The sequence below is a fragment of the Haliotis rubra genome, unplaced genomic scaffold (assembly GCF_003918875.1).
Source record: "Haliotis rubra isolate DU_JTF1 unplaced genomic scaffold, ASM391887v1 Scf985, whole genome shotgun sequence".
Taxonomy (NCBI): Eukaryota; Metazoa; Mollusca; class Gastropoda; order Lepetellida; family Haliotidae; genus Haliotis; species Haliotis rubra.
Window position 1 is genome coordinate 103,351 of NW_025767729.1, and position 128,772 is coordinate 232,122.

The 128,772-nt window shown below is 39.4% G+C and overlaps 4 protein-coding genes across 4 annotated transcripts; 3 read left to right on the forward strand and 1 right to left on the reverse strand.

Annotated features, from left to right (window-relative positions):
• Positions 1-8,043: 8,043 nt before the first annotated feature.
• LOC124265571 (solute carrier family 22 member 6-like) lies at positions 8,044-30,369 on the forward strand. The gene is made up of 16 exons (XM_046700356.1): positions 8,044-8,103; positions 8,613-8,870; positions 9,998-10,132; positions 12,102-12,187; positions 12,704-12,821; positions 13,145-13,217; positions 13,506-13,671; positions 23,502-23,674; positions 23,834-24,064; positions 24,709-24,911; positions 25,314-25,592; positions 26,570-26,704; positions 28,241-28,326; positions 28,646-28,763; positions 29,449-29,521; positions 29,705-30,369. Exons 1-16 carry the CDS (start codon positions 8,045-8,047, stop codon positions 29,858-29,860), a joined length of 2,349 nt encoding a protein of 782 aa, XP_046556312.1. The 5' UTR covers position 8,044; the 3' UTR covers positions 29,861-30,369.
• A 2,328-nt stretch (positions 30,370-32,697) lies between these two features.
• LOC124265581 (solute carrier family 22 member 8-like) lies at positions 32,698-48,983 on the forward strand. Its single transcript, XM_046700368.1, has 11 exons — positions 32,698-32,815; positions 37,972-38,132; positions 38,598-38,770; positions 38,903-39,133; positions 41,249-41,451; positions 42,030-42,308; positions 43,303-43,437; positions 46,442-46,527; positions 46,863-46,980; positions 47,881-47,953; positions 48,153-48,983. Exons 2-11 carry the CDS (start codon positions 37,982-37,984, stop codon positions 48,306-48,308), a joined length of 1,605 nt encoding a protein of 534 aa, XP_046556324.1. The 5' UTR covers positions 32,698-32,815; positions 37,972-37,981; the 3' UTR covers positions 48,309-48,983.
• A 4,916-nt stretch (positions 48,984-53,899) lies between these two features.
• Positions 53,900-75,006, reverse strand: LOC124265574 (probable methyltransferase-like protein 24). The gene is made up of 7 exons (XM_046700359.1): positions 74,893-75,006; positions 70,755-70,967; positions 66,211-66,286; positions 60,853-60,969; positions 56,828-56,899; positions 55,526-55,697; positions 53,900-54,444 (listed from the first exon to the last, which is right to left on the reverse strand). Exons 1-7 carry the CDS (start codon positions 74,927-74,929, stop codon positions 54,151-54,153), a joined length of 981 nt encoding a protein of 326 aa, XP_046556315.1. The 5' UTR covers positions 74,930-75,006; the 3' UTR covers positions 53,900-54,150.
• Positions 75,007-87,722: 12,716 nt separating this feature from the next.
• On the forward strand, positions 87,723-110,789 carry LOC124265572 (organic cation transporter protein-like). Its single transcript, XM_046700357.1, has 12 exons — positions 87,723-87,823; positions 98,413-98,571; positions 98,775-98,947; positions 99,249-99,479; positions 101,141-101,343; positions 101,590-101,599; positions 101,724-101,998; positions 102,538-102,672; positions 103,111-103,196; positions 104,494-104,611; positions 109,092-109,164; positions 109,809-110,789. Exons 2-12 carry the CDS (start codon positions 98,421-98,423, stop codon positions 109,962-109,964), a joined length of 1,611 nt encoding a protein of 536 aa, XP_046556313.1. The 5' UTR covers positions 87,723-87,823; positions 98,413-98,420; the 3' UTR covers positions 109,965-110,789.
• The last annotated feature ends 17,983 nt before the right edge of the window (positions 110,790-128,772 follow it).

The window sequence follows — 128,772 nt, forward strand, 5'->3', positions numbered from 1 at the left end:
AGCGGCCGAGCTTTTGAGATTTCCACGATTTCCAGATTTCCGTTTGTCAGAGCACGCTGTACGACAGAGCACTCTGCACGACGTGTGTGCAAGGATTAGAAAGAGCGTAGTGTCGCAATATACAATTGATTAGATGTATCAAATAATACAGTAACTGATTATATATCCAGTTGATGGAGTTGGACTCAAAATTCTGGACTGGTTATTGTACTAAGTTGCGCAATAGGACGGCACCCAGTCAGCAGGAAACGAGACTGTTGTGTAATCAATGTTTTGACTTGATACCCTACGAAGAAGCCGCATGGGAGCTAATAATGTTGATGTGGCTGTCATTGAGGCTTACATTTGCAATAAAGTGGCGTTGCATCTAATCGAAATCATTATGCGTTATGTGTGGGCCTAAGCGTGGCCTCACAATCATTAATGCAACTGAGATGAGCACACGCATCAACTGTCCGCAAAGTTAACTAATGTCCGGCAAAGAACATCGGTTGAAGGGCGTCACTATCTCAAGCAGTCCGAATGTTTAGCAATTCAATACGTGTAATTTCTCGTCTGTGGGAAAGATGCCGTCAAATAAGTGACGTTCCGATGATAACTTGATTGAGGTAAGTAAGGAAACACCATTGACGACCTGTGGCGTTACACATTGTTTACAGATAATCCTAATGCTGGAAATCTGCAGCGAGTGTAGCCACCCCGTGCCGGCAAGACAAGGCTACCATGCTGCTCCTTTCCACTGTAAGGCTTCCGAAACGATCACGAGGTAACTGATGTCACTCCCGATGCAAATGTCACCTCGAAAGCTGCACATTCCGAAGTCTCGGGTACAGTGCCTGCAGCCAACGTCCAGGAATATCCCAAACATGTTTCAATGAATTCTAATCCAGACTAACAACCGGCCAAGGAAAATGTCAACAGCATGTCATAGCAGAACTACAGCCACAGCCCGAGAACGATGAGGTCCATAGTTGTTATCCATAAACGCAAGTGCGCGATTTTCAAAGTATGGGGCGATAAAGGATATGGTTCTTTAACACTGTTGAGATTCTATCGTACTGTCACCATGGCCAGCTTACAATCATGGGATATTGCTCCCCACACGATGACGGAGTTCCTCCACAGCCGAATTCTGCCACGTCTTCAGATTCCAATGTTGTCCTGCCCTACACAGCCAATCAGCCCCCGACGCTGAGCTGTGAACATGGGACGTCTGTTGACACGTAACTTCAACTCAAATAATTTGTGACAGTTGTTGCAGACAGCTGCTTGCTGGGAAGTCATTCTTTTTTCAGAGCACAACGCCTCACAAGACGTCCCAGAGGCCTAATACAGATATCGTTCGAGGAAAATATCGTCGGGGAAGGCCCTTTACTGCATATATTTGTCTGGGTAATCTCATGAGCCTTTTGATAACAAATTTGTTCTAATAGCTCAGAATAACATTCCTCTGCCATAGTGACATGTACATTTCCATAAGTATACATTGCACTCCCACCGACGTGGGATTCGATTCGATGTATAGATTAAATAGAAAGGGTGCACACTATGATTTCTACAGTTGTGCCGTTACAGATTTAGAATTAGCAAACATGTATTTCATTATTGAGTGACTTTTAAAAAAAATCACGTGCATTGTGCATGAGATGTTGAACTCTGATCGACGGTACTTGATCTAGAAATGCTGTAATCTTGTCAGAATCAGAAACCGGAGTTTGTTGTATATCATCACACTGGTTCACTAATCGGAACCCTGGTTGACGCCTGTCGCCGTATCCCAATTGCGGAGATCCATGCTCATGGTGTTGATCACTAGAGTGTCTGGTCAGGATTGATTATTTACAGAATATACCTGGAATACTGTGAGTACGGCGATAAACAACAAACAACAACAAAAACGTAGCAACACTAAGTCTTGGTCAGGACATTTTATCCTATTTCTATTTTCAGTGTTTTGTCAGCAGCACGGGATACTGGTCAGCTGAGTGTGGACACTATTCTGGAGCGATTGGGAACATTTGGACGATACCAGATTATACAGACCTCACTGCTGTTGTCTGGGCACTTCACCATTGCCTTTCAGATTCTCAACTTTGTATTCATTGGTAAGGTGGATACTTTCACGCAAAACAGCTATATAAGAGGAAACATGATAAGGTTCAGGTGTAAATATTATTGGTGTGTCAAATTTTGTCGTCTACCAACAAACGACCTGAAAGCATCAGCGAGGCCTTGAATTTGGTACAACTGACCTAACAACTTTTAAGCAATTGTCGCATGGCGCTCTTTGAAATCGTGGAAGTAATCGCAGGCTTAATTGGGTCTCAGAAGTTTGGAAGATGTGAAGATGTGAAGCAATGGCTTTATCTTCTTCAATACGGCTCGACATAAAAGGATAGTTGACAGTTGAAAGGTTGAAATCATGTCGGTTGTCATAAAGTCATATGGAAAGTATTTTGCCATTTCAAATCTCAATGAAACGATCTGAATATACGACAAAGGCATGTTCATGGCGATTGGTAGAATACGAACCATAGTTCAATCAAAAGACGTCGTATTGTAACTCTGCATTACCAGTCGTGACAGAGGGTTGAAGAGACCATATTGCTCGATAGAGAGTTAAGTCCCATAATCTGGACACCATTCTGTTTCCCCGATTAGAAGCTAACATGCAACCTTCTCTGTCAGTACCAAACACATTGCGTACTAACTTGTCCTGAAGCTGCTATAGTGCTAAGGCTACTATAGTGAACAGACAGCCGTCAAACCATTTGGCTAACCAAAAGCGCCATAAATGCATGATAACACTGTGATTAATATGTTGAATTTATCTAGCTCAAGAAGTGAAGCATCAGTGTACGTCAACTGGATTGACCGAGAGTACAGACGGTGATGTGGTATATGGACAGTGCAAAGGGAACTTAGTAAACATCAGTACCAACGAAACGACCACCAGGCAATGTGTTGCGTGGAGATATGAATCAAACAGACTTCGTTCCATAGTGTCTGAGGCAAGTATATTTTTTCAAACTCAAAATGAAATAAGAAATATCACGTGTTTGTCCTAAAACATTGCATGTTCAGTTGGCATTATCACATTTTGTTTTGGAAACACATATTGTCATTCGGAATATTTAGAAGATCCATTTTCCTATTTGATTTCATAAAACTGCTCTCATTGACAGACAATGAGGAACAGCTAAATCGAAAATATTGTTGGTGTGGATGCATTCATGAATGTACCATTCATTAAGCCTATATAACTAATATGGCATATTGTAAAGATCTTTTGTTTTAGTCATATGTTGAATTGTTGCAATACCTCTATTCCCTACACTTGGTATCGCGACACGATATATTGTAGTCGTCTGGGACGGACAAGGTTTAACCGATGCTTGTCTATTTGCACTGGTATACAAGTAAGCTATTGCCTCGGGTTCCTAATATGTGTTGATAGTTTCATTGTGTGGGTGTTTCTGTAAAGCTGACACTATAAGGGAGTGGCTTAAACGTTCTCAGTCAAACTAGGAAGGATGGACAAGACTTCTTTGCATGACGTCTAGGATAATGCTTTCAATACTGACCGGCTGCATTGGAACAGATTGCACAACCAAGCTGTGTATTTCTGCATAGCTGATAACTTTGTTGTATTCGGGGAAAACTGAATACCGTCGTCAAGTTTCTGTTTCTGAAAGGGCTAATTCCAACACCGACCCATGGTGTCAGATCGAGGGAATCTTGCTGCTTTCTTTGCAACTGTTGCTGCGGGTGTTGTGGAGTATTTTGCGGAGATTTAAAAGAGAATACTAGACAATTGAAAAAAATTGCTGGGTGAAAGATAAAGTCATCAGAAACATGTACCCAATTTTTATTTCAAAAGTATGGTTTATTATGTTTTTATCGCGAAAACAGTTTCTGTTGTCTGAGCGTCGGCCATTATGCATACTCCGCTGGAACTCACGTGACCTTTCCGCTCGTGACGTCATATGTGACAAGCGTCCGCCATATTGCCAAAAAACAAGCGCTACACTAATACAAATCGTGTTGTTTTTGTCGTTTTTGTAAATGGTACGATGGTGTATTCCGTTGCCTGGGGGTGCATGGAATCATCGAACAGTGGAAAGAGCCACCATTTCTTCCGTTTTCCAAGTAAAGAGACAGATTTAGGCACGATAAATGCTCCGATCATTCCGAGTCGGACGCATATGAAAGAGACGTGCACACATGGGGTATGAAAATCCCAAAGCTAGGCTGAAGAAGGAATGTATTCATTTTATACTCAGTCATTCCCTGTAACAACGTCAGTGGTATTTTTAACATAAATTAGATTAAAGTCCGATTGCCAGTCGAATTGCCCCCGCTACAAATTGCCCCGGCAAATTTGGTCAAATTGCCTCGAAGTTTTGGTCAAGTTGACCCAGGGGGGTAGTCAAAATGCCCCAATTTATTTAAAATGATTAAATATAGGCCATAAACGCATAGTTTTGTCAACATTGATATTATGTTCTTCATATAAAAGTATATACATAGTTATGAGTTTTCTAATGGAAATGTTTTCAGAAATATTATTTCCTAGTAACTTTTATATGAAGAACATAATATCAAAGTTGACAAAAACTATGCATTTGCGGCATATATTTAATCATTTTAAATAAATTTGACCAAATTAGAATGAATGACCAAATTGGCTGGGGCATTTTGTAGCTGGGGCAGTTCGACTGCCATGGGATATGTATTATCAAAATCAGTAAGAGATTTCACATGAGCTTGAAAATGTTTCGCTATAACGTTCTTTTCGGGTTGAAGCCCTAAATGCTGCAGTCTACCCGAAACATTTCCGAATACAACGGCAAATCATGAAGTACTTGTTGCTTTCATTGTTTTCAATTTTGTCCAATTACGCACGTCGGCATCAGGCTCGCTATTTGTCAGTAGTGTGTGCCGTGAAAGTTGTTCTGTATTCTCATTGGCTGACAAGATGCCATTCTAAGGCTATGACCGAGTACCACAACTATTTCCATAACCAAAGACTACGGAAACATACGTTGTCTTGACTAGTATTTTATAATTCACCAGTTTTGAAGAATAACTTATCTGCGTCGCAAATATTATCTCTGCTCGACCAGGCTGGGATCTTGTATGGAAACTTGATACGTTATTAATGAGCACTAGGATCCTATTTTTTCAGCAAGATAATTCTTAGGGACTGGTCATATTTTTATAGGCGAGGAATTGCTGGTTTGAACTGTATGACATTTTGCTGACAAATAGTATTCTTATTTTATTTTAAAATTTATTTTGACCTCAAGCGGTGCCTTCGTTTCGCTTGATTCTTCTTCTTCATCTTCACTGGAAGATTGTCTTCCAAGATGTAAAATCGGATCGAATTGATACGGTCTAACATCCATATCAGAAATGACATCAGGAACATCGCTTACTGCTTCAGAATCCACGGCCACTGTTGAGTTGTGATGTAAAATCAAAGAGGAAGCCATCAGCAACAGGCACATATGACGTCATGTCACGTGATACCCCCTCTGCTCATTAACTGTCGGGTGTTTCCGTAATAGACGGAAATACGAGTACGTTTTTGTGTTTTTATTGCTATTTTACAAACTTTTTGTTCAAGTTTAATCACGGAATGTGACTTTTACAATATCCTTTACAATATATCAAAGGTTTTTTGTTTTCGTTCGTATTATCCTTTAGGCCTCTAAAACGAACCATACCCAGGGTGATTTTCAACAGTCTCCATTTACGAACATGTACATACAACTCATGATATCATTATGAATGTTCAACACTCACATAGCCAAAAATCATCTCTCACAAGGTATGCTTGTTCTACCACGACGAAGTGTGTTGTTCCATGTGCACTTTATTGGCACTGTGGGTCTTTACCCGCAACAAGAGGAGACTTTCGTGTGGGCTCCACGCAGTCCAGCAACTAACTGCATCAACTATATCCATCGCTGTTGGGCTTAGAACATTTCAGCCACTCCTTGTAATTAGTCAGTTTACTGGACTAAACATGGGAAAAAATGTCCATTCAATCTTTACTACTTTTTCAATTTAAAATGAGTGAGAATCTGTAAGAATGACCTGACAATATTTTTTTAAATTCATGTGTGATATTTAGAAATTCATGTGTGATATTTAGAAATTTATAAAAAATACTGATAAACATTTTTATCATGTTCGCCTGTCAGTGTAGTCGCACACGAAAGGCTGGATAGTGTGAAGTAAGGTCTGTGTGCAGAGTGGGATACTGTTAGCCGTTGCACATAGTCTAATGTGTGTCCTGTCATCAAATGTCATACTTCCCGTGCTCTTGACGCTGGGCTTAGTTTGTTGGACCCTTTGTTGCAAGCAATCATGGCTTGATTAAAGCAACCATATTGATGTTAAGTTTGAAAATTTCATACTAATTTCAAATATCAAAGATAAAATGCTTTCCATTTCTTTCCACCCTTTCTTACATGTATGCTGGTGTAAAGTCACGCACACGCCCGCACATACACGTCGCTGTGAACATGCAATACTCCTGAAGTGACATTAAGTCTGTTTTCACCTTATCTCAATTTTTCTTTGACATGTCAGCTACGCCATCATGCTAATAATAAAGTATATTGCAGGTTGTACATTGTACAGATATACATGTGACTACATGATGTATTTATATCAAAATTTGATTTATGGTGAGAAAAATGCACTTCATTTTCTGTTCCAGTGGGATTTAGTTTGTGATGATGTGCCGTTCAGTCGTCTTCCACAAACCATGTTTATTGTGGGTCAAGGAATAGGTGCCCTAATATTTTCTGTACTGTCTGACAAATTTGGGAGGAGGCCGCTCTTACTCCTCACCCACTTTCTGACGGCTGGGTTTGGAGTTGCACAAGTGTTCTCTCCCAACATACACGTTTTCACTGCCCTCAGGATGATTGATGGCATTTTCCAACAGGTACAAATGTATGTATGTATGTATGTGTGTATGTATGTGTGTGTATGTATGTATGTATGTATGTATGTATGTATGTATGTATGTATGTATGTATGTATGTATGTATGTATGTATGTATGTATGTATGTATGTATGTATGTATGTATGTATGTATGTATGTATGTATGTATGTATGTATGTATGTATGTATGCATGTATGTATGTATGTATGTATGTGGCTATGTATGTTTGTATGTGTATGTATGTACGTACGTATGTATATATATATATGTATGCATGCATGCATGTGTGTGTATATGTATGAGTGTATGTATGTGTGTGTATGTGTGTGTGTGTATGTATGTATGTATGTATGCATGCATGTGTGTGTGCATGTATGTATGCATGTATATGTATGTATGTGTGTGTATGTGTATGTGTATGTATGCGTGCATGTATGCGGGTGTATGTGTGTGTGTGCGTGCATGTATGCGTGTGTATGTACGTATGTGTGTGTGTGCGTGCATGCATGTATGTATGTGTGTACGTATGTATGTGTGCATGTATGTATGTGTGTACGTATGTATGTATGTGTGTATGTATGCGTGCATGTATGTATGTGTGTACGTTTGTATGTATATGTGTATGTATGTATGTGTGCATGTATGTATGTGTGTGTATGTATGTATGCATGTATGCGTGTGTGTATGTGTGTATGTATGTATGTATGTATGTGCGTGGGGGTGGTTGGTGGTGGGGTGGTACAAGCGTGCATGCTTACATGTAAACCGTAAGCTATGGATTTTTTCATATTACGAGCAACTGTACTGTACTGTCCGTCTGAGTATTGTCACAGGTAATTATATCACAAATACTGACCACTCGATTCATTAAGTGGTATTTGTGCTTGTGCGTGTCTATCGACACAAACGTCGATGTTCTAAGTCATGAATCTTTTCAGGGGTTTGTAGTGGTGTCCTGTACGATGGTGCTGGAACTGTTCCCAAGGCGACGGCGTTTAGACATAATGTCGATTAATACTATATACTGGTGCATATGTCTTCTCATCCTGACTCTCATTGCTTACCTACTACGTCATCACTCATGGCGGACGCTGCAGCTGGTATTGTCATCCGATCCATCGCTGTGGTTTTTCAAATCATGTACGTATATCACTACTGAACAGCAATTCTGCCGTACAGAATTACGTCCCTTCCTCTAGCCAGGAGCCAGTAATTATAGGTTCGACCTGAATATGTTTCCAGGTCTCCAACAGCCATACCTAGCTGGCAGGTTCACCAAACGGTACACATCAAAATACAACTGAAATGTTAATATGGTTCATAACGACGATGCAACGTAATTCAATTGCTCTTTTACAAGCAGTTTGAAAGTGTGTGTATATTTTGTAATATTCTGTCCGACAAGTCATATATTGCACGGCACCGATTTGTTTTCAGAAATATTTTGGAATGTTCTATTTTAAACATTTGTCTCATCGGGTATGTCCTACAACGTATCTTAATAAGCAATTTTAAAGTAATTTATAGTATCTACCAGGGTAGATTTATTAGGGTATAACAATGTGCGTCGTTGTAGTCCGTGTTTCATATATCATCCATCGTTTAATGTGTAGACAGTAGACTTTATACTTTTTGTATTTTCATTTCAGATTCTTTGACGAGTCTCTCAGATGGTTGATAGCAAACAAAAAAGATGACAAAGCTATTCAGATCCTGAATAAGGCTTCCAGATTCAACTGTATTGACATTTCAACTGTGATTCCACAAGCTACAAATTTTCGACGAACATCAGGCGACGTAACTAAGCCAGATATCAACAAGATCCCTACGGACTCCAGAATCTCAGTACTGGATGTGTTCAAGAACAGGTTTTTGCTGAAGATTTCAATCATAATTTGGCTTACTTGGTAAGTTGCGTTTCTTGCAACACTAATTCAGTTGCCCTCTTTATCAATTTTTTTTAGCGCTGTCGTCTAATGGGAAGCATTTCACTGTACCAAGTTGCATCTCATGGACCTGTGATCGAGGGTTCGAATCTGGACTCGCCTCAATTTCGTGTCTTGTTATGATAGTTGGTTTCATTAGTGGGTAAACGTCTACGGCCTGTGTCACTTGGGACTTTCCCCTCACACCAAGCTAACACGGCTGAATAAGTTTACAGCCAGAAGGCTTCTTTAAAGGCACAATTTCACACCACATTTCTCTAAAAATACATATAATGCATTTTTCTCAATAGTACTAATTATCAGCCCTCAGGGAAGCTACCATATATATTGTTTTAAAAACAAATACGTATTTAGATTACAATATTTGATCAAAAAGTTCGAATGAATTAATGCAACGTTGCATTAAATCGACTCTGGCGCCCTCTACCGGCCGAACATTATTTCAAGCGTACCCCATAGAGTTGTGTCCCTTGGAACGCAAACACAAACAACAGTTCGGCGAACACAGACAACACCGCGTGCGACAGTTTTTGATGTACGAAGCAATCGTTTACATTCCATATATGGCAAATGTTATCTGTTTGGAAGCTGTTCGCCTCGAAGTTTCAGTTATCGATTTCAGGGAGAAAGGGATAATAAGTCTGTGAGTGAATATGCCCCCGATATATAAAATATAGGCCAAAATATTGTCGAAAATGTGTGGCATTGTGCCTTTGAGGGGCATTTAGAAGCCGGTATGATAAAGAGGAACACATTTGAAGGACTGACAACTTCTTTATTGCAATAGATGCGACGTTTCGGTCAATCCATAAACTGTGTTCCCTTTCAATTAGCATGCTGTTCAAACACGATTCACTCACTCATCCATTAGATACTGCTTTTAATAATTGTTGTTGTGTTATATTTGTGTTTGTGGATACGAATGTGTTAAAAGATCATCATATGAGTTCTGCTACGTGTTTAATAGATGCGCGCTCGTGTCTATGGATGCTTGAACTACTCTGAACCTGTGCAGGTTTTAGCTCAATCGGAAACGATCGGACATGAAAACATTTCTACAAACATACACCTGCATGTTAATGTTGCAGGCTGGTTGACAGTTTAACATACTTCAGCCTCTATCTGACATCCTCATCCCTTGCCGACAACTTCTATCTCAACTTTCTTCTCAACTCGCTGGCTGAAGCCCCTGCAGGACCACTGTACTGGTTCATCAGCAGGAGGTTAGTATTTTCACTTCATTAAAGAAACTTCAGTCCGTTTACAGTCCGTTTGAGTCAGAAACGGACCGAGGAATTGCAAATTTTATCATTGTACAAAATTGCCACATAAATATAAATAGTACACATGTTTATCATTTACTAATACCCAACAGCTTTCTTATATTTGAACATTTTCCGGACTCCACCAAAAAAGTTCTTTAAGAAACTATCATTAAAATTTTCACACAGTTCACTATTTGTTACGAGGGAGGAGTGCAGAGAAAGGGACAGCCAGGTGTGCGAGAAAGGATGGAGACGGCACAGCACAGGCTAATGAATCAATAACTTGGTGGGCACTTGTGCACGTGCTTCTCTAACACCTGGCTGTCCCTTTCTCTGCATTCATCCCTCATATTGCTGGAATATTGCTAAAAGCGGCGTAAAACCATACTCGCTCACTCACTAAAAGCGGCGTAAAACTAAAATCAGCCAGTCAGACATAGTTCAGTCGTGATACTTAGGTCGTTTTGTGCAAGCGGGCCCACCGACCTATTATTCCTCCTCGAATTCCTACGGGGTATATAGGTTTAACTTATGCTAACCAGACATGCGTTCCGGGTGCCCATGGGGACGTCCCAGGAGTTATTTGATCTGTCAGCTACACTGGTATGGATATATAACTACTTACGCAGAACCGAGGTCATTTTGTGGATCACTGTGCCCATGGCCGAGTTTTATTTTCACAGTACTGACACCGGATATTACGTTTATGGACTTGTTTTACATGTTTACTGGAAACACATCAGTTCAGATTTCCATTTCCATGCACGTGTTTTTTAATATTTAAAAAACAAAATCTGATTCTGTTAAGTACTTGTATAATATGTAGTTTTAAAAAGAAGATATTGGAGGAGGCAGGTCCAGATATATCATCCAGGTTCGATACTTCATTATCGCGATTCTACGTGTCTTTGTGGTCAAGTGTTTTGCGGGAGGCTACATTACACAGGCAGTCGTACCCACTTGAGAAGTAGATCACGTTACCATACTCATATTGATATAACATCGACGGGGCCTACTTCTCTAAAGGTTCACCCCTCATAGAGATACCTGTGTGTTTGCTTTCTCAGCTTAAATCAAAATACGACACCTTGCAACGTGCCTTGTTAAGGGAGATCTTCAAAACTCTGATGTCGGTACGAATCTAAAATCCATACCTTTACAGATAAACATGAATTCATCTGAAATTTTGAACAAAGATTTTCCACCATAACATCGGAAGTGTTTTCGCTCCGAAACAGATAATTACAATAATGGATTTTTAATAGCATACGATAAGAAAGGCTGGACATGCGGCAACAGCACCATAAAAGGCTGCTCGATATATATTGATGGAAGCATCCGAAAATGTGCACTTTCATGGTTTTACATTTCAGTTAAAAGAAACAGCACTATCGATTTAAACTGAGATAAAGTACAAAAATGTGTGGAAGAATATTTGTAGAAAGTAATTGTTTTGTCAATCTCCATCGTTAGGGTTTCAAGGCTTGTTTCATAATAGGCAATTCCAGCAGGTGCAACGTTCAAAGTATGTATGAAAATGTTTTGCAGTAACATGCTCGACTACGATGATGGATTTCAAGAGACTACAGAGAGCCTTAACCTTCAAGCTGTTTATGTCACAATGCGTGCTGTGACATAATAGTGATATGTAGTGTATACCTGAACCGCGCAAGCCTAGTTCAGTTTTCAAGTGTTTTCCACTTCTCTCTATCTTCCCAAGTGGTTGTGCTACACACAATCAGTGCCCGTTTTCTACATCAGGTATATGTTGACGTAACAAATCTCGATTTGCTACCCCAACTGATTCCATCGTGCTTGAATGCAAAATTATATGATTGAATTGAAAAGCATTTCAAACCACGAAATACATGAAGATTGTTAACAGTTATAATGATGATCGAAATCTGCTGGTCCTTGCATTTTTCAGATATGGAAGGAGGAAGTTTTTCATGATCTTTCACATTGTGTCTGGTGTGTGTCTACTCCTGACAACGATTTTGAAACTACTGGCTGGTAGGTACAGCTGACGTGATCAGGTGGTTTAAGAAATAAACCTTACAATTTATGTGTGAAGACGATTTGCAACACACTTGTGAATCAATTTCAGATGGTGTCGTTGCTCTTGTTTTGAATTTGAAAAAGTATAGGTGTCACAATTTTGCGTCAATATCTGATTGCATTGTTATTCTTTTGTATGAGTTCAAAAGACTAAATGCAACAAACTTGCATCAGTGTCAGATGGAGTTGTTGCTTATCTTGATGAGATATACAAAACTAAGTGTCAAAAACTTACATCAGATTCAGATGGCGTTTTGCGTTTTTGCTCTTTTTTATGAGTGCGAAAATAATTTTGTTGGTCTTTCTGCTAGGTGCGAAAACGGTAAATGTCAGAAGTTTGCATTAATTTCTGATTCCCTTCTTGCTCTTTGTCAGGAAACCAAAAACTAATTGCCATAAACTTTTACCAGTTTCAGATGGAATTTTAATAATGAGTGCCAACAAAGCGTCACAAACTTGCATCATTTTCAGATGGCGTTGTTGCTTCGTCCGTTGCAACAGCCTTCGCATTTGTCGGGAAAATAGGGAACTCTGCTTGTTTTGCTGCCATGTTCGCTTATGTTCCGGAGCTGTACCCAACGAATATAAGGTTTGTATGTCTGATAATGGGAGCAGCCACCTGTATCTGTGCGCCATTAAAGCTATCCTCATCTGACATTGGGCTTAAACAGTTTGAGAAGAGTGGACGTTTATTAATATGTCAGTATTTTTGTTTTGATGTGATGTAATCTCAACTGTGTTGCTCACGAAATAAAATACGTTTCGTCGTTAAATGTTTTACTCATATCACCAACCGATTAAAGAAATAAGTAAGCGCTGGTTTTGTACAAGTTTACACTTACATATTGGGATGGGAGTATATATTCAGTTGAAGTAAATTTACTTTCAACAGGGATTTTGAATGTGTTTTAGGACTGTTGGTCTTGGTGGAGGGTCGACGGCAGCAAGAGTTGGTGCTGCTATTTCACCCTTCACTTCCATGGTTGTAAGTACTGCTGCAAGACCATATGAAACAACCAGGGATCGTTAGTTCTGATGAATGCCTTAATCAGTTAGAAATGTCTGCTAGCAGCAGAGGCGGTTGACTGACATGAACACATAAACACATGAAAAGGCAAATCAATTATTTACATGAAAAACATATGGTAGATGCCATAAGCATCAGACATCGTAATTGACTTTTGACACTAACAATGATAAAATTCAAAACTGAATCTTTTCTGTTGTGCTTCCTTGTACTCATCGTCTTCATGTAAATGTTTAACGTTTGTAGGCATCAGCTATTCCTTGGTTACCTGGAACTATATTTGGTGTGGGCTGTTTAATCGTAGCTGGTTTGGTGATGATGCTTCCGGAGTCACAAGGAAGAGAGTTACCAGAAACTATAGAAGAAATACAAGCATGGCCAAAAGACCCAAGTACCAACACCTCAAGCACATGAAAGTTTTTATCATAAATGATTGATAAAACGCATGTTTTTTACTCTTACTATTTCTACTAATTCACAACGTTATTGTCCCTGTGGTAATGCCTCTATACATCTGGATATGTTCATCGTGGTCGAAATAAATAAATGTTGTAAAAATAATTTTATGATGAGGGACCTACCACTTGATGGTCTGGGAGGGGGTAAGGGCACGCCTGACTCTGTTGAAGTGAGTGAGTATAGTTTTACGCCGCTTTTAGCAATATTTCAGCAATATCACGGCGGGACAAGAAAGGTGTGCTATAGTCAATGTAGGAAGTTACGGAACTGACATACGATGACATGTTTCAATTACTAATCCTGATCCCCCGATCCTGTGAGTCGCTTCATACGACAATCATGGGTTTCTGAAGATCAAATCTAGTCCGGATCTTTACGGGTCGTTAGAACAATGAAGACACACAATAACGATGGTGCATGTCAGTTGAGCGTCACAAAAAGTTTTTCTTGGAAATATGAACTTAAAACTAAACGTCCAGGACACTGACAAGACGGGGCCTGCATCATAAAGAGAGAATATCTAGATGAACATTTGGTTGAAATTCAGATGTGTTGTCAATCCTTGGACAGTATGATTGTTAAGAACTTGAAAGTGCGAAATCAAACGTTATTGTCTTATGTCCGATATGAAACCCTGTCCAATCCGACATCTTACTAAACCAACAGTTTGGCCCAGCTCTGAGCCATGCTGGAGTACTCCTCGCATACTTCACATGTCATAATGTTCCAACTGGATATGTTGATGAATAAAAGGCATACGTAATGATAAGTGAGTATTGGTAGTCATAGCCTATAGCAATATGTCCAGCAACAATAGGTAATGTCAGGACACTGGAATGTCATTATGCCAAGTGAAGGACAACACTTGTCTGCCGACGACACCACATAAATTGAAGAAGTACTCGTAAAGGCTTCAACACTGGGATACTCCGACGCTCCACAAATACTATGGATACATCACTGAATAATATCCTCAAATAAACCAGAGGACCCACATAAAATGTATATGACTTAATAAGTACTTAGAGTACTGTTTAAGCTCTGGGCTATCCCACCGCCCCTCACAAATAAAATATAATTGAATAAGTACTCGCGAATGTTCAGGCTTTCGGCTACACCACCGCCCCACAAAAACAATATATGTTTGAATAAGTACTCGCAAGTGTTCAAGCTCTGGGCTACACCACCGCCCCACACAAACAAAATATAATTGAATAAGTACTCGCAAATGTTCAAGCTCTGGGCTACACCACCGCCCCACACAAACAATATATGTTTGAATAAGTACTCGCAAATGTTCAAGCTCTGGGCTACACCACCGCCCCACACAAACAATATATGTTTGAATAAGTACTCGCAAATGTTCAAGCTCTGGGCTACACCACCGCCCCACACAAACAATATATGTTTGAATAAGTACTCGCAAATGTTCAAGCTCTGGGCTACACCACCGCCCCACACAAACTATATATGTTTGAATAAGTACTCGCAAATGTTCAAGCTCTGGGCTACCACCACTCGCAAATGTTCAAGCCCCACCACCGCCCCACACAAACTATATATGTTTGAATAAGTACTCACAAGTGTTCAAGCTCTGGGCTACACCGCCGCACCACATAAACTATTAAAATATATGTTTGAATAAGTACTCGCGAATGTTCAGGCTATGGACTAAACCACCGCCCCACATAAAATGTATATGACTGAATAAGTACTCGCAAATGTTCAGGCTCAGGGCTACACCGCCGCACCAGATAGACTATATCGTGGTGGCAGAGTAGCCTAGTGGCTAAAGCTTCGGCTCGTCACGCCGGGTTCTATCTGATGGGTACTGTCTGTGGGACTCGTTTCTGGTATCACACTCCATGATATTACTGGAGTGTTCCTAAGAGCGGCGCTAAACCATGCTCACTCACTCACTTCTGTTACAATAATTTGTTTGTATATATGTAACTATGGAAATGAATATAAAACAAAAATACAAATAAAACCTATTACAATATATGATTGAATAAGTACTCGCGAATGTTCAGGCTCTGGGCTACACCACCGCCCACATAAAATGTATATGACTGAAAAGGTACTCGCAAATGTTCAGGCTCTGGGCTACACCACCGCCTCACATAAAATGTATATGTTTGAATAAGTACTCGCAACTGTTCAAGCTCTGGGCTACACGACCGCCCCACATGAACTTTATTTGATTGAACAAGTGCTCGCAAATGTTTCAGCTCTGGGTTACCCCACCACCCCACACAAACAAAATATGATTGAATAAGTACTCGCAAATGTTTAAGCTCTGGGCTACACCGCCGCCCCGCCAGTACTCTACATGACTGCATCGGGTACTCGCAAATGTTTAAGCTCTGGGTTACACCGCCGCCCCGCAAGTACTCTACATGTCTGCATAGGGTACTCGCACATGTTTAAGCTCTGGGTGGGTTACACCGCCGGCCCGCAAGTACTCTACATGACTGCATCGGGTACTCGCAAATGTTTAAGCTATTGGTTACACTGCCGCCCCGCAAGTACTCTACATGACTGCATAGGGTAGTGGGTTACCCTTCAGGCCCACACAGATTCTGCTGAATGAATAAAGGACATGAATAAAGCCTGCATATCATAGTCGGTTCAGATGGATCAAGGGATGTCTGTCAGGACAGGTTGTACCTTCAGCGGTGTAATTGAATTTGTTTACACAATCAAACAAAGAGATATTGTTGTTTAAACAAACAGTCTGAGGGGTATACCTACTGTCGAGGGCCACTCACTTCACCTACTTTCATCCAGAAGACAGGTACAGTGTTCTAGATTTACTTTGCAACTTTTATCTCGTGTATCAATCTGGAGATGAACAGGGCCCATTCCTGAATTCTACAGGGGTTATCTGGGGTCAAAACATAGATTTTATTCAAGTTCAAGATTATTAAAGATTAATTCAAGATTATTATATAAGTTGTTTCATACGTCATACCAACTCTTGTACAAGATCAACTGAACAGAAAAAAGAAACTTTACACTTGTTGAAATGAATTATGTTAAACTGGGTACTCTATAGGGGTCAGGTCAAACCTGATGCATCCGCCCACTTCAACTGTGGTGCACCTTGCAGTGTGCGTACAGCACCTTCTCTTGTGAAAACGCAACCCTGAACGTGTACGATGTCACATGACCATATTTTCACGTGCTTCACCCCCAACACATATCCAGAATTTGTTGGTGATTAGAAAAAGAATCCTTGAGAGATATACACTTCTCATGCCACGACTTACAAATGTTGAACGTGAACGTGCAACCACCATGCTCCAGGTTGGCAGTCTACTGTGGCCGTTACGCGTGCATTGAGATGTAGTAGACGGACAATTCACAACCTGTGGTTGAAGTGGATAACATCTGATCAGGGCGACCACTTGTGACGTTACATGCCGAAGACAATCAAATTCAGCTACGTCATTTGTGTAATTTTTTTTTGTTAATTAAATATTATTTCTATATCCCTGTTACAGTCAAAACTAAGCAGCCAGGGGACAGCTCAGTCTGAAGATATACAGTAATTTAATGGGATACAGGTGGAATTTTTTACGAAACAAGACAATCCATTCACTCACCATTCACACAAGTACAAGATTATTTTTAATTATCAGACATATTAATAATATAATTAATTCAGTCGTCTTTGAATAAGCCATGATACAATAAACTTCGGCGTTACGGCTTTTGTTAAAGAAAATACATCTTTCAATACTATATCTCAATCTCAACTCACTTCTGAACTGAGCAATATTTGGTAAAACAGAATCGAGCTTGCACTTGTACAACTAATATTTTCCCAATAATATGAACAAGTCAAAAACAGAGTCAGTAAAAACATTTTTCTTACAGCCAAAAATTATCAGTTCCATAGTGAGATTGAGATCATGTATGTGCTCACAACCTTCTGTTAACCATGATAAAAAAATTGACCAAAAGGTTTGCACAAATTCACATTCCCATAACAAGTGACAAATAGATTCCGTTTCTTTATTACAGAATGAACATACGTCAGAATCTTTTATTTTAACTTTTTTAAGAAATGTACTGGTAGTTAAAAATCTATGGAGTATCCTGTACTGGAACCATCTCAATTCGGTGTCATTTGTGTACTTGCTTTATGACCACAACATCAACCAGTAACGCCTTGTTCAGGGGCCCATACGAAACTGCTTGCGCGCTGCCTGTCTTCGTGCCCGACGTCCTTCTGCTGGGTTCTGACACTGTGCTAGGTGGCTACGTTTCTTGCAAAATGACGTCATGGAGTGTCTTGACACGTCAACCCCAGAATGTTCAGTTCCACCTTCGCTGGAACCAGAGAGAATAGATTAGGGTTGTGTTTAGCGGCTAATCACGTTTTACGCTGCGATTTGCCGACGGAAGAGTGCGAACCTGGCGTCGGAAAGTCACTGGAAGTTGATCGACTTTGTGGCAGTATTGTAACGGTTTGGGGACATTTCTGTTGGAACGTCGCTCACGTCATTCGTGGGGAAGTGCAGCGGGATACATTGACCAGGTATTTGTCCCCGACTTGGTGCCGTTCATGGCTGCCAGTGGTTCAGGCCTCCAATTCCAACATGACAAAGCGAAACCACACACAGCTGTTTTAGCTGACATGAAACTTCACCACAAAATTTCGGTTATTGACGTCATGGAGTGGAAATCGAGATCCAAGGACATCAATCCCATTGAACACGTATAGGATGCTCTTTGAAGAAGTCTTGTGACGTCATATACTAATATCTTGTGGTTAACGTGTTCGCTCGTCACGCCAAAGACCCGGGTTCGAGTCCCCACATGGGTTAAATGTGTGAAGCCCATTTCCAGTGGCCCCCGCGGAGATATTGCTGGAATATTTCCAAAGCGGCGTAAAACTCACACACTCACTGATCCTTTGGTGATGTGTACTCTGTTTGTTGTCTGACACCAATCCAGATATTCCGCAAAGCAATCATCACACCAAGGTTACCACTGGATGTAACGGGTTTTTGAAAACTGGACACAATATGGTTACAGATAGATATATGATGAATAAATACCTTCTGATACTCAAGCGTGTAAAACCTACCTCCGAGTTATCAAGTTCCCTTTTTTCATGTAGTGGATAGTGCTCGTTAGCTATACTTTGCGAAGATTTTGAAATTTTTCATGTCAATGTCATCGCAAAAATACGTCCCAATCCGCTCTGGATAGTGGACAGATATATCAACTTAAAATGGGAAGTCCAGGTAGATAATAATCTACATCCCAAAATTGTCCCCAAACATTTTGGAAGGCTGCATTGGCTTTAAATGATGATTTTTGACGAGAGGTCGTTCTCTTTTTGCAAGTTCATGATAGCGTTATCATCAAGAATAAAATGAAAGTGTATGAACTTTGAAGCTTGCATGAAGAGTTCATTCTTTTTTGTCTGATGTCTGATCCTATTTCTTGCTTTGAAAACTCGATGACAAGGTTAACTTGCCTCACAACGAGAAATGTCTTTCATGTTGTCACGGTCGTTTATTATTTAAGTAAAAAAGATAGCCGTTGTGTGTCACTGTCATGGGCGAGGGGTGAACATGATCTTGACCTGCTTGTGTTTGACCAGGTTGTGCTTGCCGTGCGAGTGGAAATTTACACCTGTTCTGTAAGGACATGTTCAAGTACACGCCACACTTACAGAGGACTACGTAACGGTCACCACATCAGACACACTGACTTGCGACTTCAACCACGACCCGGTATGTACTTTTTTCATATTTTTCCTGACTGTTCACATGTACATGTCATCAATGACAAATTCATGATGTGATTTCGATAATTTTATATTTAGTGTAACTAGGTCATATTTCCTTTTGTTTGTGTGTTTATTTGTTATTTAACACCACATTAGGTTGTATTCCAGCTGAATGAAGGCGGTCTGTAAATAACCAGATAATCCATGACGTTATGGATATCGATCCGTGCTTTTGGGATATGACGCCACTGACGTTTGTACACCAATGTATAGGGTTTTTTCAGCTTTACACTGCCTGTGCGAAATCTATCCGTTAATTTGTGGTTATAGGTGTGTCTTTTTAGCAAATGTCACATATATTTACAGGATAACAATGTTGTGATATATGTCAGATTATTCTTGGACAATGACATAACGAAATCTATCCGTAAATATCAGCAGATGTATTTCATCTTGGCAATCTATCCGTAATTATCAGCAGATGTACTTCTTTTTAGCAACCTATCCGTACCTATCAGCAGGTACTTCTCTTTGGCATTCTATCCGAATTACCAGCAGATGTATTTCCTTTTGGCAATGCAGAGGTAAAACATAATGACATGAATATATGTCAATACTTTGATCCGTATCTGTAGTCTAACATCTTCCACGCCGATAATTAATTTACACTGAGGACGTCCGACATGCTTAATAGGAGACATGTATCATCTAACACATTTATGCACATACACGATGGGGGGCATACATTGATCCCATTAAATGTCAGAAGCAACCCCTGAGTGACTCTGTGACATGTTACACGATGTCACATCCATTCGTTTCAGGCGAACCTTTGCCTATGCATGTGACGAATGCGCTCACATTTTCGCGAGTACCTTGAGTTATCACTATTTGATATTGGTTTAGACACACATGGTATTGATATTTTTAGAGTTATACACTGGAGTAGTGTTTATGGATATTTCGTATGATTATGGCAGTGATTTTGAGCTTTTATTCCATTATCTGAAGTAAAGGACATGATTTTGATCCATGCTTTGGCTATCCAATGCAGCTTTGCCGGTTACAAAGACCTCGTTTACAAACAGTTGATGGTACGTGTCACATGAGTCATGTGCCTGCTACATAGGTAGGCTGCCTGAGTGTAATAGGAGAGACATGGCATCAACCAGCAATGTCGTCATTGAGCCCACAAGCACAGATAAAATGCTCTCACTTGAAAAGTATACTAATTATATTTCAAATCGAGACTTATTAAGCAAGGGGTACTTCGTTCCCCTGACCTAAAGGAACATAAAATATTGACTGAATGTTAAATGGATGAATGAATGAATGAATGAATGAATGAATTATCTATATTTCCTCCAGTAACTTCGGAGAGTGACGTACGTTCGTTACTCTGTTAACACAACATACTTACAGGGCTATTATAAAGAAAAAATAAATTTAAGTATTAAAGTTTTACAAACATATTTACATGATTCTGGTGAGAATGAAGTCAGTGTCTATAGATCACTGTCTATAGATAAAGCAGTGATCGCAGGCTCCTGGGCCCTGTTTCACAAAGCTGTCGTAGCGTTACGACTATCGTAAGTCAATGTTACAGTGAAGGAAGTAGGAATGCTACGAGGAAAGTTACGAGATCTTAGACTTACGAGAGCTTTGTGAAACGGGGCCCAGGAGCTTATGTCACGTGATACACTTCCTATGAATTCAGAACAAGTGTCAAGGCTCATATTCTCTACAATAGGGGTTATAAAACCTGAAGTATTGTCAGAAATAGAAAACCCCCTGTTTTTTTCACATTTATATCCACAATTTATGTAGTTAATATGTGAAAGTGTGAAATATCTGTTAAACTAAGTTCGGCCTAACTACATTCTCAGTGGTGGGGACCTAGGAAACGTTAAAAAACTTTACTGAGGAGAGATTAGTGCAGAAATGAGCAATGTAGTTTTTGTCTAAGTCCAAGTCGACTTATTTGGAACAGACCTTGGCTTTATGCAAATTAGTGTGCGATAATATTGTATTACAAAGGACATTTAAATGCCCATTTTGAAATTAGACTTAGCTTCATTAGAAACGATAGCTGACGTACAAAATAATATTTTTCATTGTGAAACTCTTAAGGATGAAGCTACCACGGAGTCTCACTACCACTATAAAACCAACAGACAATGGGGTATCGTCTCAAAAGCAAAACCAGGTCGGGTGTCGCAGACGGTGGCTGGGGTCAGGCTGGGGGGTTGTTCTCTATCCGCCTACATCCCAATTCGCCTACAGTCTTTAGTAACATTTCATGGTCTGTTGACTGTTGATAAAATAGTTTCACCCCTATGGTCTAAAAGTGGACTCTTCTAGTTGAAGCAGTTGGTGGACAAAACAACAGTTTTTTAAAGATTTTTTTATTTCTGTTACTTGTTATTTTCTGATCACAATGAAATGATAATTTATTTAGCATATATCACACCATACCATGAGATATCAGCTACGATAAGATAACTCTTTAGGGGAATTAAACTGGGCAAGTAACAATTTACAAATAATATCCAGTAGTGTCGATCATCGGGTGGCCATGCTACCTATATATTTTGAGACATGTAATACGATGGCTGATTTAAGCCTTTCTATGGGTTTCATACTTAAATATCTCAACATAAACTTTATGAAAGAAAGACACGTGAGATGTTAATCAATATATGAGACATATTCAACACACAAGAAATCGCATAGAATATCTTTGAGATGACCCCTTGTGCGTGTAGGCAGCACGTGCATTTCATGCCAGATGAGTTTACGGTCCGTCATCATACCTGGCCCAGTGACCTTATTGCCATCTATAGTCTGATCTATTGTTTTCAACAGCTATTCGTAGTTATTTAAAGTTTTTTTTAAAGTTTTGCCCGATTTTACGAGTAAACATGCTTTTCTGTATATCCTATTACGCATCCCACTGAATGCCCAGTTAGGCCGATGTGGGTTATTTCGACATATGCTATTTGCAATTGTGTAAATTTTAGGGATACAGAGTAACAGCCCCAAAACAGTTTTTTTTCTATTTCCGACAGTACATTAGTAATGTTTTCCAGATTTCGCTGTGTCTCAAGCAATGATCATGGGTTCGACTTTGTGGCTTGGTTTGTCAAAATTACATCCCGGGTGATATCACTGGGTTTCATCAAAGTGACTGACATCCACGACCTGCGATATCAATGGCATTCCCATAACAGCCAGCTGACATAACGTTAAATAACACAACCAGAGCGAAGAACGCCACAAATCTCTCATTTCTTCATTCACAGGTATTCACTAAGAATACATCACATCCATTGTGACTAAATCGCTTTGGAAGATCATTCATTCACAATGTGTTAGTATACAACTAATCTGATGAAACTTTGTTTTAGAGTTTTGAAAATGGCCGACGTTAAAAAGGAACCTCCACGAACTATTGACAGTATCCTGGAACTTCTTGGGAGCTTAGGACGCTATCAGTTGTTTCAAGCTGTTCTGCTCTGTATTGGAAATCTGACGATTTGTTTCCATCTTCTCAACTACGTGTTCATAGGTAAGCTTGTATCTACAAACACCAGGAACTCGTAAAGATCCGGGTTAGAATTGGTCTTCAGCAACCCATCCCGTTGATTAACGGGATCGTGTGGCCCGGCTCGCTGAACTGGTTAACACTTGTCATCGTATCTCAGTTGTGTAAATCGATGCTCATGCTGTTGATCACAGGATTGTCTGGTCCAGACTCGAGTATTTACAGACCACCACCACATTGCTGAAAAATATTGCTGAGTGTGGCTTTAAACAACAAACAAACAAAAACCAAAAAAAAAACACAACAAATATCAAGGTAATTGTTGGATGTGTGGATATAAAACGAAGCCAATCGAACCAGTGAGGAACCTTTTACTTACGTAATAAGTCAGATAATATATATTCAGTCACCACGCATTCCCTTTGCAACCTAAAATAGAACTGTTATAGTTATTGATTCGGAGTTGTCATCTCAATGCATTGTTCAACAGCTCAGCCTGTGAAACAACAATGTGCTGTGATTCCACTTTATGGCAACGACACCAACACCAACTACGGCAAATGTGACGTGTCTGTTCGGAACACCACCACCAATGTCACGTCAACACATGCATGCAGTGCCTGGACATATGATATGGAAAGAGATCATTCCATTGAACCTGAGGTACGGCTCATCTTCCTATAAATCTACGACAGTTTCTATAATCGTCTTATATAATACACAACCTGTTTCATAAACTTGTTTACAAGAACTAAATGACCGACAAGACGTGCAAACGTGGTATATAGGTTTTGGGGTATTTACATTTTACTTGTTTTATAGTGGGATCTCGTCTGTGGGAATGTCTTCTTTGCCCGCCTCCCGCAGTCTCTCTTCATCGTTGGACAAGGGGTTGGCGCGGCCACTGTATCGGGGATGTCTGACAAGTTCGGGAGGAAACCATTCCTTATTTTGTCACACATTTTGACCGCTGGTGCCGGTCTTGCTTTGGCGTTCTCTCCCAATATCGCAGCCTTCTCTGCCCTCAGATTAGTGAATGGCATTTTTCAACAGGTAAACGTTCATGGGATTATTTTTCCATGCTATAGTTGCATTGGCAGTTGCACTAGTTAACTTAATCTCGACAGCTAATACCATGTACACTTATACTGAAATAGAAGTATATGACAGAGCGGTATCGTCTTTTGAACAAAGGTCCATGGACACATATGAAATATATATGATGCACAAAAACACGGGAACAATATTTTAGGTATCGATGGGAAAACATTACATATTTAAATGCCATATTTCATTTTACATGCATCCTTTAAACGCCCATGTACAAACATGCACCTGTTGATTGAAATGGATAAATGTAGCATTTATAGCTGTACCCTACGTCGGCCTGTATTAAAATATATACATGCATCAAGGATACATTATTTGTAGTACACATGTGAACCCGCGAAGATCCGGGTTAGAATTGATCTTCAGTAACCCATGCTTGTCGTAAGAGGCGACAAACGGGATCGGGTGGTCAGGCTCGCTGACTTGGTTGACACTCGATTATTTACAGACCGCCGCAATATGGCTGGAATGTTGCTGAGTGCGGCGTAAACTAAACTCACTCACTCACTTGATATTGCTGGTATGAAGATATGGCACACAGTATCATTGCATTATAAATGACCAATACCACCCTGTTGTGTTTATAGGGAATCGTTGTGTGTACATACACCATGATAATGGAAGCGTTCCCAAGAAACAAGCGTATTGAAATATCCACATTCTACACCTTATCGTGGAATGCCAGCACCATCCTTCTCACAGGGGTGGCCTACTTGTTACGTCATATGGATTGGAGAACTCTGCAGCTCTGTTTCGTTTCTGTGTCTATCAGTGTCTTTCTACAAATCTTGTGAGTACAAATTATTTCTTATTCACATTTGTCGAAAGGAATAAGAATATAACATGAACATACATTAATGGAAAATGTTTTGGTTTCTAACATATCATTTATAGGTGCCTTTTTAGGCAGCTGAGAACTGACCATGCCCATCTGTATAACTAATACATAAGCATGTTCCAAGCAGATGGTACTTATACTGATAATGGCACGACAGGTCTTAATATAGTCTTGGTCCTATTATCGTATATTTTCATAAATACCTCAAGCAGTTGTTCCAGGAAAAAATAATGGGCGTTTGAAGTTGCCTTAACACTATTACATCAGTCACAATCATGATCATCCGGTCATGACTGAAACGTAGGCGATGACTTTTGTTATACGAATACAAAGATGTTTCTATTTGCATTACAGCTTTATGGCTGAGTCCCTGAGATGGTTGATCACGAACAAGAAGGCCAAAAGAGCCTTGGCGTTGTTCAATAGGGTAGCCAAGACTAACAACGTCGACGTGACCGACGTTCAACTACCGGGTATCGACAATAAGGAAAAGCCAGTTGAGCTGAGCACCATCAAGAGTAAATACGTTGAAGCTCCACCAGAGAAACACACAGGGGATGTGCAGTACAGTTGCCTTGACTTGGTGCGGACCAAGTTTATGTTGAAGATATGTGCCGTCGTGTGGTTCTCCTGGTGAGAATACATTAAAGAGATGTTATCAGTGATTTTGCTGAGTCAGAACAGTCAATCAGCAGTTATATTTGGTAAAATCCAATATGGCGGCGATCCGTTAATATTTGAGTTTGGACCAGACATTCTAGTGATTGATCGATAACTTCCATTAACCAAATTTGAAAACCTCACAACCAATCCCGATCGTTGCCTCTAATGACACGTTTGGGTTGTGAAAATTCTAATCCTCATATTTATGAGTCACAATTTTGTTGTTGTACTGATATTGGTGTTCTATAGGATATGGTAGTGGCAAAACATTGGCGGTTTATGAACAAATGATTCCAAAGGCTGATTACATTCCCAGTTTATAAATACATTACTCTGAAAGTAACAGTTGTAGTGAATGATAATATTACACTTGTTAAAACGTCTTCCGTGTGACCAAAGCAATTGGTCATAACAGAGCGTTGGGGGTAGCCTTGTGGTTAAGCGCTCGCTCGTCACGCCGGAGATCCGGGTTCTATTCCCCACATGGGTACAATGTGTGAGGCCCATTTCTGGTGTCCCCGCCGTGATATTGCTGGAATATTGCCAAAAGCGGCGTATAACTAAACTCACTCATAACAGTACTTATTGACTGAAGTAAGACAATGTAGCACGTCGTTTGTAATTGCTGATACCCAGTCAGTTCTTAAAATATATAACAGTAGGCAGGCTTTCGATCTTAAATTGAAATTAAAAGACCTCCGGCGTCCTATTATGTCTATGGGTATCGTGTGTTTTGCAATATTTGTAAACTGGAATTGCTTGAATGACCCATAGCTATATTTAATAGAATGTTTGTCCAAGGGATCTCACTTACCTTTTGGTAAATATGTATTTGGTACATATTTGGCACATTTGGTGAATATGTTTAATAGTGTCAACCGGTTTACTTAACATTTAAGAGTGTATCGGATTTTAGTAAGTTAGTTTATGTTGTAACAATGTTGCAGGTTGGTTGACAGTTTGACGTACTTCAGCCTCTATCTGACATCTTCATCCCTACATGATGATCAGTATCTGAATTTCTTCCTCAACTCATTGGCTGGCGTACCATCGGGGCCGCTCTTCTGGTTTGTCGGAAGAAGGTCTGTAAAGTTCTGTGTATCATAATCGATAACTGAATAATATACTTTAAGGGAAAGTTGAGACTCACGATGTTAACCCCTTCTCATCTCATGGTAAATGAAGTTCTGACAGTCAAATGACAGATAATCATTTGCAATATATCTGTTTTATGTTACGATGACTTGCGACAAATACTGGTGGCGATAGCACTAGATTCCCATGTTAAAACGCAATTACAACGACTCAAAACGAAGCTATTGTGGTGGTTTTGTCTGTGGAATTTATTCTGATAAGACTCCAGAACAGATACATTGGACCAATATATTGTAAAACGACATGTTTTGATGACTAAGACCATCATGATTTGAAACGTATGTAAAAGCTAAAGAGAAATGCTTTTTAGCATAAGGTTCACACATTTTTGTCTACTTTTATGTACATGGCATTACTTTAAAAAAGGAACAAATACTTCAAAGGTAGACATCGCAAATAAGTATTGTTTTAGAATATTTATATTTGACTGTTCCAATGTACAGGTGCACTACAGCATATGCCCACCATGTTATGATATTATATTGTGTTCGATTGTTCGTTGCTTAACGCCGCTCTCAGCAATATTCCAGCTATATGGCGGCAGTCTGTAAATAATCAAGTCTTGACCTGACAACCCAGTAATCAACATCATGAGCATCGATCTACACAATTGGGATACGATGACATGTGTCAACCAAGTCAGCGAGAGTGACCTGCCGACCCCGTTAGTCGTCTCGTACAAACATATGCTGCTGGTGACCAATTCTAACCCGTGTCGTCACGGGGCTAATGATATTGTAGGCGTCAAAGGAGGCAATGTCTCTTGGAAAGCACACTGTTCCTTTTAAGCTTAGTTGAAGTTGTGTTAAGCTTTTAAGTCGTAACTGGGAAATTATCGTCACGTAGAAAATGTGTTGCATTCGGTTTGATTGGCCATCCCGGTAAAATATTTTTGCGTTTCGAAAACACAAGAAAACAACAACAATAACAACAATAGGCCACATAAAACAAAGAGACAGCTGTGGCCTTTTTGCTGATAATGGAATAGCCTACTGTTCATTTTATGCGCTTAACGACATTATTGATTTCATTTTGTTTTCTACAATACATTTGCATATGTTGAAAACAGTTCGAAGTACTAAGGTTGATGTATTTCTTTATAGCGACTGACTGGAATGACAATCGTAAAACAGATGTGTACATTTTGTACATATGGCTTTAATTTTATACACAAACTATACTGAAGTCCAATCTAAAGACCTTTCATTATGATTCGTAGTGAACGCCTTTACTCATATTCATTTAGGGCTTACTAGTTGCAAAGGTAGCCAACGAAAACGAGGTGGCTTGTGCATCCACTGTAATAATATTAATGATAATAGATAATCGAGCTGTTCAAACAGTTATTTATTTGATCAGTTACCAATAATGATGATCCACACGAAACATTTTAAGTGTATTTTACTCAACACGTTTCTGCATTTCAAATTTTGATAATTATCTCCACTGTTGTTACGGTGTAGGTGGGGACGGAGAGCGTTCTTCATGTCTTTCCACGTACTTGCCGGTGTATGTCTTATTTTGGCAACAATGGTTCGGACATTTGCGGGTGAGTTTCTTCAAGAAGCAGTGTTGTGGATACATATCTTCAATAATCGCTAATAATTGTCCGCACTATCTCGTGGACAACCACGTGTAAATCCTAAATTGCCAATATCCATGTGCATGAACAAAAATATTAGTACTCACAAGTTGATTTCCTTGAGTAAAGGCCTTGAATTGAGAAACGTCATGACAGTATTTAATGCAGTCGGCACGGCATCGTAATGGAAAGGGTTTTGACGCTTTCATGGCCACAGGACTTTGTATTATATTTATGAGGAAAGGTATGCTTACTGACTAATCGTGCAAACTAACTTGACTTTCAGCTGGAGATGCAGCATCTATAACGGCCACTGCCTTGGCCTTCGTTGGGAAAATTGGTAACAGTGCCTGTTTCAATGCCATGTTTGTGTATGCTCCCGAGATCTATCCGACAAATCTCAGGTAAATTACAATATTGGAGACAATATTATTAATGTTAATTTCTTGGAAAGCTTCTTCATATCCTTATTGCTGGTAGTACCTTGATGTACCTGATATCAAGGACGTCTGCATCCTAAATTTTAAACTAAAATTTGATTATATTCTTCACGCAGCTTGACGGTTTCAATCCCATTTGACCATTGAAGCAACATTTCACATGAGAGTTTAAGTAGGTTCAAGAAGTAGCCATGTGCGTTTTTGGAATTTAGAAATGTATGCTATTGCATAGACTGTATCCTCTAGGTTTATGCGTTCATTTCGCAAGAAGTTCAGACCAGGCAACGACGACGCTTCTTACCGCGTCTCCTTATGCACAGCTAAACAACTCACTGATCAATCAAATTGGGGTCATTGGATCGTTACCTTCATTTGTTCTTTTCTGGTGTCAAATATGTTTCTGTTTCGTCATGGCTCTCATAAACTAATCTTGTGTAAGCATTTTCATACATTTTGCCATTTCCCTGGAATTCATACTTGTCGTACAAGTAGTATGACAGAAATGTGTACATAATATTCCTTATACGACTTTTCCCAACATTCCTTTGCATCATGATCTGAATCTGACAGGCACATCGTGAAATGACTGACTTTAAATATTGTTTTGCTTTACAATAATATTGACATATGTTACGAATTTCGTTTGCAGGTCAGCCGGTATGGGATCTGGTTCCACAGCTGCTAGGGTCGGAGGGATGATCGCACCTTTCATATCCATTCTTGTGAGTTATCAAAATTACGAACACTGTGCCAGTTCGATTTTTCAACCAAAATACAAATATGTATACAGGCGATCTTAACTATAGCTGGTTTTCACATCAACACACACAGTCTCTACGTTACAGAATTGTGTCATATCATCACGCATTAAACATGTGAATACATCCTTTACCGTTTTATTTCAGGCCGACGTCGTTCCCTGGGCTCCTGGAATTATTTTCGGGATAGCGTGTTTGGTAACAGCAGCGCTCAATTATTTTCTTCCTGAACCAGAGGGGCGAGAACTTCCCCAGACTATAGAGGACGTCAAGGCATGGGGTAAAGCACCCGCAAAAGATTGATTTAACAAAGCTGCGCAACTTCGCAAAATAATATTCCAAGGATAATGTTCAAAGGATTATAGACATGGACACAAATATTTTTATAGTAATATACATATGTAAGATGCATACCTAAACCAACTTACATGACATTTGTGTGTGTGTGTGTATATTATTGTTATCTTTAATGTCATATTGACAAAACCACGGACAATACATAATTGACAATTATGACAATACGTCCTTCTGGGGCATGTACCATTGATATATAGCATATAATCACCTGTAAAATGTGTTTTTTATTTTTGTTTTACAGTTTATTTTGTTTGATGGAAATAGCATGTGAATTGTAAAAGTGATAAAACTTTGAATTGATGGATTTATGTACGATACCTGTGAAAAACGTACATCACCATCAACTGGACAACATACTGAAACATGCACATTCACAGGCTGCTGTTTTTCATAACTGCATTATCTTAGTTTGTATTTTTGGAATACAATGCAGAAAATAAATCAAATGTCTTGAACTGCATGTCCTTCGTGAATATGTCATAATATCCGACGTATGTCTTTCCAGACTATTTTCCCAGTATTTTGTCTAAAGAAGTAAGTAGTGCAGTCATTATGCACCAATGTATATGTTGTTTGGTTCAAATATTTTCCAGCAATAGCACAGATACATTTGTCCAATGTGGTAATTTGAACCGGATTGTGAGACGAGGGAAAGCGTCACCTTCGGGTTAACCAAGACTCACGATAAACAAAGGATGGCTGCATAAAAATAATATTTTACAATTTACGAATATTCTCCCTGCTTGTTATGGCACGTGATACCAGGGGATGCCTGTTGGTCTGTAGACGACATGGAAGATGCGGGTTACAATTGATCTTGAGCAACCCATGCTTGTTGTAAAAGGCGACTAACAGGATCAGGTAGTCAGGCTCGCTGACTTGATTGACACAAGTCATCGTATCCCAGTTGAGTGGATCCATGCTCATGCTGTTGATCACTTGATTGTCTGGTCCAGACTCGATTATTTACAGACCACCGCCATATAATTGGAATAATACTGAGTGCGGCGTTAAACAACAATCAATCAATGTTCTGTAGACGGTGTGAGACGTGCGAAGACCACGAACTGGTATTATCTCCTTGAACAAACATTCGGCCTACTGTAGATACTACAGACTAACGTATTTACTTTTGATATACATTTCTACGGTAGACAAGACTCATGCAAACATTATCAGTATCTTAGAGACACGCTGCTGAGATGCGCCTCTCAAAACACATATATCGTGTCAGCGTTGTTTGCCTTCTGGTGAGACAACATAACACTTCACGTATTACCGTACAGAAAGTGTACGCATTAAACAAACATAACTCAGAATTAAACGACACATGTTACAGTTTAACTATCATGTAATTTGTTAATAAGACATCTTCCTCAATCCTCGTGAATTTGGGGTTGTAAAAGACAGCAATAAAAAACCTTCCTAACATTGATAAACGTTGATAGTATTGGTACACATAGTGGTAATTCCTCCAAACGGTCAGGGTTACAGTAAGCTGATTCAGTAAACGGCACACGATATGTTTACAGCTAACGTATGACATTTAAATAGCTTCTGTAAGACTCCACATTTCTTAGCTACCAAGCTCCGCCTCTTCACATAATGGGTAGCTCTTGTTTTTCGAACCGCCTCCGTGGTGTAGTGGTTAGAGCGTCCGCCCGGAGAGCGGAAGGTCGCGGGTTCGATCCCCGACCGCGTCATACCAAAAGACGTTAAAATATGGTACTTGTTGGTCCCTGCCTAGCGCTCTGCATTAATGGGTACAACAAGGACGGATCGGAGTCAGTATAATGTGTCTGAGTGGGGTATTCATGCTTCACTCAGTGGGCTAGGACTATAAAACCAGCTTCAGTCTGGGCTAGTACAAGCAGCCGCACATACACATACACACGCATGCACGTCGTCATATGAGCAAAATATTCTCAAGCACGACGTAAAACCCAATTTCACCTCACCTCACCTTGTTTTTCGAAAGCATGCGAGGTTGTAAGACGTTGAGTAGTCACGTTGGGGTATTCCCATGAACTAGACTTTTGTCTGCGATAATGCGTGACAGAAGTGTTATTTTAAGGGATTAAACAAAACAGAGTTCAAGGGTACAGTAACATTGTGAAATTGTGTTCACTGGGGACCGAAATCAGCATTTTTACCAGTTACGATGGAACAATTCATTTTGACATTTCATATGAACAATACCGCTTCCTCTGGATTATTTGGATTGTACAAAGAAAGAAACACGATTTTCTCATAGTTACAGAAGGGGGCACTTACTTTGTACATGAAAATTAGGGGTGTCATTCACATGGTACATACTTCTCCATAACAGTCATCATCACCCCTTAGCCATAAGTTATGAACGGTCCTTTATGTGTATTTCTTATCACAACTGGCCTTCTGGGTCGCATATATAATCCCACATAACCAATTGGTGATATTTGTTTTTACAAAAACAAACCACAAGAAACAACAAATCAACTACCATCCAAACCATCCCCTAGTTCACCTCCCCTATCACTTTTGGCAATTTCCAAATTCAAAATTCATAAGAATGCAACCCTAACGCTGCCTTCAGGTTGCCATATCTTTCGGTCAAATGAGCCCTTGTTGAACAAACACTAAATGGCCTGGCGAGCCCGTGCATGAAATAAGCATTCTGTCGGAAAGCGCACGTTAAATATCAAAATCGTCATCATCAGGTTGGCTTACTACTGTGCATTAGAGCCCAGATGTGTAGCTGGTGAATACGACCTTCTAACCCAGATTCTGATCGAGCTGAACGAGCGGAAATCTACACCTGTTTTCTCATGACACATTTGTGTAAACGCATACAAGCAGTGGGCGAAGTAGCGGCCACCCCTCAACACACACTGATCGTGCTGCTTTAATCTCAACCTTGGGGTATGTACTTTTATATATCGCATTTTTTTCGAACGAAATCAATGATAAATGCACGCTGTGATCTGTGATATAATCATATTTACCCTAAATATTACATTCGCTGTCAAGTACTGTTGAGAACTCTTTATCTGTCAAGTCCTTTGTGAACTATTTATCTGATGAAGTAGGTTTTTACACCTCTTTTACCAACATTCAAGTCACGTCCGGCAAACACTCAAAACAGTGTAATGCTGTTTCAAATGAAGCCCGGGTATGTCACGTCACGAGAAGATGTAGCTACAAGGCTTTGCCCCTCACGTAAAAGATGATGATGATGATGATCACTTCCTCTGAACCACACTGTTCTTTCTATATAGTTTAAATAGCAATAAAAACTTCAGCATAATAACTGAGTAGAATAATTGAAGGGAGTGAGTATAGTTTCACGCCGCTTGTAGCAATACATGTATTCCAGCAATACCACGGCGGGGGACACCAGAAATGGGCTTCACACATTGTACCCATGTGGGGAATCGAACCCGGCTCTTCGGCGTGATGAGTGAACGCTTTAAACACTAGGCTACCTTACTGCCCTTGTCCAATGTAGGGAAACTTAGTATATTAGTGCGTAAAACTCAACTCAACTCAAGTTATATTAGGTGTATGTATATTGAAATTATTCTTCCTATAGGCTATAAAATCGTGGAAACACAAGTCAATTGATGGAATCTGTTTCATTTGACATCAATTGTTGATTGCTTTGCAGGTAATTCGTTTGTAATCAATAATGATAATATATCTTTGAGAGACCTTCCGACGTCATTTCAAGCACGTGCTTACGAACAAATACTGATGCTATCAAGGGTTGTGTGCCAAACAGGGAACTGTATATGATAGCGTGAGTGAGTGAGTATGTTCTTAAACCGGTTTTCGCAATATTCCACCACAATCACAGCCGGGACACCAGAAATGGGCTTCACACATTGTACCATGTGGGGAATCGAACCCGTGTCTTCAGCGTGACAAGTTAACGCTTTCACCACTAGGCTGCCTACCGCCCAAGCTTGTTTATTAATAACGTGTCACAATTGATATATGATCTACAAAGATGTAACCCTGACAAACCATCTCTCGAGTCGTATGGTTCTGTTATGTGCTGTAACTGGGTTACACTATTTGATGGTCAGAGGCGGTCTAGACAGGCGGGCTTGGTTGTCACACAAATTTCTCATGGAGGTCACGATTCGGTCAGTTGCTGGTCACGAACCTCTGACGTTTACGTCAAGTAGAGGGTCTTGACCAAACAAACGAAGTCAACAGAGAGGCACAGGACGGCGCTGAACACTGACCAGGACAGGACCAGCAGAGCAGAACAGAAGAGTAGTCTGAAGAACAGAGAGGCACAGGACGGCGCTGAACACTGACCAGGACAGGACCAGCAGAGCAGAACAGAAGAGTAGTCTGAAGAACAGAGAGGCACAGGACGGCGCTGAACACTGACCAGGACAGGACCAGCAGAGCAGGACAGGACCAGCAGAGCAGAACAGAAGAGTAGTCTGAAGAACAGAGAGGCACAGGAGGGCGCTGAACACTGGCCAGGACAAGACCAGCAGAGCAGAACAGAAGAGTAGTCTGAAGAACAGAGAGGCACAGGAGGGCGCTGAACACTGACCAGGACAGGACCAGCAGAGCAGAACAGAAGAGTAGTCTGAAGAACAGAGAGGCACAGGAGGGCGCTGAACACTGACCAGGACAGGACCAGCAGAGCAGAACAGAAGAGTAGTCTGAAGAACAGAGAGGCACAGGAGGGCGCTGAACACTGACCAGGACAGGACCAGCAGAGCAGAACAGAAGAGTAGTCTGAAGAACAGAGAGGCACAGGAGGGCGCTGAACACTGACCAGGACAGGACCAGCAGAGCAGAACAGAAGAGTAGTCTGAAGAACAGAGAGGCACAGGACGGCGCTGAACACTGACCAGGACAGGACCAGCAGAGCAGAACAGAAGAGTAGTCTGAAGAACAGAGAGGCACAGGAGGGCGCTGAACACTGGCCAGGACAAGATAAGCAGAGCAGAGCAGACGAGTAGTTTGAAGAATATCTTTGGTCATATCGGGTCAACGTCTGGAACACAGCCCTAGCCTCTCTCACAGTCTCCGGCCCGCCCTTTTTGTGATCACCGTTAGCTACAGAGCAGTACCGTAGTATTACTATGTACTGTTATCGTGCTACAGTATATACGAAACGCTCTGTTAATATTTAAGCATTTTTTTGCCACTTCGATGTCATGGCAAGAATACTTTCAACGCCACTCACAAAACAGGGCCCCACAATAGATTCACCTTTCGTGCTGTGTACAAATAAATATACGTGACTTCCTTGTCATGGGTGCCATTTCTCCATCACACTGTTACGACAGGTTGATATCAACTCAAGTATTACGGGTCCCAATACGAGGCATCAGAGACAAACATGACATCCGATGCAATTCCCTATCCCTATTTTCACGGTGTTTTCTTCAAGATGAACAATTGACGAGCCGTTGCATGTGTTTATTGCCTGTGATACCTGTGGGACAAAATCTGCCCAGGTTTTCACGAACACCATGTTATCATAACTGTTTGATATCGTTTCATAAAAGTGCTCATGAAATAGCTCGACTTGCGCAGTCGACTGTGCTTTTAGCAGAAATTTTGTACAGATGTGGAAAGGGCCTTGTCGCAATAAATTAGTGGAAATCTCATGCCATTTGTGGAGCGTCAGCTGTCAGCTATCACTTTATCGACACATAAATAACATATAATAAACACTCGAGGGATGACTACACCTTGACATTGTTGACAGTTCTATGTGTATAAACCCATATGCTCTTCTACTTCTCTTAGCTTCGTTTTGTCTGTGATAAGGGTTTGATGGATAACAGGTTATTTACAGGAGGTAATATTCAGATGATTTCATTCTTGTAATGTCCATGTTGTCATTACAAAATAATGTTCAACCGTTGCTAAAATATGTCTATATACAAAATTGTAATATGTCGATGATGCCATGCTTGAGATATCCCAACTGCCGATTATTTGTGAAATTACGTGTCATTATACATACGTTGTTTAAAGTATTGACGTCAAGAACAAAAACTGTCAATACAATGAATACAGGATGCCATTAGAAAGTGATCAAATGTAACACATGTTATGTTTGGGATTACACTTTCTTAGTAAAGTACAGATACTAGTGCTTCCGTTGGGTTGATTCCCATCCGGGATTCGAACAACAAAAGTACTAGAATCTGTACTTTACTAAGAAAGTGTTTTCCCAAATTTACAATATATGCCAATACAATGATGCACAATACGCGTTCATGTCTACAACATAAACATCCGACAAGAGAACATGCTTCAATAGGAGACGCGTATCATCTGACATATTTATGCACATACACGGTAGGGGAATACCTGGGTCTCCCTCAAGTAGCTTTTGTTAACAAGCTCAACACTGAGATCCAGCAACCCACACGCTCGCTGCCTTGAGCACATGTTAGAAGTAGAACCGAGTGACACTGTGTGTATTCCCTGTGTCGTACTGTAACCTTTAGTAACACTACAATAAACAAAGCCCGTACACATGAAATGTTTGTTACGTTCACAGGCGGGCAGAGGGACATCATCGAAACTTTTGTTCAGTTCTGTACACCTATATCCAAAATTACTGAGATAGTATGTGTTGCAATTCATCGTGAACTGAAAAAACCTCTGAGCAGGTGTTCTACGACTTAAGACACAACAGATAATTCCCACCTAGCGTTCGTTGCTAAAGAACATAGCTTGTGAGTTGTGAATAAATTATCATCCAATACTGGTTTCCAGAGGAGATATAGTTTTGGTATGTTTTGAGCAAATTTCTGATTGGTCAATATTTTCGGACTACTTTCATCTCCCTTAGCTGTAAACAAAGATGGCCACCGCAAGTAAGTTATTTTTGTCAATGATTTGTTCTAACGACATAAACAGTTTACTTGAAATACTACCAAGAAATGGTGAAACTTATGCATTTCAGAATTTAAAGCAATAAATGCTAGCAGTACATATTATGTGCTTGTTTTTGTGACGTAATGGTGTCACTTGTTCCCTCTTCCATCACTCTTGTTCACTTGGATGTATTCAAACGCAAGTCTCCAAATTAACTTGTTACAGGTGACGGTTTGTTTTTAATTTCCCTTGAGTTAAGAGTCAAACGGAATGAGTTCCAAGTGTTTTTCCAAAGCTAATGTATATTTCTTAACACATGTAAAACAAACAAATAATGCAGATTAATAGCTGAATAGGAAGCAACCTGATAAATAAGATATACATTGTTCAAACATAAAGATATACATTGTTATTGTTCAAACCGCAAGCATTATGTTATGTTACGTGTGTCTGTTTTCAGACGTGTTTTAGGGCACGTGACGTTGATGACCCGTGGTCTAAGGTGCCAAAAGTCGCTGTACCGAGTTCGAATCCCCTGTTCATCTTGACTTTGTGTCTTGGGTTTTCAGAATTATACGCGTGTGTTTTGGTCTTACCAAAGCGCCAAACGTGTACGATCTGTGACATTTTCAGTCAGATAAAATAACTTTAAATACACACTGTCAGAATACGTACTGCTCAGAGCGTATAAAGCCACACTTCAACCATTTCGTTTTCAAAGAATCGATGTTTGATCTCCTTCGTGGTGTAGTGGTTAGAACGTCCGACCGCAGAGCGAAAGGTCGCGGGTTACCAAAAGACGTCCCCGGCCGCGTCATAGCAACATAGTTAAAATTTGGTACTTGTTGGTCTCTGGTCCTGCCGCTCGGCATTAATGGGTAAAACAAGGACTGGTCAGCTCGGAGTCAGTATAATGTGTCTGAGATGGGTATTCATGCTTAACTGCGGCATGGTGTCTCAGTGGGCTAGTACTATAAAACCAGGTTAAGTCTGGGCTTGTACAAGCAGCCACACATACACACGCATGCACGTCGTCATATGAGCGAAATATTCTTAAGTACGACGTTAAACACCATTTCACCTCACCTCAAAGATATGAGTATAAACTCGGAGACCGTAAAATACACGAATTGTGTGTAAATCGCAATTATCAGTGATGGAGAGTGATTGCAATGGTGATATGAAACCAATCACTGGCATGTTAATTTCAGAGGTTTGACCATGGCTGACGTTAAAAAGGACCAACCACGCACTATTGACAGTATCCTGGAGCTTCTTGGCACTCTCGGGCGCTATCAGCTGTTTCAAGCTGTCCTGCTTGCTGTTGGAAATGTGACAATTTGTTTCCATCTCCTTAACTTCGTGTTTATAGGTACGTCTGTATATTCAAAAATAGCTGACATATTGCAATGCATTATCAATTACAGTCAGGCAAAACAATAAGGCATATAATTTGATCCATATACAAATTACCTTGGCAACCTAATAGGAACATTTTACTTACTTAACTAGTCAGATAATACATATGCAGTTACGGGTTCCCTTGGCAACCTGATAATAGAATTGTTAGAGTTATTGCCTCAGACCAGTGAAGATCCGGGTTAGAATTGGTCTTCAGCAACCCATGCTTGACGTAAGAGGCGACTAACGGGATCGGGTGGTCACTCTCGCATAGATCGATGATCATGCTGTTGATCACTGGATTGTCCGATCCAGATTCGATTATTTACAGAACGCCACATTACAGCTGGAATATAGCTGAATGCGGCGTTAAACATCAATCAATCAATCAATCAATCTTGACTCAGAGTTTACATCTCAATGCATTGTTCAACAGCTCAGCCCGTGAAACAACAATGTGCTGTGATTCCACTTTATGGCAACGACACCAACACCGACTACGGCAAATGCGACGTGTCTGTACGGAACACCACCACCAATGTCACGTCAACACATGCATGCAGTGCCTGGACATATGATATGGAGAGAGACCATTCCATTGTGTCGGAGGTAATTTTCAAGCTTCCATTAAAAGTTACTATGACAGGCAACTATTAAATAATGTTTGTGCTATAATTCTAATATAAGACTAATGAAAAGACGGATGAAGATGTAATATATGCCATAAAGTCTGTTTTATAGTGGGATCTTGCTTGTGGGGACATCTTCTTCGCCCGCCTCCCGCAGTCACTCTTCATCGTAGGACAAGGAGTTGGCGCAGCTACTGTATCGGTTTTGTCGGACAAATTCGGAAGGAAGCCTTTCCTTGTCACGTCACACGTGTTGACGGCCGGTGCCGGTCTTGCGTCAGCTTTCGCTCCGAGTATCGCAGCTTTCTCTGTTCTGAGAATGCTGAACGGTATTTTTCAACAGGTAAACGTTTCATTGCAGTCATTGTCCATGTTACAGCTGTATTAGCTGTCAGTTAGGAACCCGTGAAGATCCGGGTTAGAATTGATCTTCAGTAACACATGCTTGTCGTAAGAGGCGACTAACGGGATTGGGTGGTCAGGCTCGCCGACTTGGATGACACATGAAATCGTATCCCAATTGCGTAGATCGATGTTCATGCTGTTGATCACTGGATAGTCTGGTCAAGACACGATTATTTACAGACCGCCGCCATATAACTGGTATATGGCTGAGTGCGGCGGGATCAGGTGGTCAGGCTCGCCGACTTGGTTGACACATGTCATAGCTTGAATATTGCTGAGTGCGGCGTAAAACTAAACTCACTCACACACTACAGTTGAGATGGCAATGTCCGCTAACATCATGTGCGTGTTTGATGAAAGGACATCTTTCTTTCTTTCAAAATAATCTGTGAACTATGAATTTGCAGTCCTTATTTGGCCTTCATTCATGTATATGTACGCTTTAAAAAAGTAGGGGAAGCTGAAATTTTAATTTGGATAGGAAGTATAAGCGTTATCAAACTTTTCAAAGACAGACTTATGAACGCACCAAAATTACCCTTTATCACCATACCTAAACACGTGCACAACGCAGTAGCCCCATGCATTGGGTGTCATTCTTGATTTTGACGGCTTCACGAAGGTCGATAAATCACTGTGGACCATTCATTTCGACAATCATCTTGCATTACACAGTTGTTAGTGTTTGTTTCTAGCCATTTGTTTTGGCTGAAAACGACAAATCGTACACATGCAATTTTCACGTCATACACCAATCATCTTTCAAGAGCGATTACTGTACACACAACTATGGTCATAAGGAAGTGCAAGTGGTGATGCACTCTCAAAACATTTCATTATTATCATATCAACATTGATTGACTCCGTTATACCTCCAAACTTTTTCAATCGTAAATTAAAAATAGAGTTCGACTACTTTGTTTTAAGTGTATACTATTTGAAATGTTATGTAGCACATGCTTTACTATTCATTTACGTATCATCTTACAAACATGACTGTATTGATATTTCCATCACAAGGAATAAATATTTCAGTGTCAAAACAATGAGGGATCATTTTCATTATCATTTAATTATTGCATTTTTTAAAGAAATAGAATTGTTTTATTAATTGTTATACAGGATTTGTAAATATATAAATATATTTTTAAAATTGAACAGCTGAAATTGTATCTTTAAGTGGCTGTATCCTCACATGGGTTCGAGGTATTGTAAATGTAATGTCCTCCTCCTGGGTACGTAAGTCCCAAAACATTCAAAGTAAACATATCGCTGTCTTTAACCGTAGAATATATGCTATTTTAATTTATGGCTAGCTTGTCTAAACTTGCTGACAGCTGAAGGGATGGTGTAAATCCAGCTAGGGTCCATGCAGAAGCAAATGTACTGTAAGTCCCCATGGTCCCTAGTATGGTGATCTACCTAAAGGTGTTGCCAGTCTATAGTCTGTTTTTATATTGTATCGTCCTCTATTGGTAAACTGTTTTATATTTACGTACAGTTTTATATTAATATCTGTAATATTCTTGTTGTTTTACTGTCCTTCGTTGACAGGTTTTTTATAACTTATATGTACTTATGGTGAATTTAAAACTTGTTTTAGTCACGATATGGCTGAAATACTGACTGTAAATCTTAACTCACTCACCCTTGCAAACATGTATACGCCAATGCTGTTATCGATAGTGTAGCAATACCATATGACCATGTTATTATGTCCTTCGTCTGGTCTCACATATCACACACAACTGATGTACACCAGGAAGGAAACATTGGAAAAAGTGTGCCGTTAATATTAGACTGACTGACTGAGTTTGGTTTTACGCCGCTTTTAGCAATATTCCAGCAACATCACGGCGGGAGACACCAGAAATGGGCTTCACACATTGTGCCCATGTGGGGATTCGAACCCGGGTCTTCGGTGTGACGAGCCAACGCTTTAACCATTAGGCTACCCCACCGCCCCGTTAATATTAGATATGGAAACTGCTAGTATGAGAATATTACACAAAATGTCATTACCATTGCATGACATATACAACCTCTGTTACAGGGTATTGTTGTGTGTACCTACACTATGTTAATGGAGACCTTTCCCAAAAACAGACGAATTGAACTGTCCACATGCTACACCTTAACATGGAGTGTCAGTACGGTAATCCTCACAGGGGTGGCCTACTTGTTACGTGATATGGACTGGAGAACTCTGCAGCTCTGTTTCGTGTCGGTGTCCATCAGTGTCCTTCTTCAAATCTTGTGAGTCCAGATTGAATCATGCCCGTACTTGGTGAAATGAATACGGTCCGGGAAAGAAATGTGTACTTTTGTAAAGCATTTTTTGGCTTTGCATTTTGTGAAATAATTTCCTAACAAATTGTTTGTAGTCGCGTCATTATTTTAGGAGGAGCTGATGGCCATTTGCTAGCGACTAAAATAGATTTTGGTCTGTGAGTTACTGGCCGCCTTATGGCGTTTCATCCGCATAACATTAATAGTGCAATAACTAAACAATGGCAAATCTATACACAAACATATCCTGCAAGTGGATGTCATATCAAGTTGTTCCTTTGTTAAAGCAATATCACACTACAATCCTAAAGCCCACCATTATGTTCCATGCATGCGATAGACAATGATAACAACATCGTCAACGGAAATGTCAAAATGTCTCATTGATCAGATGGTGACCCTGCTGGCTTTATGGAACGGTTTTGATAATGAAGCCACTACCCCGTCCTATCTCTCAGTATATAATACGCAATCATTCAATGATCTAACAATAACATTTGTTGAGACTTAGACTTAATAAAATAACCCGATGTTATTTTCTTTAGCTTTATGGGGGAGTCCCTGAGATGGCTGATCACGAACAAGAAGGCCAAAAGAGCCTTGGCGTTGTTCAGGAGAGCAGCCAAGATGAACAACGTTGACGTGACCGACGTTCAACTACCAGGTATCGACAATAAGGACAAGCCAGTTGAGCTGAGCACCACCAAGAGTAAATACGTTGAAGCTCCACCAGAGAAACACACAGGGGATGTGCAGTACAGTTGCCTTGACTTGGTGCGGACCAAGTTTATGTTAAAAATCAGTGCTGTTGTGTGGTTTTCCTGGTGAGTCTGAATAATGGAAATTACACGACAGGTAAGATTGTTCCAATCAGATAAATGGTCCTCAATGCGTAATTAGCAATTGTCGATGGCTATTCACTCTTGCAGTAGAAGTGATAGGCGTATGGAAAAATATACTTCTGTAGTTTTCCTTTGAGTTCTACTTTATATTTACAACCTTTGATGTGCTGCTCACTTTCAAAGGCTTTTATATTTCGCCTCCGTGGTGTAGTGATTAGAGCGTCCTCCCGCAGAGCGGACGGTCGCGGGTTTAATCCCCAGCTGCATCATACCAAAAGACATTAGAATATGGTACTTCTTGGTCCCTGCCTGGCGCTCAGCATTAAATGGTAGAACTGGTTGCCTAGGAGTCAGTATAATGTGTCTGGGTGGGGTATTCATGCTTAACTGCGGCATGGTATCTCAGTGAGCTAACACTATTAAACCAGGTTAAGTCTGGGCTTGTACAAGCAGCCACACATACACACGCATGCACGTCTTCATATGAGCGAAATATTCTTGAGTACGAAGTTAAACCCTATTTTACCTCAAAGGCTTATCTATTTTGATGTAAACAAGAACGATATGTACAAATTCATTGCCATATTTTTAAGGGCTATTAAAGGGTGCTTCACTCGGATTGGGCCACAGAGCCCACGTTCCTTTGTCCTTACAAGCATTGGTTTAAATGTAGAGTAAAATTTCATGTTTGAAACTTTACTCTTTGTGTTACGTTTCAAATTCGGTTTCGAGTAGTTAACCTTGTTCTATTTTAAAACTATACTTAATTTGCATGTGTATATCCTGTGTTGTTTGTTAAGGGCCTGTGTGTATTGTTGAATTGCGTATACCGAACTACGGTTATAAAGAACTAAACTTCTTGGTCACTTCAAGTTCGTCGTAACCTTATGTAAGTCAAATGGCTTGAAACATTTAACATGAGAGTAAACACAGTATCAAAATAAATTTGTGTAGTTACACTATACCAATGTTACAGGTTGGTCGACAGCTTGACCTACTTCAGCCTCTATCTGACATCCTCATCCCTAAGTGACGACTTCTACCTGAACTTCTTTCTCAATTCATTGGCTGAAATACCAGGAGGCCCACTCAACTTGTTTGTCGGAAGACGGTACGTTATGCTCTGTTTATCATAGCTGGAAATAATTCAACGCTGCTGAGAGGAATACATTATCAAATAACCCTTTCTTATATACAATGAAATGCTGACTTTGACAGGTCCTCTATCATGTTATGGCAACTTAATTTTAGATTGCCAACTTTAAATAATAGAACATGGTGATGTCGTAATAAAAATATATACATAAAGTCACTTGTACACATCGAAATCACCTTGACATTGACATCCCTTTATGTATCCTTCCAACAGTACACTGACACATGTCATGTTTGAACGATACATGCATATGCCATACAGATAGAACGTTATAGTACTGACAATAATACATATCGTTTACGTTTAAACGTACTCATTTGCAAACCAGTAGAGTGAGTGAGTGAGTTGGGTTTTACGCCGCTCTTTGCAATATTCCAGCAATATCACGGCGGGAGACACCAGAAATGGGCTCCACACATTGTTCCAAAATCGGGAATTGAACCCGGCGTGACGAGCGAACGCTTTAACCACTGGGCTACCCCAGCACAAAAAAAGAAAGAAAGAATATTTATCTAAACATGTACTGCAGTGCCAGTGGAATGGTGGAGTGAGTGATAACGAATGTTTGTAAACGGAACATGAATTTACATTCTTTCGGGGCGGTGGGGTAGCCTAGTGGTTAAGGCGTTCGCTCGTTACGCCGAAGACCCGGGTTCGATTCCCCACATGGGTACAATGTGTGAAGCCCATTTCTGGTGTCGCCCGCCGTGATATTGCTTGAATATTGCTAAAAGCGGCGTAAAACCAAACTCACTCACTCACTCACTACATTCTTTCATTTTTAAATACAATTGTTCCTGGTCTAGAATTACTAACTGTTTTATTTATCATAATACATAATAACTGAGTAAACCTTGACGCCACAATGGTTATCGTTGATATACATGCAACATGATGGTAGAGTTAACAAAATATGTTGAATTTAGTATGTTGATTTTGCATCACCTTCGATGATTTAGTGCATACCTCTATAACAGTATATGTATGATAAATACCAAACACCAATTCGCCGCCATAGGAGTATTTTGAGTCACGCTGGAATAACATATTAAAATGATCGTCCTCTAAAGATCACTGTGCTTGTTGTCTTGGTTAACAAAATCTGCACCTTCGCTGGTATTCCTCTATTTTCGTTCATTAATTTATAAACATACGGACACATTAGTGTAATAAATGCAACGATGTACTGGAGTCAGTTCTTATACATGTAATGTAATGTAAATATGACATAAATATAATAACCTCACTCCTGCATATTTAAGCATCACCACAAGACTCTCGACAACAATTATAAGCAAAGTAAGGACGGGGCGTTGGGGTAGGGTAGCCTAGTGGTTACAACGTTCGCTCATCACGCCGAAGACCTGTGTTCGATGCTCCACGCAGGTACAATGTGTCAAGCCTATTTCTGGTGTCACCCGCCGTGGTATAACTGGAATATTGCTCCAAGGGGCGTAAAACAAACGTCACTCACTCATCAAATGTGTGACATCAATCAGTACAACGATGCACAAGCTACACCCAAACCTTCTGAAACATGGAAATTGTGAATTAGTTTACGAAAGGAAACTAAGGTTTCAGATCGGCACATAACATAATATGTTGATAATATATGTGAGATGTAAGGTATGTAAGGTATGTAAGATAATTGAGGACGGACGTAAAGCAAACTAAACAGTTACGAGGGTCGATCAAAAGGTACTCGGCCTAACTATATTCTCGATGTCCAATGTTTGAAAAGCTTCCATTTTATTTTGAAGGAATCATCAGCAAAGGCATATAAAAAAATTCACATATGTGGGCAATGTGGTTAACGAGATAATAGTTATCAGAACACACTGGGGTATAATATTTCTAACATAATATTTTCTGTAATTTGGTACCTCTTGGATAATGGCATGTCCTCAGATCATATCATATAAAATATGCAACCTATGTTATATTTGGGATTACATTTTCTTTAGTAAAGAACAGATTCTAGCACTTTTGTTGGGTTGATTCCCATCCGGGATTCGAACCCATACCTTCAGAGTTAGGCACCTAATCACCAGCACACAAATTCAGCCGCCTATCCCTCTTAGCCACCGTGACTTCCACAAAAATGGAAGTCGGAAAACTGGAAGTCTAGATTGCGGACTTTGTGTAGCCCTCTGACAGGTGTAAATTGGCACGGCTCCCACGGCCGAAAGCTATGATTACACAATGCCATTTATAAAGTGGTCAAATGCAACATATGTTATATTTGGGATTACATTTTCTATAGTAAAGTACAGATTCTGTACAAAAGTACTAGAATACTGGCTGAGCAGCTGACTTTGGATTGGCCCACTTTCTAAATGGCATTGTGTAATCACACATAAAATATGTACAGTATAGTATTGGATGACTATATACTAGATTTGGATTGCTTGATTAATATTTAGTCCGGGGCTGTTTTTAAGGACTCCAGCTCAAACAAAATGGGGATCGTGAGACTGGAATATAGCAAAACCAATTTGCTTGAGGTTGAAAGATAATATGAAGAAAAATAAAACACAAAAACAGCCGCATTTGTATCATTTTCCATGTGAGGTCGAGTACATTTCCATCGACCCTCCTATGTCTTTGATTCATAATACTTTTAACATTGATAGACCCGTGAACATCCGGGTTAGAATTGATCTTCAGTAACTCATGCTTGTTGTAAGAGGCGACTAACGGGATCGGGTGCTCAGGCTCGCTGAGTTGGTTGACACATGTTATCGTACCACAATTGCGTAGATCGATGATCACTGGATTGTCTGGCCCAGGTCTGATTATTTACAGACCGCCGCCATATAGCTGGAATATCGCTGAGTGCGACGTAAAACTAAACTCACTCACTCCTTAATATTGTTCCAGCGCACATTAAGGCTTAATAGTAGTTTACGTAACACGTTTCTGCATTTCAAGCTTTAAACAAATTGAAAACATTTTGCAGGTACGGAAGGAGACGTTTCTTTATGTTTTTCCATGTTCTTGCCGGGACATGTCTTCTTTTGGCGACAATCGTGCGGGCATTAATAGGTGAGTCTGTTGATGAACAAATGTACATGAGGTGCATATCTTCTCACTGGAAATGTGGCCACAGAATAGCCCCAAACCGCCAATAATTCTACTCACAGTAACTACTGATTATCAGAGTGAAGATAGAAAAATAAATTACATTACGTATTTACTTGTAAGTTGGTGTGTATGATCTCATTTGAAAAATCATATTTTCATATGACCGGAATTGTATGGTCATGGAAACTGTAAGGGTTTCGTCACTTTTATTTCAGTAGGTAGCATAGTAGCAAGTAGCATAGGTCCATTTAATAAAATAACGTTCAGTAACGCAAATGTATGTTTATGGCCTTCAGTGGGCCAAGCAGCAGCCATAACAGCAACAGCCCTCGCCTTCATTGGGAAAATTGGTAACAGTGCCTGCTTCAATGCCATGTTTGTGTATGCACCCGAGATCTATCCGACAAATCTCAGGTAATATACACACCAGGAAACGATATGATTAATGATACTTATTAAGATGGCATCCGTACAGCTTACATGTGTAGTGCCTGGATATTGTCGTGTGTTGTGATTCCAAGGACTACTATACATTCAGGATCATTCGGCAAGTGAAATTTGGTAATTATACCTACTGCTGGTTTAATTTTGTTTTTCTTCCTTTAACATTTTTCTTATTATCATTCTGAACAAAGAACCAAATTTCTAATAGTACCCTGATCCTCTATGGTATATTCTTTGAAACTTTGAAACCTATTCTTATTCGTTCTCTTTTTGACTATCCAAGCTACATTTATTAGAACATTTTTGGCAGTGTTAAAAAAGCTATCCCGATGCATTGTGTTACATAAAACACAAGGCTATGAATTATCCAGCTATATTTCTCCAGCCTTATGAGTTTGTTCGCTCCTCATCCTCACCAAGATAGATTAAATTAGACAACTCCCTTATAATCTACGTCGTCATTTGATCGTAATGTAATGGTTTTTACGATGATCTTACTTGAAGTATTGGTGCCTTGTCGCTAAATGCTTGCTTCTCACTGGTACGTTACGCATTCCTTTCTTTATGTTCACTGTATTTTTTTAAAACTAGTTTTTACTAGTGATGTATAATCACTTTCGTGTATGTATATAGACATTTCCGTCGTACATGTACTTGTCAAAGTTAATTTGTGAAGTATGATAAACATAATGAAACCTATTCATTACAACTTCCTGCATAGCTTTTACCGTTCGTTTTACGACATATAGCTATATTTCTTTGGCGTCATGATTCACGCTGACAGACATACCGTGAAATGACAAACGTTGCAACTCAACTTAGAAAGATGTCCTCCATCATATCAACATATGCTACGAATTCCGCTTGCAGGTCAGCCGGTATGGGATCTGGTTCCACAGCTGCTAGGGTCGGAGGGATGATAGCACCTTTCATATCCATTCTTGTGAGTTTCGTTAAAATTACATTCACGATGTAACCTCGATTTTGTTTCGTACAGAGTACACATCTGTATATATAGAAATTCATGAATGTAACTGCCCTTCCCGGATCAGCAGCAAAAATTATCGTGGTCACAGAACTGTGTTATATGGTCGTTTTAAACCTGAAAACACGTGATAAAACCCGCTGCTGATTTATTGCAGGCAGCCATTGCACCCTGGGCTCCTGGGACTATTTTCGGGATAGCCTGTTTGATAACAGCTGGGCTCAATTATTTTCTCCCTGAACCAGAGGGACGAGAACTTCCCCAGACAATAGAAGACGTCAAGGCATGGGATAAAACTCCTGCAAGAGGTTAATACTTGATCATCACTACCTGGACGACAGGGTACATCTCCGAACAACGATAATATCCCCATATATATCCAGATGCTTACTTTTCAAAAGCTCTTCTTCCAAGGATCATCATACATGAACACTCTTCAACGTTTGACGCGAGAGAACAGGAATTCTGCACAATTTGAGGTTACGATGATGTAATGCAGTTATTATTTTTCTTGAAATGATAACGACAAACAGAAATGCATATCTTTATGTATAAATGTGATATAGATAGGTCACTTCAGTGTGTAAGATCCCTACGCAGGAAAGACGTCAATCTGATACAAGGGCATCTGAGCACTTGGGACATTAGTTACCAAAGGGGCCTAAACTGTTCACATGGCGAGACACTAACTACATATAGGCAAGACGCTGGCAGAGTAGGTGCACTGACAAACAGTATCTCCTGGAACTAAATATTGACAAAGATGGACAATTCAATTAAGTAACATTATGTCTATTTTATTCAAAGGATATGAACAAGTGTTAGATGTGAAAAAAACAAAATAATAGGTATAATACATGCTCAGAAGTAACTTACAATTTATGATACAATTTATGAGAAAGCAACAATTTATGTACTTCCATATGCATAATCCATGATTTTTATGCAGAGACATCGACAGCCCAATAAAGGCATATACCATCATCTATCTTACATGTGCATGTATTTTGTTTCTAACTTCATCTTGGTAACGCCTGTGACTGGGGCTAATGTAAGAAAGTGGAAAGTGGAAAGAAGATTTGTGTTTGCCAAATAATAACTCTGTCAAAAAGAAATTATTCGAATGTATTGAAATGATACACGTAATTAATGAAGATTACCATCCAAACAACTGCATTTGTACGCATAAGTGTATTTTATTGCTTATTCCGTCACAACGCATGAAATGACCCTCATGGTGACTTCGCACAAAAAAACACATGCAAATCATGAAAAATGGCAGTTAATGTAGGGGTGTATAAAGCCCATGTGCTTCCGTATTATATTCATTCATTTGTCGCCGAAAAGCTGTGTTAAAATGCCACGATTGAGTGCTGCCGACCGAAATATCGCCATTGGTCGTTCAAGCCGGAGAAAGTTTTGGAACTGTTGCACGGCACCTAAATGTTCACAAAACAACGATATCCCGACTTTGGAGCCGCTACAACAACTTCAATTTGACCAACGATCGCCCGAGAAGTGGAAGGCCAAGAATCACGACCCCCCTTCAAGATCGGTACATCCGAGTCCATCCCCTGCGTAATCGGCATGCCCTACCAACCGTGACTGCCACACAAATACCAGGTTTGAGGAGAGTGTCAGCTCAAACGATTAGGAACCGTCTGAAAGAAGCGGGTTTACGTGCCTGTAGACCAGTTGTTGGACCTGTACTACGCCCCCTACATCGACGCCGACGACTCAGGTGGTGCAACAACGTAAGGATACGGACTTTACAAAACTGGAGGCGAATCTGGTTTTCTGATGACTCACGTTTTCTTTTGCAACGTCACGACGGAAGACAGCGTCTGTATAGGAGACGTCATAAACGTTTTGCGCCCATCTGCGTCCGACAGGTGGACAGATTTGGCGGAGAAAGCGTCATGGTTTGGGGAACCATCTCATACAACCAGAAATCAGACTTGGTGATCGTTCCAGGGAACCTGACAGCCCAACGTTACATCAACCACGTGTTAGAGCTTCACCTTCTCCCGATTATTGACCAACAGACACAGATTTTTCAACGGGACAACGCCCGGCCTCATACTGCACGTGCAACAATGAACTTTCTGCAGAATTTATTAAATAATATCGCCAAGAGAATAGCACCTACAAACTCTTTTCAAAATCAGAAGACATTTCCGCAAACAGCAGTAACCATCGGACCATTCGAACTATATATATGCATAAGGGTGTGTTTATGACTTAAATCTATTTGTGTACACAAAATTAATGGAAATCTGGTTTGCGAGAACAGATACATTTAAGTTTATCCCGCCCAAGAGGTGCGCAAAAAGTACCCTAAAAAGCAAACCAGCTGCAGGTGCTTATTTGAATACCCCTGTAATAAGATGTGAAACAATGAGAATCACATTGGACATGTCTTTCCTCAAATTAGGAAATATCCTCCACATGATTTCCTTAAAATTTTGTTTGGAGGTTATAGTGAGTGAATGAGTAAGTTTAGTTTTACGCTTCTTTTAGCAATAGTCAAGCAATATCACGGCGGGGGACTCCAGAAATGGGCTTCACAGACTGTACCCATGCGAATGAGTGAGTTTAGTTTTACGCCGCACTCAGCAATATTCCAGCTATGTGGCGGCAGTCTGTAAATAATCGAGTCTGTACCAGACAATCCAGTGATCAACAGCATGAGCATCGATTTGAGCAATTGGGAACCGATGACATGTATCAACCAAATCAGCGAGCCTTACCACCCGATCTCGTTAGTCGCCTAACGACAAGCTTGGGTTACTGAAGATCAATATTCTAACCCGGACCTTCACAGGTGTACCCATGTGAGTGAGTGAGTGAGTGAGGATTTACAGTCACATCGGCAATATTTCAGCCATATCGTGACTTGCAAATTCACAATAAACGCAATTAAATTATCAAAAGCTGTCGACGAAGGACGGTAAAAACCAACTAGTATATCACAGTATCAAGAATTGAAACTAGCATCTATCTTTAAAGTAAAATTTCAAATGAGGACAACACAATATATAAACAGGCTGAGTATCACCAACAACTGAGGGCCATGGGAACTTATGGTACTTTTGCAACCTGCATGTGCCCTAGCCGGATTTGCTTCATCCCGTCAGCCGTCGGTGATTATAGTTAAAGTTAACTAATTTAAAATCACAAAAATACTACGTTTTAAAATATTTGGAAAGCTTAAAAGCTTAATTTTCCTCGAATGTTTTGAGACCCGCACATGAGGACTGTGCCCATGAGGGGAATCGAACTTGAATCTTCAGCGTGACAAGCGAACGCTTTAACCACAAGGCTATGGCATCGTTCTTTGAAAGTTTTAATAATGGCATAAATGGTAGTAAAACTGATTGCATAATTTGCATCAATAGTCGCACGGCGATCTTTGTAGTGAAATATGAAACATATGAGACGGAAACACTGTTCACTTTTATTGCTAGTTCAGGTATGTAAATCAGTGGCACTGTCTGAAACTGAAATTATACGTATTCCAATGGTTTGCTTTCACTGCCAGATCATAGTATAAAAGGAACGTGTAAGCAAGGAGGCCAATTGGTCTTCATAAGGATGCCTACTTGCTGGAATGTCGTAAACCCATATTTCTCATTTAATGAACGTAGCTATGTCTTTGCTCACCACATTTAGGATAACATGGCCAATGGAGTAAAGAAGGAGTTACTTGAAGTTTGGCGTGTGGGATATTGATTAAAAACGAAAACGAAAGCGTTTTGACGGAATTGAAGACATTTTAAGTCTGCAAAACAACTCTCTCCAAGCAGTTTCTTTTTTTAAATACACAAAGTATATCCTTCCTTGATTTTATCAAGGATCATGATCAGTCTTTGTCGTACCTTTGATAGACGCTGAAGTGCGTAGGAATGGGCAGGCTGCTACGTCTACCCAAAGGTGTGTGCCTTGGTTAACATACGGGCCTTATATACTCTTCAAAAACAAAAAGGTTACGCGCAGGTGATATTGAGAATATTGGACTCATGTAGCTGCGGCAAGAACAAATATACTATACTACTCTTTCCAAACAGTCATCTTTGTGTGATTGTAAACAGCTATTTTAACTTTTCCCTTGTTTTAAAAGCGTTCGAAGATATATTCGCCAAAACGTCACCAAAAAAGCATGCAAAGCAGAATGCAGTAAGTGGAAAAGCATGCGGTATTGATCATTATAAAAACGCAAACGTTGTGTTAAATTTTGTCATTCGTTTTTTACCTGGAAAAGAGGAAATCATCATGCCACAACTGAATGCCGCCAATCGAAACATCGCCATAGGCCGTCTTGAAGCTGGGGAGTTGCAGTCTGCAGTTGCCCGACATGTCAACGTTTATCAGAGCACCATATCGCGCTTACATTGGGATCGTTTCCTACAGACCAATTTCGCCCGAGAAGCGTCCGTCCAAGCGTTACCATCCAAGCCCAGGACCGCTACATCCGGATTTTTCACCTGCGTCATCGTTATGCCACAGCCGTGGAGATTGCACAATGCATCCCTCGTTTGAGAAGAATTTCCGACCAAACTGTCGGGAATCGATTGCGTGACGTTGGGGAAAATTGGGGATTCGACCAAGAAGGCCAGTTGTCGCCAATGTTTTGAGAGAACCTTAGAAACTGGAGTGATGAATCACGATTTCTTCTTCACCGGCGAGATGGAAAACAGCGTGTTTACCGTTGGAGAAATGAACGTTTCGCCCCTAATTGAATTCAACAGGTCGACGAATTCGGTGGAAATAGTGTCATGGTGTGGGGTGCGATATCCAGCACACAAAGATCTGATTTAGTGGTGGGTCAGGGGAATTTGACAGAAAAATCGGTACATTAACGAAGTCCTTGCACGTGACATGCTTCCGACAGAGAGAGTTGTTCCTGCATGACAACGCTACTTCACATTCAGCACGCTTCACTGCCTTGCCAATTCTACCGTCAATGTCTTGCCATGGCCTTTCCGACCACCAAATCTAAACCCGATAGAACACCTATGGGATGAAACACGCCTAGAACACTTCCACAACTGGCCATTGCATTGCAAGCTGAGTGGAGAAGAATTGCGAATGAGCGACTTTGTCGACTTATCCAGTGTGTGACGAAACGGTGCCGAGCAGTACTTGCTGGCAATGGTGTCCATACAAAGTGCTGACCTTCACGACATCTTGTGGCCTCAAGTAACAGATAAACAACAATAAAAGCTGTTGTGTTGGCGAACGTGTGAATTTTCATCTTTTTTACCATTGAAATTACATTAAGCACGCTTAAAGCAAAGGACATGAGAATTCAAATAAGGGACAGGCTTTACTTCGATGGAAAGAAAACAACAAAACTTGACAGCTGAGAGAGAGAGACCAGCAGGGAGTGTCCTCCCCATATATCACTTACTCCTACCCAGAACAGACCAGAGAAGAAAGCTGGTGCTGCAATGTTAAAGACCATTGGCAATTGAGTAAATGGTGTTACGCTGAAGATCCGAGTTCGATTCTGCGCACGCGTACAATGTGGGAAGTCTATTTAAGGTGTCCCCCCACTGTGATACTGTTGGAATATTGCGAAATGCGGCATAAAAGTAATCTTACTCACACTCTTCATTGAGATGTCATTTTGGTAGCAAGATATAAATATTTCATCATTTGTAGATATCCAGAATGATATAATTGCAGAATGATATTTCCTTGGCGATCCTACAACCATTCTACCATTACATATTACAGCATTTCAACAACTATTTTCCCGCACATCATGTCACAATTTGCCTATTGTAAAGAGAAGATGGTAGAGAGTAACCAATATGTGATGGAATTTGTTGTACTGATGATAATAGGGATGAATTCCATTATGTTTTCAAATGTACATATTTCACAAAAGAAAGGAAAGCGCAAGTTTTGCATTTACATTTAGTAAGGCATGTACAAAGCAATCTGAAATGAAGAACCTGTGTAGATTCAGCGGCCCTACTATTGAAGTTGCAACACCTCCGGCTAACTCCATATCCGCCAGACTTCAATATATGATTACATGACACCTGTAGCTCATGTGGCTGCAAATATGTCATATTCAGCTCACTTCCGGAAGTGAGCAAGAACATTCGTCTGGACAGCTGGTTTAGACGGTTAATCGTATTGCTGTGTTAAATGCCTTTATACAATGTATTAACGTAGTTAACATCTGCCTGGACGCGGAAGTTCTTGTCGCTGTAGTCTTTTGTATGGAAACTGGATCTAAATGTTCGTAATCCTTGCTCCTTCATGGCCATGACGTTTGCATAAAAACCTATGAATTCCGGTCTACTTGGATATTCTGGAAACAGGTGCCACTCTACAGAAAACTGTCTGACATTGGAGAACAGGCCAGATTCCACAATGTCCTTCACCGCCGGCCACTCGCTTGTTTCTATGTCAATCTTTAGAACATCCAGGTGTCTCTGGAAAATATAAGGATATTCAGATAAAAATGGTATTATTTCCTTTCTCCAACTTCCTAACGATCCGCCTGGGAATGAAAACACTAATATGAAGAAAATAGAACGTATTTTTACTACTTTTAGCAGAAAATCGATTGTATTATCGACCCAAAAAACAATCTGATCAACCTAGTATTACGGATCGATAAGTACGCAAATACGTCACCCTTATGAAACAATGTTTTCGCCTCAATCATCGATGAAATTGATGTATTCTTGTTCAGTAAATGATGAAGACTGATTGTAGGGGATTCGTTAAAATGGTGATTTGGCTGCAGATCATTTGGCATTTATGAGACATATACCACCGTTGACTGTATTCAGATTGAATTGTGTGTATAAAATCACGACTCGAGTGTCTGAACTTGGTATTCAGGGGGTTAAGCATTGATATATCTTAAGAGTATGTCCATCGTAAACATACATGTTTTAGGAATAATATATTGTATGTGTCATTCTATCCATAAGAATGTTTGAATTCTTCATGTATGCTATACACTATGACGGATATGTAGGGGAATAGTGTGCACCATGAAGACAATATCTTTCTGAGCCTTTTGGTATTGGAAATGAAATCTATATCGTCACATCTGCTGGAAGAAGCCAGTCAGATCTAGTGGCTTCTAATGGTTTGATGAGATGGTGGTGCTCTAGGTCGCTAAAGAGTTCGGGGGTCAAATGCAAACGCAGCGAATATCCAGTTAAACCTCCTCACTTACAGTCATTTTGCCCAGTTATTCGAGGTTCGACCTGACTACATCCTGATTAATGAGGCAATTTGCACGGAGCGATCTTTACTTCGAGGCAAACAGTGTTTAACTGAACTTTCATTGCTCCTTGGTAGACTTCAAAGTAAACATCCCTCTATTTTTGCGAAGTGTTTATACACAAACACATTAAATTATCTACATGTGTAAATCTACATATTGACATATTCCGTTCCATTTACTTGTTGTAGCTCTGTCCGTCATCACATTATCCACCCAGATCGTTCCCGAGATCAATATTGATTCTGTCAAACTTGGAATTTACATGTACGTACATTTGTATGTCCAAGCATCTCCATGATGGTCTTGAGGCGTCTGATCTTCCATGTTGTTGTCTTTTTAACGTATATGTCCTTAGTAGGAACATACATGTCGCTGTCATTCCCAGAGAGGCCAAGGTCATGGAAGTGGACATTCTTGCTTCTGTCGAAGGGCTTTAGTCCGATACTAAACAAAAATACCCAAATAAACCACCTTACTGAAGATGTGGCATATAGTTTTAAAATAATTACAATACCTTAGACCTAAAACATATCGATTGCAAGAGAGTAAGTTCGGTTTGACAGTTATTTTGTCTTAACACTGCAATATTCCAGCAATGTGGCGGCATTCTGTAAATAATCGAGTCTGGACCAGACAATCCCGTGATCAACAGCATGAGCATCGATCTACGCAACTGGGATATGATGGCATGTGTCAACCAAGTCGGCGAGCCTGACCACCTGATCCCATCAGTCGTCTCTTACGACAAGCATGGGTTACTGAAGGGTCCGTGAATTGTAATACCACACAGCACACCCCACTTGTCAAAAGAAATTAACCCTTCACAACATCGTCATCTAGAATTGGTTAATTTGTTGTTTAACGCCGCACTCAGCAATATACCAGTTATATGGCGGCGGTCTGTAAATAATCGTGTCTTGACCAGACTATCCAGTGATTAACAGCATGAGCATCGATCTACGCCATTGGGATACGATGACATGTGTCAACCAAGTCGGCGAGCCTGACCACCCGATCCCGTTAGTCACCTCTTACGACAAGCATGGGTTACTGAAGACCAATTCTAACCCGGATCTTCACGGGTATGGTCACCTGGGAGAAAGGAGTTGTGTTACGTTTACTTCTCTTTCCTTTCCACGCTCACAAAAACAATTAGGATTGGATTGACTCTAGTTTCTAAAGACAAGACTGTCACGCCTTATTAATCATTTTGATTATATCGTTGTGGAACTAGAGTATTATACAGCCACCACGGCATGGATGTAGCCAGGTGTCACAAAGAGACAAGAGTTTGTTTATGGATGACAACTTCTTTATTGTGAAGGGTCACGGCGTTTCGAAGTATGTTCTTACTCCTTCATCATGTGAATGAAACAATTAGGAACAAACAGCTATATATGTACATGTTGAAACAACAACAGTATAACAAAGGAAACCAGTAGTTAATTGGTGGATGGACAAGTGGAAGCCAGGGATTGTTAATCCAGGCATGATTGATAAGAAAAACAAATAGAAGCCAGGGGGGTATAATTAGCACTAACTGGGTGGATGGACAAGGTATCTATCATTCTTACCTTGGGTCAAAAGAATGAACTTCACAACCAAAAGCTCCCATTGCGTCATCAAACGACCAGTCATTCCATATCCTACAAAGATTTACAATACTTACTAATTACAATAAATACAACAAATTTAAATTTGTGTGTTGAGCTTGTTTTAATGAAACATTTTAAATCATTATTATGAACAACAGCTATTAACTTATCTTTTCTGGCGAGGCAGTCTGGTCGATCACTAAATAATCCTTAACTCAGAGGCGAAAGTTATGGTAACAAGGTAATTTTTCATTGAAAGCGTGGTGATAGTCTTGTGATGACTTTTCGGATTTGAACCAGTGACAGAGTGCGCTTTAATGGTCGATGAAACGTTGCTGTTTGAAATGCACGACATTTGCAAGATGTATGACATATTCGGGAAATATAGTCTGCAATATTCACTTTAAAGGGCCAGAGAATCAGATGCTTATTATTTGCAACAAATGTTGCTTCAGGTGTGCAGAAGGCCGGAACAAACTGTAGTCATCGTTCTGGATCATCGCCTCGGGGAACAATGACAGATGGAGAGCAGGGCCCTGTTCCACAAAGCGATCGTAGCGCTAAGATGATCGTAACTCCCATACTTTAACATAGACTTACGACAGTCGTAGCGCTAAGATGATCGTAACTCCCATACTTTAACATAGATTTACGACAGTCGTAGCGCTAAGATGATCGTAACTCCCATACTTTAACATAGATTTACGACTGTCGTAGCGCTAAGATGATCGTAACTCCCAAACTTTATCATAGACTAACGACAGTCGTAGCGCTAAGATGATCGTAACTCCCATACTTTAACATAGACTTACGACAGTCGTAGCGCTAAGATGATCGTAACTCCCATACTTTAACATAGACTTACGACAGTCGTAGCGCAAAGATGATCGTAACTCCCATACTTTAACAAAGACTTACGACTGTCGTAGCGCTAAGATGATCGTAACTCCCATACTTTAACATAGACTTACGACTGTCGTAGCGCTAAGATGATCGTAACTCCCATACTTTAAAATAGACTTACGACAGTCGTAGCGCTAAGATGATCGTAACTTCCATACTTTAACATAGACTTACGACTGTCGTAGCGCTAAGATGATCGTAACTCCCATACTTTAACATAGACTTACGACAGTCGTAGCGCTAAGATGATCGTAACTCCCATACTTTAACATAGACTTACGACTGTCGTAGCGCTAAGATGATCGTAACTCCCATACTTTAACATAGACTTACGACAGTCGTAGCGCTAAGACGATCGTAACTTCCATACTTTAACATAGACTTTTGACTGTCGTAGCGCTAAGATGATCGTAACTCCCATACTTTAACATAGACTTACGACTGTCGTAGTGCTACGACTGTCGTAGCGCTAAGATGATCGTAACTCCCATACTTTAACATAGACTTACGACAGTCGTAGCGCTAAGATGATCGTAACTCCCATACTTTAGCATAGACTTACGACAGTCGTAGCGCTAAGATGATCGTAACTCCCATACTTTAACATAGACTTACGACTGTCGTAGTGCTACGATGATCGTAACTCCCATACTTTAACATAGACTTACGACAGTCGTAGCGCTAAGATGATCGTAACTCCCATACTTTAACATAGACTTACGACTGTCGTAGCGCTAAGATGATCGTAACTCCCATACTTTAAAATAGACTTACGACAGTCGTAGCGCTAAGATGATCGTAACTTCCATACTTTAACATAGACTTACGACTGTCGTAGCGCTAAGATGATCGTAACTCCCATACTTTAACATAGACTAACGACAGTCGTAGCGCTAAGATGATCGTAACTTCCATACTTTAACATAGACTTAAGACTGTCGTAGCGCTAAGATGATCGTAACTCCCATACTTTAACATAGACTAACGACAGTCGTAGCGCTAAGACGATCGTAACTTCCATACTTTAACATAGACTTTTGACTGTCGTAGCGCTAAGATGATCGTAACTCCCATACTTTAACATAGACTTACGACTGTCGTAGTGCTACGACTGTCGTAGCGCTAAGATGATCGTAACTCCCATACTTTAACATAGACTTACGACAGTCGTAGCGCTAAGATGATCGTAACTCCCATACTTTAGCATAGACTTACGACAGTCGTAGCGCTAAGATGATCGTAACTCCCATACTTTAACATAGACTTACGACTGTCGTAGCGCTACGATGATCGTAACTCCCATACTTTAACATAGACTTACGACTGTCGTAGCGCTAAGATGATCGTAACTCCCATACTTTAACAAAGACTTACGACTGTCGTAGCGCTAAGATGATCGTAACTTCCATACTTTAACATAGACTTACGACAGTCGTAGCGCTAAGATGATCGTAACTCCCATACTTTAACATACACTTACGACAGTCCTAGCGCTAAGATGATCGTAACTTCCATACTTTAACATAGACTTACGACAGTCGTAGCGTTAAGATGATCGTAACTCCCATACTTTAACATAGACTAACGACAGTCGTAGCGCTAAGATGATCGTAACTCCCATACTTTAACATAGACTTACGACTGTCGTAGTGCTACGATGATCGTAACTCCCATACTTTAACATAGACTTACGACTGTCGTAGCGCTAAGATGATCGTAACTCCCATACTTTTACATAGACTTACGACTGTCGTAGTGCTACGATGATCGTACCTCCCATACTTTAACATAGACTTACGACTGTCGTAGTGCTACGGTCTCTTTGGGGAATGGGGCCCTCGAGGTATGCTTTAGTCTGGTACCTCGAATCGTCACGTTGCCCTTCGATTCCGTTCAACGTCTCGAAGTGCATCATTTGGCCAGTAGAAATTTATCAATAAATAATCAAGATATAGACCGTCCCAGTTGTGCCCGTCCACCATGATTACACGTAGACAATGGTGGATTCGAACCACGCACCTGTGACACAGGCACCAACCAGCAACCTTAACAACTCGTACAATACTTGGCAACGGAGGTGCAGCAGTTCGATGACATCTACGAGTCAAGGGCATCCGTGCAAGAAGCAAAACCCGAAAGCCAGAACATCGTCGACGATGACTCAAGCAGAGCAGACACGACTTGAAAAGTGAATGAGGATGTTTTCTCTTAACCGAGGAATACGTTTCTCACTCTAACGGGCTGACGGTAGAACGTGTCTACAGACGCACAGGTGAACGTTTCGGCGGGCTATTGTGTTCTGCAAGGGGATCGTTTTGGAGGTAGGGGCGTTATGATGGGTTGGATTGGGTCGACATGGGATGGGATGGGATGGATTAACAGCTGCAGCCAGGACGCCAATGATTTAAAGGGGAACGTAAACCAAAAAGATAGTTTACGAATGGCCTTGGAGTTGCATGAGTTGAACAGTGGTATCTTAATCAGATTAATATCAAGGTTTTTCACTGACTGAAAGATCGACAGATTTGTCACCCAATGAACACGCCTGGGATGAGTGAGTGAATGAGTTGGGTTTTACGCCACTCCTGGCAATATTACAGAAATATCACGGCGGGGGACACCAGAAATGGGCTTCACACATTGTACACATATGGGGAATCGAACCCGGGTCTTCAGTATGACGTGCGAACGCCTTAACCACCAGGCTACCCCACCGCCCCACCCTCTGGAATGACACCAGCGACGTATCCTCCGACAACGCTGCAAAATCCCCGCCAAATCTTTCCCCGGATATGAATGATCTTCCCAATTTGGGTTGTTCCTATCGATAATTGATCGTTACCATACCTTGAAACACTTGTCTTTCCATGTAATATTAATTCATTCGCGGTAGTAAAAATTTAACAGGGATTCTATTTTTATTTGTCTGTCACAATAACGTTTGTCTTTGAGTATATTAAATCAATATGTAAATATGGACATGCGTTAACAAAGCCATACGTATCACGGAATAAAGAAAGTCTAGATTAGCAGGTCTAGCATGTACTTTAGTTTAAGTGTTAGACAGCTGTGTTAATATCTGTCTGTTTGTGTGTACTGACCCAAAGGAGTAGACTAGACACGGTGGCTTGACCTCAAATTTGCTGTCATTACAAATGTGCCAGTTGCCCTTCATCACGACCTTGCCACACGTGTACTCCGGGGGTTTCTCCCAGTCCCTGTTTGAAGCAGAAACAACGCCTATTAATAACTCCACACACATTTGTTACATATAATACGGTAGGCAGGACGTATTACCCTAACAGTGTTAACTGATCATGACTGATTGTTATTACACTTTTCCTTTATACTGTCAGATTTTGCAATGCAGCTCAAAGACAACTCATTGGAATGAATGAGAGAGTGAGCCCATAGTTCCCGCTTGTATATGAACTTTCCATCACATGTATATACTTCAATGAACATATAAGCCTGCATGTGGTCCAAATTACTTATTCACCATCCATGCTACAGAATTATTTTCATACTACCCGAGCCCCTGATAAAAATAATGATCGACATTCGTCTATAATACACAGCAAAAATAACTTCGTTTCCATTTTTGCGGAAACCTAATGGATACTGGGTAATGTACGTTTCCGCTAGGTTTCAGCATCCGGAAACAGACAATGTGAGTTTCCGCGTAGTTTACAAAACTGAAACTAACAAATCTAGGTTTCCGTCTGATTTCTACAACTGAAACTGTCATTATGAGTTTCCATTTAGTTTCAGGTCGCTGAAAGATTCATAACAAAATGACTTAGTTTCCGTTGTTGCGGAAACCTATTGGATACTGGGTAATGTAGGTTTCAGCTAGGTTTCTGTACCCGGATACTGACAAGTCTGTTGGTTTCAGCTTAGATGAAATGGCAAACTTAGCTTTGTGGTTGTTCCATTGGGGGCTATATTAATTTACTGTTACACTTGTAAAATAATTTCTATATACAGTATCCAGCTTGGGCCCATGCAGGGAGGAAAAGCAATAGCCCATTTTTATACTGTACTGTTAAAGTGTTTATGGTTATATGTTTTTAGTGTACATTTGTGATAGACTAGTTATTTTACTGTCTTTCGCAGACAGGTAATTTTTTTTTATATATAATGCACACATTAAAATTTAAATTTCCAAGGTTAGTTTCAGCGACTGGAAACTACCGGAAACCAACAAAGTTAGTTTCCAGAAACGGAAATTTAAAGTAAAGTATCATTGGTAGTTTCCATTGCATAAAGCAGCTGGAAACCATCATTGATGGGAACGTCAATGAAACGAACGTAGAGGAAATTACTCCATATATACCAGTATATACAGCATATAACCGACATTAACCTACGCTAAACTGTCTATGTATTCCATGTATATAAGTTTCAGTTTAGTGATCTCAGTGTTTTTGTACACCAGAATTCAAATAAAAGATACTGTCACATGAAAGAAGAATAATTTCAGGAAAAGTTAAACCATATTACGGAAACTTAAGATTCTATTTTGTCTCCTTAACGGTTTGTTAGGTACACTCACAGATGCCTTAAACTTTTAAATTTCTGAGGAACCGATAAGGCTCCATTAGGTTTCAGTTACCCATTGGCTTTCCATTTGATTTTCTCAAAGTGATACATACTAATACAACTAACTGGGAGTGGTTATGCACATAACACATAACTGTACTAAAAAGGACAATAGTTTCGTAAATATCCAATAAAGAACATAATACAGGCTTCAACAAATTACACAGTAGACTTATAGATATAAAATATGTTTAAGTTTAACGTCATCTGCCAGTGGTGAAAAATGTTGGGATTGAAAGAAAATTAAGTTAATGAACGTTTTGCCTTTTAATTATAGCATTATCATTATTGATCCATTATCTATTTATAAGAACTTTGGAACCTCATAAATTTATTAAATGGCTTTCTAGATATGTCATAGAGTACCTAAAATATAAGGGAATCAGTTTACAACCTGAAAAAACTAAGAGATCTTGTTGGGTACGCCCCTGGATTGTCAGAAGAGGAGAGGTGGGGGCTTATAACTCACATGAACAATGTTGTTTGTGGAATAATTTTGTTGAATGCTACAAGAAATGAAAACAAAATACAGATATCAAACTTAAAACCAACTAACGTTATAACAAAACGAATGGGCTATTACCTTGTTCGAGAAAAGTATCCATCAGTATCCACATAATGGAACGATATGCCATTCATCGGCAGCTGCCCCCAAAAACTGTTCCATGTCACCTGACCGGGTTTCACTGGACACCAAAGATAATACACCTGACAAATTTTTACATAATGTCACAATTCTTTAGAAACGGTGCATGTTATTTTAAGGGGTCGCATTCTGAAATACCTAGCGAAATAGGTGACACGAACTCACCCCTTGTTCACTTACATGATGAAAATCAATGAAATTGAACTCACTTAGCTTGTTTTGATTGATATGAGTAAGCACCAACTCATCAATTTGGTACATAATATGCTGGCCATACTTTCAAATTCATCACTTTTATTATGGCAAAACAGCAGTTACATGTGTAAAGTAAAAGTTCATTCCGACTTCACGAGGCTGTATGTATGGATGGTACGCTTTAGAGAAATGCTACATCTTGGATGTCCTGGGTATGTTGTAGAGTCTCAGCTGTCTCCACTGTAGATGATATAGTCACCAAACATCCTGACATACGTAACCACGAACGTGTCAACAATGATATAAAGGTATAATTTATAAATATCCGCTGTGACAATAAATACAACATGTAAGATAAATATATTTTACAATACCACTGATGATTTGTCAACAGGAAGAATAAATGTACTTGCGTTTCGCAGAAGCAGTTTCATACTTAATGAAACTGCAGTGTAGACTGGATGTGTACTATGTACATGTATTATGAAATTGTTTTATCATTATGATGATTAAAATAATTTGTGCCAAGATGTCATTTTAATGGATTTTATTGTTGTTGCCATGTCATGAATATGTAAAATATTATCTAACATCTGGTATTTTCTACGGATATCACTTCGTTGTACAATTTATTTTGTTTTCAACTTGGGAATTTAGTGTCACCTGCATGCCTATCATCACAGATTATGTCCATTGTTCTCCAAGTGCGGTCAACCTGAAAATCCCTTACAAACATCACAAATGTCAACGTCACGGTACTAAACCTTTTCAGTATACGTTAGTAACTCTACAAACATAAAGACTATCTTTTGACGGGCTCTTTTGACACCCCCCCCCCTCTCTCTCTCTCTCTCTGTGTGCTTTGTGTCAGTGTTTAATTGTAACATTGAAACATAGATATGATATGTTTATGATGAATAAAGAGAAATCGACTGACATGCCTGATTTTGTATTTATTTATTTCTATGTCCATGTGGTGTTGAGGTAACTGTAGTTGAAATGAGTTTATTTTATATTTCAATGTATCATGAATAAAATATATGACCTAATACATTCAAATATATAATACACTCATTTCAACTACAGTTAATTTAGTTGAATAATCATAATTTGATATGGACATATGGTAATCCCTGAATACTAATGATTGAAACCAAATGGAGCCATACAGATTCTGATTTACTGAAACTTATGGAACATGGTAAATGTGATTAATAGAAACGAAATTCACAGGGAATCATAATTGAACTAAGTAAATACAATGTATATGAAACCATCTGAAAGTAGAGGATAAGGGAAACCCAATGGAACCTCATAGGAATCTGCGTAACGGAAACGCACTGGAACCATACAGGAATCTGGGTAACGGAAACGCACTGGAGCCCTACAGGAAAAAGGGTAACGGAAACGCACTGGAGCCTTACTGGAAACTGGGTAACGGAAACGCACTGGAGCCTTACTGGAAACTGGGTAGCGGAAACGCACTGGAGCCATGCCGGTTTCTGGGTAACGGAAACGCACTGGAGCCATGCCGGTTTCTGGGTAACGGAAACGCACTGGAGCCATGCCGGTTTCTGGGTAATTTGTAAGTTTCCGTTTTCCGGAAACTTGAAGGAAATGTAGAGAAACGTTCCGGAAACCTAGCTGAAACGTAAGTTTCCATTTTGTTTCCGTTAGGTTTCCGGGGTCCGGAAACCAAGTTATTTTTGCTGTGATAATATATAATATATAAAAATAATAAATGCACATTTATAATGCGGCCATTCCACACCCTAATGCATGCTCAAAGCGCTACGGAATATTTACACTGAAGTATACTACCCATCAAAAGTTTAGACTCGCTTAAATCAATCACTATAAGTTATGTATGTACATATGGTTACAACGAAGATGAATTTCTCCACTAACTTGGGGGAAACATCTCCAAACCTTATGCAGATTAATTACACGAGGATCATGCATCAAATTGCTGAAAAGCATGTGCAAATATCGTGCACGTGAACAGCTGCGTTTTGGTGTAAAGTTTCTCACCGAGTTTCATCGATGATCGTTTATTGAACACATGACAATAAACTTTTCAACGTCATGAATTTGTTATACAATACATCAGCTCATGTATAAACAGTACCATTAAACTGTATGGATTATTTTGCAAAATCTAGTTCAGAACAGTTGACTGAAGTAAGTGGCCAAATTTACACCAGTGAGTCTAAACCTTTGATGGGGAGTATACTTATAGTTGAAATTATAAGTAATATGCTAAGTAAAGGTGGGTTGTAAGTCTTGACTTAAAAATGTCAGTTGTATCAGAGCTTTTAATGGCACAATGAGAGGGTTCCAAAGTACAGTTGCAGAGTAAAGGAACGATCAGTGTCCAAAGGATTTCAGTTCGATGGGATGACCAGTAGATTTTGTGTGTTTGAGCGCAAGTTGCGTGCGGGGACATACGGATGTAGGAACTCAGACAAGTAGGAGGGAGCCAAACCATGGAGGCACTTGTATGTCAGACAGAGGGTCCATTCTAGCCCTAACCGGTAGCCAATGCATTTGTGTCAACACGGGTATAATATGGGAACGTTTAGTACTCTTGCTGATGATGCGGGCGGTATTTTGGATCTTTTGAAACATATTAAGGAGGTTAACAACTGAGGCCTGAAAAGATGTTTGACATAACTTACCGAAAACTTGTTCATATGGATTAACCATTTTACAAAGCGTGGAGAAAAATGGTTAGTCACGTCAATGACGATGATGTTGGTCCATAAAACAGCATTTAAAATGAGAAATTATAAGATCATTTAATGATGCAAGTTCATACAAAAAAGGCAAAACACACCATAAAGGATCTTAGAAATAGGTTAAGAGAGGTAAGTTTGGGAGGAACGTCACATTTCACAGTCATATTATCATTAATTTTTAAGAATGCATTCTGTATTCTGCAAGGAACTGCAATTGGTATCTCTTCTAAAGAAGAACTGAAACTTTGGGTGTCACTAATGTATCGCCCTTTACCTACCACTTCAAGAGAGACGAGGCTTGCCACCACTTTGTAATTCGTAAAGGATCCTTGACGTTCTGCGTCCGGGATGACACTGAAATATTGTATTAAATATGATTATTTTCATTGATCTCCTCATCCTCCTCAAGTAAGGTTTGTGATTGTTGAAAGAATATTTGTAGCACACACGCATTGTCCTGTCGCCTATATATGTCGCCTATGTTTCCCATATGCAATGCATATTTAATAAACGGTTATCCTTTAAACGTCAGTAAACATACTGACAGTTCCAAGTTTATTTTCATCCTCCTTGAGTATTACTGTTGAAAAGGCATTAAATTGTAATGTATAATTCAGCTGGTTTCGTGCATTTTAATGAACGTATTCATAATTCAATTAGCAAGATATACAGGTTATTTTCTTTAACTACTTGAAAGATTGATTGATTGTTGTTTAACGCTGCACTCCAAACTATATGGCGGAGGTCTGTAAAGAATCGAGTCTGGACCAGACAATCCATTGATCAACAGCATGAGTATAGATCTACGCAGATACGATGGCATGTGTCAACCAAGTCATCGAGTCTGACCACCCGATCCTGTTAGTGGCCTCTTACGACAAGTATGGGTTACTGAAGACCAATAATTATTCTAAACCGGATCTTCACGGGTTTACTTAGTACTAATGGTAAGATACAGTCCAGCACCCTTGTGCAGATGTTGAATAGTTAACCAAGGTTCGACAAATATCATCAAATATCACTATGAAAGAAAACAAAACGCTTCTCGGTATGTTTTGATTCGAAACTATAATCCGTTATCAGAAGCGTTTATTCGTGAGTACTTCCTAATTAATTCCTTCTTAATTAATTTTAATTAAATAATAAACAAGTGACACCTTCACCTCAATTAGCCCTAATTAGTTTACACTACCGCATCCCTTTGATTCATGCCGCACCGAGTGTAAACGTGTGGAAACAAATCTCAGTTCATAGGGATACTTTCCCATGAAAGGTAGGTGAAGACAGGATATCGAGACAACCGGACATATCGAGTTATCAGAGTTCGACACAACGATGCTCGACTGTATGCAAAATAATGACTTATGCACGGACCAAACTTTTATTTCGTAACAACCGTGAGTTCGACACAAAGGTGTTTCACTGTGTGTAAGGATGACCGTAGCGTTCTATGTAGCTATGGATGAAGTATATAGAGGGGTTATCTCCCATTTGACAGACACCCATTTGACAGACACCCAATTGACAGACACTGAACTAGAAGGTTAATTAGGGTACCACCTACAGGTATAATGGAACAGTCCACTGTCTAGTGAGTAGAGCAGGGTGAGCCTGAAACAGGTTCGTTTCTGAGAAGTTTGATTGTGGGTAAATAGAACTTTGTTGTGTTTAAATGATTTTTCTTCTCAAAATTGTTTTTACTATTAATTACTATCGAATATAAAAACAGGTTTGTCACTGAGAGGTTTGATTGTGTTTATTGATAGAAAAAAAACCTTCCAATAATAGCATATGTACAACAGAAGTTTACTGAGAAAACGTTTTGTTGGAGAGATATAGATATGTACATATCTTAAAACATTCTGACTTGCAGGAAATGAGACACCTGCATTGCCATGTAAGATACGATTAATACAAATCAGTGTTCTAATTTTCACAATATTTTCCAAAGATTGTAACAGTTTATGTCTTTGAGTAGTATACAATGGCCATTCAAGGACGTAATGAAAAACATTCTCACATCCATGGCCACATTGACATGATGCGTTATGAATAATATTTAGGTTCACATTTGTCTTTATTTTTTTATCAGTGTCGCAATTTCTAATAGCTAAGCTAATGTTTTCAATATGATGATGCCGACTCCCGTTAGACTAGAAGGTTAAACCGAAATGTTTGTGAAAAACTGTTTTTATATTGCAGCAATAAAAATTCAAATTACTGTGTTTTCGTCCATCTTTCAAAATAAATAATATAGCTTCAGATTTAATACAAGACAAATCTTATGGATAACAACTTCTTGATTTATGTTATCCATAAGATTTGCCTTGTATTACTACACCAACTTCTAAATGCCTTTAAAGAATTTAGCTTCAGTTTGTTCCTGTGTTTTTATTTGGACTAGTCCATAATAATGTGTAGGTAACAGGTAGTAGATAATCTGTTCACTGAACCGTAAATGTTGTTGTTTTTAAGTGTCTGCGAACTGGCTGTCTGCGTAATTGGAGGACCCCTATAGAGGATACTAAACGACCTTACGTGTAATACCATTTTTATTAAACGAGTTAATGATTTGGTATCAAACGAGCGAAAGCGAGTTTGATGCTAAATCTTTCACGAGTTTCTGTTTATTACTCTCCAAAATAAATTAATAAAAACTGCCTACGTAGTGTGATGACTCTAAGCTTTCCACTGTAAAAATATTACACTGCAGTATCTTCCACGGGAGGGTAATAAGTCCTGTTATTAATGAGACAGTTGACATAGTTTAAGAATAAATAACATTGTGGGAATATCCGGCCCAGACAATTCAATTTTCAACAGCATGAACATCGACCAGAAATGTAACATTACAAGCACAGCAGAATAGAATCAATATTGCTGTAGCTGCGTGATGAGGCTGTCGCAGCTGGTGTTGCAATGAGATTACATAAAATGTATCTAACAAGAAAGCCAAACAATATGCATTGTTATGTGCAGATGATGCAAGCGCATTTAATTCTGTTCACTGAGATAAATAAAATCGGAAATAGTATAGTCATCTACCATGATGTTATTGTGCATAACAATACAATTTATTATAGTTTAAATTTTGCTTCTGATACTGGTGTTCGTCAAGGAAGCATTTTAAGCCTTTCTTTATTCATATCTTTTGTTGACAAGGGGAAATATAGCAAAATGTAAATATTGCATATTTTATTCTAGGTAGATAATTAAGTTTAGTCTAATAACAGCCTTTCAAAATAGCCCAAGCACTCTCCAGGTAAAGTAGTTTTGTAAGTTACCATGGGGTTCTCCATGTCTTCAGCCTCCTGACCCTGCCACGGCGTGGCTACTGATTGAATTGCTATTGCTTATGGATCATAGGATTGATCACTGTGGAGCACCTGCGTCCCTGAGACGAGTTTTCGTTACCACCATATGCACTGAGGGATAATTACATCCCAGACAGTAAATCCCTAAACCCTGAACATGTATTCGTCCTTATTAATTCAAGACGTGATACCGCCGTATATGTAATACCGGAGAAGAACAAGACAAACGTTACAAATGGTATCCGGACACCTTATTGCTCCGTTTGCTCCAGATGACAGAGCAAAGGTTTCGAGAACAGCCCTTTTATCCACCTTTCTTTTTAAATAAAACAAAACAAATACAGATACCATGTCGTTTTATACATGGTGGTACATTACCTCAAAGTGACAAATGTCTCGGTCTGTATATTACAGTTATTATAGTCGACGCACATGTTTATTAACGAGGCATGGAGCCAAAACTCGACATATTTAACGACATATTTTATATGAGTGTAAAAGCTGTCTCGGAGTTCTACATAACACCCAAATATGATGGTGCAAGCTGAATGAGGAAGGAAGGACTTTTACAAAGTAAACTGCCCATCAAAGGTTCAGACTCACTTAAAGCACTCGCTATATGTTATATATGGTTACATCAAAGATGAATTTCTCCACTAACTTGGGAGAACCAACTGCAAACCTTAGGTAGATGAATTTCACGAGGATCATGCATCAAATTGCTGGAAAGCATGTGCAAATATCATGCATGTGAACAGCGGCGTTTTGGTGTAAATTGTTTTGTAAGAATTCGCCAATTTTCACTGAGTTTCATCATTTATTGAACTCTTGACAATAATCTTTTAAACGCTACGAATTTGTTATACAATACATCAGTTTATGTGTAAACAGTACGGTAACCTTTAAACAGTATGGAATATTTTGCAAAATCTAGTTTAGAACAGTTGACTGAAGTAAGTGGCTACATTTACACTAGTGAGTCTAAACATTTGATGGGTAGTATATTACGACCGTCAGGGTAAACGAAATTGGGCATCGTAAATAAAACAGTTTATTAATTTTTCTGCCTATTGCAATGTTTTGGACAAAGCCAAATGTCGATAAGCAGATTAATTTCGTATTGAATGCACACAGACTATAAACATTGCACTTAAAATTGTTATGATCTTTACGTGCGTGAATCACAACTCACTTAGCATAACCAATGTGAATGATAAACCCTTATTGTTTGAAAAATATTTAAAGAAATTCCGAGAAATAAGAGGCATAATTATAAGAAATGTGGGGTTGCGTATAATCGTAAAATGTAAAATGTCACTAATTGGTTATATACCGTAAGCAAATAAAAATTCGAACATTCCATGTCATATTTTCGAACTTCACGCTGATCGATATCCTAATATTTATCTTCCCAAATGCAAAATTCCTGAATCCACGTTTCATAACCTACCAATACCCATCACCACGTCTCATCGAATACGTCGACTGGGTTTTGCCCCATGTTGTACCTTTCCCAGATGCACGTGCATCATTCAGCTGATTACGAAGTGCTTCAACTTCTTGTTTACTTTCCACTTCCTTCTCCTGCATTTTCATCTTCATTGTCTGCAATGCTTTCTCCATATTTTTCACCGTTTGCTCCAAAACTTCGGTTTGTGGGTTCTTGTCTAGGTTCCTACTGTGCACACTTTCTTCCATTGTCTGTTGTTTCTCTCTCCAGTCTGTTGATAAATGGATACAATTATATTTATTAACTCGACCGCCCCGTGCTTGATAGATCAGTAACATGTCCACAATATATTCAGTTGTTTGTGGAACTTTCTCCAAATCGAGTTAAAATCATCTCCTTCCCTTACTACACTCAGAGACTCAAGACTCATCTGTGACTTCGATGAGCACCTTATCGACCTTTCTACATCTATTTTAAAGGCTCCATCATTAGCGTATTGATATATTTTCTTGATATTTTGGCTTCAAATTTACTCGATGCGACCTCTCTTGATATGTTTGATGGTTCGCAAATATTGTTCGAATTGTTCGAAATAACCCTTTCAATAAGACATTTAAAAAATCCTTAGATTGTTTTGATTATTTTGCAATGGGTAAAAACGTATTGTAAATGCTGATAACACAAATGTGCTTATTTTGGTAAGTAATGCATCTAAAAGAAAGCGTATAAGGTTAAACATCACTGACCTGTATCTTGGGACTCATTTTCAGAGTTCACAAAACTGTGATCAGTGTTCACTGTGATCAGTTGATAAAATCATTAAAATAGCCTGTTTGATCAAGCTGCCAAAGCCAATCTTACGCAAATCATGAATACAGATAGTTCACATGCACACAAAGTTGTAATGCACGCAGTATCTGTTTACATTTACCTCGAGTTGCAGATTATGAATGATTCGTCATTCAATGACAACGTATCGTTATAAATGGAAACTTCACATATTACTTTATCAGGTATCGTAAATTTGGTTATTCTTTTAATTTAGTTTTTGCTAGATTATAGGATTACGTATTACTTGTACGGTTGTCGGCACCAGTAGTTCATTTTCGCAATGGTTAGAAATACATGTAGCGTAGCAATTTCTTTTACATACAACCGGACCTGTGATACCTCGGACATTGTTTTATGATTGACTGACTGTGTATGGTTTTACGCCGCTTTTAGCAATATTCCAGCAATATCACGGCGGGGGACACCAGAAATGGGCTTCACAAATTGTACCCATCTGGGGAATCGAACCCGGGCCTTCGGCGTGCCGAGCGAACGCTTTGACCACTAGGCTACCCCACCGCCCCAATTGTTTTATGATACATAATGATACAGTTATTTGTGGAGTAATTTGGTACAAGTGAACAGATTTCTTGCTGTCGCAAATTATTAGTCGAATATCATAATTATCATATATTACGAATAAAAAAATTATCAAACGAGACTTTGCGAGCACAACTAATTCATAATATTGCTAATTATGGAGCCACTATTAAAATAATGTCATTCTTAAAGGCACTATTTCAAACCACACTTCTCTCAAAATAAATAATGCATTTCTCTCAATAATGCTAACTATCAGCCATCGGGGAAGCTACCATATGGATTATTCCAAACAAAATATTACGGATTTAGATTACAATATTAAATTAAAAAGTTCGAATGAATTAATGCAACGTTGCATTAAATCGACCCTCGCGCCCTGTACAGGTCGAACATTATTTTAAGCGAAGCCCATAGAGTTCCTTTGGAGCGCTCTTTACGAATATCCTATAACGCCACTTGTGATTGAAACCAGTTCGGCAAACACCGACAACACCGCGTGCGACAGTATTCGATGTACGGATTAAAATTTTCATTCCATATATGTCAAGTGTTCTCTATTTGGAAGCTGTTCGCGTCGAAGTTTCAATTATCGATTTCAGGCAAGTCGTAAGGCTTTTATTGCATCAGTAGGAATCTAGTGTGAGTGCATATGCCCAAATATCTTTAATATAGGTCATAAAATGTGTGGAATTGTGCCTTTGGAATGATGGATGAGAAATAATTACACTCAGTTAAGTAGCTTCAGTACTACCATCAGAATACAATGTTCAAACATGATCCATTCAAACATACATCAAATTGTATCAACTGACTTGAAGCCATGTTTGTCCGCAGAACATTATCATAATAGCAACGTCAGTCGATTGGGAAAGAGGGAATCGATCGGACATTGACAGTAATTCGCTACTGGAGATATCATTTGGACATTTACCATGTTTTGTAGTTTATTTATCCCATCAAAAGCATATTATGATAAACTATTGAAGTATATACTGGACAGTTTTGGACCTGATGAACAAAAATGTACTGACCAACGAGAAACAGAAGAAACTGTCGCTGTGCCAGTCAAGGTGGTGCCAATCGAATATACCCCATTTCTTCTCAATACAATTATTGACTGTATCCGTATACACAATAGGTGGTTTTGAACAAAGCAAACTCCAAAATTCAATGACATTGTGTAGAGATCGTTTTATGATCTAGTTTAATGTTCAGCAGATGTTCAGCTGTGTGTGCATGATACTAATAATGAACCTTCGGTCATTTGATAAGCTACATATTATCAAATTCATTTAATACTTCCCGAACTCGCTTAGTCAACAAAGGTAGGTCAAACTTGAAAAAGAACCCATTTCCCCATGTATTCACGAACAAACTTGAGCGAGGGATAGGCGTCTGTTCACTTCAATACATATTTAACATCACAAATCCCACTGCTTACCACTAAGCTGGGATGATCGATGATTTTATTGAACGTTTCAGTGACGTTCGCCGTATTGACGTTTTACTGAAGTTTCCTCTGACTTCATAAACATGCTACTTAAAGGTCGTTACACATTTAAATATGATGGCTGCCAGCTGCACAATATCTGTAAAATGTCTTGCTGAAATGCATACGCGCAGCGTGATGCTGTTTCCACTAACGTTCATATCGAACTTTATACAAGTATATTTTTGGTTTTCTTTATACAAGTTATGTGCATTTGTTCATATAAGCTTTACAAATGAAAAAGAAGAAGCCCCAAACCATATCTTTAGTCCTCAATAAATCAGTGCGAAAACCATATTGTACGATTCTGGCTCTGTAATATATTCACACTCAAATAATGACAACTGATACAACATGTCCGCTAACGGTGGGGGGGTGGGGTTGGGGTGTCTGTGCGTACGTGCGTGCGTGCGTGTGTGTGTGGTATATATCATTAAAAGTAAACTATGTTCACTTAATATTGATACTGTGTGGAAATACTGCGCATTATTCATTTTTGGAAGACATGTAACTTATTTGAAATATGAGAAATATAACACAGGGATAATAACAGGAAAGGTAGATAGTCTATAGAATGAGAGAGAGAGAGAGAGGGGGAGGGAGGGACACAGAGAAAGAGAAGGGGGGAGAGCATCAGACATCATTTGTTTTATGTGTTTCCCGTAGCCACCAAATTCGGAACATGGGTCGGTCGGGGGTGAGGGGGTGTTGGGGGACTTTAATACAGAGAGAAGTGTCTGAATAATGTTCGTGATTCCAATTTATTGTACTTCTTATTACATCTTATTTCTTTTTTTGTGTGTGTGTATGTGTGTGTTGAGGGGGGGGGGGGGAGTAAAATTAGAAGGGTTGGTCGTGCGATGAGAAACACAGAAAATAAAAATGTCTCCCTTACACACAGTCATACACAACCCACAAAGTTTCTAAGATAGCGTACAGACAACTTGGTTGGTTGCTATGGGTATTTTACACCATGGTAAACATATTCCCTTGCGAACGTTCATGATTTCATAAGACAAATTACTAATACTATATTTTTCATCCAAACAAAATAATTATAACATCTCGCAAACATGAAGACTGTATGAAGTACCCAGACCTGACTCAACGAACATTCGACAAATTCTGAAGATCATGACGTTTTACATGAACTAGGCGTGATTGTATTCAAGAACCGTATCACTGAGAAGAAACGTAGGTACGTAAGAGGTCCAACCCATTTTGTGAGGACTTCCCTTGTACATGTTAACAAATGAGACATACAGGCAAACGTGTCACAATGTTCCAGCACAGCAATAGGTATGAGGTGATTGGTAAAATGATCATATCTTACCTTCAAATGAATTCATACGACTGATTTGGTTCTTCATTGCAAGCCGATCCCTTGTAATTATGAGAACTAAAGTTGCAACAATTGCGGCACCTACAAGCGCTATGACACCTGTCTTATTTCTGAGAGCCATGATGACTGAGTGTGCCTCCAAACACCTATACAAGGCTTTATAACTCACACGCAACACCTGTTGGAGTACACGCCGAGTAAGCCATTGGTAGCCAATTCTTACCATCATAAAGTGAGTGAGTGAGTGCACGATTGAGTGCGTGCGTGCGTCTTCCACACTATGGTCAGCCCGACTGTAAAGTCAGTGTTCAGCAATCTTTCCTGTTGTGGTCAGCCCTGACTGGAAGAAAGTGTTCAGCAATCTGCCATGCAATCAGTCATCCCCGATTGTAAAGTCAGTGTTTAGCAATCTTTTTGCCAATGGTCAGCCCCGACTGTAAGTCAGTGTTCAGCAATCATTTTTGCACTAGTCAGCCCCGACGGTAATTCAGTGTTCTGCAATCTTGTTTGAAACGGTCAGACCCGACTATTAGTCAGTGTTCAGCAATCTTTCCTGGTATGGTCAGTCCCGACTGTAAGTCTGTGTTCAGCAATCTTTCCTGTTGTGGTCAGTCCCGACTGTAAATCTGTGTTCAGCATTCTTTCATGGTGTGGTCAGTCCCGACTGTAAGTCAGTGTTCAGCAATCTTTCATGGTATGGTCAGCACTGAGTGTAAGTCGGTGTTCAGCAATCCTTTATGCTATGGTCAGCACTAATTGTAAGTCAGTGTTCAGCAATCTTTCATGGTGTGGTCAGTCCCGACTGTAAGTCAGTGTTCAGCAATCTTTCCTGGTATGGTCAGCCCTGACTGTAAGTCAGTGATCAGAAATCTTTCATGCTGTAATGTCTATTTAACTACATTGTTTACAAATATATTCTAGTCAAGTTTGACCTTGTGTTCATATTATTACGTTCTGATGTTTGCGGTGTGTTCTAAAGCTAGGATGTTATGGTTTAAAATATTTTACCTGTAACATATGGTAGTGCAAGATGGTGTTTGGCGCCTATTCATGAACATCCGATCAAATCCAAAGAAAGCATGCAATGTTAGGCTGTGAATAGCTCATAACACCTTGTTATTGTGGATGTGAACGATTGATCAAACACATTTGCACGCCAAACATATATGTACGTATATCACATGTGTGTAAAGTCGGGGGGAGAATTGGTCTGCAGCAACCCGTTATAACATTAGATGACGTAGGCTGTGTGACAGATGCACAAAAGATACTCTTTGCAGTATTGCTACATTTTAGGTTACACGGGCGTCCTAGAAATAACAACTTGCATTCATGTAAGGCGTGGCTAACGGGATCGGGTGGTCCGACTCGCTGAAGTGGTTGACACATGTAATCGTATCCCATCTGATCGATGCCCATGCTGTTACAGACCGACGCCATATTCGAAAAAGCCATTGGGACGGGTATCATAACCTAAACTTATATAGATCATGTACATAGAGAGAGATCTTTATTTCCTCCAGATGTTATTTTGAAGATATACATTATCATTCATTTACAAACGAGCATGGACAATAAAGAAAACAATATACATATGTACAAGTAAAGTGAGTTATAATTGAAACATATCAACATATCAATCATAACAAAGGTTGTCTGATGGAATACACAAACGATGCAAATATGATTATAATGTCAGTCCAGGTTTAAATCTCCATACATTCAATCGGGTAAGTATCACCTCCAAACAGGAACGACAACATGTCCTGTTCGTCCAGCATTTCAAATTGGACATAGGTTTCAACATCTAGGTGATAAGAAAAAAATCTGTTTTTGCTTTGCAGAATTTTCTCACAGTGCAATAGCACATGATAGTCGTAATCATAGGCATGTTTATCACAAAGTGTACATGGTTTAGAAACAATATTACGGGATGATATACGAATACAAAATTGCAGCATTGATCTGTGTTGTGGATAAAGAAATATGATATCCCATAGAACTGATTAACTGACTGAGTTTGGTTTTACGCCGTTTTTAGCAATATTCCAGCAATATCTCGGCGGGGAACACCAGAAATGGGCTTCACAAATTGTACCCATCTGGGGAATCGAACCCGGGCCTTCGGCGTGACGAGCGAACGCTTTCACCATTAGGCTACCCCACCGCCCCCGATATCCCATAGAACAAGATATGCGATTTTACATGGATTTTCCTATACCGAAACATACCGGCGTTTATGGAAACCTTGTTGAGCCTTTGCTCCTCATAACCGTGAATTGTATCAAACACCACCTTTCGCCATTTATCTTTTGGTAGAAATATGCCATGGTTCACATAGGACCTGAGATATTTGCCCAGCTTATACTTATTAGCAACTGTTAAAAGATTTGCCGTTATAGCATTAGATGACGTAGGCTGTGTGACAGATGCACAAAAGATACTCTTTGCAGTATTGCTACATTTTAGGTTACACGGGCGTCCTAGAAATAACAACTTGCATTTGTCAATATATCCATGGAGGGTCCAGAGTCCAATGTTAGCTGTGGTTGATTTCGAGGGTGTGCGTTTATCTAGTCCTTGTACCGTACGTGCAAAATATCTTTGTGTTCCCGTTGTCAACACATTGACCAGTCATTTTATACATCAATTCATATCCATAGAAACTTGTTGTCAAGATCATGAGTAGCCAAATCTTGACACAGGCGGAAGGATGAACATCGCTTCTGTTCATTCCAAGTGATCTAAGTGAACTGATAAAGATGTTATGGTTTAAAATATTTTACCTGTAACATATGGCAGTGCCAGATGGTGTTTGGCGCCTATTCATGAACATCCGATCAAATCCAAAGAAAGCATACAATGTTAGGCTGTGAATAGGTCATAACACCTTGTTATTGTGGTTGTGAACGATTGATCGAACACATTTGCACGCCAAACATATTATGTACATATATTACATGTGTGTAAAGTCGGGGAGAGAATTGGTCTGCAGCAACCCATGCTTCTTGTAAGGCGTGGCTAACGGGATCGGGTGGTCCGACTCGCTGAAGTGGTTGACACATGTAATCGTATCCCTACTGATCGATCCCCATGCTGTTACAGACCGACGCCATATTCGAAGGAACCATTGGGACGGCATCATAATCCGACACTCACTGGAACCGGGAAAAAATGTCGGATAATTCAATGTCTCCTTCCTTGAATACGTGTCAAACAGTACCATACATTGTAACTGGCTGATATCATGAAATTAATGCTTAATAGCTATTTTCTGGATAAATAAAAGGGAAAAAAACAAATTCTGTATTTACATGTACATGTATATCATTGGATTTAGTATACAGTGTGGCTAGCTATTTATTACCATCAGATAATTCAGATGTCGGATAATACAGAGTCTACTGTATAGATCATGTACATATGGATTATAACCAAACGATGAGTTCATTTGTAGTTACAGATACTGCTTCACTTAGGGCAGCTATCTCAATTATGTTCTTGATTCTCATTCACTCTACTACTTATTACAATGTCTCGCGTTCTTTAGAATGTGGTAGCGACTGATTTATAGATAAACAATTTATATGACTAGTACTGTCGGAAATAGAAAAAAAATGTTTTTAGGCTGTTACTCTGTATCCCTAAAATTGACAAAATTGCAAATAGCATATGTCGAAATAACCCACTTCGGCCTAACTGGGCGTTCAGTGGGATGCGTAATACGATATCCAGAAAAGCATGTTTACTCGTAAAATCGGGCAAAACTTCGAAAAAATACGAATAGCTGCTGAAAACAATAGATCAGACTATAGATGGCAATTAGGTCGCTCAGCCAGGTATGACGAGGGACCGTCGACTCACCTGGCATGAAATGCACGTGCTGCCTACAGGCACAAGGGGTCATCTCAAAGATATTTTGTGCCTTTTCATGTGTGTTGACTATGTCTCATCTACTGATTAACATCTTACGTGTCTTTCTTTCATACAGTTTATGTTGAGATATGTAAGAGAGTATGATACCCGAAAACCATAGAAACGCATCGTAGTATATAGGTGGCATGACCACCCGAAGATCGACAGGACTGGATATTATTTGTAAATTGTTATGATGTGCCGTGTACCTCCCCAGTATAATTGCCCTAAAGGATTATCTTATCTTAGCTGATATCTCTATCGCCAAGCCCTATCCCAGGTTTTGCTTTTGAGGCGACCCCTCCTATCTGTTTCTTTTTATAGTGACAGTGAGACTGCATGGTAGCTACATCCTTAATAGTTTCGGCATAAAAGTTATTATTTTTTACGTCAGCTATCGTTTATAATGAATCTACGTCTCATTTCAAATTGGGCATTTAAAAAGTGTCCTTTGTAATACAATATCGTCGCACACTTATTTGCATAAAGCCATGGTCTGTTCCAAATAATTCTTTTTGAACTTTGAAAAAAACCGCCTTGCTCATTTCTGTACTAATTTCCCCTTCGTAAAGTCCTTTTTCTTCGTTTCCTATCTCTCTACCACTGAGACTGTAGTTAGGCCGAACTTAGTTTAACAAATATTTCACACTTTCACATATCAACTACATAAATTGTAGAGATAAATGAGAAAATACAGTTTTTTTATTACTTCCGACAGTACTTTTTCTTGATTTTTTTTTTATAGTCGGTACGTTTTAGGTTCAAGTCCGCGTTGGAAATAAAACGAGGACATAAAACGAAAGTTTTTTATTTGTTATTTATTTATTTAATTTTTAAATTTATTGTATTTATTTATTTATTTATTTATTTATTTATTTATTTATTTATTTATTTATTTATTATTTTTATTTTATTGGGGGGTGGGTGAGGGGGTGTCAGTAGTAAATTTACAATGGTCGGTCGGGCGATGATAAACACAGAAAATATAATTGCTACCCTTACCAAATGAAATCGCACAGTTTTGGGAAATACAACCGCGCCGTTTCAAGCGGTACCCCCTGTCTTCAGCATCTCATGTGTTCCAAACACGCCGTTCATATTAATCCATTTTCAACATCAAACAGGTCTGGACTTCATTCCAGTTCCAACTTTACTGGATGTAACATCCAATTCACATGATTATGAAGCCGCCAATAGTATCTTCGCATGGATGTTTTGTGATGAATGACGCCTCGACAACAGCAACTCTCCGCGTTAATATAGTTCACATTAAATAGAGCCCTAATTAACTGTTAAGTGCTTGCTTACATGGGCTGTCTCGGGAAATTATACTCTTCAAAAAGAGAAACTTGACATGCTGTTTTTGAGTTAATTTACTGAGTGTATATAACTGATTCAAACATGACATCGTTGCTCAATTACAGTAAAATCATCACTGTACAAATTTCCAAAACATGATTATCCAGAAAGTGTTTGGTAAAACCACAGAGGGCTATGGAAGCCACTTGGTCAGATTAAAATATCAGTATCTGGTGTGACCACCATGAGCATCGATAACAGTTTGGCAGCGGTGAAGAAAGAAAGATGCCAATGCTGTCTTTGGGGAATGTTTTAATACTCTTGCTGAAGTGCTGTGCAATTCTTGAAGTGTCTGAGGTGGCGGATTACGCCAGCGCAAGCGTCAATCACGAGTACCCCATAGATGTTCAATGGGGGACAAATCCGGTGATCGAGAATCCCAAAGTAACACCTGAACATTGCTTTGCTGGTCCTTTGAAACACGTGCAACGTGAGGTCGAACATTGTCATGCTCCAAAGATCAACCGTTGACGTTGATGAAGGGAACGACGTGACGTTGAACTGGTCTTCTGTCAAAGAGTCTGGCTCCCCATAGCCAATTGCGCACTGTCTGGTTAGAGATTCGACGCAGTCCAGGGATTTGTATTTTCGTTGATGATGCGGCCGTGGTGTTTGAACGAAGATGTCTCAACCGGATGTAGCGGTCGACTTGACCTGGGTCTGTCATTAACACTCTCAGTATTGTTGTATCGGGTCCATAGGTTTGAGATGGTCTGCATGGACACGCGGAAGTGCCTTGCCACATAATGCTGCGATGCCCGTCCTTATAAACGGCCGATGGCGTTGTGTCGTTGAGCTCCTGTCAGTCTTTTCATTCTCTAGTCGTCTTTAGTGGCTTAAAGCAATGCATGTTGAGTACCATTGATGTGTTTTTTTAAAGCCTAGTCATAGGATTCAGCTCAGGGTGATACGCAATTTCATGATGCACGTGCATTTCATGTAGGGTGCATTTTAGCGATTCACTGCACACGGGCGTGTAACGTTACGTTTTTTGTTCAGTGACTCTTTTTGCAAACGGTTCGTCGTCAGCAACCATTCCCCCACATGCTGGGATTCAGCATGGAATGGTTTGTGTCAAATATTTTAATAAAATTCAAATTTTTCCTATGTCAAGTTTCTTTTTTTTTAAGATTATATGTACATCTGTTTTAAACAATCGCCTTACAAAAAATTTAAACTCTAATACAATATTATCTGAAGCACAAGCTGGATATAGAAAAGGGTATTCTACAATGGACCATATTTGAACAATTTATCATCTTTCGGAACTGCTAAAAATAGAAAAAAAGTAAAATATTTTGTGTTTCCATTGATTTCCAAAAAGCCTTTGTTACTGTCTGGCGGGTCGGACTATGGCTAAAAATTGATATCAAACAACATCACCGGAAAATGCTTTAAGGTTATTCATAACATGTATCAAAATATCAAGGCCTGTGTATCATGTAATGGAGAAAAGACCAGTTTCTTCCCATGCACGTCTGGCGTTCGTCAAGGTGAAAATTTATCACCGATACTATTTAAAATATTTTCTCAGTGATCTTGAATATAATCTACAATAAGACAACTGTAAAGGAGTCGAATAACATCCTGATGATTTTAAAAACCGATTAGAAACTATGATAAATCTGTTTGTTTTGTTACATGCCGACGACACCGTTCTGCTAGCATCAGACCCAAATGAAATTTACAAACATATGTTAGATTACTTTGATAAAAACTGTAAAACATGGAGACTTAATATAAATGAATCCAAAACAAATGTACTGACGAATTGAATGTCAGTTTGTGTGTTTGCACTGAAAAATGAAGTTTACGAGCAACCAGTTTGAACAACGCTTAAACATCGTTCATTTTTCAGTGCAAACACACACACGATTTATGCCCTGAGTGGCCACCCATGCAATAAACCGTGCATTTTCACACCTCTTAATTGGTCTCAACTCAGTTGTCCCGAGTGACCACCGCTCTTAATTGACTCTTGGCATTTGTCATCATGCCTTGTTAGCTCATACAAATGAAGACAAAAAGAAATTTAGTAACGATGCATTATTTACATTAATTTACAGTTATTTACAACACATGATCATGATCTCATTTTCAGTCCCTTTCACATTTCAGATAATTATTTACAATACTTAGTCACCAATGGTCACTGGCAAGATATGCGCAGCTACTTTACCAAACTCAGATGAGTGGTGTGGTCATTCCCTCTTCTAACCAGTGTTCCGTCATCAGTGGTGGTGATGGCAGCTCCACATCCAGACTGTCGCCAGTGCCAGATGATAGTTCAATTTTTTTCATTTTTCTCCTATTATATTTAAAACCTTCTAACAAGATGTCGTAACCTTGCTGTCTACCTGGAACAATCACACCCTTCACATCCATGGCATAAGAGAACAGTACATGCCTATCTGCTATTCAGGGAATATACCACACAAACTGACAATCAATTCTTATAATTTCGTACTTTGAAGTTTACACATACGTTTTTTACCCACTTCTACTACATGATCATTGTTTACAGCGATATGTTTTAATACCTGTAACATGCTGTAATGCCATTCTATACAAGACCGTATTGCAGCGATGTGTGTATACTTGGCGACTTTTTTACACATGTATCCCAACCCTTGAAGAAATAGTTCTCAAAGTATTCCTTAAAATATAACAACAAATTCGTCATTAGGTTTGAAACTGCTTTAATAAGTATAACATCAATAAAAGTATCAAACAGAAACAAATATCAATAACAATAACAATTATATTATATAGGAATTGGAATTTATTTCTGAATAGACCAGAGGCCAGTAAACAAGTTACAATTCATATTGCAATAACGATAATAATGCACATGCAATAGGCACATCTCCAATGGTACTGGGTACTGAAAACTAAATGAACAGTATTGTCTGGTGACAGAATGTTAACAACAAATAAGGATATAAGGTTAGCAGCTTGGTCATTTTGCAAATACTATTTTGCACTTATGTTTACGAACTATAGCCCTACAAATGTATTTGTGATCGGATGTTGGTACAGATTGCAAGTCAACACAATGGCAGCGAATGGAATAATATTATAGGCGTAGTCTTATAGGTGTTTCTCACAGTTTTCTAGTTTTTCTTAGCATACATTTCATAACTGCCTCTTTCTTTAAGGTTATGATAAACAAACTTAGCTAACTTAAGAATATTATTTTCGGACTTAATTTCAGAAATTGTACAAACTTGTACATTCTCGGATTTTGATACAAACTCTTGCCTAAATACAACTGTCTATATTTTACATACCTTGGACAAACCATTACAACATGATACTATTCTTCCAAACAACTAGTACAAAAAGGACATACTCTATTCGATATATCTAACTTACTCCACCGTCCCTTTTCTACTAATAACATGTGAGAACTTAATCGCAATCGCGTTAAGGCTGTTCTATAGTTAGCTATTTCTATCCTAGCGTTCAAATTCAAAATGTTTCCTTGATGTGTAGATACAATCTAGTGTCGCTAAGCGATAAAAGCTTATTTCTCCACATTTGGATATGAATATCATTTACTCTTTGTCTGAATTCATTTAAAAAGCTAGTCTTACAAGATACTGTTTGCGACAACCAGACATAGCCAAACCCGTATTGACATAATACATCTCTCAGTAAAGTAACCCAAGTTTTGCATTCTGGATTGACTATAGACATTTCTAACAAGGCATCATATACAACACGTATGTATCTATGATTTTCACAGTTAATGAGTTTTAGCCAATAATGTAAGATACGTAATATTCTACTTGTGTACAGAGGCAAAACACCAAAATCACCATAATATTATATATAACTTGATGGTGTGGATATCTTAACTTTCAGCAATTTTTTCAAGTACCTTAAATGAATCCGTTCAACACCGGGTGCCTCCATAAAGCCCCAGACTTCACACCCATAGTTCAAAATAGGTATAACAAGTGATTTAAACAATTCATATTGTTGGCTGACTTGGATATAGGGTTTATGACTAGTTAATCTATATAACGTAAATAATGCTTTGCTAGCTTGCTCAGACAATATTCTTTGAGACTCCGAAAAACTACCCGAGGGGGTAAAAACTATACCCAAATATTTAAAGCTATTAACAATTTCAAATTGACTACCTGCATAATTCCAAACGTCTCTCTTAGCCAATTTACCACCCTTTCGAAACACTACAACCTTAGTTTTGTCTACATTAACTTCTAAACCCCATTGTTGGCAATATTCACGTAGCAAGTCTAGGCCCTGTTGGAGACCATGGACAGTTTCACTAAATAGTACCATATCATCGGCAAACAACAATAACAGCATCCTAACATGCGAAACATAAACTCCAAGATCCTGAGAGGTTGATAAGTCATGAACTAAATCATTAATATAGAGAGAAAATAATATTGGTGATAGGCTTTCTCCCTGTCTTAAACCTAGACTTGAGCCAAAAAATTCAGAGTAAGTGTTATTAGCTAGTCTCACACAAGACTTGACGTCCCTATACATATTACGGATAAGACTGAGAAATCTGGAACTGAGACCCACAGAATAAAGCCTAAACCATAGTGCCTGCCTATTTATATAATCGAAAGCCTTTCGAAAATCAACGCAACTAGCGTATAACTTCATTCCCTTACTCAGAGAAAGATTAATCAAACCATGTAAAACAAATATACAATCCACAGTACTGTATTTTCCTCTAAAACTAGCCTGCTCTTCGATAAGGATTGAATAATTTGAACACCACGCAGCAACCCGTGAGTTAAGAATACTTGTAAATAATTTACCAACAACTGATAGTAAAGTGATACCTCGGTAGTTATCAGGCAAGTACTTGCTGCCTTTCTTGTGTATTGGCACGATTATGCCTTTCGTCCAATCTGTAGGAAACATTCCTGTGTGTAGAATAACATTAAATAATTTCTTGAAAACTGGAACTAAAAACCATTCACCTTCTATCAGAAACTCGTTAATAATTTTATCGACTCCTGCCGATTAACATGTTTTAGTTTTCTGATTGCCTTAACTATTTCACCATCATTTATATCGTCATCAAGCTCATCTACATATCGCGATATAAATATCATTTTAACAAACTGTCATTGTACCTGTACACTGTGACGGATTCGTTTGACAGCGTAATAATACACCGACCGACTTCGAAGTTGTGCGGCGTAGCGAATTTTTAGCAGATCTCGTTGTTGTGTTCTATTTATTTGTTTTATTGTGAAATTTATTGAGCACTTGTTAAACAGACCACGGGGCACAAAACGCCAGATGAACCTGCAAACTGCGAGAGATAAAAACTCTTTCGGAAAGGAACAATGTTCGGCAATTGGAAATCCGTTTGGTATTGAAGAAGTGACATTGCCAAAATTCGGGTGACTTGAAACAGGTTCGGTCGCAAAATTGGCATCACCACTTGCGGCAAGATCATTGGGGTTCCTTGAAACCGAAGCGGGAATTTGAAAATTAGGTCGCACTGGCGGGCACGTGTTGTCGGACGCGTTGTCACTCAGATTTTAAAAAGTAAGTGATATGTAGAAAGTAAAAGGAGTGTGAATACAAATAATTTTCATGTTGTTTACGTCAAGCTGGACAGAGAGGATCCTGGGAAAATCCGGAAAGTAGTTCCGGCAAAAGTTCACATGAGATCGGCTCGAAAACGTTCACATACGTATGAACAATGGTTACACACGTACGATTCGAAGGGTTCAAGAGAAATGAACCTTGAAATTTAGATCACATGGCCGCTCTCGACCGACCAACGTTCGGGATTCAAAGTACGAAATTATTTATATTTAGTGGCTCCAAACAAGATGATAAATACTGTTTCAAAACTGGAAATCACATAATAGAGACCGTGCCTTCTTATAAGACGAGCCTTCAGGTACGATTATTAATTGCTGGTTTGCCCATATTTTTCTTTATGTGTGCGAATTATGGGGTTTGGTAATAATTCTTGGGTGGAAAATATTCATTTAAACTTTCTAAAGGAACTCCTCTCTATAGAAAAAGCACCCCCACATTCATTGTTTATGGGGAACTGGGGAGATATCCGCTGGAAATTGAAAAATAAATCACAAATGTTCCTATTTTGGGCAAAACTCATTTAAGGAAAGGCTTCTAAATTTTCTTTCCTAATTTATAAATTACTCTATAATGATACAATTTGTAACACATCTAGCTATAAATGGATTGCCTGTATGAAGGGCACTTTTGACAAAATTGGAGGAATGAGTTATATTTGGGCTACACAGGCATGTCCTAACAAAGATAGTCTTAAAGCATTTGTTGTAAACAGGTTGAAAGAAATCTCAAACCTGGATAACTTCAAATCAATATCTACCAGTTAAAACAGGACGATGGATAAAACACACACACACGCACGCACGCACGCACACACACACACACACACACCACCACCACCGCAGCCAACGAAATAAAAGATTATGTACTCTCTGTAATGGAAACGACATTGGAGATGACTTTCACTTTTGCCCTACCTTGGCCCTTGAAAGGAACAAACATAACAACTATTTCTGTAGAATAACGGAATATGCACAAAATTGTAACCTGCTTTTTCATTCTACCAAACAAGGAACAAATAGAAAATTAGCATTATTTTGCAAAAAAATAATGTCTCAATTTAAGCAACACCCCCCACAAAAGATAACAAATAACGCATGAGTGTAACATTGTTCATTTAACTGGTTAAATGTATGTACAGACAATGTATTCTTGCAACCAAGCGATATGCATATATGACCACTTTATGTTTCAAACATGTATTAAGTTGTACATAATGATGTAAACTTGTACCTCTGATGCCGCAGAACACCTCCGGTGTGCAAATAAAGTTCAGTTTATTTGCCCTTGCCAATGACACATTAACGCCAGTTAAGTGTTGGTTTCCATTGTTAAGCCTGCATCGTTGTTGTTTTATTACTTTTGTTGTTCTTACATGTACATATATATGCTCTCTGCTTCATACCATTCATTCAGACCGCCTCCGTGGTGTAGTGGTTAGAGCGTCCGCCCGGAGAGCGGAAGGTCGCGGGTTCGATCCCCGACCGCGTCATACCAAAAGACGTTAAAATATGGTACTTGTTGGTTCCTGCCTGGCGCTCGGCATTAAAGGGTACAACAAGGACTGGTAGGCTCGGAGTCAGTATAATGTGTCTGAGTGGGTATTCATGCTTCACTGCGGCATGGTATCTCAGTGGTCTAGCACTATAAAACTATCAAACCAGCTTCTGTCTGGGCTAGTATAAGCAGCCGCACATACACATACACACGCATGCACGTCGTCGTATGAGCGCAATATTCTCAAGCACGACGTTAAACCCAATTTCACCTCACCTCACCCTTCATTCGCCTGACATCCACATAAACGTTTCCTTCAACTAGGTCATGTTCAGAAGTAGTGTTTGCTTAACATTTTAACCTTGACAGTGGAAACCTAACGCTATCATAGCATGCCCACACGTGACATTGAAGATAAAAAACACAAATTTTGTGCTGCCAAGTGTCATCCACTGTAGTTCGGCCTTCACAGTAGACGAACGGTTTTGGTCGCCGACTGGATCCTGTGACGTATCACACTGCCGGAATCCTCTTCACGGGACACGTAAGTGACAATTTCATTTGCTGAAATAGAACATGTTATGAACACAGATTATTTTAAAAACATCTTTAAGCCACCATATTTAAAAGCATTAAGCATTTCAGATTCGCTTTTGAAATGGACAGGAAACGTACGTTGTTCGATAAATGACTTCCAGGGGCATAAAAAGACTTATAAATGTGAAAGCGTGGTCAACTGAATAAGAAAACAAATCTGTGTCAGAAACAAGTTGTCTTCTCGGAACATCATAAATGTCATTCTGACTACAGTTTCTTAAAAGCGGACCGTTGGAGGGTGAGGGGAAGCTTCAGTTATCATAACATGACCGCTCTACCCGTACACGTCAACGGACTTCCCCGAGGAAGACCATAACATTTCTGTGACGCCCTGACCGCCTTTGTCTCCGTACATGGTTCTAATTGAGCATGTTTGACACAGTAGACACGACAGACACTTCTGCAGTATTGGGGGCCCTGTTTTCGGAACATTTTATCATGGGTGGTTTTCATCAACCAGTCAACCTCTAGTTATTATCAAATGCTTCCTTGTTGTCATCTCTGACATTCTCCATGACATGATCCGAAGCATATTTCATAAGCTCCAGGAAGCTTTTAAGGATGAGGGGCGGTGGGGTAGCCTAGTGGTTAAAGCGTCCTCTCGTCACGCCGAAGAGCCGGGTTCGAATCCCTACATGGGTACAATGTGTGAAGCCCATTTCTGGTGTCCCCCGCCGAGATATTGCTGGAACATTGCTAAAAGCGGCGTAAAGCCAAACTCACTCACTCACTTTTAAGGATGATGAATTATTTCTAACTGCAAAGAGACAGGGTGGCGTCTGTTCGTGCCAAACAACTTGACTTTTCTTGTCATTTAACCAAATGTGTCAAAGTACGGTGTAATTATTTTGTGTCGATTATGTAACACCTACATGGATATCGATGAGCTGTATGGGCTAATTGACAGGTTCATCTAGGAGATCACTGTTTAGATTCAGCTTCAAGCACTAGCACTGAGTGAGTGAGTTTAGTTTTACGCCGCGCTCAGCAATATTCCAGCTATATGGCGGCGGTCTGTAAATAATCGAGTCTGGACCAGACCATCCAGTGATCAACAGCATGAGCATCGACCTGCGCAATGGGGAACCGATGACATGTGTCAACCAAGTTATCGAGCCTGACCACCCGATTCCGTTAGTCGCCTCTTACGACAAGCATGGGTTACTGAAGGTTCATTCTGACCCGGACCTTCACGGGTCTCTAACCCTCTTGGAACATCTGAATTGTCCAACAGAGCGGTATTTGGAAAGATCCTAACGGCAATCACTGCCAGGTCCACGAACCCTTGCTAACGATGCTGTAACACCGGCATCCAACTGATGCAAAACATCAGATGGTGAATAACGTCATCATCATCCGTAGGATGCATTTGTTCCACAGTTCTCAATTCAAATTTTGGAAGAGGTGGAAAAGCGAAGATCGATGCTCAGGATGTCAATCATTGGATTATCTGGATCAGATTCGGTTTCAGTCCGCTGTATTTATCACCACTTACGTTTCACTTATGCACTGAAGTAACTGATCGATATGATATTATATATTTCTCCTGTACCTCTACACAGTTGAGAGATGTATTTTTTGTGCATACATTCAAACATTTTTTTAGTTCTGCTTAGTGAGTGAGTGAGTGAGTGAGTTTGATTTTACGCCGCTCTTAGCAATATTCCAGCAACATCACGGCGGGGGACACCAGAAATGGGCTTCACACAATGTACCCATGTGGGGATTCGAACCCGGGTCCTCGGCGTGACGAGCCAACGCTTTAACCACTAGGCTACCCAACCGCCCCAGTTCTGCTTAGCTTCATAAATAGCTGGGCGTTGGGGTTACCCTAGTGGTTAAAGCATTGTACAAGATTTGTATGACGCTGCAAAACGTATTTACATTATTCACTCGACTCGACACATTTAAATGTACAAAGACATTAAATGGCAGTTAGTATTGTATAATAAATATGACCTTCTCCCCTTGCGCTACATTGCTACACGTGAATGTCCCATGTCTCTTTCAGTGAAGGGTGATGGTGTAGTCTAGTAGTTAAGCGTTCGCTCGTCACGCCGAAAACCCGGGTTCGATTCCCCACATGGGTACAATGTGTGAAACCCATTTCTGGTGTCTCCCGCCGTGATATTGATGGAATATTGCTAAAAGCGGCGTAAAACCAAACTCACTCACTCACTCACTCACTCATAAATAGCTTAACCCGTGAAGGTCCGGGTTAGAATATTGATCCTCAGTAACCCATGCTTGTTGTAAGAGGCGACTAACGGGATCGGGTGGTCAGGCTCGCTGACTTGGTTGACTAATGTCATCGGTTCCCAATTGCGCAGATCGATGCTCATGCTGTTGATCACTGGATTGACTCGATTATTTACAGACCGCCGCCATATAGCTGGAATATTGCTGAGTGCGGCGTAAAACTAAACTCACTCACTCACTCATAAATAGCTTAGTTTAGATTTATCATGCTATAATGTACGGAACAATGAAAAGAAATTGTAACCTCAGCAAGTATTACGGTATGCAACGATCGCCTGTGGAAGAGACAGACTTTGACTGGAGGAATAACAAATGGTCTGTGGACAAGAAGTCGATCTTTTGAAATTTCGCTTTGGACACTAAGTCGACCCGCGGTAAACTTTGATGTTAAAGGTGTTGCTGGAGTCACGCTAATCAGCTAGTAGGTGTTCCTTTAAGATTTTCGATAACGTGAGCATCGCGTAAGGCGTGAACATAGTTCACTCAAGTAGTTCACTCAAAATATCGCCAATGTCATCATATGAGAGTGAATTTTACATTGATGAACAAATTTCACTCAATCGGGATATACAAGGAAAGAACTCGCGGTTGACTGCATTCAATTTCGAAATGGAAAATGCACAGTTAAATCAGCGATAGAAGATACCTGCTTGTTGGTGGATATATGTACCGAGTGAATAAGAAGGAGCGAAATTGGATATGCTGAATATAGCGGCTTGTGATGATAGGAGGACACGCTTACAACGATGTTAACGAGCCAGACCAGGAGGCTTCTCCTTCGTGCGGGGCTGGGTTTGGGGAGGAGCCTGTTTAACAAGTCCCAAAGAGTTCGTTTGTACGTCACTCACCTCCTGTAAATATATAGCAAACTGCTTGGTCATGCTGCCCCTCTCAATCTGTTATTTCTATAGGAGAAAGAACACGGACATATATGGTTGTGTCCTCAATTCGATGCCGAGCAATGACACATGTATGAGTGTTAACATTGGTCCACATTTGTAATCGAGAACGAATGGTGTTCGTTTAAATGGCTTAACCGTTTCGGTGAGGAGAGGTGAACCTGTACTAGTCTGGAATGATGCCAGTTTTACAGTGCACCGGGGCCTCTAACGTCCCTCACTGTATCCTCCTACAGTCAAGTGCCAGGAAAACAATATACAAGCACAGACTTCACTTCGGTTGATTCAATGATTTATAGAAGTCAATAATTATTTTAAAAATTATTATATGACACAAAACTACACATTATGATAAAATAGTTTGATAAACGTACTTAGTTTGCTTACATCTATCAATCTTCTCGTTTGCCATTGTTTGGAATGGGAAGCAACTCTGAATTACTATCATCAAAGCCCAAGGTCGCCCTAAAACCTTACCTAGCTACCTACCTCAAAGGTTCACGTGGGATCAGGAGTTCACATGTGGTTTATCATGCAAATTTTAGCCGACTGGCCAAGCGGACTTATATTAAGGTTAACATAATGCTGACTCACGTAGCAAGTAACAAATTCAACCAATCAGATTAAAATGAATTTAGTACAATAAAATCTGTCATAATTATAAATTGCTGTTTTGGCTTGACACAGTCAGGAGATCAAGACTCCAACCACCATCTCCTGCCCGACGCTCCATCCACAAAGGCGTCCCGGACAGTTTTCTAGCACCAACGACTTGGCAGGTATGTGTCTTACATCACATATTATTTTGAATGTGTGGATAGTGTTTGTTTCACTTTTCATGAACTAATCACGGGTGCCCTCCCGGGAAAGGCACATATGAAAAATACCAATTTCCGCTATTAAAGCCACTTTTCAAGTACAAACCCTCGGTGCCACGAATCGCTGTTTTTCTTGAATGTGGCTTTCCGGCCTACAACCTTAATTAACAGCAATGATAACCTCAAATGCACCCGGCATATATTTTGCGAAGAGCTCCAACCGCGGACGTTACAAAGAAATGCGGGGCGGAGGGTGAGCTTAGTGGTTAGCCTAGTGGTTAATCGCTGGATTGTCTGGTCAAGATTCGATTATTTACAGGCCGTCGCCATATAGATGGAATATTGCTGAGTGCGGCGTTAAACAACAAACCAACCAAGTGGTTAAAGCGTCCGCTCGTCACGCCAAAGACCCGGGTTCCATTCTTCACGTATGTACAACATGTGAAGCAGGAGAGAACAAATAGCTTAATTTCTTAATGTAAGGCGGGAGGTGGGGTAGCCTAGTGGTTAAAGCGTTGGCTCGTCACGCCGAAGATCCGGGTTCGAATCCCCACATGGGTACAATGTGTGAAGCCCATTTCTGGTGTCCCCCGCCGTGATGTTGCTGGAATATTGCTAAAAGCGGCGTAAATCCAAACTCAGTCAGTCAGTCAGTCTTAATGTCAGGCGAACGATAGGTTCTGAATTTCCAACTAATCTGTCGTCGAAGGAAAAACTTAAAATTGGTACAAAATACTACTATATTAGATAATATTTGCAGAAAAGTTAAGAATAGGCAATATCTGTGTTACAGAAGAATTAAAGAGAAAACATCACATTGTAGACTGTCTCCTTCGTCTTTATATGACTTTTGCTATTACATTTGCTATTTTATATGACAGAAGGATGCTTTGATGTGAGTGGTATATGTCCAGCCTTGTCATGAGAGTTAGCGAAGCGTGAATAGAACGAGGCCTACTTACTTCGCGCTGTTCCAGGTTGACATTTTGAATTCTGAATGTACTCGCCGTAGTATGAAAGTCTATCTGGATTTGTTCGCGTGTGCTGGAATCATTTTGACTAGAATTCATTTAAGGAGGTAAAGGTTTAATGAGGTAAGGAAATATTAGGTTCCAGTCTTTAACTGCAATGTCTGTCATGGTGAAGTTGTATAAATGCATGCATGAGTTGTCCCTTTCTTTGCACTCAGACAGACAGACAGACTGACAGAAAGACACACACACACACACACACACACACACACACACCATCAGGTCACTACGAGGGCTTGTCCCATGTCTTCACTGTGTTTACTGGTCAGAACATCGCGTCAGAGAATCAACATTACGTCCGTGTACCAGGGGTGGTATCAAATCCTCCATACTTGGAGATTGCATCCAAGCCATGGCAGCCGCGGTTGCTGAGTGAGTTTGTGTGCTGGCTATTAGGTGGCTGACTGAATGTGGGTTCGTATCCTCGACTGGCCTCAACCTTACAAAATTACTAGATTCTGTACGTCACTGAGAATGTGTAATCCCAAATACAGCATTTGTTGCATTTGACCACATTCTAAATGGCTTTGTGTATTCCCCGTCAACAGTTCTTGCGGTTATAATGTAAACTTGCTCAATGAATTATTGTTTTACGCTACAATGGGCGATAACTCTTCTTTTGAAATAAGCGACGGTCCAGCGTCTACCTTCCGGTCTGGTTCCCGGCTCGATGTGCGATACGACAATACGGAACATGTAAAGACAGAGCCAAGTTTGCGCTTTGTCCTGTTGCACCTTCATTGAAAAATTGTATCAGCCCATAGGTTATTTCCAACAACAATTTCGTAACTATTGTCTCTTTAAAATCTAACAAATAGATCTAATACTACAACTGACCTCATTTTAATACAATCGGAGATACACCTACATCTGCAGCTATTGGGCTTCCTTTGGCAGGCCTTTAGCGCAGATTTATAATTATATATCTGTGACTTCATAGAAAATTGAAGAAATACCGCGCATAATTTAAGGTGGTTATAAATATATATGTTGCTTATTTTTAAATTCTGACAATATACTTATAAAATATAATTAATATACCACGCCACATTTATCCAAGTAGGTAGTCGGTTGCAGCAGAGATACCAGTAATCTCAGATTGAAATAAACTATATTCCCATAATAAACTATATACCCATAATAAACTATATACCCATAATATTCTGTCTCGTATAAAATGTATCCATCAGACGGTGCTGTGAGTCATATATGTCAATTTATTGATCCGCTTCTGACAAATCTAATATCTTATTGTCATCTATTTTTGTTATCTTTTGCTAAGTTTCTACGTTCAACTTTCGGCTGGTGAATATTTTGTGGGCTAGAAACTTTCAGGCATAGCTAGCCCGACTGGCTAGCAAAATTTGAAACTATTTCGCACACTGCATATAGCCTACTCGTCGAAAATACGACAGATATTTGAGTACGTATACAATGAAAATACGCTTCAAGTTTAAACGTGTGATATTCAAAGACTTCATTGCAAACGTCAACAAAACGACAAAACTCGACCTGAAAGGAACGACCAGTAGATCCCACCGCTTCGCTTCAAACTGCCTTCAGGTGATTCATTATTACAATAATCCCTTATGTATCATGGGATCACGGAACAAATATTTGAGGACATAACATATCATCGTATAAAGGAAAATATATACTGTCTATACATCAGCGGGAGTGTAACAGTAACACGTACAGCTCGCATCGCGCAAACGACAGGCGCTGCCAGTTTAAAGTTGGACCGTCCTGCTCAGTGCTTCCTACGGGTAAGTAAAGGGAAGATGATATCAAAACGACCCCCATCAAGCTATCTAGATATCATATGTTGGTCAACAGTTTCAAGTACACGTGCACGTGGTTATTGACCAGGTAATAGACCTGGGAAGAAAAGGGGATTTAGTTTAGACTTGCCCTGCGTGTTGGCCGCGTTAGACGAGCTAAGTACATATTGTGGACACAGACACGAACTCCATCACTGTAAAACTTCAAATGATGATTCTGCTTCACACATAACGGAATTATGATGCGTCCTTAGCTACAATATATCACACGTGTTGACGGCCGGTGCAGGTCTTGCTTTAGCTTTCTCTCCTAATGTCGCAGATTTCTCTGCTCTGAGATTGGTGAATGGAATTTTCAAACAGGTCAGTGGTCACTGACCTAATCTGTTTATATTGCATGCATTAAGTCTACCCTGCACAAAAAATGACCCTGACTGGTGCAGGCAATTCGAATGCAGAGCCGTTAATTTGTGTAAATAACGGTTTCAAGCTTTTTTATGCATTCAGAAGTTGGACGAACATGAACACTTATCTTACCTTCATGTAAAATACGTTAATTTCATTGGTCAATGACGCTTTTAACAAGTTTCCGACGTCGGGGCGAACGGACTGCATCTGCTTGCATCCAAGAAGTGGAGCATTACGGCGTTGGAAGCGTTATGGTCTGGGGCGGAATTTGTGGGGACCCGAAGACAGGTCTCGTCATCATCAACGATAATCTCACCGTACGTCGTTACATCGACGAGATTTTACGGCCTGTAAAATTTGCTGCCTTACCTGCAACGTCACCCAAGGACTTTCAACAGGACAACGCCACACCTCACACAGCTCGGATCACTGGTGACTTCCTCAACACTAACAACGCCAACCTGCTACAGTGGCCAGCGAGATCACCCGATCTGTCTCCAATCGAACACCTCTGGGACCAACTGGGGCAACGTATTCGGAAACGTCAACAGCCGCCATTGACTAGGGACGCTTTGGCAGTTGCCCTGCAAGAGGAATGACGCCGAATCTCTAATGATGACGTCAGAAGGCTCACATACTCAGTTCGACGCCGCGTTAGAACCTGCACCACTGCTAGGGGTGGCCACACACGATACTGAACCATCTGTGTTGTTCAGGACAGGCTAGGAACCTAAAAGACGAGTCAGCGTTGGCGACCGAATACTGGACACTGCACCCCTGTGTCACCCATGTGCCTTCAGAACACGAACTGTTTCGTTTTTCTAACTGAAAAGTTTCAAGAACTGTTGCTGAATGATTGTGTTTTACAATACAACACTTCTCGTAACCATAATTTGCTTTTGTTGTGTTTAGTGAAGAAAACTGTTTGGTGGCGTTTCTTCTGGACGCTAGTTTACAAAGAGGCGTACATCAGACCATATTAACCTCGAGAGAAGCATACAACTTATAATGACGCTTTTAATGGGTAAAATCCACGTTAACGACACTTTTGATTCAAGTTGCAAGTACTGATGTTTCTAAAGTTTGTTTACAAAGTAATGATGCCATTATATACCTTTTCGTGCAGTCCATTTATTTACCCTTTCCGCATTTTCTCTGAAGAATAAGAACTCGTGATTTTGTATGATGGTTATTATTCCATTTTAGCTACAAAACCAGCCATATGTTTGATTTAAACTATTAGATGAGATAACTATTTACACACACAGAAAAAGCAAAACAATCTTGCAAATTATTATGGATCATAAGCATTTTATCAAGCAGATTGTGTACCTATATCAAATGGTCACACTTTTAGTGCTTGCACCCTCATCGTATCTATTAATACACACAGAAAAATGCCCCCAAAACAATATTGCAAATTATTATGAATCATAAGCAAACTTTCAAGCAGATTGTGTACCTATATCAAATGGTCAAACTTTTAGTGTTTGCAGTCTCATCGTATCTATTTATACACACAGCGAAAAAAAGCAAAACAGTCTTGCAAATTATTATGAATCAGAAGCATTTTTCAAGCAAATTCTGTACCTATATCAAATGGTCAAATGTTTAGTGTCTGCAGTCTCATCGTATCTATTTATACACACAGCGAAAAAAAGTAAAACAGTCTTGCAAATTATTATGAATCAGAAGCATTTTTCAAGCAAATTCTGTACCTATATCAAATGGTCAAACTTTTAGTGTCTGCAGTCTCATCGTATCTATTTATACACACAGCGAAAAAAAGCAAAACAGTCTTGCAAATTATTATAAATCAGAAGCATTTTTCAAGCAAATTCCGTACCTAAATCAAATGGTCAAACTTTTAGTGTCTGCAGTCTCTTCGTATCTATTTATACACACAGCGAAAAAAAGCAAAACAGTCTTGCAAATTATTATAAATCAGAAGCATTTTTCAAGCAAATTCTGTACCTATATCAAATGGTCAAACTTTTAGTGTTTGCAGTCTCTTCGTATCTATTTATACACACAGCGAAAAAAAGCAAAACAGTCTTGCAAATTATTATAAATCAGAAGCATTTTTCAAGCAAATTCTGTACCTATATCAAATGGTCAAACTTTTAGTGTTTGCAGTCTCTGCGTATCTATTTATACACACAGCGAAAAAAAGCAAAACAGTCTTGCAAATTATTATAAATCAGAAGCATTTTTTTTTCAAGCAAATTCTGTACCTATATCAAATGGTCACACTTTTAGTGTTTGCAGTCTCATCGTATCTATTTATACACACAGCATATAAAAAAGCAAAACAGTCTTGCAAATTATTATGAATCAGAAGCATTTTTCAAGCAAATTCTGTACCTATATCAAATGGTCACACATTTAGTGTTTGCAGCCTCATCAATCAGGTATTCCTAACGTCGGCAGACAACCCAGATCTTATAACGACCGAGTGAAACAACTTTGAATTTCAGGTTCAGGATTACCGTCTGTATTGTGAATCACTGTCATCGTTTTGAAAACATCTGGGCACAGCACGAATTAATTGACGCACCTGTAACTTCACTTCATCGTGACTTGCTAAAGAGACTATTATCCGTTGGTGTTATCACATTCAATGAACGGTGCTTGCAGTTATTTCATGTCTGTGACTGACTGTTCACAATAGCATAATTTCCACATTCATTGTGGGTGAACAGATTTGGCAATATAGTGTTATGTCCTTGCTTTATGAACGAATGCCGTGTCATTCAACATGGACACTTTCTCAGGTGTCGCACGAATGGATGGAAAGAAAGGTCTCTGTCACGAATGATTAAATTATGAGTGGAAATTTAACATATTTATGCAACGAACATTTAAACGTGAGTGGTAAACGTGCCTGGGGGCTGACAGAGTCTGAATGAGTGCACGACGAAACAAAATGGCGAAACCAGACAGCAGTTATGTATTCAGCTGAGTAACGAATCCCCCTGTAAAGAAAGAATACATTTCACTGTACTGATTCTTCTCTGACTCTTTTCATTGAGAAGCAAAATGATTGGGGCAGGGATGATGTTGTTGATAATAAAGGTGAAAGTGAGTGAGTTAAGTTTTACGCCGCTTTTAGCAGCATTCCAGGGATATCACTGCGGGGACAACACACATGGGCTTCACAGATTGTACCCATGTGGCAAATCGAACCAGGGTTTTTCGGCGTGACGAGCGAACGCTTTAACCACTAGACTATCTCACCGCCCCTTATATTGAATGAGCTATGTTCTGTTTGGCATCATATAATACAGTCAACCCTATCATTTGTTTCATGAAAAAACCATTGCAACATTTTCTTTGTAAGGTTGCGACATGGCAGACGTCAAAGTGGAACCCCCAAAGACCATTGACAACGTACTACAACTACTGGGCACACTTGGTCGCTATCAGCTGTTTCAAGCTGTCCTGCTGGCTATTGGAAACTTATCAATTTGTTTCCATCTCCTCAACTTCGTCTTTATAGGTTTGCTTCTAGCTAGCTTATTAAATAACCACCATCAATACCTAACACTGATAAGATTTATTAACATATATTACGAATCGTAAGCACTTTGCTATCTCGACATTTACCATCAGCACAAAAGAGGGGGTAAGGATACACGTGTTATAGTTTTCAATGAATGATATATGGTCTTTGGTTTTCAAACAGTCCTTTTATGCAAATAGCCCAAGATGCGAAAGAACAGTGCGCTGTGACTCCACTTTATGGCAACGACACCAACACCGACTACGGCAAATGTGACGTTACCGTACAGAACAACATCACCAATGTCACGTCAACACATACATGCAATGCCTGGACATATGGTGTCAAGAAGGATTATTCTATAGTTTCGGAGGTGAGAGGTAGTTTTAGATGAGTCCAAGAATAAAGATTAGTAGATCAACTGTTACAAATACGTGATCCATAAACACTGAATTTCAAGACCATACCCCGAAACAGAATGTCAGAAACCAGGCGCGTAGCAAGCCAATTCTTTCGTGTAAGCCCGATAGGTTGCAAAGCTTTATATTTAGATAGTATTGAGGGCTTGACAAACCTTCATAGCAACAATCACGTGTAAGCCCGGGCATTTGTTTTATCACGGTAGCTACGCCCCTGGGAACAAAATAACGTATTCACTTTTTCTTCACTTCCAGTGGGATCTCGTGTGTGGGAATGTCTTCCTCGGTCGCCTCCCGCAGTCTCTCTTCATCGTTGGACAAGGGGTTGGCGCAGCCACGGTCTCGGTGATGTCGGACAAATTCGGGAGGAGGCCTTTCCTTGTCATGTCACACGTGTTGACGGCCGGTGCAGGTCTTGCTTTAGCGTTCGCTCCTAACATCGCAGCTTTTTCTGGTCTGAGATTGGTGAATGGAATTTTCCAACAGGTAAACGTTCACTGATCTAATCCATTTAATTTTCATGCATTAAGTCTGCACTGCACAAAATATGACCTTGAATAGTGCAGTTGATGTCGTCTGTGTCTAGAAAGCACTGCACACCAATAAGGAAATAATCAACATCATATTTGCGGAGAATGAATGCAAATTCGTTCATTTGTGTAACGGATAATGGTTTCAAGTCTTTTCATGCATTCGTAAATTGGAAGAACAGGAATACATGACACTTTGCCTAGGTAACACCGTTTGTGTGGATAATGGTAGGACGTACGTTTCTTTTCTGTTAGTTTTCAAAACACCTCCATTGCTCCAGAGTCACAATTCGTCAGTTGGACTTCAGCAGAACTTTGTCAGGATTCCGAAAAGCAAATTGAATGTAAATAGAGGTATTATTCTTGAGTATATTTACTTTTACTTAGTAATGACTTTCCATCAAGTGAGTCAAGGTCGGCCACGAAAGTATTTTGTTGTGACATATGTACCGTTGGTACTTCCCAATATCCAGTATTTATATAGATATCGCATTAGCAATACATACAGTCTCTAATCAAGACATATATCAATCACAGCCACCAAGACATACATAATAGATAATACCAGTCGATATGACTAAGGTATATCGGGAGTGAGTAGCAAGCCATATAAACTTCTTAGTGTTTAATTTAATAATCAATTTTTGTCTGATGTGATCGTGAACGGATGCCTAAATTGTTAGTTTATATCCCATGGTATAGACGTATGGGTTTGATTTAATGGTGCTATAATGTGGACATACATGTATGAAGAAATTACCTTATTGTTTTTCTTTATACTGAGTTTAAGGCTACTCACTTTGGGTTTAGCATAGTAGGAGCGATTGAAGTTTAACTTTGTAAAACTAAACTTCGAAACAGTTTACATATACATAAAACTTACGGATACGTAATCCCAGTTTTATCTCTTGAAAGTCATCAAGTAAATAATAATAATAATAATGTGGGTATTTATATAGCGCTACATCCAGGTACTAATACCCGCTCATGGCGCTACAAGTAGGTGTTTATTGTTTGATGACACAGCAATGTCCACGCTATATGACGGCGGTCTGTACATAATAATATTTTCTGGATCAGACAATCCGGCGATCAACATCATAAGCATCGATGTACGCAACTGCATCAAGTAGGTGTACTCCCATAACACAGACCTCCCAAAACGCAGATAAATATAGCACACTAATCAATTGGGCCATGCTGGTCACTCCTAATTAATGAATGGCCTGGTCCACACTTTGATAAATATGGAGAACAACAAGGGACTAAGTGGACATCCTTGTCTAACACCAGTGGAACAATCAAAATCATCAGATAGTTTTCTCCCTTCGCCGACAGCGACAGCAGACTTCACGTTGTCATATAAATGTTGAAGAACACGAAATATATTTCTATGGATACCATTTCCTAAGACAAGATAAAGTAATTTATTTCGGTAAACCGAAAGTTCATATATACTGGCACCAAAGGTCCTCGTGTCTTTGTGACGATTAAAGATCATTTTGAAAAAATCATGATTTATTGTATTGTATTTATTTATTGTATTATCATCTTTTATCCTCGCACGAGGGCCAGTGACCGGGGCCCCTGACTTGACTATTTCCTTCATTACTGCAGGGCATCGTCGTAACAACTTACACTATGCTAATGGAAGCGTTCCCGAGGAGCAGGCGATTAGAACTGGCCACTTTTAACGCGTTATCGTGGAGCATCAGCACAGTACTCCTCACAGGGACGGCCTACTTGTTACGTGATGTGGACTGGAGAACTCTGCAGCTTAGTTTCGTGTCGGTGTCCATCACTGTCCTTCTGCAGATCTTGTGAGTCTACCCTGCTTCATATCCGTATTCACAGAATTCCTGTGCATGTAATTGTGAACGGTGCCAACGTTGGGGCAAGATACGTCAAATAATAACTATCATTTGTTTTACATTATCTAATCGTTTTGTCGTTTTGAAACTATGTGATTATTCTTATTCGTCCACACCTTGATGTGTTTTCTAAATACTAAATTGTTTATTTTTAATAGCTAATGAATACATTTGTAATACTTATAAACTCTCAAGGTATTCTGGAGTAGAATACATACGCCAATACAGACTTAATAACTACTCACTAGAAATAGAAAGGCTGCTACAAGTCAAAACTGGCAACCTAACTATATAATATACATTAATAGACCATGTTTCGACCACTTCAGCTTTATGGGGAGTCCCTGAGATGGTTGATCACTAACAAAAGGGCCAAAAGAGCATTTGCAATATTCAAGAGGGCAGCCAAGATGAACAAAGTCGAGGTAACAGATGTACCATTGCCAGGCATCGGACCCGAAAAACCACCCGTTGAACTGAGCAGCACGAAAACAAAATATTTGGAAGCAAAAGAGACCGAGACAGCTGACGTGATGTACAGCTGCCTGGACTTGGTGCGGACCAAGTTTATGTTGAAGATATGTGGCGTTGTGTGGTTCTCCTGGTGAGTGTATAGACGAATAGACGAAAATACTATTCCACTATTTCTCGTTCCTGGAACCCCATGACGATCCGGGCTAGAATTGGTCTTCGGCAACCCATGCTTGTTGTAAGAGGCGACTAACGGGATCGGGAGGTCAGGCTCGCTGACTTGGTTTGACAGATGTCATCGTATCCCAACTGCGTAGATCGACGCTCATGCTGTTGACCACTAGATTTGGTCCAGACTGGACTATTTACAAACCGCTGCCATATAGCTGGGATATTTCTGAGTTTGGCGTTAAACAACAAACAAATAAACGTTCCTAGGAAGAACGACGTAAACAAATTGTAAGTTAGTAACTCTCCGTTAATATTTAGTGCGCCTATATCCACTGTACAGAGCGGTTTCCTTTAGCCATACCAGAATCCGAGGTTTAAGTTGCTAAAATACAGGTTTGTAGTTAGTGAAATCACATCACACAACGAGACTATTTTCAGCATTTCTTCAACACCAAGACTCTTACTAATAACGCAAATGTCATGATTAATGGAATATTGCAGGTTGATCGACAGCTTGACATACTTCAGCCTCTATCTGACTTCTTCATCACTTGCTGATGATCACTATCTGAACTTCTTCCTCAACTCGTTGGCTGAAATACCATCAGGTCCACTAAACTTGTTTGTCGGAAAACGGTATGTGATAAATGCATCACATTTCAAAATGTTCCTCAAATGAAATGTTCTTTGTGCATACTCCATAATATTTTAAACAAAATACATATTGAACAGTAATGTAACATGTTCCAAGTCAGTTACAATTGCGTTGACATATATATATTTTTCAAAGATGTATCTACTGTTTCTACCCGTGAAGATCCAGGTTAGAATTGGTCTTCAGAAACCCATGCTTGTCGTAAGAGGCGACTAACGGGATCGGCTGGTCTGGCTCGCTGACTTGATTGACACATGTCATCGTATCACGATTGCGTAGATCGATGCTCTTGCTGTTGATCACTGGATTGTCTGGTCCAGACTCGATTATTTACAGACCGTCGCCATACAGCTGGAATATTGCTGAGTGCAGCGTTAAATAACAAACAGACAACCACATCTACTGTTTCTATGCCGTAGGTGGGGAAGGAGAGTTTTCTTCATGTTCTTCCACGTACTGGCTGGTGTGTGTCTTCTTTTGGCCACTACAATCAGAGTACTGGCGGGTGAGCTTTTACTGAGTATATGCAATGCTCATTCATTCAAGACATTTGATATTATTTAGAGACTTCTAAAGATCCAAGTTAAAACTGTTCTTCAGCAATCTTTTGGTATCGTCATCGTATCCCAGTTACGTAGATCGTTCTTGCTATTGATCACTGGATTGTCTGGCCCAGACTCTTTTTTTTACATACTGCTGTCATACAGCTGGAATATCGTCGGGGGCTAAGTTAAACAAAAACAAATAGACACATTTAGTACACGTCAGTGAATCACTAGGGTGAAAGAGTATGGTGATATGCCGCATTTAGCAATATGACGAAAGGAGACACAAGAAATGGGCACTAGTTTTGGGAATTGGTTAAAATCTCTTAATTGATGATTGGTTAGCGTCACATATGAAATTTGTTAATGCACAAAAAATAAGGAATAAAAACATGTAGTTATTTTGGTTTTCTTTTGCAAAATTTCACATCTTTAAAGGATGACTAGTATGTTAGGAACATAAATTTTTTGGTGTCTTTCAGATAAATTCAATCATGACTTGTAACGCTTGTAGTGCTTATGAAATGTAACAGACAAAACCAACCTTGTGAAAAATATTGTTGATGAAAACAAGTGTTCTTCCTGAATTGTTTGTGTTCGATTATGAGTGTAGTCAATAATATGTCCTAATATATTAAAACCAGTGTTATAATGAATGTAACCTATGAAGTTCCGGGTTAGAATAGGTCTTCAGCAACCCATTCATGTCGTAAGAGGTGGTCAGGTTCGCTGATTTGGTTTGACACATATCATCGTATCCCAATTGCGTGGATCGATACTCATACTGTGGATCACTTGATTGTCTTGTCCAGAGACTATTATTTACAGAACGCCGCCATGTGGCTGTAATATTGCTGAGTGCGGCGTTAGACAACAGACATACAACCCTAAATAATGTAAATGTTGTCTACTTACGGTGCAAATATTGACAAAAAAGATAAGGAGTATGAATATTTTGGGATGTTTCAACAAAATTTCTTAACATCCCCAAAATTTAAAGATTTTCAATTTTAATGTTATGATATACAGTACGTATGTTATGCAAATAAGTCACAAGTAATTTCTCTGCTTCAAACTTGATTTCAGTTATTACATGGTTGGTGAAAAGGATGGGGAAGTTGATGATGCCGGTATACCTCGGTAGTAACAAGCTGAAATTGGAACATGCGCCCTCAGTCTTTACCCTTTACCCAACCACTCACTTTTTACCACAGAAAATAACATTCGGTTAATAGATGTATTTTCTGTCGCATTCAGTCGGCCAAGCAGCATCAACGGCAGCCACAGTCTTCGCCTTCATTGGGAAAATCGGTAACAGCGCCTGTTTCAATGCAATGTTTGTGTATGCGCCCGAGATCTTCCCGACAAATCTCAGGTTAGTGACACAAGAGCTGCCTCTTTTCCGTGCTGGTTGTACGATGTAACAGGAGTGAGGGGTAAAGAGAATATTTTTACCAAGTATGTACTTAACGGCATATTTTGCTTGTGAGTTCTCAAGTATCCAGAGGGACTACTTCATCATTACCAATACAATAATTTAAACAAAACCCAAACATATGACTAGGGCTGGGTAAAATAATCAATAATCGGAAAAATCGTCGTAAAAGGCGACTAAAGGGATCGGTGGTCAGACTCGCTGACTTGGTTGACACATGTCATCGTATCCCAAATGCGAAGATTGATGCTCATGCTGTCGATCACTGGGTTGTCTGGTCCAGAATCGATTATTTACAGACCGCCGTCTTATATCTGGAATATTGCGTTAAACAACAAACCAACTCTGGGGATGTTGGGACGAGAGTGTGGATCATTGATGCGTAAATTGTATCACGCATCGGAACATATTTCCCTTTATAGAAATAATGTTTAATGGAATGTTCTCTTTCTATTTCCGTCTCTGTGTCCAACTGTGTCCATTTGCTACAAAATAACATTTAGATGTTAGAGATTAACGTGACGTGAGAGTGTTTATCTTGTCATTCCAGTAGGACAGTATTCCAATCACTGGTCGCGTTTCTTTTCTGAACTCCGACTAGAAGTGTCGGTTCGATATCCAATGTCAGTAGGGCGGTGGGGTAGCCTAGTGGTTAAAGCGTTCGCTCGTCACGCCGAAGACCCAGGTTCGATTCCCCACCTGGGTACAATGTGTGAAGCCCATTTCGGGTGTCCCTCGCCGTGATATAGCTGGAATATGGTTAAAAGCGGCGTAAAACTGAACTCACTCACTCAATGTCAGTAGGTTGTTCGTGAGTGTGTGAGTATGGTTTTACGTTGCTTTTAGCAATATTCCAGCAATATCACAGCGGGGGACACCAGAAATGGGCGTCACACATTGTACCCATGTGGGGAATCGAACCCAGGTCTTCGGCGTGACGAGCGAACGCCTTAACCACTAGGCTACCCCACCGCCCCCTTCGCTCATATGACGACGTGCAGGCGTGTGTATGTGTGGCTGCTTGTACAAGCCCAGACTTTTATAGTGCTAGCTCACTGAGACACCATGCCGCAGTTCAGCTTGAATATCCTTCTCAGACACATTATACTGACTCCGAGCCGAATCGAACCGGAGTCTTCGGCGTGACGAGCGAACGCTTTAACCACTTGGCTACCCGATCACACATAAGTTCCTCTGGTGGAATTATCAACTTCTAGAGCTTGTAACTTCCATGTATTGTAATATGTATTTGTACCTTCTGGGATACTATAGAGACTGATGTTCTTTCTATTATTTGGTCTAAGTTCTCTCCGCGGACTGAAATAGCTCGTAAATACGTGAGTGCAATATATACCTAGCCTTGACTATCCTCAGAAACAGATTCTGGATAACGGAAACGGAATGAGGATTTAAAGGGCAAAATACTTGTGAAAATCATGTGAATGGATCCCTGGATATCAGTGATGTCAACAGGTTTTCGCGAAAAGGTTATTTTAGCATGTCTCATTCATACAGCTTGTCTAAAAGTTATAAATATTTATATCGAGATTTTCATGCAAAACACCAACGTCCAAACGATCTGATGTTCTCCCTTGTGGTATTTATTTGGCGCCACACCGCAACACGTTGATACCCTCCCTCAAAGAATGTATGTCATTTCTTAATGTATCATCTGATGAATTGGATTTGCTGTATGCATTCAGCCGTCATGACTTGCAGTTTTGTACTCAAATTAGACAGCTCTAAGTGCTACATCACCAAACAGGTATACAAGAGTGTGTACATGAGAACACGAAAGATCGGGATTGCAACTGTTGGGATTTCGATGCAAACAGAGGGAATCTATAGTAATCAGTGACACTGAAGCTCATGGCTTTATCAAAGACTCACAATGCTGTCCTTTATACACTGCATGGTGAGTACAAAAGACAGCCGAGCTGTTTACCGTCTGCAGTGACACTGCAGAAAGTAGGAGCCGGTAAGCTATGAATGTGCCCTTTGTCCAAGCAGAATGATGTTGAACGGTAGGGTGAGAGATTTCAGATCTGTCTATGTCCACAGGGGTGAATAAAACACCCGTTCTTCCCCCTCTATGCGCAGGCACTCGTGTCTTTGCGAGGATCAAAGATTAAAAGAAAAATAATAAACATTTTTGAGATGACCCCCGACTCGAAATGGTTCTCATTACCATCAATCATGACGTCATGAATTATTGTTCGAAGCATTTCGAGTCGAGGGTCATCTAAAAAGTGCATTCTATTTTTATATATTTTTTTATCGTTTTAATCTTTAATCCTCGCAAAACCCGAGGGCCTGTGCCTCTAATTTGCTGCCCAATATCACTAGGAGGGATGTGTATGGCATTGTGCTATATCTAAAAATATTACTTCAAAGAATTTTGGTGCGATGAAAGTGTTATTCTATCAGAAACTATGTATTCCAATATCGAGTTATCTTGGTTGCATTTAGGTGCTTGTAGGTGTAAGCGAACTTAACGAACTCGGGTTTACCCAGAACCTGGATTCAATATTTTCTGTGCAGATAACAATGTGGATGATGATGATGATTATTTGGAGATTTTACGTGTGCTTTCCGTTATAATGCGTATTATTTCTCACACGGAGATAACAAAGTTGTCAAGCTGCCCCTTTCATATCATCCTGCAGATTTAACATAGCAGCCTACTCAGACACGATATACTAACCCCGAGCAGTGCTTGTTTCATCCTAAAATGAGTGAGTGAGTATGATTTTACGCCGCTTAAAGTAATAATCCATCAATATCACAGAAATGGGCTTCACAGATGGTACCCATGTGGCGATTCGAACGTACGATCATCCTAAAATGCCGAGTGTCAGGACGTGGGGACCCGACCCCCGACCTTCCGGTATCCAGCTGTTTTCTATGAACTTGGATCGTGCTTAAATTGTATTTTTGGTTACGTCCAACACTGCTCCGAGACATTAATACTAAGAATCTATTTCCCAGATGTTTTTCTTGACTTGAAAGCAGCGAAATCTCTTAACTTCTTCACAACAATCGTAATCCTGAATTATCAGACTCGATTTTCTGTCCACCGGTCACTTGATTGCGGTTTGTTTACAGGCAACCGTAGAATGTCCCTACATACTTGCTTTTATAGGCACATTTTGTGAATGATGGGTGCTACCCGTTAGGCAGGACGCGCGTACCTTTTCCGTGAACACCAGGTGTCATTATTTGATTTTCAGTGATCCATTCATATAATCTCCATGACGTTACAAAAGGTATTTGTTTCCGAGGATAATCAAGTCTGGGTATTCTTTTGCCCAGACCCGTGAAGGTCCGGGTTAGAATATTGATCTTCAGTAACCCATGCTTGTCGTAAAGGGCGACTAACGGGATCGGGTGGTCAGGATCGCTGACTTGGTTGACCTACGTCATCGGTTCCCAATTGCGCAGATCGATGCTCATGCTGTTGATCACTGGATTGTTTGGTCCAGAATCGATTATTTTCAGACCTCTGCCATATAGCTGGAATATTGCTGAGTGCGGCGTAAAACTAAACTCACTCACTCACTTTTGCCCAGACCTTTGTATATTAAAGTCCAAGATACGATTACAGATTTGAACAAATCTCACACAGTCTTACCCTTCAAATGCACCGGGGGGTTTGTACGCAGCATCTGTTTTTCTTATGAACGTCAAGATTGTAACGCAATTATAGAGTTGAAACAGTGATGAAAAAGTTCCTTAAAAGTCCCATAAACTGTTTCAATATTGGCCCAAATCACTGTAGAGTCTAATCAGCAAGACTCAAAACAATTCATCCATGACTCAAATCACTCTCTGTCAATCAATCAGCCCTCTATATCATTTCAGAATTCTACTTCTCCTGACCATTTTTTAGCAAAGTTCTAGAACGTTAAGATGTTCTTCCTATGGACATCAATCGCCTGTTACAATTATGAAAGTTTGTTTTATGTTTCAGAACTTTTAAATACTGTGAAAGTGGTCAAATGTAACATATGTTATATTTGGTTTACACTTTCTCAATAAAGTACAGATTCTAGTACTTTGGGGGATGAGTCCCATCCGGGATTAGAACCCACACCCTTAGAGTCAGGCACCTAATCGCCAGCACACAAAGTCAGACGCCTAGACCGCTCAGCCCGGATGGGACTCAACCCAAAAAGTAATAGATTCTGTACTTTACTGAGAAAGTGTAATCCCAAATATAACATATGTTACATTGTATTAAACGTTGACGAGTCTATACAACTAGGTATACCCGTATAAGATGGAGTGTTCTTGTTCTTGAGGAAGCGATCAGATAGTTGGCTCAAAATGCAATAGAGTGATCTCAGCTTGGCTCAATGGGGATTTGGACTCTCTTCTGCAATATCACGTGTGTACATGTATATCATTTTACTTTCGGCAGATCCGCAGGTATGGGCTCCGGTTCTACAGCTGCTAGGGTTGGAGGGATGATCGCCCCTTTCATATCTATACTAGTAAGAATCAACATCAATCTGCTAGTTGTGTTTCTGAACGAAAACGCATTTTCCATTTTGAAAATATCGCACTAAGTTATGATGATCAGAATTGATTAATGTCATGTTGAAATATATCTATCCAATTCAATGACATATTGATATCACTGAATTTATTGTATATGTAAAGCACTAAGATCAGCATGTCTCGACGTTTTGAGTACAGGGCTCCAGATAATTTTTCAACATCAAGAGTATGTACTCCTTATTTTTTCAATACAGGAGTACTGGAAAAACTTACGAGTACATTTAGAGTACTGAATGGAATTTAATGGCATATCAGTAATCTTGTGTTTCGTTTCATACATATGCACCACAACATTGCTAGTCTTGTGTAAACAGGTCAATAAACAATAAAACAATACTTTTTCAGATAAATACGTCTGTAAATGATTCTAAGACCGTACACCATTGCTTTGGTGCGTATCTGTTACGTTTCCTAAATTATTTCCCATCGTATCGTGCACATATTTTAGCTGTACATACGCCGATACAGCCTTTATCTGGAGCCTTGGAGTACTCTAAATATATTTGCATATGCTTCTCGGCTCGCAGATTGAAATTCAAATCGAACACGTCTGTGTATTGTATACTTTGTTTTGCAGGCAGCCATTGCACCCTGGGCTCCTGGGACTATTTTCGGGGTAGCGTGTTTGATAACAGCTGGGCTCAATTATTTTCTCCCTGAACCAGAGGGACGAGAACTTCCCCAGACAATAGAGGACGTCAAGGCCTGGGGTAAAGCGCCCGCAAGAGATTAACACTACCCTGGAAAAACAAAGATGTACGCGATTTGAAAAATGATATGCCAAAATGTACCTATGTATCCGAGTGGTGGACATTCAACTATTATTGCAAGATAATGTTTTTAGCGCCAGCAAGATGAATGACCTATAACTGAATGTAAAACCAGTTAGATACCACCAATTGTCAATTAAAACAATCATTTTTTTATACGGGCTATTACCGCTTCGGGATAAGCACGCATTATTGCAATATAAGTACTTTCTGAGTGAGTTAAAAGTTATCATCACCTCGGCAATATTTCATCAATATCGTGACGAGAGAAAATTATAGGTAAAAATATTACAATAAACGGTATAGAATTCTGTCGACAAAGGACAGTATAACAACTAGATTATCACAATGCATCCAAATATTAAATAAAAACGATTTAGGTGCCTTTAATATAATCCCTGTAAATTAACCACACAATATAAAAATGGGCCAGCAACCAAAGCCACTAACAACCTCAGAAGTACTTTCTGAACTTTATACTTCTCAAAATCCACCACTGCTTGTAAGGCAAGGTATGTTTTACTTCACAAATAATACTGACAACAAGTCTTAGAGGTCTGTAGTTCCGTATTTTATCCATATACACGTAAACAGAGATTATATTTCGTTCCAGCTGGGTGTACAAAATAGTTGTTGGAACCAGGTCATGTTTTGCCAAGTATCCTATTAGATGTGTATATGTTTTTTCGTCTTTGAATAATTCACAACAGAAAAATATATTGGAATTCGTCTGAAATAGACGTTGATTTATTAATGTTCAAGCCCCCTGTTCCCTTATCATTCCATTACTAACGTGACTTAAAATATTAACTCACTCACTCACTCACTCACTGAAGTATATATTTTGTCACAATACGGATGCGATATCATATAGCTTATCCGAAAGATACTCAGCATCAATTTATCAAACAATTTTCACATCTCAACAAATATTTGATATGATCAAGAACAGTTTCATGTCCTGTTTTAAGATATATAGCAACAAATCATATTTACCTGTTGGTATGATTTTCCAACAGGTAAATATGATTTGTTGCTATATATCTTAAAACAGGACATGAAACTGTTCTTGATCATATCAAATATTTGTTGAGATGTGAAAATTGTTTGATAAATTGATGCTGAGTATCTTTCGGATAAGCTATATGATATCGCATCCGTATTGTGACAAAATATATACTTCAGTGAGTGAGTGAGTGAGTGAGTGATGAGTGAGTGAGTGAGTTAATATTTTAAGTCACATCGGCAAAAATATTTCAGCCATATCATGACACAATCAAATTATATATTTATAGTAATTGACAGTAAATATTAAAATCCTGTCAACGAATAACAGTAAAACAACTAGCTTATCACAGACATAAATTTAAAACTAGCAATTAAATCTAAAACATTTTAACTACAGAGTACAATACAATATAAAAACAGGCTATAGATTGCGAACAACTGATATATCCTTCAGCATGCGTTCTACAGTTAAGGCGATCCATGTGGTGATGAAAATATTGGGATGGGCAGATGTTGAATTTGATGTCGAGATAAAGTCAGCCTTTTCTAATTTTACAAACAACATCGTACAGCTGTAATACTGCTGAAACAACATATGCTCATGGTATAGTCACAACTGTACAATCAACTGTGCTGTTAGCAGAGATTTCTTATGAATATGGAAAGGGTTTTGTCGATTTTATCTATTGCATGGAGGTTTCCATAACATGTCAACTATCAAAAACAACTATTTTGTTCTTGGGGATGTTAACATTGAAGTTATGTTTTATACAAAAGATGTAGAATTCGTCTGTTGACGTCTGGAGAGAGGTTGAGTTTTCTCAAAAGGGACTATAATCGGTATCTAAAAGAATTATAACATAACAGAGCCCGTCGTCCTCGCTGGAGCATTGTACATTAACCCCGCTGCACTGATGTTTTAAGCAAGACAGAATCATATCACAGAGAAGAGCAAAGGTGATAGATTATCTCCTTGTCTTACTCCAGATAAAAACCCCGTCATTTTATCATTGACAAGTTCACTCGATTGAATGTTATCGTGCGTATTTTGAACTAATGAAAAAAATGACCTGTTATACCCCCCATAAGTTATTTATACCCGAGCCACAAGGTCTCGACAGATTAAAGTGCATAAAACACTACGAGTTTATTATTATTATTTTTCAGTATATTAGTGAGTAGATGCATAACTGGAATGTTATCTATTGGAGAATAGTGCTTTCGGAATCATGCCTGAACTGATGATAATTTATCATGTATGCATGAGATCCACAGAGTAGCCCTTTTTGTAAGATATACAGGTCTGGTGATTTCATTAAGCCATATGTGCAGGAAGCAGCCATGTCAAATGAACATTAAAGAAATGTACATAAAGTAACCAAAAAATGTCAAAAGAATAAATGATATATAGTGATTGCTACGTTTCATTGATTCCATTGCAGCTGTTACTTCTTCTATCATAGTAGCTTCATTTATATTATCATACTGTCAGTTGTCTTGTTTTAGCAATTCGTTATCACCAGCTGTGACCGTGTTACTAAATTGTGTTTAGATACTAGACTCACCTATAACTAACTAGAGGAGAAATATTAGACAGCATCCAGAATCTTAAGCTTAACAAATCCCCAGGAATATACAATATGATACCTGAATTGTTTGAATATTTTAACCCCAAACTTAGATTTATTATTCAACATGATACTTGGAATAGGTAACTTTCCTAAGAATGGTCAATGGGAATAATAGTTTCTTTGCACAAAACTGGCGACTTAAACAACGTTAATTATTATAGAGGGATAACACTTCTCAGCATTTTCAGTAAAATCTTCAATTGACTTCAATTATCAATAACTTTTAATTGAGAAAGGTAGATACGTAAATATGAATAGAGAAAATAGAACTTGTCAATTATGTAATTCAAATGCAATTGAAGACGAGTATCATTTTCTTCTTGTATGCCCTAACTTCAGTAATCTTCGAAGCAAATATATAAGAGAAACATATTATGTCCATCCAAACAGGCTTAAGTTTTCACTACTGCTAAACAGTTCAAATACTAAAGAAATTGAAAACCTGTCCATGTATATTTTCTACGCATTTGTACATATAGAAAGCGTATTGTTCCTTGAACTTGTATAAAGCAAATATACATAGTGTACTGTAGGCCTGAGGCCTTTTGAGTACCGGAATAAAGGTTGATACACTTTTCTCACTGCAGGTTTGGGGATTTACCATATTTTAAAATCATTTTGGGATTTGGCATCGCTTCTTAGTTTGTTACATATTTCGTTTCTATGTAATTCGGCAATTAATCCATTCATCAATCAATCAATCAATCAGTGGAAAGGCCTTCGGCACACGTACAAAGTTAACATATGAACTAAATTTATGAGTTGTTACTAGTCAAACAAATGACTGTGTTATTGAATCGTCTTGCAACCTTATGCGCTCTTCCTGTGGCTTGGTCGCGTCCAACAATATATAGCCTTTTTAGAATATCACAAATCGGAAATGTAATGTTGTACAAACGATTAAATGGACCTTCAATCAGCTTTATACAGCACTGACTGTCTGAACATATTTAAGCACATCGGAGAAGCAAGCACATGGTCTACCACACTTTTATCCTTGCATGTTGGTTGGAAGTTATTATTGCCAATCCGCCCGCCGCAAGTATACATACTTAGGTTTTTGTATTTATCTAACAACTTGACGCCATAATTATTTCTTCTTGCGTACGGCTGGCTATCGATATAGATCATTGCGGTCGTTAATCGTTCACAAAATATACTGATCGATTGTCGATAAATATCGGAGACGTAACTTTGAGCAAAAATGTCTGACAGAAATGAATATTTCTCATTTCACATCACTGGTGAGAAGATTTTGCATGGATTATTAACAAAACAGCATCCTGAACCTATTTTAGAGACAATGAATAAAATCCTATTTTGCATTTATCTATCACAACTTGTGCGATATTATCGATAATACGATTTTCATATCGATACTCAAAAATACTTTTTCCTATTATTTTCCGATTATCGATCACATTAACCTGTCGTAAATTTGTGCATATTGAGTATGTGGGAATTCCTAATAATCTTATGTAGTTACTGAGTATCGACCCAGTATATTATTCTTTTTGTTTTCAAAGTCCAACTATACAAGGAGATGATATGATTGTCAAAGCTTCAGGAATTCATTCGATTGTTTGTCTCAGCTTTAAAATCGACAATGAAAATAATATTTTCGGAATTAATCATCATTTCAACTACTGACTGCTCTGGTTCCAGAAACATTTCATCTGATATATTTATCTTCTTTTGGATCCTTCGGGTGGCTCTCAAAGGGTTGGCATTTCTCTGTTCGCCTTACTGACATAGGTATTTCATTGAAGTTATCAACCCACATGCAAGTCTGTACCAGTAATATTTGATATTGATAAAGTTGGAGGTAACAATAAACTGGAGTTACCGACATTCCTCTCATTCACATTCATTTACTAGCACAAATATATTTTTGTCGCACACGTGTTCATTTACTCCTGAATCGGACAGCAGGTGTCCGGCTTTGTCGACGAGGGTCTGTCTCCTAAGTTCGAGTCGTTTGCAGAGACGTTCGTCTTCCTGTTCTCGTCACACAGCATTACTTATCGACTTATCGCCCACACAATGGGGATTTCTGTTAACAGTTAACTACAAGCTCGTCGTGAGAGGGTGAGAAGAAATGAATCTACATGCGCCATATTGTCTTACTGACGTATGAAGGTAAACATACACGAGCGTTAATCAATCACCCTCCATGTTTTTCAATGATGAGTACAAAAAAACCAACGTGTTGTTGTATTAGTAACTGTTACTTATTTTACCCTGATTTAAGCTAATACACAGCTCAAACTGAAATTTGCTAACAATTTACTTGCAATCCGAGAGGAATACACAACATTCTCATGGTTTCGGTTTCATATGGTTGTGCCAGACAATTGGCGATGTGAACTGGTCTGTTAATGAATTTCGTGTTAGATCAATAGATATGTTCAATCAAGAATGGAAATCCACCTTAGATTCAAGCTCACGATATGAATATTACAGGATCTTTAAAACGTTACTCCAGCCAGAAAAATACTTATTAATAATTACAACATATAGTTTAAGAACAATGTTAGTTAAATATCGTTTAGGTTTGTTATCTTTATTGATTAATGAGGGTAGAAAAACCTCTGTCCAGAAAGGAAGTCGATATTGTCCTTCATGTAACGTTGGGATAGAAAATGAAATTCATTTTACGCTGATACGTCCTTGTTATCAGGAATTAAGACAGAAATATATACCACGCCATTTTCTTGCAAAGCAATCCCATTATGCATATATATCGTTGTTACAAACTAATAATGAAAATATTCTTGTTCAATTGTCTTTGTGTATAAAGCATGAATTAGCAAAAAGAGATATTCTTATAAAAAGAATTGTATACCCTTAAATATATATGTAAATATCCAAAATATTCCTTTATCACTGTAACTCTCATGTATATGGGCCGGAGGCCTTTCATACAATAAACATATTTTGACTTTGAATGTTAATAATGCCAGAAAGTATGGTCACCATGACTACGCCATACTGGCAACCAACCTTCGAATTTTCAGCATCAGAATCATCTGCCATTCTTCATGCGTCCGTTCCTGCTATTTGTTTCGAGAAGTATAATTCTCCACCAATGTGTTAAGCGCCTCTCCGCAGAACGTGGACATGCAGCCCATAGCTTTTGAGATATTATCAGAACCAGGGCCCCGTTCTTCAAAGCGAACGTAGCGCTACGACAGTCGTAAGTCTATGTTAAAGTATGTGAGTTACGATCGTCTTAACGCTACGGTCGCTTTGTGGAACGGGGACCAGGTGCTCCACATGGCATATCGTGTAAACACACATATACATAAATGTCAATGTTTATTGTATTCCTATCTTGGTAAATAGAATCGTTCAATGATTCACACATTAATATTAATATATTTACACACTAATTTTACTTGACAAAAATACTAATACAAATAAAAGAAAATGATCGAAATTTAAGATTATTCATGTGTATATCTTGGTATCTAAGGTTGTCAATGCCTCACCTGTATAAACAACAACATATTTAAACTCTAATTTCACATGACATAGATAGTTGATGCACATAATAAAAATCTTGGTCCCGATAAAGGTGAGTCATTCCAAACAGAATTCCCATTGGTCAGTTGGACACCTCATGTAATAAAACAATCAATTCGAGATTTCCCATAGAATGTGGGATATTTAGCTGCACCTTATGCGCAGTCAGTCTTTTTCATCAAAATACCCACACGTGCACCTGTTACTCACAACTCACATCTTGTGTCACGTAATTGCCCAGTGTCATCAATGGAATGTATATACGAAAGCAAAAAGCATTAAGAGCGGCGGCTGTTTTAACAAACAGAAACGTGAGTCTCATTAAGCTTTTCAGACAATGACCTACTTTTCAGCCGATCCGAATTTTCGGTTATCTCCCATTTGACAGACACCCAGTTGACAGACACCCATTTGGCAGACACTGAACTAGAAGGTTAACTAGGGTAACACCTACGGGTATAATGGAACAGTCCACTGTTTAGTGAGTAGAGCAGGTTGAGCCTGAAACAGGTTCGTTACTGAGAAGTTTGATTGTAGGTAAATAAAACTTTGTTGTGTTTAAATGATAAATGATTTCTCTTCTCAAAATTGTTTTTACTATCAATAACTATCGAATATAAAAACAGGTTTGTCACTGAGAGGTTTGATTGCGTTTATTGATAGAAAAGCCCCCTCCCAATAATAGCATTTGTACAACAGAAGTTAACTGAGAAAACGTTTTGTGGGAGAGATATAGATATGTACATATTTGAAAACATTCTGATTTGCAGTAAATGAGACACCTGCATTGCCATGTAAGATACGATTAATACAAATCAGTGTTCTAATTGTAACAATATTTTCTAAAGATTGTAACAGTTTATGTCTTTGAGTAGTATAAAATGGACATTCAAGGACGTAATGAAAATCATTCTCACATCCATGGCCACATTGCCATGATGCGTTGTGAATAATATTTAGGTTCACATTTGTCTCTATTTGATTTATATGATACATCAGTGTTGCAATTTCTAATAGATAAGCTAATGTTTTCAATATTATGATGCCGACTTCTGTTAGACTAGAAGGTTTAACCGAAATGTTTGTGAAACACTGTTTTCATATTGCAGCAATAAAAATTCAAATTACTGTCTTTTCGTCCATCTTTCAAAATAAATAATATAGCTTCAGTTTTAATACAAGACAAATCTTATGGATAACAACTTCTTGATTTATGTTATCCATGTCTTGTATTACTACACCAACTTCTAAATGCCTTTGATGAATTTAGCTTCAGTTTTTTTCCTGTGTTTTTATTTGGACTATTCCATAATAATGTGTAGGTAACAGGTAGTAGATAATCTGTTCACTGAACCGTAAATGTTGTTGTTTTAAGGTGTCTGCGAACTGGCTGTCTGCGTAATGGGAGGACACCGAATTTTCTCGTGTGAAAGTGAAAATAGACATCACAAACAACTATGGTTACACTAAATTCCAATTCCTTGTTTCATAAGAAAATGGTATTTACAAATGAATTTTAATGTTCAACTTCGATAACATATATATTCTATATTCTTTGGCGAGGTGTAGGCAGCATGACCTTAACTAAGACGTCACAGACTGCCCCTTTTTGATGAGGTCGTACAATGATTCACAATGCATCTGGCTCACTGGTTACACCTGTTATGTGTTTATTGCGTTTATTCAGTGTAGTACTGTAACGCACAATGGGATCGATAGATATAATATCAATTCCGTACCAGACCGCCAAACTTTTCTAGCGGCAGAGCCTCGTTTTGAGATTTCCACGATTTCCAGGTTTCCGTTTGTCAGAGCTCGCTGTATGACAGAGCACGCTGCACGACGTGTTTGCAAGGATTAGAAGGAGCGTAGTGTTGCAATATACAAGTGCTTAGTTGTATCAAATAATACTGATTAATATTTATGTATCCAGTTAAATGAATTGGTCTAAAATTTCTAGACTGGTTATTGTACTAAAGTTGCGCAATAGGACGGAACCCAGTAAACAGGAAGGAGACTGTTGTATAATCAATGTTTTGACTTGACTAATACACAAGACCGAAGATGGGCTTGATCGACTTCTTCTGCGCACATTGTTGCTGGCGCTTTGCGGAAATTACGCAACTGAACACGGAGAAACAGAAAAACGTTCCGCTCCGTGGCCTCCTCTTTGCGAGTTATACTAAAAGGTATCTTCCCACAAGACAGACCGACAGACCTCCCAAAAGACAGACCGCTTAAAACAACACATTTTATGGTTGGTTGCATAAGGCTTAATTAAGCTGTACCCTTGCAATTGATAATAAGGGCACAGGATATAGGAGTGTGTTGTTAGTATACTCTATAGTAACTCTGGATCAGCTCATTAATTAAATAGGGGTGGACAGCATGGCTCAGCTAATTCGTGTACTCGTTGAGTTCTGTCTTATGGGAGGTCTGTCTTTTGGGAGTGAACCAACTAATATAGTCAACAAATTGAGATGAAACACATAATCTTAGGGACCGTTCATTGATTTTGTACATAACATGCAGGGTAGGTCACTTACTTTGTACATAAATTTTAGTGGGGGTCATTCACATTGTACACGCTTCTCCATACAAATCACCATCACTCCTCAAGCCAGAAATTATGGACGGTCCCTTAAAATTGGAAACGAGGAGAAAGCCAGGTAAATCAACATGATGATGACACCAATAACTTCAAAGCATCGCATGAATTCGTATGACAAAGAATGTTCTATGGACATACCACGTCTTTATTATAATTTTAGCAACATTTCGGTGTAGCTGCTAAAACCGTTATCAAGCAAGTGATGTAGGCAGCATGTAACCGCACAGTATACATAGAGTCTTAACTGCATTTGGGTGCCAGTAGACCCTACAACAGTTACCTACTATTGCCGTTCCACATTGTCAGGGGAGATGGTAGCTCGGGCTCTCCACTCACTTGGTCTGTCAAAGGATGCTAAGTCAATGAATTAGGGGTCGGACGACGGGGACTCCTAACAACCACATTACAATTACCAGGTTCTATACTTGACTACAACGTCAACACAAGACTGGGTATCTATGTACCACACTGGGAAACTGAGTGACGTGGGTTTGCTTCCGAATTAGTAAGATATGCTTTAACATTCCGCTTGTGACTCATAGTTATAAAGGAGTGAATGAGTGAGTTAAAATTTTAAGTCACATCGGCAATATTGCAGCCATTTCGTGACTAAATCAAGTTACAGTTTTATAATACCTAAAAAATATAAATTTGAAACACCTGTCAATGGAGGACAGGAAACAACTAAAGTATGATGTACAACTAGTAATTAAATCTAAAAAAGTTTAACTATTGGAGACGATGCAATATAAAAACAGGCTATAGATCGCCAACAACTGAAGGTAGAAAAACGGAGAAAAGGAGAAAGGAAAAAAACATGATGATAATTAGTGCTATAAAATCAAATATTACCATAACTTTAGATCATGAAGTATTTAAAGGATAATGTCACCAATGAAATTCTAAACTGTAGCCTCAAATGCTCAATGTACCTTACTGACAAGTGTTTATAACGCTGACAAATGACTGGTCGTTAACAGGTTGCTTAACCCCGTCACAGTATCAAATAATAAATAAAAATAATCAACAGGGACAACAGAAATGTCGCCTTTGTCTACACGTGACAGATGGCAAAGACTGAGTGGTTAAAGTAGTTTTATATGATGGACAGGATGCTGTCTTGCTTATGTCAGAGGTAAGACAGGACAGGTCAGGTCAGACAGCTGCTCCACAATGTTGGAGGACCATAAATCACCTTGAAAGTTGAATTGAAAGTTAATTGATTGAATAAGGGCGGGAAAACCCGTTCCACATTCTCATGTAATCTCTCAAGAGCAGATCTAGAGCTTACTGTACCTGTCGATTACAGCATGAAAAATAGTAAACTGATGATGAAGCACTATCACATAGTGATGAGACCAGGTATTCGCGAAAACGTGTGCGCATCCTCTATTACGGGTTTCACCCATCAAAATTACCTGTTTACCTGAAATATCCGGAACGTATGGTTCAAGACAAAAAGAGAGAATTGTATCGGATATATTTTTGTCCTTGATGCATCGAATTTTAATGTACTCCACCAGCTGTGAAGCCATAAACATTTTCAAAGTTTTACTGAGGCCTTGAATGTTGTCACCTTGATTGAACAACTTCTGAGAAAGAATCGTTGATGCCTTGTGAAACCTTGTGAAAAGAGCATGGTCGATTGTACCTGAAGTAAACACCAGGGGCTGGGCGTGTTGGAATGTTCCTCGCCATAAAGGAAAAGTTCACTATTGATTTGTTGACGGCCAGTTTCTTATCCACAGCTGTGTTCCCGTCGCTTAAATTTCACACGTCTGTATAATAAGATAATCAATAGTCTCCGTTTTACTCACAATCTTTCCAATAATAGGCACAGGTGTTTTGCAACAAGAATGAGTGAGTGAGTTTAGTTTTACGCCGCAAGCAGCAATATTCTAGCTATATGGGGGCGGTCAGTAAATAATCGAGTCTTGACCAGAGAATGCAGTGATCAACAACATGAGCATCGATCTACGCAATTGGGATACGATGACATGTGGTCAACCAAAGCAGCGAGCCTGACCACCCAATCCTGTTAGTCGCCTCTTAAGACAAGCATGAAGACCAATTCTAACCAAGTGCAACAAGAACACTTTGAAAATAATCGCTTTCGTTTCATATCTAAGATAGCCGTTGTGCCCCGCACAGATCTGTTCAAATGTCCACATACCTGATAACAAGAGTTTGTTAGTCTCTAATGTTCAAATATCCTTAATATTGTTTGTTCCAGTAACGAAAACGGCATATGTGGCATGATCAGTAGAATAAACGCCAATCTGATTCCATCGTATGTCATTGACAGGTCACCTATCGTTGCTTCAGAGGTGCTTCACAGCGCAGCTTGATCAACATGTGGCACGCGAAAACGTTTTACCGTTAAGGCCTTTTTTTTAATGAATTTAAAAAAGATATATCATTAAATAGGTAGGGAGGGGAAAAACAGAAAAGAAAAGGGAATATGGAGCTCAGCAGCCTATGGCATAGATTAAGGCTTAGTCTCTGAATATATATAATTTTGATAGTAACAAACAAGCCCATTTATATTGAAAAGGCGCCCTAGGGAGACCAGAGATAACGTGAGGAAATCTAGACTTGCTTTATTTAGGGCTTTAACAATGCAGAGAGGGCTTGGCAGTAGGGAAATTAATGTGCTTCAGGGACTGTGAGACAGACTACCTGTGGCATTAACCTTCTCTCTGTTCCAGGGAATATTTGAACGGTATAATTTGCTATTTTTCTTTTTCTTTTCTTTTTTTCACTTTCACTGTTTGTTATCAGGTCGGCTTCATATAATGGCAAAAAATGTAAAACAAAATATTTTTCCACACTTTCACTTTCAGGCCTAAGCTGAATCAGAAAATGAATGAGCAACGATTTGATACTGAAGATCGAGTGGATGGATGCTGAGACAGGTGTGGAAGGTAAAGCATTGCGTCGGTCTTAGAAGGCGTATTCAGTCGTCATGGCTCGTCGAACTAAGATAGTAGTCATTGCAGGTGCCGCATTAGTCGTAGCTCTGTTTCCTATAAGGAATTGGACCCCACTGAACAACGAAATCAGTCATATGATTTCAAATGAAGGTAAGACAATGTCATAATCGTATTATTACATACATATTGCTGTGCTGAAGCACTGTTCCACTCTTGTCTCTATGGCTCACATGCTAACACGAGCTGTCTTTACAAAAGGTGTCTGACCCTCACATGTATACAGTTTTCCACTTAACTTGACAAGTTTTGTCCTCAAGACGTTCACATCTGTTGTTTGAGAATTATTTTCCCCAAAACAACGACTCAATCGTACACATTTTGACAAGTGTTTTCATTTCAACTTGCACGTATAACATTGTGTACGTGTTGGCAAACATTACATATATTTTAGCCAACGCTAATGATGTTACTGTTGACTAAGGCTTAGTCTCTGAATTTATATAATTTTGATAGTAACAAACAAGCCCATTTATATTGAAAAGGAACCCTAGGGATCCTGAACCTGAGGAAATCTAGACTTGCTTTATTTAGGGCTTGGCAAACAAGCCCATTTATATTGAAAAGGAGCCCTAGGGATCCTGAACCTGAGGATATCTAGACTTGCTTTATTTAGGGCTTTAGCACTGCAGAGAGGGCTTGGCAAACAAGCCCGTTTATATTGAAAAGGAGCCCTAGGGATCCTGAACCTGAGGAAATCTAGACTTGCTTTATTTAGGGCTTTAGCACTGCAGAGAGGGCTTGGCAGTAGGGAAATTAATGTGGTTCAGGGACTGTGAGACAGACTAATGTCACTGTTGAGCAGATGGTTACTTTCAGTCTTCCTCTTCTGGGAATGTCGGATGTCTGGACAGTTTGGTTGACGCATCTTATTAGTGTGGTTGTGGCCTGCTTTGTGTAGATGGGGCGGTGCGGTAGCCTAGTGCTTAAAGCGTTCGCTAGTCACACTTATACAGCCGAACGTTCTCACAATATGGATGTTCGAAGTCGGCATTTGCGACATTCAAAAAGCTGGTTCTCGTTCCGCTGCTGGTAGCTTGGCGTTTAGAACACGCACGTGCAATTCAACAAAGTTACGATTTTTATAATATTCCATTCCCAACACTGATGTATTTGGTGTTCTGACAACATATACAATAAAAATACTTTCCAAAATACAGACGTGTTTATTTGGGTTTTTTGTGGTTGTTTTTTTTCCTTCTTTTTGATCTCCAAACACTAGCCAGGTGTTTACTTTCTTTTGTACCTCAGTTTACTGCATCATTACGTATCATCGTGAGGCAGTTTCCAAGGTGACACAGTCGTGATGGCATGTCTAAGGCACCGATTACTATTTGAGTGAAAATGAACAGATTTCCATAATGAATAGAAATCAGTGCAAAAAGTAAATTGTAAGTTTCTGACTCAAGGAATGTTTTAAGGGTCTGCATATGATACACAATCCCATGATCGAGCAGGAAACAGAATAGCCCAATTTGAGATAACTGTTTAAGTAATATTTTCAGATAATTTTGTCAATTATAAACGATATGTTGTCACTGAACGACGTTTCTCCGGAAACTCTGTGGGCGTGGATTTCAACGAAAATCAAAACAGCGGAACATAACATACTGAAGGATTCTACTGAAAACAGACAAACAATTATTCCACAAAAAAAGATTATGTGTAACCACTCAGAGCAGGAACGTGCTAATATTGACTTAGTTATCCATCACATTTCTCTTGAAAGGACTTATTCAAGACATACATTCTAACGTATACTTCTAACTGTCACAATTGCTCGTGAACAAGCACGTAATGGATGGACAAAAGACATCTAAGAGATGGACTTCTTTTCCTTGTTCCTCCTGTTTTTATTATTATTATTGTTCATGCACCGATCGTTGTATATATACAAATGGACAAAAGTATCGCAACACTCTATATTTTTCATAGTATCAATACACTAAACGCCAAAAGAAACGTTACCCTCCTTCCTTAATGACGGAGGTACCTATCTTCAGCTGGAGTTGTGATGCGTGGACGTCCACTTCTTGGTCTGTCTACGGTGACCCCAGTCTGTCTGAAGCCCTGAATAAGTCTTATAACCGTGATACGGTGGCATCCGAGGGCGTTGGCAACAGCATTGTATGTCGACCCCATCTGCACCATCCCGATGGCTCTTTCTCTCTCTTCAGCTGTTAATCGTGGCATATCTCTCGTACTTGTGTATCATATCATGTATTCTAGGCTCTCTTTATACCCTATAGAACCATTCTACATGTGCAATGCATTCAAATACTGCTTGAATATTTCTGCTTTGTGGCGATTGATATTGCTATGTGGAAACAGAAAATAATAAAATGTTACTTTGCAAGCAAACACTTTAACAAAGATAATCTTAGATGTTCCTAAACATTTTTTTCACAATATCAAAGACACGCTTTGCTTGTTTTCACTAATGCAAATCAGCAGAAAATGTTTTAAAAGACTGAAATCATAGGAATATTTTACAATTTTACACACTCTACAACAGTGGTTTCTTGTTTTGATAGTTAAAAAATGGTGACTTCAAATGGTTTATCATTGTCCCAAAGCAGAATATGTTTTCAACCTTTCTTTTGGACAACAAAATCACTGTTATTGGTTTCTTTCGGCATGGACGAATATAGGACAATTTAACTCTTCTGAAAAAGATGCAATGTTTTTTCGTGTTAACGAAGGAACTTATTCGAACCTTCATGAGTCTTACTATCTGGATAAAATGATCCCCGAGGGATAAGTAAATGACAAATCTAAACGCAAAGAGAACAAAAACACCGTAGAATATAGAGAAGCAAACGTTGCAAAAGATGTACTCATTTCGTAGTGCACGAAACGTTCGGTAGTCCAAGGGAGAAAACTCCAAATTATTTTTATTTTTGTCAATCAGCAGATCAATGGCCGAGTTCATATGCACATCGTGTTAGGCTAGTGTGTAGTATGTTTTACGTTCGAAATAAAAATAATAATACTGAACAGCAAAAGAAACGCAACTCTGGCTTTTTGTCAAGTTTTTAAATAGAAGACATAAACATGAACGCTTACTTTTATGAGATTTCATTTTTTCGAAACTTTCTTTTGCTGTTCAGTATAGTTTTAGCAAGGCATAATTCACACGTTTAAATATACCTTGTATTAATTAGGGACTTATGAAAACCTATGTATGAACTTCAGGCAATTTTATGCTGAAGCTTAACCAAAGCACATCTCTCAAAGATGTGAGTGAGTGAGTGAGTTAGTTCACTCACGGTCGATTAAAGGTATTAAAAAATAATCGAGCCTGGCTTGATCCTGATCACGTGTTCCAATACATCGTTTTGGTTTGTTTAATTTGTCTGACCATGAACTCGTGTATGTCGTAATCGGAAATATACCGGACATCACTGAACGGTGAATCATTCCTCAACTGTTCTTGACTATTTTAACATATTAAGCTTAATCTGCTGTTTCTCATGAGCAATGTGTTCTGGTTTTACCCTCTAATTAAATACAATGATCACGCGAACCCATTAACAAATACACATATATCTATCGATTTCTCGCGACAGCCTGTGTTCATTACTTTCCACAAACACCCTGGACATTGAAGCAATCATAAGAATAACCGCAAATATAACTAATGAATTTGTTGTAATTTTCGAATGTTTTAAGGGGGCATTTCAACAACCTAGAAAAGTTCGATATCATGTCCGATATGTTTTGTTGTTTTGTTTTGTTTGGTTGGTTTTTGTTGGGTGTGGACGGGGGTGGGGTGGGGGGGTGGTTACCATCTTTATTTCCACAGTGCAATATATGTAGAATACATTCACAATATACATATACTCAATATACTTTCACAAATCACCATCATACAATGAATAGATATCTTTGAATATGTTTGCATACTTTATTTCTGTGTATCCAGTAGTGGTAATCATGGTTAAACAATGTATGCGGCGTATTTAAAATAGACTGTTATATCAAAGAATATAATAATGATACTATCATAGTTCGGATAACCCCAAAGCAGTATATACTAACGGAAAAAAGTAACTGTGCATATAGAAATAGCATAAAATATAAGTTTTAAAGTAGCCCTAAATAAACATGACATTGTAGTAAAACACTTTGAATGAAATTTGATATCACGTATGGCATCACAAGATTAGGATGGTGTTTTGTTCGCTGACGAGTCGCGATTTCATCTGGACAGGTCAGATGGCAGGGCAAGGGTGTACACAGGCGTTGTTCAACGTCGACGGTTTGGTGGCGAAGGCGTTATGGTATGATGGAGCATCACATCTCATGGTCGGAAAAAACTTGTCATTGTCAATGGCAGTCTGACAGGGATGAAATCATTGGGCCTCTTGTGCGGTCGTTCATTCAAGGACAAAGACGTAACTTCACGCCTCAGCAAGATAATGCCCGTTCACATGTCGCTCGAGTTGTGACAGATTTCCTGAGACAGCAGAACAATTCGGTACCCCCTTGTACAGCTGCACCTGTCCCCTATCGAGCAGGCTTGGGATGAAATGGAGCGACGTTTACGTGAAGCCCAGAATGAGCCACTGACGTTAGCTGAATTGTGACAAGCGTTGGTTCAGACATGGAACAACATTCCCCAAGCTTTCTTCAAGCTCTTATTGTCGTCTATACGTCGTCGTTGCCATGCCTGCATCAACTCCAATGGTGGACACACACGATACTGAATTTGTGAACTGACTTTTGACACCTCATCTCTTCAAGTGCGTGTCACAATGCTCTACATACATAGGGGCTCTTGTCTGGTCTGGAAAAGGCATAGTCCGATTGGAACCGCGTTTGCACTGTACAAAGACCAGAAGTCAATGTCTGAATAGGTATATAAGCCCACATCATTCAAATAATACAACAGTCCTTAATCGCAGTATATGTGTGGGTATATGTCGATTTTAGATAAATGGCTTACCTTGCATAAGTCTCTAATAGCTGTAAGGATAGTTTCAATCCAGCTTGAGTCCATGCAGGTAACAAAAGCACTGTAGGTCCTCATGGTCTCTAGTATAGTGACCTTCCTTCACTTGTTGGCGATCTATAGCCCGTTTAAAGAATGTATTGTTGATTATACTAATATATTTTTATAGTTACGTTCTAGTTTTAAGATAAATGCTGTGATGTCCATTGATTTTACTCTTTGATTATTCTTTGAAGTTGTTCTGTATTAATAGATAGTTTGTGTAGTGATAATATGGCTGAATTATTGTCGATTTGACTTTAAATGTTAACTCACTCACTCACTCAGTGTCTGAATACTCGACCTTGTTGTATTGCACAGCAGGGTTTTTGGCATAGGCAAGATGCAACCTCATGTATTCACAACTTGAAGGCAAGAGAACATAGTGTGGAAGCGTGGAGGTTAGCAGTGTTGACCGACAATGATGAGGCAGAACGCCCGAACTCGAGTTCTGTTCAGCTTCCGTGTGGGGTCCGGCCATTAATCTACCACTCAGTTTACAGTTTGCAACGCAAACACAACCAACATATAGGAACATGTGATGGGCTGAGTGCATACTGTGAATGAAAATCGACCCTAGGAAGTACTACAGTAACTGAAGAAAAGTTAACAGTAGAATAATGTACAAAAAGTAACTACCAACTATCCAGAATATATGAGACACCAATCCCGAATAACAGGTTCTCTATCGAAGGTCATAGTATATTGTCGCAGGAATGAGGAGTAATATGTCACTGTGCATTCTCCTGGAGACCCGACCCATGAGGATTCGGGTTAGAATTGGTCTTCAGGATCCCATACTTGTGGTAACAGGCAAAAAACGAGATCGGGTGGACAGGTTCGCTGACTTGTTTGACACATGTCATCGTATCCCAGTTGCGTAGCTCGATGCTCGTGCTGTTGATCACTGGATTGTCTGGTCCTGACTCGATTATTTACAGACCGCCGGAATATTGCTGTGAGCTTCGTTAAACAGCAAACCAAACAACCAACAACCCTGGAGACCCGGTAGCTATACATGAAAAAACAATAACATAATGGTATATAATGTCATTGTATAGAACCACTAACTATTTAGGCTACCTCATCGCCCCACTGACAAATGACTGTTCGATAATAGGTTGCCGACGACAAAACACCTGTTGCAGTAGGAAGAACTGATTTTAACTGACCGCTTTTAAAAATTAATCGTTAAAGGGTGTCCCGCTCTCAGCGTGAGGTCTCAGGAGTTGGGAGACCATAATTTCACGACAAACAAGGTTGGCGAAGTCCAGATCTAAAGCGGCGGAACCACGCTCAAGTAAACTTCCGGAAATAATCTGTGCCTTTTTCATACGCTGGTAAATCAGCCGTAAATCAACTCAAAATTATCGATGTTATCAAACACTTTATTAGTCCACACAGCTGTGAATGGGCACCTCGTTATGATGAGAAAGCCACAATAACTCGGTGAGCCTAGTGGCTGCAAGACTTGTATACTCCCCAGGGATTTGAGATTGATAATACGATGAGCCGTTGAGATTGACATCCAATGATCGAGAGAAAAAATACCAGCCTTGAGCATGCGCTTGCCTGGATATGTGCGCTATATAAATATCCTATGATAAATAATTATCAAGTCATGTATTTGGATGACTTAAAGCAAAACCTTTTAGATTTTAAAGGTTTCAAAAGCTATTACTGCAGATGCATTGAACAAATCTGATGGGAGTAAAGGGTAAGGTGCGTATGATTAAGAGTGAGTGAGTGGATTTAGTTTTACGCCGCACTCAGCAATATTCCAGCTATACTGCGGCGGTTTGTAAATAATTAAGTCTGGACAGTCCAGTGGTCAAAGCATGAGCATCGATCTGCACAATTGGGAACCGATGACATGTGTCAACCAAGTCAGCGAGCCTGACCACCCGATCCCGTTAGTCGCCTCTTACGACAAGCATGGGTTACTGAAGATCTATATATAGTCTAACCAGGACCTTCACTGGTCGGTATGATTTAGAAGCCGATCATTGTATA

What these genes read in the sequence shown, in the direction of transcription:
- LOC124265571 (XM_046700356.1), top strand. Translation starts at nt 8,045, where the DNA reads ATGGCGGACGCTGCAGCTGGTATTGTCATCCGATCCATCGCTGTGGTT. An exon ending in TACCAACACCTCAAGCACAT is followed by an intron (nt 13,672 to 23,501) that starts GAAAGTTTTTAT and finishes ATTGTTCAACAG; the next exon opens with CTCAGCCTGTGAAACAACAA. An exon ending in ATCATTCCATTGAACCTGAG is followed by an intron (nt 23,675 to 23,833) that starts GTACGGCTCATC and finishes CTTGTTTTATAG; the next exon opens with TGGGATCTCGTCTGTGGGAA.
- LOC124265581 (XM_046700368.1), top strand. Translation starts at nt 37,982, where the DNA reads ATGGCTGACGTTAAAAAGGACCAACCACGCACTATTGACAGTATCCTG. An exon ending in ACCATTCCATTGTGTCGGAG is followed by an intron (nt 38,771 to 38,902) that starts GTAATTTTCAAG and finishes TCTGTTTTATAG; the next exon opens with TGGGATCTTGCTTGTGGGGA. An exon ending in TGAACGGTATTTTTCAACAG is followed by an intron (nt 39,134 to 41,248) that starts GTAAACGTTTCA and finishes CCTCTGTTACAG; the next exon opens with GGTATTGTTGTGTGTACCTA.
- LOC124265574 (XM_046700359.1), bottom strand. Translation starts at nt 74,929, where the DNA reads ATGAAGAACCAAATCAGTCGTATGAATTCATTTGAAG. An exon ending in TCGTATGAATTCATTTGAAG is followed by an intron (nt 70,968 to 74,892) that starts GTAAGATATGAT and finishes ATTTATCAACAG; the next exon opens with ACTGGAGAGAGAAACAACAG. An exon ending in GTTCATTCTTTTGACCCAAG is followed by an intron (nt 55,698 to 56,827) that starts GTAAGAATGATA and finishes ATTTTTGTTTAG; the next exon opens with TATCGGACTAAAGCCCTTCG.
- LOC124265572 (XM_046700357.1), top strand. Translation starts at nt 98,421, where the DNA reads ATGGCAGACGTCAAAGTGGAACCCCCAAAGACCATTGACAACGTACTA. An exon ending in AACTTGTTTGTCGGAAAACG is followed by an intron (nt 102,673 to 103,110) that starts GTATGTGATAAA and finishes TCTATGCCGTAG; the next exon opens with GTGGGGAAGGAGAGTTTTCT. An exon ending in TACAATCAGAGTACTGGCGG is followed by an intron (nt 103,197 to 104,493) that starts GTGAGCTTTTAC and finishes TGTCGCATTCAG; the next exon opens with TCGGCCAAGCAGCATCAACG.